At 44.8% G+C, this 144,179-nt stretch overlaps 3 protein-coding genes across 8 annotated transcripts; 2 read left to right on the top strand and 1 right to left on the bottom strand.

Moving 5' to 3' along the window:
* Window positions 1-34,066: 34,066 nt before the first annotated feature.
* Window positions 34,067-86,400, bottom strand: ACTR3B (actin related protein 3B). 5 transcript variants are annotated; one of them, XM_081038108.1, is made up of 13 exons: window positions 86,196-86,400; window positions 63,795-63,919; window positions 63,068-63,178; window positions 53,338-53,433; window positions 52,447-52,554; window positions 49,153-49,296; window positions 45,917-46,090; window positions 44,416-44,508; window positions 39,183-39,308; window positions 38,196-38,279; window positions 36,398-37,461; window positions 35,151-35,306; window positions 34,067-34,892 (listed from the first exon to the last, which is right to left on the bottom strand). In XM_081038108.1, exons 3-11 carry the CDS (start codon window positions 63,137-63,139, stop codon window positions 37,366-37,368), a joined length of 993 nt encoding a protein of 330 aa, XP_080894234.1. In that variant the 5' UTR covers window positions 63,140-63,178; window positions 63,795-63,919; window positions 86,196-86,400; the 3' UTR covers window positions 34,067-34,892; window positions 35,151-35,306; window positions 36,398-37,365. The 5 variants fall into 5 exon arrangements, with proteins under 5 accessions (XP_080894234.1, XP_080894235.1, XP_080894236.1 ...); XM_081038109.1 differs by adding an exon at window positions 72,242-72,297 and having other exon boundaries at window positions 34,081-35,306; window positions 86,196-86,361; XM_081038110.1 differs by lacking the exon at window positions 53,338-53,433 and adding an exon at window positions 72,242-72,297 and having other exon boundaries at window positions 34,081-34,892; window positions 86,196-86,361.
* A 78-nt stretch (window positions 86,401-86,478) lies between these two features.
* XRCC2 (X-ray repair cross complementing 2) lies at window positions 86,479-132,725 on the top strand. Of its 2 annotated transcripts, XM_081038113.1 has the most exons (4): window positions 86,479-86,572; window positions 89,393-89,470; window positions 123,040-123,121; window positions 131,751-132,725. In XM_081038113.1, exons 2-4 carry the CDS (start codon window positions 89,468-89,470, stop codon window positions 132,467-132,469), a joined length of 804 nt encoding a protein of 267 aa, XP_080894239.1. In that variant the 5' UTR covers window positions 86,479-86,572; window positions 89,393-89,467; the 3' UTR covers window positions 132,470-132,725. The 2 variants fall into 2 exon arrangements, with proteins under 2 accessions (XP_080894239.1, XP_080894238.1); XM_081038112.1 differs by lacking the exons at window positions 86,479-86,572; window positions 89,393-89,470 and adding an exon at window positions 109,129-109,209.
* On the top strand, window positions 118,855-119,265 carry LOC308492991 (large ribosomal subunit protein eL30-like; the record flags this gene model as incomplete). The annotated part of the gene is made up of 1 exon (XM_081038537.1): window positions 118,855-119,265. The coding sequence occupies exon 1, from the start codon at window positions 118,918-118,920 to the stop codon at window positions 119,263-119,265; it is 348 nt and encodes a 115-aa protein (XP_080894663.1). The 5' UTR covers window positions 118,855-118,917.
* Window positions 132,726-144,179: the final 11,454 nt, after the last annotated feature.

Genomic DNA, 144,179 nt, shown 5'->3' with positions numbered 1-144,179 from the left:
CCCTATACTGCCTGAGTGACATTAGGGCAACAGACGTTTGATGGAAGCCTGTGTGCCCTTGGTTCTTGCTAGAGAAGGGAGGTGGACCTAACCCGCGACCCAAACCCCAACCCACCCTGCACTCCAATCCAAGCCCCGTCCTTATCAGGGGAAGGACTGCAGCAAGCCTGGCACAGGCCCCACCTCGTGCCGCGGACTCTCACTGTCTCCGGTTTATGGTGGCCGTAAATTTAGAACAGGGGATTGGCGTCTCCTGGAGTAGTGATCACCAAGGACCATTTTCTGTGCTGCATTTTCGTGTTGCCCTTTTCCCTTCTCTCCAGTTTCATGATCCCGTAACTTTCCTGGGCACACCACTCCCATGGTATTCTCTAGCAAAATGTCAGAGGGGCTCACTGTTCAAAACCCACGTATCTTGTGTGACAGAACCAGAGCACAGAGCAAATCCGGAGTGTGAGGTGGAATGGAGGCCATGCTGGGCACGGCCCGGGGCAAGGAGTGCCCTGTGTCACTTCCTCCTCACCGCCTGTCTCGTGCCTGTGTGGTTCCACCTCCATTTCTAGGGACAAGAGAGGATAAAAGGCAGCTAAGGCAGCAGACAAGAGCTCCACATATTGCTGTGCCTGGGACTTGCTGTGTGGCTTTAAGCAACTTGATTAAACTCTCTGGCTCTCATATCTAAAAAATGAGGTTTGGGGCTGCGATGCTTTCTCAACTCCCAGCCTTTACACTCGATAACTGATGGGTTGCAAAGCTGCAGAAGGCATCATCATTTGGGACTGATCTCATGAATACAAACGAAGGAAAAGAACCTGGCACTGTAAGATCAGCAGCCAAGAAGCCCAAAGCAGCCAGAAGCACTGCTCTAGTCCCGAGGCAGTTTGGAGATGCCGGGAAGGGAAAGCTCCTTACGGCTTAATCCCTCTCTCGCCAACCAGTCAGACACAAATCCTTTAATCACATCTAATAAGCGCAGCTCAGCTGTGACATGGGGGCTGAGGAATAACTAATGTGTTTTCTGTCCCTCCAGATTTACTCTCCTGGTCTCCTCCGTAAATGTGCTTCCACGTGATGCCAGGAATGAACAGGGATGGAGAAAAGCAAACAGGTATCGTGAGGAGCCTTGAGGGTCCACAGCAAAGGCAGTTCCCATCAGCTCTCCCGGGACGAGAGCTGGTCTCGGAGGTCAGAGCGATGGCTGAGGGGGCCCTACCCCCGTCGTGGCAGGAGGGACATCAGGGCCCAGGAGAGAGACCAGGGCAGCTAAGGCAGGAATGAGGGTGAGAGGACAATGTAGGAGGGGTGGTGACATGAGTAGGAATCTAGATGCCAGCAAGAGGCACATTCGGACCCAGGACCCAGGCAGAGGCAGAGGTAGGGCAGAGTGACTCCATGCTCCATTCCACATCATCGTTCATCGTCTCCCCTTCTTCCACCTGCTCTAACATCAAAACGCACCAGACGCTCTCCCTTCCAGCAGAATGGGCGAGTCTGCTCTGATCCCTCCCCTCACCCCACCCCTCAGCTTCCAGCTAATCACCCACTGCGGGGATTCTGCTTCCTTCACGCCACCCCCACCCGTCCCCTCCCCCTGCCCACTGTCTCAGTGCCAAGCCCAGCTCCGAGGTCATTCTCCACGTGGTACAGTGATAAGTCCTGGCAGGACGAAAGCACGAAGACCACTGGCTGCCAGCTCCCGGTGTGCCCAGCCAAGGCTGCAGAGAACCAGAAGGCTTTCCTGGCCCTAGCTCTCCTCTGGGACCTGAAGCTCCCAATGGGGGTGTGTGTGCAGGTGAGGAAGGTGAAGCCAGAAGAGAGACAGAAGTCCACTGTACGCTCAGAGCCTCAACCGTGACACAGGAAATACAGCCGAACTATGTCTGGGTCCGCTCACCTGAATACTTAACACTCCTGAGGCCCTTTGGATCTCAGCTTCAGAGCTCATCAGAGAGGAGAATGGGGCTTGGTCACCGGGAATGCAGCCTTCACTGTGTCTTGGCTTCTGCGTCCGCTGCCTCACACAACACACACCCCACACACACCAGCGATCCCGCCCCGCTTCCTAGCTGGCCTTTCCACCTCCGCTCTTACCCCTCCAAACCTCCCCACACCGTCTCCAGGGAATCGTTCTAGGACACAAGTGCAATATGACAATTTATGAAGACAATTTGTGAAGACAACTCACAGCTGAGAACAAAAAGTTCTAGAAACCCCACTGCTGGATTTGATGAGAAGGGCAGTTCTGCAGAGATTTGAGGGAAGCCAGAGTCCCCTGGTCTGTTGAAGAGAATGGGAGAAGGGGACAGGCTGTCCTTTGGAAAGGGCAATGGTCAGAGGTAGTGACACTTCCCCCTGTCGGCCCCTCCATGGGACAGGTCACCCAGCCCACACAACTGGGTGGGGTTGCTGGGGCAGGACAGCTCTCTGAACAGGCGAAAACATGAAGATATTTGGGTCCCATGTGACTGCTCATCAAAGGGAGACCAGAGAAGAGAAGGGTTTTCATACTCAAGTTGCTGGAGGACCTGTTGTGCCACCAGTCAGCCCCTGTCCCCCGCCACCCCTGCCTCACCCAATGGGCTCAAGGACAACATGGCCCTGGTGGCAGGGATGGAGGTGACGCATGGGCTTCCACTCACCAGGCGGACCTGGCTGGGGCCACCACTGAGCTCCCAACAGGGCGTCATTCCCCAGGGTGACCCGCCAGCTATCTGGTGGCAGGTTGACTGCACTGGCCCCCGTCCACCATGGAAGGGGCAGTGTTGTCCTCACTGGAATAGATGCTTACCCTGGTACAGCTTTGCCTTCCCTGCATGCAATGCTCCTGCCCAAACTACCATCTGTGGACCTTATTCCATACAGCACTGCTTCGGGTCAAGGAACTCACTTCACAAAAAATAAGTGCTACAATGGCCCACGCTCATGGAACTCTCTGCTCATACATGTTTCCACCATCCTGAGCCGCTGGCTTGATGGAATGGTAAAACAGCCATTTGAGGACTCCGCCATAGCACCAGCTAGGTGACAGTTCCCAGCAGGGATGGGGCCGGGTTCTCCAGGAGGCCGTATCTTCCCTGAATCACTGTCCAATATGTCGTGCTATTCTCCCACAGCCAGGAGTCAGGGGTCCAAGAATCAAGGGGTGGAAATGGGAGTGGACCTCTCGTTATGACCCCTAATGACACACTAGCAAAAAGTTTACTTCCTGTCCCTACGACCTGCTGTCCTGCTGGTCTTGAGGTCACAGCTAGAGAGGCAGGAAGACTTATACCAGGAGATACGGCAATGATTCCACTGAACGGGGAGGTAAGGCTGCCGCCTGGCCCGTCTGGCCCCTCATGCTTCTGAATCAACAGTCTGCGGCTCCACAACAGAGGGGAGGAAGGCCGAGTCTGCAGTGCAGGCGATCCCTGAGAGAAGTAGTGTCCCATGCCCTGGGACTGAGGTCAGTGGGAAGCTATGACGACTCAGTGCAGGCAGGGTGACTAATGCCAGACCCTTTAGGAACAAGGGTTTGGGCCACTCCACCAGGTACAGAGCCATGAGCAGCTGAGGGAACACAGAGTGGGTAGTGAAGAAGGTGGTTATAAAAACCGGCTGTGACCTGGGACCAGTTACAGAAATGAGGGCTATAATTGTCATGAGTACATTCTTCTTATTCTGTGGACAACATGTTTGTGCGTGTGTGAGTATATTAAGCAAATATCATTGCTTTCTTCCTTCTCTTATCACGTAACATAAGATGTACTGACTTTATACCATAGTGTTTAAGTATTGTTACTATGACATCACGGTATTTAAGCATGGGATACCAAATGAGGAAACACACTCAAGGGCTTTACCTCCCCTCTGGGGTAGGAATTAGTGCATTTTCGGTTTACTCAGAAGAGTTGTACCGTGTTAGGCAGATTATGACTTTGTTACTGTCTTTATGTGGAGATAAGTATGGTTTAAGGAGATGTGTATGGGTGTCAGGTGACAAGAAGACGACTTATGATGGGTAATTTTATGTGTCAACTTGACTGAGCCCCAGGGTGCCCAAACATCTGCTCAAACATTATTCTAGGTGTTTCCATGAGGGTGTTTCTGGATGATAATAACATTTGAATCAAATTAGCCTGTTTTCTCCTTCTAAATTTTGCTCTATAGTGACAATTGTCATGACTAAGGCTGAGTGTACTTGGTGACTTCCAGAGATGATCCGAATATTGAGCCCTGTTCTCGTTTGCGTATGACGTGAGTGAAAGGAGGGCTTACAGACTGGAACCCTTCTGCCACTCCCCGAGTCCTGGAACCTAACGTGAACCATGGCTGCCAACCGCCCCTCTGTCTAGGCCTGTGTGTGCAGGCCAATGGCAGGTGGAACTACTGCGACCCTGGGGTCTAGACAGTCTTCTGCTTTAGAATTGAGTCCGCTCCAAACTTTTAGGGCCCCAGAGCCCTGCGGCCCGCTTTCCCCACGCGCTTCGTGTAGCCACGTGTGGGAGCAGAGAGGTTAAGTGTTCGGTGCTTTCCTTCCCCGGGCCATCGCAGTCAGACACAGAGATTCATGGTGGCCATTGGGACTCTTGTTACATCGTTTGTCATGAAAATGAGGTATTAGAATTCTCAGCAGCTAACACGCTTCCTGAGTTATAATGGCGAGTACAGTGGCTCCTTTGGTATTTCCGATAATAGGTAGTTTTGTCAAAGGCTGGTAGCAAATGATCAGTTCAAAGGTGCTTGGAAAAGCACACTCTTCGTGTCAAAATCGCTTACACTGTGGAAAAAGTTACTATCGGTCAAAATGGCACAGAGGGACAAGCTCACATATGTAGAGGAAGCCACTTTAACCCTCAGAAAATACATGTAGGTGAACCTCCAGCTAAAGGACAAACAACCTCCAGGAAGCCTGTGTGAAATCCACCTGGTCTGTGGCTCCACCTCTTACAGATGTCCCGCTCGCACACCAACCCCCACGCCTCCCAGAGAACAGGCCTGGACTTGTATGTGGAAAGTTCCCCAAAAATCTTCTTTTTGCCTGAAAGTGCCTCCCCACCTGCCCAACAGTGCACTCAAAATGGTCACTGTGACATTTACTTTTGAAGAGTCATGTAGACATGGACGCATTTACACTAAGTTACATTTCTATCTTCCCGGACAATGATAATGCATCACCAGCTTACAGGGTCCATTTAGAGGAGAAAAATAGGGCCAATGGTTGAATGCTGTGGGGGAAAATGATTTAATCCAACTGGAACCCAACATGGAAAGGGTTGGGACAAAGAGCTCTCTGCCTCCTGGAAGTGTTCAGGTGACGGCTGGATGGGCCTCTTTTACAGGGGGTAGGAAGCTGGACCAGGCTCCTTCTGACTCAGAGATGCTCCAACTTTACCCCTAGCTCCATAGGAGGGCAGGGGTATTCTCGTCTCTTCTTTGGAAAGCATGTTCTTTAAGTAAAAGGGTTGTCGTCCGTCTCTCGTTCCCTTCCCATTCTGGACTGTACAATTCCCCAAGCCTGGGTATGTCAAACAGAACCCTTCCGATTACTTTACATGACAGAATAATCACGTAACACCAGAGTGACAAACAGGGAGCGAGTCTAGCACCGATCCTGATCAATGAGTAGTGGCCGCTTAGAAAACTGTGGCAAAGAAGGATTCTGGGGCCACCTCAAGGTGAGTGGAGATAGCTCCACAGATAACTAAGGATGTCTGAACAAGAGCCTCGAGTGGGAAATGTTGGCAATACCCTCCATATTTACCCTCCCTGCAGTAGACCCGTGAAAACTCAATGTTTCCAGTTTCAACTCTCACGGGTGATTAATGACCCAAGGCATGCCAAGGAAAGGACAGTGGCTGAAATGGGCTGAGAAGCTGCGTCATGCCCTCTGACCAGAGGCAGGAAGCTCGCCAGAAGCCCAGACTCAAACTCAATGCCTGGGGCTCCTTCCTCACCCAGCACTGTTGTTCTACGCCTAGCACATCTGAAGTCGTTTGTCAGACATTTCGATTATGTTTTATTCCATTCCATGGGGGAAATGACACACATTGACTGTGAAGACTTGAGAGGGCTTCTGGAAGAAATCACTCATAAATGTTAAGGATTTGTTGAATAAAGCCTTCCCTATGGTATACAGGAGTGTTTAAAGCATGCACTGAAATAAGATATACAAAAGTGCCTTCGAGGCACAAAGCTGGACAGCTGTAATGCATTATTAATTCTATTAATAACAATTTGTCCTTCTTCCCTTCAGAAATGGTATCAAAATACATGGTGGAAGATGAAACGCCAATCAAACAATTCACCTTAACATTAAGGAGACTGACAGAGAACTAAGGTCTACAGGGACAGATAAAAATCAGGTAAAATGGGGCCGGCCAGGCGGTTAGAGCTCCGTGCTCCTAACTCCGAAGGTTGTTGGTTTGATTCCACATGGGCCAGTGGGCTCTCAACCATAAGGTTGCCAGTTCAATTCTTCGACTCCCGCAAGGAATGGTGGGCAGCGCCCCCTGCAACTAAGATTGAACAGGGCACCTTGAGCTGAGCTGCTGCTCCCGGATGGCTCAGTTGGTTGGAGCGCGTCCTCTCAACCACAAGGTTGCTGGTTCGACTCCCACAAGGGATGGTGGGCTGCACCCCCTGCAACTAGCGATGGCAACTGGACCTGGAGCTGAGCTGCGCCCTCCACAACTAAGACTGAAAGGACAACAACTTGACTTGGAAAAAAGTCTTGGAAGTACACACTGTTCCCCAATAAAGTCCTGCTCCCCTTCCCCAATTAAAAAAAATCTTAAAAAAAAAAAAGAAAGAAAGAAAGCATCCTGAGGATACATGCAAACAGCACTGGTCGGTGACCCCTAGGCTGTGGAAGAGGATTCTTGGCTCTTCTACGAGTTTCCATCGTTGACTCCATCACTGACTGCTAGGGTGGATCCAATAAATACTTTCAGTTGAAGGTTGTTGATCACCACACATCTCTGTGCACGGTTTTTAAATTTGCATAAATGTAGGCATGACCATTATGCAAAGTAGACAGTGTTAGACCCCATGGCATAACTCCCCAGCCTGCAGGTTGGGAATACTGTTTTAGGATGTCCTATAACCTACCCCGAGTTTCCAAGAGCCCTGCCCACGCCCGTCAGAGGCACAAGCCAGCTAAGTTAGTGGCTAGAATTTCAGGCAGCTGCACAGAGCAGTTTTTCAGCAGGAAGGCTTTCTTTGATCCTAACATTCAGCATGTCCTGACAGCATTTACAGCCCCATCTTTTCCTCTCCAGGCCAGGGGAGGGAACAAGAAAAATCAAATGAAGAGAACAGGAAATTGCTTTTAGGGATGTACAATCAGGGAGAGGGCTGGTGGAAGGTAGGAGAAAGAAAATAGAATTGTAGCTGCGTCCTCATGGGGAACACTTCCAGTCCCATCCTGCTATCCGGGGTCACGACTCTCCTCTCCACTTATTCCTCGACTCATTCCCTCTCCAAATGACCCTTTCCCACGTTCTCCTCTCTCATCAGCACACACACACACACACACACACACACACACACACACACTCCTTACTGAAGCCAGAAATGCTTGGGTGGTTTGCATCATTGTAAAACCAATTATAGTCACTTACGAGCTGCTTATCATTCATGCCTAATTACCAAGTAGCATAATAACCACGGTGCATATAATTAAATACATGTTTGATTAGCTTTGTTGTAAGTTTTATTTGATATCAATACTGAGCTCTGTCTGTGAGCTCAGCCTTCATTGTCTGGAGGGCTGTTGTTCCTGACAGGATAAGAAAGGAGTCACACACAGGAACACCTGCCAGCAACAAAGCCGCCAGGTGGAGTTTAGTGACAGGACCAAGAGGTGAAGGGCAGATCTGGAGATGGAAAACAAAGCCAGGGGGTCAGAAAGCAGGTGGACACTGGAACAGAGAGGGGACTGGCAGAGTGGGAGCAAATGCACTAGGATTGATACAGGTAGGGCACTGGTCAGCAGGTGTGTATTTCATGTACTGAAGATGATATCAGAGCTCAGGGACAAACTGAGTGCGTTTGAAAAGGTTTGGATGTGGCAGGTGTACCCGTTAAAGATCAAAAGTAGAGGAAACACACCAAGGTTTATAGCAGTATTAGCCACAACAGACAAAAGGTAGAAACAACCCAAATGCCCATCGATGGAGGAATGGATAAACAAAACGTGGTCTAGCCATACAATAAAATATCCTTCAGCCTTAAAAAGAAATGAGGTTCTGACAGAGATTCAAGATGGTGGAGCAGATAAACACTGTGCACATGAAAATTACAACTGAATTATAGAACAATCAACCTTGAGAACCATCTGAAGTCTGGCTGAAAAGAATTCCTATAACTAAGGATGTAAAGAAGAAGCCGTGCCAAGACTGGTAGGAGGGGCAGAGACGCGAAACGGGCCGACCTCACACCTGTGTGTGGCCATTGAGAATCAGGACGGGTATCTCAGCCATGGAGTTTCCCCCAGAGGAGTGAGGGACCCCAGCCCCACACCACGCTCCCCAGACTGGAGTATTGGTGTAGCAAGGTGGCAGGAAACACAAACATCCTCTTAAACAACCTGTACACAGACTCACTCACTCACAGGCACTCACCTGGGTCTCCCACGGAGGGATGGTGACTTGGGGGGGGGGGGTGTTGGGAGAGGGCATCAGAGGCATAAGGGCCACAGACTGAAGTGTGTGGCTTCATATCGAGGGCTGGAGGACAGTCATCATTTTCCCTGTGAGGAGACCTGCTCCTGTGCAGGCAGCAGGTGGTGCCATCTTTCCTGTGTTGAGTCCGCCCCCTATGCTTACGGCCAAATCTAAAAATCTAAATCTGATTGGCCTGGTGAGCTCTGGGGCTCCGCCCTGCTGACTCAATGGGATCAGGCCCCACCCAACTCACAAAGAGCTGGAGGCACTTTCTCTGCCAGCAGCCAGCCCTGCCCACGTTGCACTCTTCTTGGAAAACTATAGCAGTCCTCAGACCCCTGGCAGGCAACAACTAGCCTCGATGTGCTCTGAGACTTTAGACTTTTGCTGAGTAGCTCCAGGCTCAGCACTGGCACCACACCAGAATTTACATTAACTTGGTGACCACAACTCTTCCCACTCTAGTGACTCTCTGACACCCTGCCTCACCTAACTCAGGTACCACGTGAGGCTTTATCAGTGGCTGAACCTTAAGGGAGCTGGAAGGGCAGCAGGCCTCAGGGTGTCCTGGCTTTTTGCTCAGGTACCCAGGCCTGGTACTGGTGGCAGCCATCCTCAGTTTGCAGGCTGGCCTCTCCATATTAGTGGGTAAAAGAAGAGGAGGAGGACATTTTAGGAGGAGATGGGGAATTCATCTTTAGACATTTTGTGTTTGGGAATGGCAAGGTTGAATGGCTTGGCTCGTTAATTAGTCTACAATTCTCTTAGGAAAACAGCGGCTCTAGATGATTCTCATTTTCAGGATGCAATGCCTGCCCTGGTCCAGTGCTTGGGACATTGGGGACCCACCCATGCTCTGCCCCTGAAGCTACAAGGGGTATCTGGGGCGGCTGGACAGGAGCACAGAGAGGAGATGAGGGTGTAGATGAAGCAAATCCCATTACTGGGAACATCTGTCCTCTCCAAGACCCACTGTCCTTTAAGAGTCTTATTTGGCGGTGACTTTTTTTTTTCTTTCAACACTGCCCTTAAGTAGTGTGAGCACACGCCTGGCACACAGTCAGCTCGTACAGACGTTCTTGGGGATGACGGAGGCCCTAGGTGTTACATTGTGCAGAGTGGGTGGGTGAGAAAGGCAGAGGTGGTGCTGATGCACATGGCACCCCAAGCCCTGGGCCCCTCCAGACCCAGCAGGGCCCCGGCAGCAGTAAGACTCAGTGTCAACCGAGCCAGAAGCCCGCAGGCCACAGAACAGAGTGGCCCACATGGGAGCTGCTCACTAACAAAGTTTCCCAGTGGCACTCATTCATCACTGCCTTCGACTGGGGCTGCACTTAGCACTGGGAGAGTATTCACTTAACAGGAACACATTAAGTGCCGGTGTAAATTAAAAGCCTAATCATTCTATAATCAAATAGCCATTATTCCAAAAGGAGTTACTCACTGGGCACACTTTTATCAGTATTTATGGCCCTATTATATTATAATGGGCTATTTAATAAAAAATACATTCTATTGATTAGACTCCAGCATTGGATGCAGACAAAATCGCAGAGGTCCTGTGTATATTTTCATTCATCGTACAATTTTCTCCTTGCTGCCCAGCTTGTGTTTTGCCCTGATCAGCGGGAACAGGAAGGACACAGAGATATTTTAGCTGCTGCCGTTTGAAGGTGGGCGTTACTCTGCGATACTTACAGGGTGCAGTATTACACCTGACACACACCTCCGACTTCCTGGGGCTGGAGAGACACCCCCTCCCCTTTAGCCCAGGAAAGAGGACACAGAGTGTCCAGGCCACTGTAACCTCAGTAGGAGAGGACCAGCTCTGGGAAGCAGGGCTGGAGAAGAAAGGAGCTGAGAAGGGGGGCGGGAGACGGCAATGAATGAAAGAGAAAACAGAAAGGGGGCAGAGAGAACAAGAGACAGGGGAGGAAAGAAGAGGGAGGACGTAAGGAAGGGTGGGGGGGGCAGCGAAGCTCTAGGACCAACAAGTGGGGGTAAAAAGGGGAGGTGGGGGCAGGCCTCCTCGCATGTAATCTCCACCCCCCACTCCTTCCCCCAAACCACTGCTACATAACATACAGGCTAAGCTGACCCGGGGCTTGCTGACAAAGCACAGCTTCAGATAGGCTGCACCCCCCCTTTCCAACCCGACTGACTTCCCCGAGCTCCTGCTAAAAGCCCAGCTCACACACACAGGCCGGGTGACTGTGCAGGAGTTTAATTTAACTCACTAATGGGGCGGCGGGGGAACAAGTGCAGAATCTAAGAGCTGGTTGAACGGGGATATGAAAAACTGGGGTTTATACCATGAGGGTGAAAAACAAATGCTAAAATAAGATTGTTGCATTATATTAAAAAAAAACTAGTTAATAGCCTATAAGTCAATAAAACCATAATCTGTGAGGTTGTATTTACTATGAGTCAGAAAGAAATCAGAACACTACAAGCTAACCTCTCATTTTACAGGATTTTAACACATCTGGGTCTTAATCAGTTGTTTAGAAAATGCTGGGTTGTGTGATTCAAAGGTCATGGAACTATGTTTTTGGCTGTTTTCAACTTTTGGACTATTTTTCCTGAAAATCCTCCTAATTAAAACTTCTAGGGCCTTCTGGGAGTCTAACACCATAATAAGTTCAACCAGAGCTGTAACTACCTGGTCTGCAGGTGTCTGCCCTTGGGGCAGGAAGTCTGCTGCTTCTCTAAGCAATGGAGACCCTTTTATTGCCTCCGGAAAGTGCCCTCCTGTGCAGTGAATAATTCATTCATTGGAAGAGACCTGGTCCTTTTTAGTTGGGTGGTGCCTCTGAGACCACACCTGCTCGTTTACCTAATGAGGTGACACAGGGTGGGGTCTTAGGGTGGGGCTGGCCATGCCAGCCAGATCTACGAGTGGCTAGAAGGGTGGGACTTTGCGACAAGTGATTTGAGTCAGCCCCATATCTGGGGAGGGGACGGGGACAGAAAATTGAGTTCAGTCCATGAAGCCCCAGTAAAATGTCCGGACTGGAAGCTGGGATGGCCGCCAATACTCTGTGCTCCATCTGTCACACACCAACGCTGGGAGGGCCACGTGTCCCTGAGGACACAGAAGCTTTGCCTTGGGGCCTCCCCTGCCCCAATTTACACCCTATGCATATTTGTCTGGTTCTAATACATATCCTTTCACAACAACCAAATTGTAATTGTAAGTAGAGCACTTTCCTGAGTTCTATGATTCATTCTAGTGAGTTCTGAGCCCGAAGGTGGGTGTGAGGACCCCCAAATTTGTAGCCAGCTGGTCTGAAGTGAAGTTGGCCCTGGGCACCCCAAACTTGTGGCTGGGTTCAGATTCTTGGGCAGACCGTACCTTTCCCGTCATGTGTGGCCAACCCCGGTGCTTCCTCACTCATTATCCTCTGCTGCAAAACAAACCGCCACTCATTTAGCAGCTTAAACAACCCCCTGGGACCGTCTCACAGTTTGTCAGTCAGGAGTCCAGGCCCTGCTCACAAGGCCCCCCCCACTCAGGGTCTCTCACTAGGTTTCCACCAAGGTGTCCCCCAGGGCCGGTCCTCTGAGGCTCCGCTCCGCTTCCGAGCTCACCTGGCTGGGGGCAGATTCAGCTCCTGACACTGCAGGACTCAGGACACAGGGCCCGCTGGCTGCTGGCTGGAGGCCACCCCAACCCTCCGGCCCCCCGTCCCTGTCACTCGGCCTCCCCTATGGCAGCTGTCATATCTGAGCCAACCAGTGCAGACTGGCCAGTGAACCAGAAGTTACGGTTTTCTGTAATGTTATCCCAGAGCTGACATCCCATCCTTCTGTCCGTGAGAACCAGACAGAGGGAGGGATTACACAGGAAGTGAGAGCAGCCGCCATGACTCCCACCACGGGGACGCCCAGGGTTGAAAACGTTCTATTGTGACTTAAGCCACTGATGGCCCAGAAGAAAACTGAAGTCCACAGGATGAAATCACCCTCCCCAAGTAGGAGAATGGGCTTCCCGTCCCTCCTTGCGGCCCTCGCTGCAAAGCCCATAGACGTGTGAGCTGGACGGGCCTGGACGGGGTTGCGCATGCGCCGGGCCTCCTGTCGAGGCTCTGTCCCCACCTTGTGTGAAGTCCTGCCCTCACTGATGAGGACACACAGATGAATAAGACAGTGTTCACCCTTCACGGGCCCTGAATACAGACACACAGCCCGACACGCGGGTCTGCAGATACTGAGGAAACACGGTGTAGAAGGAGCATTTGGGCGGTCGCGTGCAGGCTGGGCGCTGCACCATTTTCCCCCTTCTGTGATTCTTGAGACTCTTTCCTGTAACCACGGGAGAGTCCCTGCGGCCAGGAGAGCAGCCAGAGGAGCTGGCAGGCGGAAAGAGTGGGTCTTCCTTCATCGCATCCCCTTAGGAGCGGGACAGCAGACCCAAGCCCAGAGTGGCACGGCCCTGTCCCTTTCTGTCTCCTTCCGTGGTGTCACCGCCGCACTCAGCATGTCCGCACAGGACAGCCTGTCTCTGAAAAGACACGTTTCAGCAAAGTGACTCAGTGTCAGCCTGGAGGCCAGGATGCATGCGGTCCAGCCCTCTGTCCAAAGAAGACGTTGATAATGGAATTGGAGCCAAGTGGGAAAGAAAAGGTCAGTGAGTCCACCCCCTTGTCACGCACACGGGAGAGGGAGGCCCAGACAGCACAAGTAATTTGCCCAAGGTCACCCGGCTTTTATTGCAGAGATTCGTCTCTGCAAGCCAGCTCTCCAAATCCTGAGCTCGGCCCACATTTTCATGACTGCACATGAGTCGCTCACTCTTGCTTTGGCCCCGATTTCTCTGGACACTTCCCACCACACACTCAGTTCCACACATGGTACCATCAAGAAATAACATGAGTGGCTAGACGGCACCACTACCCTCTGCGACATTCGCATCGGCGAGGCCCCTTCGCACACGTCACATGTGACAACTGCCTCACCCCCCACTTCTGTATAATTCCACGCGTGTCCACCAAGTGCATATGCCCCTTCCTTTCCTGTTGCAGCTCATTTTCCTCTCCGGATGTCTCTTTTTCCCCTATCATAGGCTGCATTATGTCCCCTCAAAATTCATACGCTGATGTCCTAACCCCAGTAACCCAACGTGTGACTGAATTTGGAGATGGGCCTTTGAAGATGTGATTAAGGTAAAATGAGGTCATGGTGGGGGTGGGGGTGGGGGATGGGGGTACGTCATCCAGTGGGACTGGTGTCCTTACAAGAAGATATTAAGACTCAGACCTGCAGAATGAAGACCACGTGAGGACACAGGGAGAAGTTGGCCATCTACATGCCAAGGGGAGAGGCCTCAGGGGGAGCCAGCCCTGCTGACACCCAGATCTCAGATTTCCAACTTCTAAAATGCAGGAAAATACATGTCTGTTGTTTAAGCCACCCCATCTATGACACTTGGTTATAGCTCCCCGAGCAAATGAATACATCTTATCATCCTCTTTGATTTTCCCTTCTGGTTCTGCTATTTCTACTAACACAAGATAACTATGATGGCTGGTTTTAATTCCTTTTTCACTAAATTTTCATACCTCCAATTTTTTAATTTTCTAAACAGAGAGAATGTTTAGCTTTATCTCTGTAAAATACACGTTATTTTTACATGTAAAATAAGTCATATACGTCACAGATAATGCTCTTAATATTATTTATTCCCTGAGGTTTAATCAGAAAAGACGACTCCGGCTCAGCTCCTGAAAATCAGCGCTAAGTTGCTTTCTACAGAGTGTGGATGATTTATCAGACACTGTGCAAGAATCACTTACTTATTCAGTCCACAACTGTCTGCCTACTATTAAAATCAAAAGCTCCAGGTAGATGAGTCTTATTTTCAAGAAACAATTGCCTCTGTGGCAGCAGAGAAGAGTGTAGGAGACCCCTCGTGCATCAGGAAAGCCTAACTCATCTGAGGAGAATACGAAATAATTTAAACACGGATGTCGTAAGGAAAAGAGCAACCAAATGTATTCACAGAAAAGTAACACTAACCATAAAAGTGTTGCCAGGAAACAGTTGGAAAGAGGGACCTAATATTTCACATGCGTTTTTTTGTTTGTTTGTTTGTTTTTTAATTTGAAGAAGTGCCTCCAAGGAGGAGCATCAATCCAACAGGCAATCATCCAGGAAAGAGAATGAGACGGTCAGAAAAATGACAAAGCATCAAGGAGCAAACCTGGGAAATAAACTGGAGATAAAAATAAAACCATCAGAGAAGTCAAGGTGAAATTGGAATAAGAAAAGGGACAAATAAGATGCTGACATAATACTAAGTGGTATAGAGGTGGGAACCTACAAGGCCCCCCTTCACCTGGGGACCCTGCTGACCCCTGTCCTGCCTCTAAATCTTTTTCTCTTTTGCTCCCACATGGAAACTTAACTTTCCTGGTCCTTTCCCGCACAGTCCAGCTCTGTTGGGCAAATTCATCCAGATGTTTTCGAACTTTTTCAGCCATAGACTAACCCTGCCCCTAGCTGCACCCCGAGAGCCTGATCTCACTGGTTTGGAGGAGGAGCCAGGCATCCGTTTTTGCAAGTTCCTCCAATGTGCCTAGTTGGCAGCCAGGGATGAGCGCCCACCTGTGCCCACGTTGGCAGACAGGGCAAGGACAGAATCGTGACTTAGCGCCCTAGCAACAGAGCCTAGCACAGTGCCTGGCACAGCTGAGCATGCGATGGGGTTCATCTATGAGCCAGGTGGAGACCCACGTGCAAGGCTAAAGGGTCCCTGACAACCTTCACCACCTCTGAGCTGAGCCCTGTACGGGACAGTGAGAGGCAAGGAGAGAGTTCGGGCTCCAGGACAGGAGACATTTACATCCTGTTGCCGAGTCTTTCCGCGGAACGTGGCAGCTTTGGCAGCTTGCCTTTCCGGGAAGCCCTGTGCTAAGTGCCCAGAGGGGCCCCAGCCATCCCTTTGGGCGCCTCTCCAGCCTGGGATCTCTACAGCCCCATCCCCTTGGCACGAGAGCTTTGCATTGGGATAAGCAGCCCCAACCCTCCAGGCTCCTTATCTTGTGGTTGCCCACAGGGATTATAACCCTCCCCCAGCCCGGCCCAGCTGATCAGATGACAACTACCTGTGGATTTCTGTGTGGCTCTGGGGCGAGTCTGGCCTTCTGAGGCTGTAAGCCTCCCCCTAGGTGATTTCAGAAGCAATGTGGAGATAAGGTGCTCGTTTGCCCAGATACCTGCTGCAAACATCGAAATTCCTTTCTAGTTTCAGCCCTTTGACTTACGGCTAGGATAGTAAATATCGTTCCAATAAGCCTTTGTCTTCCCCTAGAGCTTGAGAAAGTCTTTCAACTATCTCTTACCACTCGCATTTCTCCCCCTGAGGGCTTGTAGGTGGTATGGAGGTTACAGATACGGTGTAAGGTAAGGCATACGGCCTTCATCTTCACGGGGGGAAAACTGCCCCACTGGCTGAACACACAGCCCTGGAAGGCCCGTGGCAAAGAGAAACAAGTATGCAGCTATGTTTCAGAGACACAAAGCATTGTATTTTGTGAAGAAACCCAAAGGGACCCCCGTGGAGACCTGGAGACAGAGACGCAGAGCAGGAAGGAGTACCGGCCACCACAGGAGGGGGGTGTCCTTCACTCGAGGTGTTTGTGTTTTTACTGACATCTTCCTTGTATCCTCTTTTGTCATGTCAGTGTCATCTGTTATCCTGTTGAAGTACCAAGTGTGACGGGAGAAGGCAGGCACAGGTTGGGAGGCGTCCCGAGATACAGAGGGGATTGCAGCCATGCTAGCCAAGGCCGGGTGGCTTTTCACAGGCGTCAGGACTTGTAGTGTGACAGAGCCGCACAGTTACCTCCAGGCCTTTCGGCCTAAACCAGGGTTGACTTGCACTAGCATTTTTGGAGTCAGAGGGTGTCCCCACAGCAGACCCTTGGCCGTCACTGACGGGACACTTGGATTTCCAGTATTAAGGGAAGGCCCCTAGAAATCCACGGAATCGTCAGTTGTGGAGCGAGAAGAACTGAATTCTTTGAAGTCTAAAGGAAAACAAGCCCCTTAAAAACCAAAAACCAACTGCTGCTGAGTCTTGGGGGCTCCTGGCATCACAAAGACTCCGTGGATGGTGTTCAGCAAACAGTCAGCAGCTCTCAGAGAGGGCAGCACGGTGTCACCTTCTTGTGACACCAGCCAAACCTGGAGAGGTATTTACTGAGTGTGTGTGTTGGGGGGAGACAGAGACAGACAGATAGAGACTGACGGGAGGGGGGGGAGGGAGAGAGGGAGAGAGAGAGAGAGAGAGAGAGAGAGAGAGAGAGAGGAAGTGCTGGAGGGAAGGAAGGAGGGAGGCCGTGTATAATATTTAGAGGATCTGGAAGAATGGAAACCTAACAAAAACAAAACACACCTGCTTATCCACCCTCCTGAGCCCCACTGCAAGGGTTAGTGTTCAATAACTGCCTTGAACGGTGACTGGAACATTACAAGGTTGTGAGAAAACATGTTCCAAAGTAACAAGGGGGCAGCCACAAATTTGGTGTCCTGGAGAGCCGTGTGACTTCCCACAGCCCTCCCCTCCCCCAACTTTGATTTTCTCATCTTTAAACATATTGAAGAACTGCTGCCATCCCTTCTTGTCAGGCAAGGTTGTTTTGGAGGCTTTAATGACGTGTGTGAATGTGCGTTGTAAGCCAGCGAGCGCCGTGCAAGCGGGATTATTAAAATTCGAGCCCACAGCACCCTGTTGAAGCTCAGCCTCACGCTGCCGCACGTGATAATATCCACTTTTCACACAGTGGCGTAGGAACTGCTGCTCATTTACAGGTAATGTCTCCCTCTTCGGCTTATTGAACCTGTGCACAATACGCAAAGCCTTTTCAAATCTACAAGTCACAGTGGGGGGTGTTTACCACATTCCGGCAGGTGCCAGCCATCCCCTATAACTCAGAGCCGGTCCGTAATCCAGTGAGTGAGAACACATACGGGCGTGGGGTACATACCGTGAGAACAAGCTCAAGTCTCCTAATGTCAACCTCCATATCAATTTGAAAAACAAAAAGTGAGGAAAAGCACAGTCACAACTGGCATGCGGATTTCTGTGCTGTTTTATTTCTTCCTTAGACTAAAGGAGGCCACGTGAGGTGCTAGTGCTGGGTGTCTGCCATGCGGGTGGTTCAGAGTCTTTCCCGAGCATTCACTGCCCCCTCGAACACAGCGTGTCCCCCTCCCTCTTCCTGGCCCCCCAGTCTCAACGCTGCGTCAGAACCAAGCCCAGCCTCTCCAAGGAAACCCCAAACCTTCCAGACTTTGATTCTGTCCCCAGGATGAATCAAAGGGTGGCAGCACCACCCTTCTAAGCTTCGTGGGAGGGGCTGATTGACAGACGGGTGATGGATTGGGTTAGAAGGGGAGAGTGGATGAGGAAAGCACCGATCCCCGAGAATGTTCACATGTCACTGTTTACAGGATGACAGCAAAATTGACCCAAATGTAATTTCGGAGAGCTTCTGCTTTCCAAAGCACACCTCCTGTAAAAGCAGATTTACTCTGCCAACTCCCATAATAGATGTTGTACATCAGAAGCTCATCGGCGGAGATGCTATCTCCCTGTGACCTTGCTCAAGACCCTGTTGAATTGGTGGCAAGTCCACAAATACTAAAGCGTAGGGCTTGACAACCGCCCTGCCTGCTCTTTCCAGGTCACACCGTGTGTTCAACTTATCACCCCCTCGGTGACAGAGGAACATTCCAAATCTAGAAGCCAAATCCTGGAGAAAAGAGCCGGCAGGGCTCAGCGAGACCGGCCTGTCCCTGGCCAGTGTCTAAGCCCTGCAGCCCTCCTTACACCCCTGCCACGTGTGTCCTCCTCATGACTTCCCTAAGCTGTGGCTGTCCCGGGAGGTCTCCACGGGATCCTTATGCTGCCTCCGGGCACCCAGTTGAGTCACCGTCTGAATTTCCAGCCCAGTGTCTGTGAGACAGGCACCCTCAGCTTCTATCAAGCTAGCCTGGTCCCTGGACATCAATGGCCTCAGCCTTCCCTTGCCCGTGACACTACCTGCCAGCAAGGCGCCCGCCCACCTGCTCCTTCACCTGCTGACGCCATAGAGAAACGAGGGGGTGGGTTGGCTCTTGCTTTTGGACCCACAGATCCCTCGTCCCTAAGCCATCCTGATCACAGAGGCACGTTCACTACCACAGACGCACAAATCTGCGGCAAGTTCTGCTGAGGGCACAATTTCTTTCCCTTTCTGTGTCTCTTCCAGGTAGACAGACAGACAGACAGACAGACAGACGCTAAGGAGAGAGAGACAGAAAGGGAGACAAAGACAGAGAAGGGGAGAATTAACTCTATGGAAGAAAGCAAAAGCGAAAGCAGGAGCTTTCCTTAAGCCCTGGGGGGGCTGGTGGAAAAGTCCCGCACATTAGGGGGAGGGTGGTCAGTGTGGCTGGGCCATCTGTCGCTGCTAATTGGCACTCATGGAATTTAGGCTCCTCCCCTCCCACAGAGTCTGACACACAGAGCATGGTCTTTCGTGTTGATAGCATTTCAAAGAGATGGTTCCCAAGTCTTTGAGAAAGACAGTCCTGGGTTGTCAAACTGGCCAGAGGCTGGAGAAAGATTTACATCTCAAGCAGCAGAGAAAGACTGTACAATTACACGATTCTAAAGTAAGTGCTGGAAGGAAAGGAGCTCAGCGGCCCACAGCGAGGAAGAAAGCTGTCTGAAGTTTAGCCAAGCTGAGGGGAACGTGAAGGCCGTCTCGAGTCACCAGTCCACTCCTCCTGAATCACACCTGTGCAGAGCGACCCAGGAATCTGTGCTTCAGCAGCTACCCAAATGTTTCCAAAGCTGCCAAACTGCCAACTCTCAGATCTAATAACCCAAGTAACTAGAAACCCGGTGTTTAAATGTGCTGAGCTTAGCAGATACCATTTGGATGAACTAGCTCCCCTACAAAACAAAGCAGGCAAGGGGAATACTCAGAAGTGGGATCTCCGTGGTTAAAGAACAAAATTCTGCCCAGTAAACGTGAAGATCTAATTGGCTTTAGGAAGTGATTCATGACCGGGCGGCATCCCATGAAGCCACTAGAAGGATCATACAGAAGGGAAGGGTTTTATCGGCAGAAGGGTGGGCCAGGGATGTTATTTAGCAAAAGAAAAGACTGTTTCAGGCCAGGATGTCTTCTTTTGGAGGGAAAGCAACCAATAGGGTTTTAACAAACAGATCACCCCACTAGTGCCACCCTACTAGTCCCAGGGTCACATCCCTGGGAGAGGTTGAATACTGCAATTATGTCTTGGTTTCCTGTCCTTGTGGGGGCAAATGACTCCATTTTGCGCCTGTTATTTCGTTTTTTTTAACACCATGTTAGCCCTAAGGAGATAATACCCAGTGGGATTTAGAAAAGTCCTGGATTTTTGTTTGTTTTGTTTCTTTTCAACGAGAACCCACCCCCCAAAATTTACTTTCATTCAAACAGGCATTTTCCTTGGGGCCCTGGGTGCCCACCTTTTAGTAAAGGCCATTTTTTTCCCTTTAACGTTGTGTATTGCTTTCAGTACATTAAAGTTATCACTCTCCACATGATACAGGAAGATGTTCTTCAGGGGCCCTTGTAAATCACAGGATAAGAGCTAATTGAAACTTGCCTGCATACCTTAGTGGGCTGAGTCTTGCAGCAGGAAAGCAACCAGCCAGCAATTAAAATGCTAATACAGGGCTCACCCCAGCTGGGCGCTTTTGCCCAAATCCAACAGGGAGCGTCAGCAGAATTCATAACATCCAGCCAGGAGTGGACTGAATTTAGAAGCCATTGATTTATCACAGCTGCAAATAACACTACAGAGATGGTTTGCAAATGGAAAATAACAACAACAAAAATAACAATAATAAAAGCACTGATTGTCGCGATGGAAACGAAAACTGGACTGAATTCAGAAGGCATCGATTTGTCAGAGCTTCAAATAACACTACAGGGAAAAAAAAATTTGTAACTAGAATGAGGTGGATGTTAACTAAACATTGTGGCGATCATGTCCCAACACATGTATATCACGTCATTGAGCTGTACACCTTAAACTTACACAGAGCAGCTGTATGTCACTTATACTGGAAAAAAACAGCATCAAAGACATTTTGCCAAAGGAAAATAGCAACAACAACAATAATGAAAGAATTGATTGTCATGATGCTTCCAAATTATTCTCAGTTGTCTAGAATTCAGTGCAAATAAAACCAGCACCTTGGGGTCAGTCCCCTAAGGCTTGCTTTTGGGAGGGCCCAGCCTCTGGGAAAAGCTGCAGGTGCCCCCAAAGATTTGGGGCACCAGAAACCCGCCTGAGACATGTAAACAGGGGCTGGTCTTACGGACTCCGGAGCCGAACTGACCTCCCTTCAAGTCCTGACGCCATCACTTGCCAGCACCTCATCTGTGGCAAAGTTCTTTCATTGCTATGTGCCTCAGTCTCCTCACCTGTACAAGGGGGACATGAAAATGCCAACCTTGGAAAGTTATTCTGAGCGTTACATATGATAGCTGCAGCAGTTAGCGCAGCACTTGCCCAGCACGACTCCTGTATCAGGGACTGTTATTACTACTATTATTACGAATCTCTGCAGACCCTGCCTGGCTCTGGCCTCCTGCCCTCATTTGGTCTGCGTTGCTGCCTTAGCTGCCGTACCCCTGCTTTGTGCCTATTCTTGGGTTTTTGCCCCCAAGCCCTCCATCATTGTTCCAGGAGGAATCTCAGCTCCCACCTCGCTGCCATGGGCCAGACCTACCTGGCCCCTGTACCCAGCTATTTCCCACACAGAGGTCACGTGCTGCTACCAAACTTTCCTCCTCCCGAAGGGCACGTGAGAGCAAGGGATCTACATAAATTGCAGTTCGATTCAGAACCACATACATAATATCCACGAAAGGTCAGCCTCTTAGGAAGTTCTGCACATGGAATTAGATGGTGCTGTAAGCAGGCCCACGTGCCCGGCAGCGAGGTCCATCTCCCAATCCCCAGAACTCATGCGTATGTCACCTTGTGTGCTGAAGGGGCTTTGCACATGTCATCAAGGAAAGAAGAGGTCCAACTGGATTAGGGTGAGCCCTAATTCCAGTGAGTGGTGACCTCATACGGAAAGAGAGATTTGGAGATAAATGCATGCTCGTAGGGAAGAAGGCCATGTGACAACGGAGACAGACGGGAGAAATGTGTTTACAATACAAGGAGCACCAAGGACGGATGGCCACGGCCGCAAGCTGGGAGAGGCCAGAAAGGACCGCCCTTCCAATCACCCGAGAGCATGGCCCTGCAAATACCTTGACCTCAACCTTCCGGTCTCCAGAGCTGGGAGAAACTTCCAGTCTCCAGTCTGCTGCTGTAAACCACCCAGTGTGTGGTCCTTTGCCACGGCTGCCCTCAGAAACTGATACCCTGACCAACTCCGGGATTCAGAGGACGTAAACCCCCTTAAGCCGTCCCAGCTGCAGCTAACTCAGCACGAAGGCTCCAGGCCAACTTCTCCAGGAGCAGGAAGTACGGCATCAGTAACAGCTGTCCACATGCCCACGTCCTCCTAGCAGCTGCGAAGAGCCAACCTAGACGGCGTATGTATGTCTCGAAAATACCTGCCTGGTTAGGAAGTTGGTCTTCTTCGTTTAAGAGAAATAACTCGTAGGGAAGGAGCTTGATGCCGAGACCCGGCTAGTGGCTATTTTCTTCAACACCCCCCAACCCCCATCCCACTCCACCGCATCTTGGCAAACAAAAATAGGCTCGACCTCTAAAGGTGAGGGTGAGCTGCTCCATGTTTGTCACCAACTATTAGCCCTGTGCATATGTTTAAACCTCTCTCTCCCAGGTTTTCTCGTCTACGAGGTGGGACCATAACTAGACGTCTGTGGCTTGTTACAAAAATCAAATGGCAGTGGCATTTTTGCACAGCCGTTACTCATTGGTTTACATCGATCTACTCTGGAGGGTTCTGGGAGGTGGCGAGAAAGTGCCATCAGCGACAATGCCCGATAAATCATGGGTCTGTTCCCTAACAAAGAAAATCCCGTGTGATTTTTAGCCCAGACTCGTGCTTTGATTCCACTGAGTTCCTCACCTCCCTTCCTTGCCTGAGTCACCCATCTTAGTGTTTCCTCCCTTAGGGGACCCCTTACACTTCATCAGCTATAGAAGCCAATTATATTTTATTCATTATGGTGGCGGGACACAGTTGGCAGAGGTCAACTAGCCACTTAGCCGATGGAGACCAATCCGGCGCTCTGTGCAAAACAGTGATTGGGCTAAGCACTGGCACCACCCCATCTGCTTCCTCCTGGGACCCCAGGGGGTGAGTGTGTGTGTGTGTGACATCAACATAAAGACATTAGGTAGAGTCAGGAAAAAGGACACAGTCTTGCAAAGAAAGAGAGGCCCAATAAGAAAACGGCCCGAGGTATCGTCACTAAGGGAAAGACAGGAAACAGAAGCCTGAAAACAATGGGCAGAAGCTACGGTAAAGACTGAGGATGACATCACTGAATCCAAAGGGGACTTTAAATCATAAATGACTCAAGGGGGACCAGGTCACACTATCAGTGCTGCCGAGACTTAACTGAGTAAGAAAAAGACTCAGTCTTGACTGTGAGTGAGTGCTGAATACACATTGGAATGAATGAATGAGCCAGCCAAAGCCAATCGTATGTTACATACGTAGACCACGGAGAACCTCACCAGAGTATAAGGATTTCCACCATATTCACGAAGGCTCAACCCTCTAGAATCCTGTATCACCAGCAGAGCTGGAAATTGTTTCCTATCCACGCAGTCTCTCCAAGTCCTAGTCACCTGGTGCCAAGAGAATTCCTCAGGCGGACGCATCACGTTACCCAGCCAGACCGGGGTAGTTCCTCCTCTGGGTGCCCACTCCACCCTCTGCACCCGCTGTTGAGAACAGACCCCCGTGGACGAAAGCCTCCCGTTGTTACGTGTGCCTCTGCTGCCAGCGGGTGAGCATGCCCAGAGCAGGAACCCTGCCTTTTCATCTTTCTTGCTCCAGTCCTGACCATCATGTCAGATACATGCTCTAGAAACGCTCGTGTAGATATAAGAGAATACCAGAAGCACCCCCACCATGAAAATCACGTCTGTGACTTCTCCATCTTAGCTATGGAAGCTCCAAATGATCAAGTCACTGGCTGAACAGTACGCTATGAGACCCTTGCTTCTAAACGTCATACATTTCAGTGCTTCCCAATAATGTATGCGCCTTCTGTAGGCAAATCAAGGTCCGTAGTAGTTACACGAGGACAGAAAGCCGGGTGGACATCATCAGGAGACCTGAGCTGAACTGTTCACAGGAGCTAAGCGTGTAAACCCTCCTCCCACGGCAATTCCCACTTCTCCACTTCCAGAAGGGAACACGGACATTTGCAATCCAACAAATGACCGCAGGCTAATTAAATCAACAGTCCTTGCAAATTAGTTTTTTAAGTGAAAGTGTTTAAAGACTTTAAAAAAAAAACTGGGATTCATTCCTATTGGGGATAATGTTTGAGAACAAATGAGCAAATAGGAGAGAGTGAAACAGGAAGGAAACAGAATTGTCCTCAGCTGTCTAAAAAGTCAATTACCATTTGAAAATGCTAAACTGAGTATGTAAAGACGCTTTCTGTCCCACTGAACTTCTACATGCATAAAATGTTTTCCAGGTAATTATCAACCACGCAGAAATCAGCATTAAGAGCAAGAGGATTTGTCTTCCTACATTAAACATGTGTGTGCAGGTTTCTTTTCTCAGAGACTGTTATGAAAAGCATACTGCAGTGCATCTCCTTTCCACAAAAAGAAAAAAAAAACAGTGATGTGTCATGCTGTCCTATTGACTCTGGGTCAAGGTCCTTGAGCGTGTCTGACCTTGAGCAAACCCCTTTGCTTTCTAAGCTGTTATTTATTCATACCATGGCAAATAATGACAGCTGCCACCGGCAGCTCCCAGAGATGCTAGACATCGATTTAAACTGTGCAATCTTGAGCAAAGGCAGTCAATTCTAGCGATTCCAACAGGCACACTTTTTTTCACGTCTTCACCCATCCCCAAAGCTCAGCCGGTGCAGAGAGAAGCAATGAAGGAAACAGCAGAAATTTTGAAGTTCTCCAGCAAAGAATCTGTGTGACTGTCATTAACCTGGAGTTTCCAAAACATATATGACCACGGGACACTTTTTTGGTGCAGCACCCATTAACATGGCATGGGAGAGAACACAGCGCTCAGTCAAAATCAGCCCAGAAGGTAAACTCTGCCTTCTTGTTATTGAATGAAGGAATGAATGAATGAATGACACAAAGAAACAAAAATACAGGAAGACTATATTAGGTTGGTGCAAAAGTCATTGCAGTTTCTGCAATTTTCTTTGTTAACCTTTTAAACCGCAATGACTTTTGCACCAATCTAAGAGTTGGGTGGGAAGAGGAGGAAAGTAGGGAAGAGAGAAAGGAAGTAAAGTCTGATGGGGATTTTCTCCACTTGCAGGCTTGGCGTCTCCCAAAGTACATTACTTTCCAGAACCTACTATGTGCCTCTGCTGGACTGCAGGGTACCACACAAAGGAAGTTTCTCCTGATTCTCATTCCAGTTGGTGCCCATTCACGAGGAGCAACTCTTACCAAATTCATGATTTAGGATCCCCTCACACATGTTGTCGAATCAAAACAGCTTTTTCATTCACCTGAGAACTCCTGAGTCATGTCTTGTGTTCATTGCATTCCCCTGAATTTTGAAAGACCAATTTCCTCAAGGAGCTCAGTCTCAGACACTTTCACAAAGTGACAGTCCAAGATTCTTTTCTTTTTCCTTCATTATTTGGAGAATATTTTATTCGTTTCTGTAATCAAACCCATGTAGATAAGACCTTACATTTTTAATACAGTGCGTTAACCCAGTACAAATGGAAAAACTTAATGTTGTTTAACATTTCTAGACCAATATGGCTATTAATTTCTGTACAATGCCAACCCAACATGGTACAACTGGGACACTTTTTCCAAAATTGACAGCACAGCTAAAGTTTCCAAAAATTCAATACATATGTATGTTGGAGATAGATAGATAGATAGATAGATCCAGTAACAGCATGTTATTTATACATCAATAGTAACAACAGCTTTTCCAGTCATCTGAACAAAATTATAGAAGCATGCAGCACACCATTAAAAAAACCACAAAAAGGTAAAAAACAAAACCCCAGAAAACAATGTTCTGTTACTGTTGTAGTACCTGGCACCATTTTATTTTATTATTATTATTATTATTATTATTATTAGCTTCTCAACCATCATCTGGAAAGAAAACGTCCCAGAAGAGCATCACTAAACACAGCTCTGACAAAGCATGGTCACTACCACGTATCCTAGAGCAGGTAGAAGAAATGTTACACTTACAGGGTATGACGCAGTACCGTCCTACCTCTATAAGACTAGAGGATACACTTAAAAAGGCATCATTTGAGACTTGGTTCTATTGTTCCAGCGCAGGGCCCAAAGGATAGGACGCCACAGCTCTGGTAAAGAAATGCACCTTCTTAGATAGGACTTCCTTTCATCACTGGCTCAGTTCTCAGTTATTGATCCAGTGGGAGCCAAAATGTGGTCCTCTCCTTATAGTTCCTTAATTAAACCTAACTAGACTGAAAACAAACTTGGAAAGCGAGTCAGGTCACATCTAGGACTGATCCCAGCTCTTCATATGTATCAGCTAAAAACCGTTTTAAAAAGGCAAAACAAACAAAAAATCCCCAAACAACACAACCCCAATGGATTCATAGAAAACAACACAACCCCGCTGGATTCACAGAAAAAGGACCGAGCGGAGGCGCACAGGACTCCATCTGACTGGTGCTGTACCAAATCTGCTGTTTGAATGGTAAGAGCTCCATGGAAGAAAGCAGGCGCCCAGCCACACTTCAAAGCTTCAGGCCACGACCAAACACAGCACCATTTCAAACAGAAGCAGCAGCTTAGATCTGTTTCACCGATGGTGACATCACTATTCACCATCCGCTCACTCATCCAGGAAGGAGGAGAGATCAAGTTCTGTACTGCGACTGTATTCAACTCAATTACCACGTTACAAAAATAGCAAGCTGCCAGAATCAAGAAGGCTGCTCTCTCCAGCACCAGTCGTCTTCACCACCAAGCGTACAAATGCCTTTACCATGTGCACAGGTCACAGGGGAGCAGAGAAACCACACCTGATGGGCGAGCCGGGACCACCTCGTTCAGGCCCAGCTGTTCTGCAGCCGAGATTTTCCTCTCGTGTCTGGTGTTTCATCTAACCACAAGGCCTCAGTTCTACATGAGAGCTGCTCAAGGAATGTGAGCAGCAAGATTCCTCCTAGCACTTCAGGCAAGGATAAGCCATGATAAGAAAGCTCTAAACAGAATGTAGCATTTGTCAAGACCAGCAGACAAGCAGGGAACGCAGTCAGGCCTCCTTTTCCCACCCTGAGAGGGGAGCTCGCCAGCGGTTCTAGTGTTTCAAGAAGGTGAAGATCTGTTTTAAACCCCATGATGAAACCATGAGGGAATCGTTCTGTATGGCCTCAACTTAAGGACAGAGGGGTCTGAGTGAAACCTTCTCTTAGAGGGAAAAAGTGTCCCTGTGTGGACTATTTAGGCATAAAAGACTTCAGGCAGCCTTAAATGCTTCTGCTTTAGGAAACACAGTCAACCATCACGGCTGCCCAGTCTCAGCAATGGGAAGGAGACGTTGTACTTAGAACTCCAGAGGGAAATTGGTTAGCTAGCAATGCTGAGGACAATTCTGGGGAAACTTGGCTTAGGTCATGGTACATGGTACTTCAGAAAGATGTGACCAAAATGATGATTTTCCAAGTTCATTAGAACCTGGCCTCTACTGCAGACATTTGTACCCATGTGGACGGTGCCCCCAGAAGGTACCCGAGGACAGATGACAATTCTCATCCTCTCTGCCTGACCCGAGGCCAGAGCTCACGCTCATTGAGTAAATGTTTCTTGAAAAATGAACAAATGAATGTTGCATAAATACGCCACATTTTCTCGCAGACTACGATTTATTGATCCAGTGGGAGGCAAAATGTGGTCCTCTCCTTATAGTTCCTTAATTAAACCTAACTAGACTGAAAACAAACTTGGAAAGCGAGTCAGGTCACATCTAGGACTGATCCCAGCTCTGCCATTTATGTCTCTAACCTTAGGAAATCCACTTAAATCCTACAGAATGGGAATAACAGTGGTGCCTGACTCACTAGGTGGGTGTGGGGATGAAACGGGAATTATTCAGCCAAGGGCTGACACGGAAAATTCTCAGTGCACGTCGGTCACCATCAGTCAGTGCCCAGTATTGAACACGCGAGCTGCTCTCCCACATGCGTTCAGAAATCAGAGCTTCTCCACAGGGCACTTAGACTCTTCCTCCAAGTAACTATATTATTTCCCAGGAAAGAAATAACATGCTCGGAGGAGACCCAAGATGGCAGAATAAACAAACGCTGTGCTTGCCTCGTTCCGTGAACACATCAAAATTACAACTAAATTATGGGACCATCGACCTGGAGAACATCTGAAGTCCGGCGGAAAAGAAGTTCTATAACTCAGGATGTAAAGAAGCCGCGTCAAGACTGGTAGGAGGGGCGGAGGCGCAGGACGGGCCCCACACCTGTGCGTGGTGGCCGGTTGGAAACCAGGGGGATCTCTCGGCGTGGAGTTTCCCGCAGAGGGGTGAGAGACCCCAGCCCCACACGGGCCTCCCCAGCCAGGAGCACTGGTGCTGGGAAGAGGAGCCCCCACAACACCTGGCTGTGAAACACAGTGGGGATTCCGACAGTTCAGGTGGGAAGGGAGGTGACAGTAAACCAGGTGTCCTCTTAAAGGGCCCGCGCACAGACTCACTCGCTCGCAGGCACTCACCTTGGGCTCCAGCGGAGGGACGGTGACTTGGGGACATCAGAGGCATACGGGGAGCAGACTGAGGTGTGTGGCCTGGGGGGAGGCCTGGAAGACAGTCACCATTTCCCCTGCGAGGAGACCTGCCCGGTAGAGCCAGCAGGCAGGTGCCATCTTTCTGTGTTGAGCCCGCCCCCCCCATGCTTACGGCCAAGTCTGAATCTGATTGGCCTGGTGAGCTCTGGGGCTCCGCCCATCTGACCCACCCCACCCCAGGTCACACAGCTGGAGGCACTTTCTCCACCATCAGCCAGCCCCTTCCACGTTGCACTCTTTCTGGGAAAACTCCCAGAGTCCACAGGCCCCAGGTGGGCAGCAGCTGGCCTCCGTGCGCGCTGAGACGTTTGCTGAGTAGCTCCAGGCTCAGCACGGGCACCAAAGCAGAATTTACGTTAATCTGGTGGCCACAACTCTTTCCATTCTAGTGACTCCCTGACACCCTGCCTCCCCCAACTTGGGTACCACACGAGGCTTTATCAGTGGCTGAACCTTACAGGACCCAGCAGCAGGTGGCAGCAGGCCTCGGGGTGTCCTGGTTTTTTGTGGAGCTAGCCCTGGCCCAGTACTGGTGGCAGAAGTCCTTGGTTTGCAGTGTGGCCTCTCCCATGTGTTTCCAACTCCAGCACAAGCAGCAACCAACCAAGGGGCACCTTGTAGCTCCTACCAGGTAGTCTCTGGGTGGTCACAGGCAGTGGGTAACCTGGGCCTGCTCCAGGCAACAAAAACTCCATCCAGCTCCCAGGATGGACAGGGCTGATCTTCTTGGGGGCTGAGTCTAGCCAAGTGCCACCCTGAGGAGTGATGGCATGTCCCCACCACTCAGAGGGAGGGCCTCGCCCCCTGGGCTGTATGACTACATGCAGGTCGTTAAGTTAAAGACACATTAGGAAAACAGAAAGTAAATTTGCCTAGAAGATGACATAGTGTGGGGGAGAAAGAGAAGACACACACACACACACACACACACACACACACACCACAAGGTAAGGTCTTTACTCCTCAGCTAACACATACCAAGCTTAGGAGTAATATTTTGCCAGAGAAACTGTGTTCAATATGAGGACATTCTTTACTCCACCCACAGGAGAGGTCACCACGCTTTGCAAGTCAGATGAGCAATGGTCTCTTACTGTGTGATTGGAGAAGAGGAAATTGCTATAATAAGCATTTTTTTTTTGTTAACTCTTCTCCATAAAATAATTGATAACATGTCAAACTTCTCCTTTAAAACATTCATCTTAATCCATGTACTTAGTAGAAAGATATTCTCAGCTTGCTCAACTGTGGCTGCAGCAAAGCAATTATTTATTTGACATTTGCATTCAAATGCAACTGTACTCAAATTCATCAAGGCAGCATCTCTGATACTAGAAACGGAGGGCGACGCTGTCTCTGCTCAGCTCTGAGGCATCTGCTCTCCCCATAAGGAGACAGCCTATGGTCAACGCCAGTTACAGCCGACTTTACGGCATCTGTCATTTACACAGACTGGTCACCCTGGGCTATACAGACACTTTGTTAGACCACATGGGTTTTTGGAATTCTAAATAAAGCAGCAACGAGCAATTTCCACAGCATTGTTTACAATGTACAGCACCAGAGGTCTGCCGCAAGAGGTCCTCACCTTCCCTCAGCAAAGCCACCGTTCCTACAATCTGCTAGTCCAAGAGCTCTTTAAATTCAAGGGCACCCCCCTGCCCGCCTCCGGTGAACTTCAATCAGCGGTGAAATATAATCCCAGATAGGTCACAGAGGATGACACCGTATTCTTCTTGGGCTGCAATCCATACCCCAGGAGCTCCCCGGCAGTCAGTAATCTGTAGTTACTGTGTAATTGTTTCTATTTCATTTCAACCACAGGCCAGGAGGCCTGCACAGCTCCCCGTTCAGAAGGCAGTTTGGAAATAAGGTGGCTGGTGTGTGACTTTGTCCGATTAAGGCCCCCCCGCCACGCTTTCGCGCTGGAGCTGTATGTGCCTAAAGTGGGCGCCTCTGGCAGTGGGCGCCTCTGAGAGCATTTCAACCACACAGGAGGTTCAGCAACTCGTTTCCCTCCAACTCGCTGGAAGAGACCAGGGAGAACAAGAGAAGGGTATTTCATTAAGACCACCAATGCTTTTTCCCTTGGTAGGGCTACAGTTACACCCTCCAAAACGAGGATATCCACTGGGGCACAGCCAGCCCTGAGATCAGCCTTATGTCATATTTGTGCGATCCCAGACGCTCCTCGGGCTTTGGGTTCCCACTCCTGCACCCGGAAGGCAGCTCAGTGGTCCTGAGAACTGCTCCATGTAGGAAGGAGGATTCAGCCCGGCTCAGTGATGGCAGGATACAACCAGAAGCCAAACGCCTGACCTCCCACCCTGGGCTCCTTTTCCCAGAGCCAGACCTAGAAAACCAGACCTTCATTTATCAGACCCTATTCACTGGGGATCTGTGTCCATGGGTCTTAGTCTGGGATGCTAAAATCCTAAAATTAATTGTTAAACACAAAACTTAGCTCTGACTTTTCTGAAAGTTGTAAGTGTGGTATAAATAAATATAAAAGAAACAAGTTTGCCAAGAAATAGTGTGAGCAAGGTTGCAGGATGTGTGTGTGTGACCTAATTTAATAGAACAAACAACTTGGAGACACACAGAAGAACCGGTTAATGTACAATCAGCCGAACTCACATCGTTAGTTAACGATCCGTTCATTCACTGGAGGCTGCGTGGTGAGTAGATGTTGTCGATCTCAGTAGAGCTTTGTGTAAACTTGAAGGTGATACAAGTGTTTAGACGTTAGACGAAGGCTGTAACTCAGACTGCACAGATTCCTTCTGGCTTTACCCCCAATTAACCTGAGTAATGAGTCTCAGCTATATTTGCATATACATCTATCAGGGCAACAATGTTTCTCCAGGAAGTTATAACTCAGCTGCCACATGCCTACCCTTAGGGAGAGTTGAAATCAGCAAGCTCTGGGGACCTAAGGAACAGGTTGGAGAGCCAGTGCCTCCGCTGTCAGAGGCAGGCCCAGTCACTCCGACCCACCATGGAAGGGGGCGTCCGTGGCACAGGACAAAGACTGAGGAAAACGGGAGGACTTCATGTGAGAGAAGACTGGGGTGAGCGTTAAAGACAGGGGCAAAGATAGAAAGGCAGGTTTGGGGCAACAAATGAACAGATCAGAGTGTCTGTGTATTGGTACCTACACCTCCCAACGTTTTGCAGGTGCCTTTTAAACAAAAGACATTGAACCCAACGGAAAGCATTCAAATAAGGGTAAGATGACAAAATCTACTCGATGAAGATGGAAGAGTGAAATAATCTCACCAGGAAACCTAGACCTCCGAAATCTATTCACGCTAAATGCAAACCTTAGTTCTGAGTCCCCTGATACAAGAGATCCTGTAAAGCAATGAGTCTGGGAGGGCGGCTGAGCACCGTGCTAAGAACCAGCACTCTGCCTTTTCCGTCATCCCAATGGCATCTCGTCCTTTCTTCCCCTCATTTGAGTCGTCCGGGCTGGGGTCTTGGGTGTGACTTGACCTCAGTGCTCCTCGTTCAACCGCCAGCCATTTGTTCTCCCCGCGTGCCAAGCACCTGCTGAGGAATGGCTGCCACACATCAACCCACCGTGGCATTCCACTGACGAGTTGCCGTGATCAATGGCTGATTTATGTCACTTCCAGGAGGACCCCCAGCCATTGATCAAGGGCAGACGGCCCAATGACAGACGGACATGATTCACCACCCCTAGAATGGCTGGAGATTGGAAATAAGCTGCGCACACAAGCTGGTGACAGTCAATCAAAGCACAGGAGGCCTGGGACAGCCTCGTGTCTCCACAGACCAGGGGACTACATCACCAGAGACACCAGCAGTGAGGTTTGCTTCCTGGGGTGCTCTGTGGGACGGGCTGTCAGGGTCCTCAGGCCACAGTGAAAGGTGACATAACTGCAGACACCAGAAAGGACGGCCTCTGGCAAAGCTCAGGCTGCCCCATCTCCACCTGTGTCAGAAACCGGCTCCCCATGCCCTGAGGGCACTGAGAGCTGCTCAGGCTTTCTGGCCCCTGAGCCCTCAAACCAGACCCTCCAGTGCTGCCCCGTGCAAGTATGCAGTGGGGTCACCTCCTCCACTGCCGGGGAACGGCCGGGAAGCGTGGCCAGCTCAGGGGCTCCTAGACGGTGATACCGGGGCCAGGGATGTGAGGGAGGGGAGGTGGGCAGGTCTCTGCCTGGCCAGGCTCCGCTCCCTCGTGCTGCCCTTTCCTCCCGCTGCCCTGGGGGTACTGAGGTGTGGGGTGAGGAGCTCAGGAGGAGGACACCTCACCTTGTCCCCTCAATACTGACTACTGACCAGTGTACACCGAGCCCTTCGTGGATTCTTTGAGTCCTTCTCCCCAGATGATCGCAGGAAAGGGGCTGCGTCATCTGCAGACAGAACATACCTATCTTGACTTGGTCAAGCAGGCCCTGCTGTATGTAGCAAACGGCCCACAGTGATACCCACGGGGTAGCTGGGACACCAACTTGGTGAAGAAGCATCGCAGGGGACCTCCCCGCCCCCTGCCTCCCCCGTGACCTCATTGTCTGAAATTGCATGGAGCAGAGTGATGAGTAGTTTTCCAAAATTCGTTTTGCAGAATGTCGGTGTGGGGGTAGATTTGAGAAATGCTCAGTTAACCCTGAGCAGGCTTCTGGGAGCTTTGTGTGCTGCTGTGTGCTGTGGGTCTCCAGGAAGAACGCTAAGCAGGAAACACCAGTCTCACCACCTGTGCAGCTGCTGAGCTCATGGAAGCCGCCATCCTGGAAATACACACTGTTCCCCAATAAAGTCCTGTTCCTCTTCCCCAATAAAATCTTTTTTTAAAAAAAGAAATAGTAACAAGAACGACTGGGGGCACAAACCCCAAGGGCGCTGTTTTACAGGCCACCCCTGCAGGGCTCCCCCTGGAGTTGTGCAGTGACAGCGTACCCTGCCCCTCACATCCATTCCCATCACACACAACTTCCTCAGTCACTCTGCCCGGCTCAGCTTTCCACCGAACCCTCACTTTCTGAGTTACCCCATCCTGCAGGATCCAACGACCACTGATCACCGTTATCGGTGAGCTAAGGGACGGAAAGGAGACAGACGGAAAGAAATGAACTGACGGTAACGAGGACCGCTAGCCAGCCAACAGCAGTGCCAGAGTCTGAATGGCGACTTCTGCTTCATCCCCAGGCTCTGCCACACTGACTGCTATGAGCCAATGACAGGAAGTGCCCCTCGCTGGACAACATGAGCACCTGGCCACCACTGCCAACCAGACAGGAGAAGCACAAAGACAGGTGACTCAAGGCCAAAGTATGTCTCTGGGAAGCTGTTCAGCACTTCTCTGCAGCCAGTGCTAATGTGGCCAAGAGTGAATTAAATGGACCTTTGATCTGACCCCTTAATATTGAAAAGATAGCCGACGCCTAAATTTTCATCATAAATCCTTAGGTTTGTAATTAATTTTTTAATAACAAAACTGTATTATCAATTATCAATCTTTGCAATTCTTGTTAGCAAATACTATTAATACGTATATATGACTGCGCACACACACATAACCAGAAATAATCCATAGCACCCCAAGCTGAAAACAGAAGAGTAAAATAAAACCTGAGCCCTCAACCTGCAGGGAATAAACAGCTGCTTACTTTGAGACATAATACAGAGTAGAAAGAACTAGTATTTTAACATTAGAAAAATCCTCGCATAATACCAAGATCAAGCCATCGTTTCTTTCAGCTTTTAAAAAACATTATTTCCATCTGAACAAGTAAAATTGACGTAGTTGTCAATCAGAGCCTCACACAATTATTTTGCCAATCAATTTATATTCCTATTTAATAAGCCTGACAGTTGCTTTTACAAGAAATGTTATGAGATATTCCCCAATTAAGTAAAGAATTATTTAACAGATAAATATTCTTAATGGGACTCCCCTGCGGTTTTAAATAAGCTGGGCACTTGATTAACCGCACGAGCTTGTTTGGCACAATCGTAATTTTTACAAATGAGATAGAAGGGAGGGATCACAAAGAAGGAATTAATCACAGAACGACCGACCGGTACTTCACTCACACAAGAGCTCATTATTCATGTTGGTTACGCTGGAGAAGGAAGTGGCTGCCGCCGCCATAAAATACACTATGCCTGCGAGACTCCTGCAGGGCAGTTTCGGTGCGTGGCTCTTTGTTGATCACACTGGGGACGGTGGCCGTGGTGGAGGGCAGCCACTCCCACGAGACGTGTCCGGGACACCCACTGCCGTCACACGGAGGAGCCAGATTCCACATCAGTAAATGTCTTAAGGCAATGCTAGGTAACATCCCAGACACTCAAAGACCAGCTTTCACCTGAGGTCACCCAAGCACTCAAGGCTTCTCCACATAGAGCACACATAGCCTGGGAAAACCCGAGTCATAGGAATTTAACTCAGTATTTATTGGGCACCTACCAGGCCTTGCGAAGCTCAGACCCCTATTTTTGAGGGCCTCTGTCTGGAGAGGGACACAGGCATACCTGGGAAAGGACAGGCTGACTGATGGGGGAGGTCCAAGAAGCCTTCGTGCAGAGCTGATGCTGGAGAGGCAGGTACAGGTAGGAGCACTCCAGGCAGGGTGGGGGGGGACCCTTCTGGGGGCCGATCGCTTCAGGACGCCATTCACCATCCTGCCACTGAAATAACACAGCAATACAAGAGTAATTCTCCAAGTCCCAGTGCGTTAACTAAAGCGTGTCTATGGAACATGCGTCACCAAACTGAAGACACCCTCAGAGTGCTTTTCAAGGACGGCTGCCACCATGGCACCAGCAGGCAACAGCTGCTGTGCAGGCAACACCGGGTGATGTTTTTCATTATATGTTTGATAAAAGTGATTCAATTTTATCAGCAATTAATAATAAGAGAAGGCCCCGCGATGTTTAGATTCTACAACTGCATACTAATATCTTTAAAAAACTATTTTCTTACTGAAAGTCCTAAAGACCATTTAGTTCATGAGCCTGAAATTCTCTTTTCCCCAGCGAGACCAATTTCTAATGCAGTTTTGACGAGCAGGACTCACAGGACACAACTGCTTTATAACAGAGTACGAATGGCTGAAATTTATCGACCACTGACGATGGGCCCATTATGGCTCTAAGTGCTTAGAGGAACAATTCTCTTACCTCATTTGCCTTTTAACATAAAGTCAATGCACATGACAAAACATACTGCAAAGCATTTTGAACAAAAACGAAAATAATTCAACACCAAAACATCCGATATCGGTAGCCTTCTAGAAGACATGACACATAACACGTAACAAGGGACGTGAGGGTTAGGGGAGATTGTCCCATCTTCCCACTGTGCCTCCAAACTCTCTATTCCTGTGTCTTATGAAATCATGCCACAGACTCATGGCCTTGGGTTTGACCACCAACTAACTCTCCCACTTGGTGGCTGTTACCTACCAAAGAGCCAAATGCTTCTTTACGAAGGCAAATTATCGGAGAATAAAACACACTGCATGATTTAGAGAAACACCATAAATACCAGTTTAAAAAGGTAACAGTAAGTATCCTAGGAAGAACGAAATAAAACTAAATCTCTTAATTAAGCAGATTATCTTTCAAGCCAGCAACTCAGCAAATGTCAGAGTATTTAGAGTCATGAGAATAAGGTATGAGTGCTGAATTCCCTGGAGGGGGTGCTGGGAATCGCCAGGCGCACCCCCTCCAGCCCTCCCTCCCCCAGCCCCAACACTGTCTCCCCAGGTCATCCGTACCATGGGCAATGATGGAGGAAGGGCATCATTCTAGGAAATTTCCTTCCACAAACTCGGTGCTAATCATGAAATCCTCCACCGACGTGAAACCAACCTCAGTATCCTTTAAAAGAAGTACGGGCACAAAGGAGAAAGCCAGAAGAGCAGCAGGCCACACAGGAAATCTTTATAAAGAGTCTAATCGCTTTTATTACAGTGGTGCAAGGGAGTATTTCATCCAACACTCACCCACAGCAAACCAGCATCTTCTACAAAGCAGTTCCAGAGAGTTCAGACAAGAACATGAAAAGGTATGTGATCTGCAATCATTCTCATACAGTACTATTTAGTGTTTCAACTTCATGTCACTCCAATAAAGTGCAGTCATTTTCTGGCAAACGTGGCAAAAAAGTTTGCTCTGGTTTACGTCCTCTGCGCCTCCACATGCGTCACAACATGCCTCACAATGACACACGTCTATCACAGCGGCACTCGTGACACCCATATCTGCTCATGCTCAGGATTAGCTCGCTGTACCAAATGCCATAAAATACAAAATGATAGGAAATATAAACATCAATTTGTATTTCAAGTTTAGAACACGTTATTTACAAAAATAGGCTGGGAGGAAAAGGGTTTACAGCCCCATATTGTTTCCTGGAGGTAGGGAGAGGGGGAATATTTTGCGCCATGTTCTAGGGTTTTTTCCTAATAATTCTGAAAGTCACAGGGAAATTCCTTCAGAATTACATCTGTCAACTAGAAGCTCGGGTGGAGAGGCGGAGGGGGCAGGAGGGCAGGTGACAGGGGGTGGGCACACCGATGGCTTGTCCTGAGCTGACGGGCGGTGCCTCATGCACTGGGCGACGCAAGCACGCTGCTCGACACCAGCGCCCGATGCCACTGCTCCGGGAGCGGAGGGCTTTTCCGCGCTCTGAAGGGCACCTGCTCAGCAGCGGACACGACTGGACGACGCCTGGAGGCCGACGCTAGGACATGACTCCAAAGACTGGGTTGTGGCGGCAGATGCTGGGGCCGTACTCGTGGTAGTCCTTCTTGGTGTGACAGACCTGGAAGAACTCGGGCTGGAGGAGGCAACGGTTAGAGGACAGTGTCCGCCTTCCGGGAAGGGAGGAAGCTCACCAAGCGACAGCCGCCCCAAACCTCCGCTCTGCCTGCACACCCGCTGGGACGGCTGGGACCTCCCCCAGGGCCTGACTGCAACATGGCACTTCATTTCGTTTTCTTAAACTTTCCTCAGCCTCTATTTTTGTGCTCGCCCAAAATTATCAATTCGTTATCTATTCACACATCTGAAGAGGAAAAGCAATCATTACTTGGAAAAGTCCCTGGAAATGATGATTAATTCAGGGCATTTTAGGTTATTTGGGGGTTTCACTAATCCATACAATCTGAACCCCTAATCACAAGGATACATGCGAATTCGCTGGGCCGTTTAAATGATCCTATGTTTTATATCTCACAGAATGAAATGTGCGATCGTTTAGAGCAGGGCTGTCCAAACTTTTTCAACAGTTTTCACCAAGGGCCACATGTGGTAAAAGACACAAACAGCCGGGCCGCTCACTCGAAGTGAAGTCCGTAGTGCCTCACCTGGTTTATTTAAGGAAACTAAATATATTTGTGGGATTTGCTGCAGGCCAATTAACAACAGATCGCGGGCCGCAGTTTGGACAGCCCTGGGTTAGAGCCACGCACCATTAGAACACACACTACTGCGGCTTCGTAAGTCAATATTTAACCAAACTCAACAGAGCTCGCAGAAATGAAAACGCAGGAGAAGCGAGGGAGCACTCACGGTCGAGGCCAGCATGGAGCCCCCGAACCACACGGCGTAGCGCTGCATGTGGTGTGTGATCACCTGGACCTCCACGGGCTTGGGCTGCAAAGCAAAGGGACGTGTGCTCACTCAGCAGGCAGGCGGACGCCTCTCAGCACCTTCCAGTGGCCGAGCCAGCGGCTGCACTCTGGCCACCGCCACGAGGGCCTCCTCCCGCCGCGACGGCACAAGGCCCTTCCTTCCCTGATGTGTGATGTCCCTGTGTGGCGGCATCAGCCTCGCCGGCCTCTTACAGGAAGGTCTTCAGCTGATCCGTCTTTCACAACACTAAAGGCATTTAAAACCCCACGCAACTAGCCCAACTGATTTCTTTTACTAAACAGATGAGATGGTTTAGGAATTACTGTAGAGGTAATTCCAAATAACACTGAGGATCCCAAAAATACTCCCAGAAATCCCATTTTCCAACAGCGTGATTCCAGCAGGGGAGGACGTACGCTTGCTCCCCATTCACCCGACACCAAAGCCCGATCTGCTCAGAAGCCAAAGTACAATGGGCAGGGAATGAAGAATCACTATCCGTGAGGAACACAGCGGAAGCCCCTGCGAGTATCAGTTATTTCAGTTTAATGAGAACATTCCCAAAGGACATTCAAGATCCTCAGGGTAAACAGACCCCATCTTCTTGGGATACCAGTCATTACCCTACAAGCCTGATCTCTTACAAAACAAACGACAATTGCTGGCAAACGTGGGTCAGTGGGAGCAGAAAACTGTTGTTGCTGTATCAGTAGGTATATCCGTCTTAACTACACACTTGGAATGAGTTCAGGCAACAAACCTCTAAATGTAATTTCACAGTGTGGCTAAGAAAGTGATGCAAACTTGTCTTATTTCACGTTACCCAGACAATAAAGTCCTTCAGCTGTGTGTTAGGGAGACAGCCACGTCAGCTCAGGTACAGAAACTCTACTTCATTCGCACGCCCCAGTCCCAGCCCCCTACCTTTATTCTGCCACCACTGAGCTCCTCACTGAGTTTTAGTCTGGCATCCACCACCCTTTTTAAATCTCTCTGTAGTCGACGTCCAAAATCCCTGAACATTGTGGAGCCTCCTGAAAGAACGACGTTCTAAAAGACACAAGCAGAAGGGTTTCCCTTGATGAATTATCCACCCACAACATTCTAGTAACCCACCCACACAGAATTCCCACATGCCCAATCACTTGTGTGAATAACACATTTCAACCTAGATGAAAAGATAATAATTGAAGCAAAGTTAATGCTATCAAAAGCGTACATTGTGCTTTTCTCCTGTATCACAAATTCTTCCTCTCAGTACTTCCCTCAGGTATAGCCAAGTGAACACATAAAGCAGTTCTGCTTCCACGTGCTCCCTCTGTACATTGAGGAAGCTTTACAAGGACCAGGAGGCCAGAGCAAACTGTATAAATCGACAAACTGACTTGATGTAATAAAAATCTCAGGCCAAATTAACACTGGATATTCAGTTATTTTGCCTTAACAATCACTGGGGGAAAGATAAGTTTCCAATTAATACCGGAACCTTTCAGAAGGGTGATGTTGGGGAGAAAGGGAGTGTATGGAAACTACCAGAAGTGCTGTCAAACGAGACATCCTTGCAGCCCACGCTCTTCCATCACCCTAAGATTCTGCTAAGTGGCCACAACAGAATCCCATGTGTGGAAGGGGGAAGTAGGGGAGATTTTCATTGAATCTCTTATCAGATTTTGATGAAACATAAAAGTTGTATTCTTTCAGGCTACATGTTACTTGGGACAATGAAAGTGAAATTACGTACGCGCTGACTCTGACTATATTTACTGTCTAGCCCTTCAACCCCCGATTCACACTATGGTAGCCATGCCTCCCAGGGTTGGGTGCTCTTCCAAGGCCCTTCCTGCGCCCCCTTCCCAACCTGCTCTCCTTCCCACCCCCACCTCCGGCGCTCCCTTCTACTCACACTGCTCCCAGCTCTTTCCAGACCACGCCGGGCCTGCCCCGGCCTCAGGGCTCTGCGCCTCCTGGGCTTCTGCCCAGGTGCTGCCTGGACCGTGCAGCCCCCGGACGCGCCTGGCTGGCTCCCTGGGCCCCTCGAGTCTTTGCTCACACGTCGCCCATGGCCTAGAGGAGACCATCCCCCCACGCCCCAAGCTCCTGCACTCCGTCTCCTTTTCCTGCTCTACCTTCCTCCTTGGCACCTCACTATGTATCCTGCTCGTTTATTATGTTGTCCGTTGCCGCCACAGAAATGTAATCTCCACAATGAAGGGACTTTTCTCCCTGTCTGGGTCACAGGAGATCCCTCAGTGCCCAGAACAGTCAGAGCACACAGGAGGCTCCCCACAAGTACTGCCCAGTGAATAAATAAATTGATGGGCCTGGAAGGACCCGTACGCCCACTCGGAATTTTGACAGGAAACCCCAAAGTGCTCAAAGACCTGGGGACTCGGGAGCGTTTCAGCCAGAAGGCATCTGCTCGCCTCGGTCAGCAAGTTCTCAGATGAAAAGCAGCCAACAAAAAGGCAGCACTAATTACACACGGCCATGTGTGTCTGTCCTGGGAGAGAAAGAAATCATGACCTCGGCTAGAAAAATATCAAAACCTAAATACAGGAAAAGAGCTGGACACTGAAACAGACATAGGATGGAGCATTAAATTCCATTGAAAACAATGTTTTTGAAGAACGTTAATTACTTAAGAAAATGTTCACAACATAACGTAAGTTGATATACAGATATAAAGTATAACTATAGCCTGATATGTCTATCTATTTATATTTCAAAAAAACAAAAGCGAAAGATAGTCAAAGTAATAAATGATAAGCAATGATTACAGAGGAGTGACTTCTGTTTTCTTTATTAAAGATGTTGGTACTCCTCAAATTTTCTAAATGCACTTGAAGTTGGAAATCATCATCTTTGCTCATCTGTGGAGTCTAAAGTTTCTTTACCTAAATTGTGTTTTTACAATGCAGCCCCTGGACCTGCTAAATGGCTACGAATCCTTATTTGTGGTTGGCATGCCTGCACCACATTTGTTGAGCTCACTGTGCCGACTGGATCTCCTAATAGCCCTCAGCTATTATCACAGCACCTTACTGTGCCGCACAAATGTTTATCTCATGACGTCCAATAAAGTCTCACCTGTAAATTACCTCCACGATGGAAACGTCCCGTGCTGTATGCTGGCCAAAGGAGATGGCAGCACATACCATTATAAACACTGCACGTAACCTGTCAGTCACCTGAGCTTCACGTCAGAAAGATACAAAATAAAGTCCGTATTAAGGATAAGTTCATTTACCAGCGGACTTGGTGCTAAAAGGAACGACCACTCCGGCTCCCGTGACACCAGCACGTGTTGTGCTCCAGGCTCTTCTCGCTGCCGACGGTGCGACGGGCACACAGCGCCACCTGCCCGCCACCCGGGGGAAGTGCACGGACGGCGCGGCTCACGCAGGCGCGGAGCAGAACGCCCACGGGCGGCGCGGAGCCCGGCCAGTCCCCAGGAGGAAGGGGACCCCGTCCTGCGTCCCCGCGCGGCTGTGTCCCTTTAGGGACTCGGGCCTTTCTACTCTTGACCTGAACCAAAGGCGACCACCCAGCAACGCCCACCGAGCCCGTGTCTGAGGTGGGGGCCGTAGGCGCGCCCAGCAGTCCTTGGAAACGTGCCAGCGAATCTCAGCGCTGCCCTGCCCCCGCCTGATCACAGGGCACGTGACAACTGGGACACACGTGTCACAAGAACTGTCTGCCGTCTTCTCTGCCCCGCCTCCCCTTTCTCCTCCCACCGCTGTGACTCGGCTGTGCCCCCCCCCCCCCCCCCGCCCCACACAGGCTGTTCACCTCCCAGAGCTGCAGTGCCACCCTCCTCTTGTGGGACCTCTCAGTGTCACCCGATAGGGCTGGTGACAGCTGTCTTCCCTTGGCTTCCAGAGTTTTCTTTCTCCGGCTGCTTCCTGGCTTCTGTGTCGGTTCATTTCGTGGGTCAGGGTGGCCTGGCTACAGCCCCCAGTGACCTACCCCAACAGCGCTGCCGAGGGAGTATGGAGGTGGGGTTCGCAGCAGAGGCCTCCAGAGCTCCAGGCGGCCCAAGGCCTTCAGAGCAACGACGAGGGTCCCAGGGCAGAAGGAATCTGCCCCACGTCTGTAGTGCCGACTCCTGCCGGCCGGCACCGTGAATTCTGGACTTGCCAGACTGAAAGCAGGCCGAGTCCTCCGAACAAATCCGAGCTGGACATAAGGGAGAGGTGCAGGGAGAGACGCCGTCGTTCCCCGGAGAACCCCCGCCGACACAGTCTCTTTGGTCTCCCCCTCTGCCCGTCCCTTACACATCTCCCCCGTCTTCCTGTCCTCACACCTGCACACGCCCCTGGTGACAGCCCCTTGCAGACCTTTTCCTCCTTGCGCCATATGGATGATCCTCAGAAACCTAACCCAGCTCTTCCTCCGAAACCTCCAGCCGTGCAGCAAGTCAGTTCCTCCAGACTCCACGATGGGGGCCCTTCTCCTGCATTCCCACTTAGCCAAACCCAGCCGCTCCCTCCCACATGTGCGAGCCTCTCCCGCTCACGCTCACCGCCCTCCGTCCCCCACATCCCCGGCCCCCTCTCCCGTGTGGGCAGGATCCTGTGTCGCCCAGCACCCCAGCAGCCCTCACCACCCCCCACCGCCTGCCCTCCACTCCCTCCCCTGCAGCTCGAGCACTTTCCTCAAACCTGAATCGGGTGACGGCACCTCCCTGCGTGAACCCACAGTCCCCTTAGGAGAAAGCCCAAGTCCACGAGACCCTTCCAGGGGACAGGCCACACCTCTCCCTGAACCCCGCTGAGGACCCCACAGCCAAAACGCCGATTTTGAGAAGGGCTGAGAAAAACCAACGATATCTTAAAATATGTATATTTCTCTCTCAAATAAAGATATTTGAAGTCATTCAACCCTAAGAATAAAAAATAAGATATACAAAATTTAATTTGCAACAACATGCTTCTCTGATTTAAAAAGCACGAACATAAATACACACACACACACACACACTTTAAGCTATTTTGTTACAGGAAAGTCATCCCTTGAACTATATTGTAATGTATTTACATAATAAATAAGCATTGTGAACAACTCCCAACCTGCTGCTAAAACAGGTTGAAACTATTTTCCCGCCAGCCCCACCCCCTCCCAGACTTGTCTCCCATTCCTGCTACTACCATGTCCAGCTCCACCCAAACAGATTTCTGAAATCTCTGCTCTACCCGCACCCCTCTGCTCATCCAGTTCCCTCCACCTGTCTTGTGCCCCCGCCACCCCCCAACTGCAGCCCAAGCCCTCAGATTCAGCTCAAATGCCAGCTTCTCAAAGCCTTTCTTGATCCCCTCTAATTAAATGCTGCCTGCCCCTTCTCTCAATTACCATAATTTGCATGATTCACTTTCATGACATTCAGCTTGTGGTGGTTCCCCTTAGAATTATTTCGTTATTATTTTTAGCTTTTTTATAAGCTCCTGAACCTAAGAACCATCTCTCACCCATACTTAATCCTCTAACTTAACAGTGTCTTGTGTGTGGTAGGCACTCAGATATCTGATAAACAGAATTCAGGATGAAGTATCCAGATGGATTGCCAAGCAACTCAAAACTGGCTTCGCTCTTGAGTAAGAGCATAAAAGTACCAAACACTAATACTAAACCAGTCGCTACCGTGGTTCTCAATCTAACTGCACGTTAGAATCATCTGGGAAGCTTTTAAATCCAGATGCCCAGGCCCAGCCCAAGTATATCAGCATTTCTGAGGGCGGGACCTAACACATGTATAACCTCCAAGTGACGTCCAGGGGCAGCCAGGGCTCGCACAGGCTCCTTGCAGTGACTGGCCCTTTGGGGACATCACCGGCTTGCCCAGACGTGCCTGTCACACACGATTCCCCTCCAGGCCCCAAACTCCATCCTACTTAGAAGCTGAACAAGAAAGAAGGCCTGTAAATACTTTTGTTATCTATAGGCCAAAATGAAATAAAAATTAGGTTATGACTACTTCCGTGTAAAGAAAAGTGTTTTGCTTTTTTAAAGATTCTACATTTTCAAAACCACCCTCATTCTCCTTCTCCCGCCGTCTCCATCAATAGGAATGTCTGCATATATAGATGTTAGTGACCTATTGGAAGAATGATGGCCGTTAGTTGTGGGATGAGATGGGGCACCTTACCCAAGAGGCTTATACCTTATACAGCGGACGACGTACATCGATGGGGCAGTTCTGTATTACTTCATCAACAACATCTGAGATGGATTCCATAAAATCTGGGTTGGCAAACTAAATTTTACATAAATATAAAAGAAACATTACACATTTCTCTCAATAGGACAAAACAAAAATTCTTTTTAAAAAGTGACTTTAACAAATACAAAATTGACTATATCTTTAAAAACTTCACATGGGAATGAATATGTCAAATGAATCCCGTGTGACTAAGTGTGCATGGAGTGATGAAAACACATGTCCCCTCAAGAGATGAAATATGTGGGTTTAGTGAAGGAAAAATATCAAACAGTAACAAAGGCAGACCAGCCCTGTGTTATGAATACACAGTGAATTGCGCTAAAAAGAGACTGTAAAAAGCAGGTATATGATGTATGTGATATGGAATGAGAAACACTATGAATATATGAGTATATCACTTGTGAGTAGTAGTATTATGAAAAAATTAGCCAGGATATAAAAAAAAGTCAGTGAAACATCACTGAATGGTGGCTTTAAAATGAAACAATCAACACTTGAACCTTCATGTCACTGAGTGAACAGTCAGATTCAATTCCTTAAGTAAGCGAAAGTATAAATAATTCAGTTACGTGACATTTGAAATACGTTTTTAAAATCAAGGAGAGCGTCAGTGTGTAACACGTCAGGGAGGAAAAAGGTAACACCCAGCTGTTCAGAAGCTGTTCACCGGGCAGGTCAGTTTCATGCCTATTTCCAGTCAACCCCATCAAAGGCACGAGTGAATGAGGACGATATTTGAGGTTATAGGAACACATTTTATGCCATTTCCCTGAACAAAATAGTCATATGCACATGTAAAAATAGGCAGCAGTTTATAACCTACCTACTGAATAGAAACTGAATTAGGCAGGAAAATATACCAAACCATGAATACAATGCATTTTATTTAAACCTTAAAATGTTGCCTCTTAACTACTGTTTCTACAAAAGGAGTAATAATTATTTGTGACTACCAATTAAAATGATAACGTGATTCTTGAAGACAAGACCTGCTAACTAGTGACCAGTCTAGTCCTCAGACAAGAGCTTTAACTAACTGGCAGCAGGGGGCACAGCAGGACCAAGTGTCCTGGGTAACAGGCAGGAAGGACAGTCAGTCAGGACAGGTGGAAAGGCTGTCCGTCGGCCCACACTGGGTCCCTGAGATGAACAGGTTTTCAGACCAGTGTGACAGTCATTTCAATTCCACTATCTTCTGTTGCTCTTATAACTTCTTCCTAACCACTCCTGGTATAATCAATTGCTAACCATTTCCAGATGATCACGTCTTTGGAGAGGCAACCGGACACAATCAGTTGAGCAGACAAATCGCACAGGGGGCTGTGTCTGTCTGCAGTGAGGCCGTGTGTGGCGTCACTGAGAAGTAACCTGACGCACAGGAGGTGGCAGTATCGCTCCATGCACACCAGACTTCAACACACTCCAAAAGCAAACATCTCACCTCCGGGTGAAAGAAAATTTCAGGCCCTAGGAACCTCTCGTAGCCGACATCTATAACGAACTTCTTCCGGTTGATGGCGTTGATCCCCGTGTACTGCTTGATCCACTTCCGGGGATCCACGTCGTACTTGGCAAACTCCTTGACTATGTCGGGGCAAATGTAACAGTACTTCTCCTGCGTACACAGAGAGACGTCCCCAGGCATTAACGACCACCAGATCCCTTCCCTCTGGCCAATCCCAGTAACCCCAGGCACTGAACACACCTCCGGCATGACACCTCCCCACACCCCTGACTGCAGTGCGGACATGCCATCGAGCCTCGCATTCTATCGTCTTTCATAGCAGACATGACTTTGCTTTGATTTGGGGTATGTAAATCGGCTTTCTTTGCAACTCGGCTATTAATCTCAGTCTTACTATATCAAATTTGTTGCCATATTATCTGAAATACTGTTTCAAGGTGTCTACCGAGTACCTTGTCTCCATCTCCTCTTTCCTTACTCCTTTTCGGCCCCACATGGCGCCTGCCCGGGGTCCCTGCCGTCTCCCTCTGGATAACACCCCGAGGCCTACCACCAGCGGTCAGCTGGGCTTTCACCCGCTCTGCCGTCATCGGCTCCACAGCAAGTATGTACTGGGTGCCGAGGCAGCTGCCATGCACAACTGAACAAAACACACACAGATCCATCGCTGCCTACTGGGCCACCAGCTCGGCGAGGGTCCGGAATAAGTAAGGAGCTGGCATGGCACGCTGTCGGTGGCAGGCGCCATGGGGAAGAAAAGGAGAAGGTGCGTGGAGGCAGGGCTGGGCCTTTCCACCTTGGCTCCTGAGATGTGCAGCGTTGGGCTCTGCACCTGGTGCTGCTCCACTGGGATCTCCGAGCCCAGTACCTGTCCTGAGAATCAACCTCAGCAAAGCAGCAGCGGGCACTGGAGTACCAGCCTCTGAAAATAAGCTTCCTGTGGGCAAGAGGGATGGAGCAGGGCGCCTTGCACACACGGAGCAAGACTGCCCGAGCGGCGGCAGATCGCCATGGAGACACTGAAGCCACGGTCACTCAGAGTGCGGTCCTGGTTTCGCCCTCCACCTCCGGGCCTTGGGACATTGGCCTTGAGTGGCTGACGTGTCTCCATGGTGATCTGCAGCTGCTCGGGCAGTCCTGCTCCCTGTGTAAGGATCCCCCTCAAGGAGAGAAGGCAGCACACAGCTGGTGCGCACTACACGTGTGGGAAGGACCTCTGAAAGTGTTTTCAGGATGTGAAGTTTAACGTTTCTTGGAATCCCTGAAGCGTATTCTAATACCATGCTTGATATACTCTAGCAGAATTATAAGGCTGGCGGGCAAGACTCGTCACACAACCCTGTGTTCCCTGATAACAGAGACACACTGAGACAATCACTACATGCTCAAATCTATCAGGCTGGAGACAAACACTGAGTTTTCGTTAGAGGCCTTCTCAATTCCTTAGGGCATCTCAGCCGGCATAACTGACGGCACGAAGGCCTCGGTAAATAAGGTGGGGTGGGTGCAGCGGTGCTGGTCTCATTCTGGACTCGCTGCGAGGACGGTGCGTGCCAGGACCCACACGGCCTGAGGACAGCTCAGGGCCAAGGACACAGCGCGGGGGCAGCTCCACACCACTCTCTCCAGGAAGGAAGTGAGACGAGAACTAACAGCAGGACAAAGCCCCCAAAGGGCCCGTGCAGAGCACAGAGGACTGTCCCTCGCTCCCCACCTGCACAGCCGAGCGACACACCATCACGACCTGAACGGGCCGGCCCATGCCAGGGGCAGACGTGGCCCCAGAGAGCCAGTAAGGAAAGCCAATGCCACCATGAGGACCAGAAAGTGACCTCATGAGTCAGCGCAGTCAGGGATCTTTACTGAAAAGGGGACACTCACACTCACCAGCCCCGCCCTGAGCGTCGGGAACAAGAGGTTCAATTCTGATTCACATTTGTAGCAGATTTGGGGCTGGTAACGGACATTGGGTCAAATATTCAAATTTCTTTCATTGAAGAAAGGCCAGGGAAGGAAGAGCAAAAGTCTTGGGAAATATTTAGTGTAAAAAGGCAGCCTTGGGATACTTGGGTAAACTTCCCCCACAGGGAACAACCAGCTCTTCCGGTCTGCCCAGGGCTGCACGTTCCGGCTGAGTGTCCCCATCCCTGGGAAGTCCCGTCCCAGGGACATCAGAGCAGCTGGCCTCCAGCTCACAAGAGCCCTGACCTTTCCCAGTGCTCCGTGTCCCTAAAACTGCCTGTTTACACCAAGAGTGCCATGCAAAATGTGGGCGTCATCTCTCATGCTGCCGTCCCTTCAACCATCCTCAGTTTTGGGTAGTTTGATGGGAGCAAAGCAGTGGGGGCGGAGGGGGGGCCAAGGTCGCCTCTCCACAAACACTGAGTGTTCCACGAGAAAGGAGACGCTCACGCTCACATGGCACAGCCCACACTTAAATTCTTCTCCACAAACAAACAAAATCCTGCTCTCTTCATCTACCTAATAATTATCCTTGCATTACTAAGAAGAATCTCTTGCATTTTGACTAAAAAATAATAATAATTTGTCCTGCTTTTCAACCTGAAAAGTTCCTTTACAAAGGGCCTGTCGACTGCTGTGTATGTAGTAACACAAAGACGAACGTGATGGAGCAGGTCAGGTGGACATTTAAACGTGGACCAATAAGCCATCTTTCTTCTAATCCAATGGCTTAATTGTATAACTTCCTGTAACAATTCTAGCACGGTAGCTAGAGTGCAGAGACACAGGTGGACTTTGTTGAATGATTCTGGATCCCAGGATGGACTGTTCTGAACTATAGTTCTCAGGGTACAAACCCCACACACAGGTACAGGAAACGCATTTGAAGACTGGCTGACGTCACTGCTGCTGTTAGCTCCTTATTCTAGAAATGAAGCCGGGGGGGGGGGGGGGGGTGCAGACACATCCCGCTAGCTGAAGGCTCCAACTAACAAGGCTGCAATAAGATGATGTGCAGCACGTGGCTGGTGCTCGAGCCCGCTATCAGGCCATTTTAGGTTCAGAGGAAGAGGCTGAGCCGTCAGTCTTACAGCCCCTTCCTAACTCAAGTGGTAAACAGACCAAGCCCACATTCACGGGGAGGGAGAGGAAGGAAGGTGGGAGCGGGAGTGATGGCAGCAGAGGGAAGTGTGCAGACACCATCTCATCTCTCTCACCCCCAAACCGGCCGGTTCCCCGTCTGTTTTTACCTTGATGGCTTTTGCGGTCTCCAAGGATTGCTCAGGAGGGATTCCCACCTCCCTCTCCCTTAGCAGCTGCTGAATGAAATACGTAATATCTCTACCTGCAATCGGGATGTGCTTGATACAGCTTCCAATTACATAACCTTCTGCCTAGGGGAGAAGGGAGGCAGAGGCCGTGTTAGTGACCGCCGCGGGAGGGACTCCCTCCCTCCAGTGTGAGGGAGCAAGCTGAAGGAATCCCATCTGTGCACCCTCCCAACTCTGCATTCACACCCCCACTACTGTGACCCGACCTCTCCATAAGCAACCAGTATGATGCTTTCAAAGGAATGGGAAGAGAAAAACACATAGTTCATTTCCAAACAGTAATGCTGTGTGTCAGAACAGTGAATCCAATCATTTTTCTGTTGTTCCTCACCAAAAAGCAAGTGTTATCTGCACATTACTAAACCAACTATAAATCTACTTATATTTCAAAATCAACAATGTGGTTAAGTTTGCAGGAATTCGATTCCAGCCTGGATTCAAATCCCAGGCCCACATTTGTCAGCTGAGTGGCCATGAACAAGTCTGTTCACATGTGTCGGCCCGGTCCCTTTACCCACAAACGGGGCACTACTGCCCCGTGGGGCTCACAATACAGAGTCAATGAAACACAGTAGGGCAGCAGCTCACAGTGCTTGGGGCATTTCCTAAGTACTCAGTACGTGGTCCCACTGGCCACAGGAAGGACTGTCCTGTTAGGAATCACGCTGAGACGTTAACCTACACAGGACGCCATCTGACACAGCCTCGGTCAGGAGCTCGGACACACTCGCTCGGCTGCCTTCCTTGGCCAGTGAAGCCTGGTCTGCCGGGGACAGGAAAGGGGCTGCTGCCCATCCCCAGCGGGGCCGGGCCTATAAGTTCACAGCCCCACAGCTCAACCAAGGCCCCTCCTGGGGGCATGGCTTGCCCCAGGCCTGGGCACACATCCAGCTTGCTCTATGGGGACTGACAGAGTGGGCATCTCTCTACCGGTTTCATCAGGAAAAGACGGGACACCCCAGGTTCCACATGACAGCACTGGCTTGTGCCGCATGCCCACACGAGACGTTGGGAACGGTGGCAAACTGCTGATTTCATCTTACAGGTGGACTACTTCAAATGGTTATAAACTAGCTGTGGTCACCAGGGAAGTTCCAAGGACAAGTCACTGCATTCCTCTAACGTTTCTTTCTGATGCACCTAACTTCTAGAAGTAAGAGATTTGGCCTTTTCACAGAGCCCGAGTTATTTGTAAAAATACTTTAATATGGTGATAAAAGATATGTACAAATTATTAAAATAGTAAAGATCAACTTAAAGTCATAAGAATATTAGTTCTCTAACACAAACTATTGACAATTATTATACTCTTCCATCACATTTAACATTTTTAAAAACTAATTTAACCAGTGTATACACAGTACCATCTTCAGCACAGTATTCGAAACATGAAAATAACCTATAGGTCTAACAACAGGAAAATAAATAAGTGAATTATGCTATCCCACACGATGGGCTATTATGTAGTTATATTTTTTTCACAGAATAGTTAATCATACAAAAAAATATTAGGAATAAATCAATATGCAAAATATAACTTTAGAATTACATTATACAATTAGAATGCAAAACCAGACACAGGATATTCCAATTTTGCTTAAAGTGCATATACGTGTGTGTCTACGGAAACGAGCTTAGAAGGCTAAACAACCAAAACTATCTTGTGTTCTCTGGGTGAATTTATGGTCATTTCATTTTCTTTTTCAGATTTCTCTATTTTATCCAAAGTTTGTACAACAAATGTAATTTTGATAATCGGGAAAAAACTGCACTAAGATACAGATAAACATTTTAAAAACAATTTTCTCAGCGGGCCTGTACACCGTGTGAAATTTATTTCTTTCCTCCTCCTCAATGGGATACACGCATGGAAGGAAGCGGGCCCACAACCTGCTCCCCACACTGGGCCTGCACTCATCTGGGAGTGTGTTACCTCAGGGCACAAGCCAGACGCCTGCATTTCCAGTCAGTATTACATGTCAAGTGGCACCAACGGGGCTCAGTGACCACAGAACGAGTAAGTGTTTGAGACTGGCTTGCAGGTGCTCCAAGCACAGAGTGCTGTTGGGGGCTTGCGGGGGGACCTTCACTCTGGCCCTGGCCCTCCAGATCCTCGTGCAAAGGGCATGCTGCCAGGGGTACAGGATGGGCAAGGGAGGAATCTGGCTTTTTTCCTTCCTAACTATAGGCACATCCACCAGTTACCCTTCCCCTCCAGCAATTTCTGACCTTGAAGGAATTAAAATCATTAGCATATTAGTACAGCATTCCTTCAAATTCCCAAAATGAAATGGTGACTATTTTTTCAACTTAAGTAAATGAATTGTTTTTTAAAAAAAACAAAGAACCCTCGTTTGCATTTTTAAAAAGTTATACATATACACATACACCTGTATGTGCAGAAAACTATTTCTAATATACCTAAATAACTAGTAAGAGGGGGTGCCTCTGAAAGTGGGGGAAGATCAGGAATGAGAGCAAGTCTGACTTTCCACTGCACACCCTTCTTTGGATGGTTTCAATGAGTTTCAAAGAAACCAACTTTAAACAATTCAATTAGTTTACTGGACCAAAAAAAGAAGAAATGGAAGCAATAGAAATCTCTTAAAGCCCGAATCATTCTGCTAATATTTTGAAATTTAAAACCAAAAAGTAAAAAAAAAAAAAAAAAAAAAAACACAACAACAACAAAGAAAAAACCAAAAAGTAACACTGCAGAGCATTCTGAAAGTCAAAATGTACAATCTCTCCTTCTTGGCTCTTAAATAAATAAAGAAACCCAAAAAACAAAAACAAAAAAAACCAGAAGCCATTTCTCTAAAGCACGAGCTAGTTAAAGCCATCCACATCTTGTCACAAAACAGAGTTAATCCTTCAAGTGGTCATGACCACACCTGCGATTCTAACAATGCAGCTACCCCTGGCTACCCCCACAGCTCAGGACACGCCAACAAGACCCTCCTGGTGACGTCACACCAGAGGTCAAGCAGCACCCTGGAGACTCCACACAACTGCTGACAAACTGTAAACGGCCAGAGATGTTGGGCATCTTTTTCTTTCTCACATACCTGGTTTAAAAACTCTTGTTACCTTTACTAAGTACAGTTACGACTTTAAGAGTGGTATTTTAATTTATAAAGGGTTTTTTCCTTTACTTCTTCCCTTACCTCAATCAGGTGAGTCCTACAGGGAGGCACTGACTAATCTGCTTACCACTGGGATAGCGTGGGTGACCCCATCCCCGCTGTCAATGACGGTCCCTGTTAACGTACGTTCGCCAACTTGCCGAGACGTCCAAGACGCTGCTAAGGCCAGCACTGCCTGGAAAAAAGATGGGGAAACTGTGAGCACAGGGGGACATTTTTCTGACGTAGTTTGCATGCTTATTCTCAGGTTCAATCTTTTTTACTTAATAAGTCTGAGTAACTCTTGCCCTTATAATGTCCTTCACCTTTCCTCCCAAAATTCAAATTCCAAGTTGAACAACTAACATGCAAATTTTGTATACTTAAACTGGAGGAGACAAGTGTTCAATAAAATAAATCAGTTTTTTACATAGAAAAGCCGGTGAGACAGGGATTTTATTCTGGAATATAAGACTGTAACTTCTAATCCACTGGTTCCCAGTATGGGTCCACAGACACGTTGCAGTAAGATCACTTGTGGAATTTTTAAAAGATAGATCAGTAGGTCTCACACCCGGATATTCTACACTGGTTCTCAACCCAGGGCAATTCTGCCCCCAGAGGACACTGGAAATGTCTGGTGCCATTATTTATTGTCACACTTGGGGGAGGGGCTGGTGGTGGTGCTTTTTCTTGGTTAAGGGCCAGACATGCTGCTAAACATCCTATAAAGCACAGGACAGCCCTACCACCAAGAACTGCCCAACTCAGAGTACTAAGGTTGGAGAAGACCTTGGTGTGAGATGAATGGTGTGTGTGTGTGTGTGTGTGTGTGTTTGCGCGTGCGTGCGTTCTGAGGGAGTGGAAAAGGAAGAACACACAACACAACCTTACTACAAAGAGCCTTTGGAATCACCATTTCTTCCACTATTAAATAGGTAAGGTCCTTTGGAAATCATAAAAATAACTTTGTTTTTACCTGAACTGCAATGTAGAGTCCTGGTACATTAAATGATTCAAACATAATTTCTGCCAGATATTCTCTATTTTCTGGTGTATTCAGTGGAGGTTCTGTCTGTAAGACAACAGTCACCATGTTTAGTGTTCACCCGAATTTCATGCAATTACCTCAGAACCATAAAATAGTTAACCTAAAAGCATGGTAATTAGGATGCTGGATGCCTCTCTAATTTTACAGACAGAACAGACCCAGAGTCATTAATTAAAGAAATCCAGCTGTGGGTCTTAAAAGCTTTCATGTGGCAGAATAAAGGCCTCCCTAAATACTTCTGCTCTCAGTAACCACCCGAAAAGAGGAACAAGTCACAGAAAAGGAAACTCCACCTTTCAAACCATAACACCTGAACACCCTGAAACTGAACAGACCTGTAGCAAGTTGCCAAGGGCAATAAAAACCCAACCAAGATGAGTAAAGACACCAAGAGAACACCGATGACTTCAGATCTCAGGACAGCGCAGAGCTCTCAGACGAGGAGGGGAGGCGTTGGCCCCGGCTGCAGTGAGGAGACCCGTTTGAGCAGAACCGCAGCAGAAGCCTCCCCAAGCCCCATCTGCCATTAGAGCACAGAAGATAAGATTGAACAAAACATCTCTGCCATCAGCTGCGAGGCAGACAATTCCAGAAAACTCTAGGGCAGAAGCAGCTTCACCCAGACACCACCTCCCACCCACTCCCCACCGCCTAAACTCACACACATGCCTAATCCAGGGAGAATTTCCTTCGTTCAAAGATGAGGAAAGAACACAAAGAAACCGGCCAAAGACCATATAAAAAAAAAAGAAAAAGAGAGGGAAGAGACAAAACAGGAAAAACCAATGGCAGACAAAATACCCATAACCAGAAAAGCATAAAAATAAAGCAGATGAAAATCACAACCAAAGACATTTCAAACAATTCAAATATCTATGTTGTGATAATAACCATTATCAAATCGGAGGAAACAAAAGGATTTCAGAAAGATAAAAACAATACATAAACCTGCTTGTCAGTCAGCAATACGTTGTGAATTTTTCCAAGTCAGTAAGTATGGATACACATCACATATTTAAAGCTGCAAAAGAAAAAGAATAAATAAAAATTCTCTAGGCCTTTTGCAAAAAAAAAAAAAGTCCACATTACCCTTTGTTATGCCCTGAACTATGTCCCCCCAATTCCTATGCTGAACCCCCAAACCCGAGTGACTGTATTTGGAGATGGAGCCTCTAGGGAGGTGACTGGTGTTAAATGAGGTCATCAGGATGGGACCCTAATCAACAGGACTAATTAATGTCTTTACAAGACGCAGAAGCCAGAGAGGTCTCTGTGTGATGTCAGAGGACAGGCCACGGGGACACGAGGACCAGGTGGCTGCCTGCAAGCCAGGAAGAGAGTCCTCACCAGAAGCTGGCCTCGATGGCCCCTCCACCTTGGTCCTAAAGCCTCCAGAACTGTGAGAAAACCAATGTCTGCTGGTTGGGCCACCAGCCTGTGCTATCTTGTTGTGGAAGTTGGAGCAGACTCAGGCACCCTAAAGGCACAGAAAGTACAGGCGGCCTCGGCCACCAGCACAGCTATGTCTAACCCTGGGACACGCGGGTCAGACTTACAGAGTCTTTAGAGCAGGAAGGTATGACCCAAGAATTCTACTTCTGACCATACTGTCAATCGAATATGTTGCAAAAACAAAATACCTTTAAACATGTAAGAACTTGGAGAATTTGGTTCCCACGAGCCCTGCATGAATTCATTATTAGAAGATAAACGTTAGCCAAACAAGAAGGCAGGAAGTGCAGCCAAAGACTGACAGTGAGCCATTAATCTATTTAAGATGTAACACAAAAACATTTTCTTTTCTGGGAATCATAGTTATATAACAGAATGTAAATGTTACAAATTAAAACCGTAGAAATAACAAGTTGAGAGACGTAGACAGAAAGGAGAGACTATAAACACACTGATAGCCTCTTATGATGGAATCAAAAGATACCGTTTTAAACTGATAAAGTATCAGAAGCATTAGTATACATAAAATGATAAATGTTAACATTAGAATAAGTTTAGTAATATAATCAATCAAAAGCAGGTGGTAGAGGAAAGAAAGAGGAGGAAGAAAATGTGGAAATGTGCCACCTTGGTCACTAATTACAGCAGGAAGTAGTTAATCACCCCTAAACAAATAAAGAGCAAACATATAAAATTCTCAGTTACATTAAAATACGTTAAAAAAAAAAAAGAAAAAAATATGTTAGAAAGAATACACACCCAATACAAAACAAAGAGAAAACCAAGCCTGAGTTGTAAAAAATTAATTCATAAATAAAACACATTAAAAACAAAAAGTGGGGAGGCCGGCTGCTCAGTGGTTATTACATGGTGCTCATAACACCTGGTTCGATTCCCACCTGGGCCAGTGAGCTGCGCCCTCCACAACTAGACTGAAAACAATGACTTGACTTGGAGCTGATGGGTCCTGGAAAAATGCATTGTTCCCCAATAAAAATTAAAAAAGAAAAAAGCATAGCATAAAGTAAAATAGCCGAACCAAGACCGAGCTTACTATCTGTTGCACAGCAGCATGCCATACCAGCGTGGTTGAAATGAGACCTGTAGTCCAATCAGCTGGGTCAAATCCCGACATTCGATTTGTCTACCTTTGGAAAGTGATTTCCTCTCTCGGTGCACATTTAGCACCTACCTCACTGAGTTGGGAAGATGTAAGGAATCTTACTAAGCACCTGGCACATGGAATGAGCCCAATAAAAGGGAGTTATTAGTATTAAAATCACCAGCAAACACAAGTGAAGAATTCACCTACTACAAAGAAAAACTGTCTCAGCTAACACCATGAGACAAAATTAAATCACATCCTACAGGCAAGAGACCTACCTAAAACAAGGTGCCTCAGAGAGATCAGTCAGCGTTGTTTGGAAGTAGTAGAAGATCAGAAACAATCTGAAACCCCATCATTAAGGAACTGATTAAATACATTATGTCATATCCATAAAATATAATACTCTGTAGCAATTAAAAAGGATGAGCTCCAGATGTGCTGATATGAAACAACCTCTATGATAAACTGTTAAATGAAAAGAGAAATATACATACACATACATTCTTAAATATTCTTTTGTATTGACAATGTTTAATGAAAACTTTTTTAAAAAAACTGGTGTATGGGGGGAAGAGAAATGTTCAGTAAATAGTTTCGTGTGGCAAGATGGAGAAGTTCTAGGCATCTGTTACACAACAAAGTAAATACAGTTAACATTACTGAATTTAAAATGGCTGGGAAGGTCAATTTCATGTTATGTTTTTATCACGATTTTTTTTTAATTCTTTTAAATTTAAAAAATAATGTGTTCGACAGTATGTATATTTTATTACCAGTTGTATAACACAAAACGTTCATGCATGATGCATATGCCTGCACACAATTATTTCTGGAACGATGAGAGATGAGTTGCTTAAGAACTCGTAAAGGTGTTTCTTCTAGGAGAGGCCATAGGGGGCAGAACAGAGATGGGAAGGGGCATCCTTGTACTGGAAACTTTTGTGCACCTTCTTTCTGACTTCGCTGCTATGTGTGTGTATGATCTCATCAAACACACACACACACACACACACACACACACACACCTGGCTGTCAACCAGCTGGGTGGTTTAGTGTAGACTCTCGTGTAGCAACAGACACAAAGCTCAAACACAGTGCTCAGGTAAGTTTTAGTCACTGTAATTTGAATCAATATATTCCAATGTATTCCCTGGATGAGGGAGAGAAAGCAGTCTTAAAACATGGAAAAGAAATAATGAAGTCCCACTCAAAAGCATATTGTAGACAGGGATCCAAAAGTCACTCGACGACTCCTCACTTATTTTAATGTGACCCCCTCCAGGGGTTCGCCAATACCTGTAAGGTGACCAGCACCCAGTCATTGGCACTGTAAAAGCTAGCAGCTATCATTCCAGATTTCTTTCATTTTAAAGCACCTGAGAATTACTGCAGATTCCAACAGTATTGGGGGGTTACAATATATCTCTTAAGGTAGCTCCTATCAATCTGAAAAACAGGCCTGATAACTATCGCCCCCAGAGTTGTTGGTGGGATTAAATAAATGAGTCAATACACGTAAGTGCTTGGGCGTGAGGGAGAGAATGGGGCTGAGCGCACAGCACATGCTCAATAGACGTCAGCTGTACATATCAATAACGAATCTCATACCAGAAGAAACAACCTACGTTAACTAAAGAGATCTATAAAGTTTTTTCTCACCTTGAACAGGAATCCAAGCACCTTAACAATAAGTTTACTTTATAAACCGGGCACTTCAACAGAGTAGAGGGGAAAAGTACCAGGAGAGAAAGGTTAAGAAGGTATGAAAGTATGTCCACAGTCAGGGAGTGTCTCTTGCCTGAAGCTAAGAGCTCCTTGTTTGACCCAAGGCAGAAAGTGAACCTATAGGAAGATATTACCAACAAGAATTAGATGAACCCTGGCTCCCTGGACTCTTCCGGGGTTTAAATTCAGTGTCAAACGATATTGCAAATAAATCCCAGATGCATGAAGACTAAATATAAACCTCAAAAGAAATTCGGTTTACTACATAAAAATTTAGTTACAGATGTTCAAAAATAACCCACAAAGGCAAAAAAAATCAACTGAGAAAAAGATATCTGCTGCTGACAAAAGCTTCCTATTATACGAAGTGGTTCACAGAGTAAACAAAATGTGGTCTGTGCAGACCTGGAATATTATTCAGCCCTAAAAAGGAAGAAAATTCTGTCACACGCTATGGCATGGATGAACGTTGAAGACGTTATGCTAACTAAAATAAATCATTCACAAAAGGACAAATACTGAGTGATTCCACTTACATGAGGGACCTAGAATCGTCAGATTCATAGAAACAGGAAGTAGAAGAGTGGGGGCCAGGCCTGGGGGAGGTGGGAAGGGAGTTAGCGCTGAATGGGGACACAGGTTCAGCTTGGGGAGAGGAGAAAGTTCTGCGATGGACAGGGGGTGGTGGCACAACAACGTGAATGTACTGAATGCTACGAACTACATTCACAAATGGTTAAAATGGTCAATGTACATATTTTATCACATAAAAGATTAGGTAAGAAAAAAGTTCATAGAAATCAAAGCAGTAAGAAAAGCAATAAAACACTGATATGTACAAGAGCACAGGACATGATTAGGCAATTCACAAAAGAGGAGATACAATGAATAAACAGGTGAAAACATGTTTATACATAAAACAAAGTTATCAAAAATGCAAATAAAAATTACTCAATGCTGAAAGAAATACAGATCCAGGGGGCCTCCTGCACACTGAGGGTCAGTGTGAAATGGTATGAACAGGTCTCCAAATTAGTAACACTTCTGGATCCCCAAATTAAACACTGGTAGTTCTTTTATATAAATATAGAAAAAAGTGTACCTGCAAAGATTACCTTATATAATTTCTTATAAAACCCAGAAATTGGAAACAAAAGTAAATGTCTAAAAATAGTGGAACTGCCAAACATATAAGAAATATCCACCATACAGGTGATTGTATAGCCATTAGACTTGAGGGTTATGACAACTGTGTAAAAAATTGGGGGGAGATGGATGGAAGATACAATATTGAGTGTAAAACCATAAAAATCTGAGTGAAAAAATTAAACTAAAACATGCTAAATGTTAACAGTAATTATGTTAGTGTGATAGGGCTGTGAAAAGTCCCATAGATTTTTCTAAATTTTCAGTATCATAATGAAAAAAACCTTTACACGGTGAATCCCTGCGTTATAGCCTGTGGGAAAAGGCCACAGGACTTCCTAATCCAGCTTCCTCATGTATTTATCCACAGATAAACTTACCAGAAGCAAGAGGACAGCAGACAGCACATTGTGACCCAGCTTTCCCCTGGCCTGGTGGCTTCCCAGTGTGGATGACACTCTTCACATGGGTGGAATCCAGCCAGAGTTGTGAAAACAGCTGAATTCTTTCTTGTGTTGCCCCTCTCTTCATCCCTGTGGTCACCTCATGATGGCAGGCACTGCCAGTGACAGGCCCAGTACCAGTTCTCCCTCTTCCTACCGACAGACCCTGATCAATCCCAGCAGGTGGCAACAGGCCCTGAGGAAAAGCATTTCTCAGAACTCCCTGTGGACAGGATGGCTAAGTGAGTAAGTTCCGGCCAGTAAGCAGCCAGAGCTGCTGGATTCGGCTTCTGGGAAAGCTGCTTGCAGGGCGGAGGGTGGACTCACAGGGGAGCCTCCCTGGGGCCCCGAAGCCCGTCTCCTTTTCCGGAACACAGAGATGCAGGCTGGGGCTGCAGGAGCCAAGCTGTGATTGTAAGGTGCCCTTGGAACAGAAGCCACATGCTAAGGACACTAGAGCACAGAGGTCCCTATGACACCAGGGAGCTGCCACACCAGCACTGGCCTCCCAGCTACAAATTTATTTAAGAACAATGAGACCCCTAACTGGTTTAAACTTCTGTTTTTTAATACTTCTATTACTTGGTACCAAACAATCCACCATCTGTGAAGGATTTGCATTAAAATCTACATACTTCCATTTAAGGAACGTTTACAATGTAATTACGTTCTCCCAGTTCTCGACTCAAACTCAGCATTAAGGGCATATCGTCATGGGTTCTGAGAACCATACTCAAAAATCCATTTCTCCCTCAATCCTCCATTCTTTCCATATTTACTATCAGTAATTGTTCCTTTAGGAGACCAATGTAAATAAAACTTTCCCAAACCATTATTTATAACAAGTTCTGAATTAGAGGTATCGAGCTTTTCTTTTTTTTTTTAAATACGGAAGCACATGATTAAAACATCACATAAATGCAAGCTACATAAACATTTTTAGTCATAACAATGGCAAAATACCATGTGGTGTTGATTCAAAAATGAATAATTAATCACTACCATAAAAACCAATCCATATTTCTGGATAAAGAGTAAACTGAACACATGTATTTAATATTGCCCCACCACCATCCTTCTCCGTAATTACAGTAAAGAAACCTTTTTAAAACAATATAAATCCTCAAGGACGGGAGACTAGGGGAGGAGATGACAGTACCCTGGAAGCGGGAAGCACACTAACTGAGCAAACCCAAGGCGGTCAGCCCCACGCCGCCTGGTGGCTGCCATGCTGGACAGCGCAGGTGTCCATCCTTCTCCAGAACCAGGAAGGCAACTATCCACGTACGTCAGGACACGCTGCCTGAGGAGGTTCACTTCATGCATCAATGTGACCACAGAACTGCTCCAACACGTCTCCTGGTGAGTCTGGGAGGCTGTTTCTGGACAGATTAGCATTCCTAGACTGAATAAGGGGTGGTGCCCTCGCCAGTCTGGGCGGGCATTAACCAATCCACCGAGGACCCATGAAACAGGAATCTGAAGGGAGGCTGACTGACCCCCCACCCCCGCCCAAGCTCTCCTGCTCTGACGTCAGAGCTCCGGGTTCTTGGGTCTTCTTGAACGGCACGTGCAGCTTGCTCCCGTGCTTGATTTATATTCGGAAAGTTTGCGAATCTCTTCTGAAGTTGTGACTCAATTTCCAGGCAAGAGCACTGCAAGTCTCTGAAAGACACGTTCTGTTGTGACCTCTGGGCAGCTCAGGGCTGGATTAGAGTGTGGTCCCCATGTGCCACCTGCTCAGCCCACGTGACCAGTACAAGTTGAGGCTCTGAAACTTCTTGAGAACTATGAGCTATGAGAAGCTTGTTTGCGCCCTGTATGTTCAGATGTCTGCTCACAGCGGTCACAGAGAACAGTTGTGTCGCGACCGAGGGACAATAATTTAGAACTCTGAGACTTTTACACCAGGAAGCCCTTATCGGCTGCAGCAGTTCAGTAAACGCCTTCAATGACCTTCCGTGGCTTGGCCATCAAACTCCACGCCTGCTTTCCTCCCCTTTAACTGATCCATTAACTGATGACCAAAGGCATAAACTTGAAAGAAATTTACAGTTCTCATCACATCCACAATCACATCACGCAATGAACTGACTTGCAGAATTTTAAGCACAATATACATAAAACAATATTTAATTTAATAAACTCGATTATTTTTCAACATTCATTGTAGGTACTCATTTTTGCCAAATGGACTCTAGCTTTTCCATATTCACACCAAATACTTGCATTTCCTTCTTGGCAAGTGGCTTTATCTTACTAGCCTACATATGCCAGCTAAGTCAGAAAACATTTCCTTTCGGAAAACCCTCCTGTGAGCTGGAGGTGGTGCGCACCTGCTCTACAGGCCTAGCTCTGATGTCCTCCAGCGCAGCAAAAGGGAGAAACCCTGGCAGGGTACACTGAGGAAGACACAAAGATGGCGCCTGCTCCTGAAGTCCTGTCCTACCAGTAGTTATGGAACGTGCTAGAGAAGGAAAATGCCAAATGTGATAGGTGAGAATCTGGGATTTGTTTTGGCTACAGTGACAAAGCCACTCAGACAGACACACTGTCCGTTTCCTGGCTCCTTTTATTGTGCACAAAGCACTGTAGACGCACAGGAGAGAAAACACAGTGGGCCGCAGAACACAGCTCCCACACCTGGCTCCTACTTGTGAGGGTACAGCCAGGACTTGCTTCAATGGATAGCAAATGCACACATTCCACTAACTGTCATAGTGGCCTTGCAGCTACCAGATTTTCAGCCAGATAATTCCAAGGAACACCATTTTCAACATTAGAAAGAATTATGTAATTGCATCTGGCTGGGACCATTTCACAATGTACTTGTATGGAAAAAATCCAAAGCTAAGTTTTGTAGGTTTTAATATTCAGTTTATGTTATACGCAATTGCTCTCTATAAAGCAAGTGTTTTGTCCACGTAACTAATTTTATCTTAAAAAGAACATTTCAGGGCAGAAAACACATTGAGAACAATTAGAACAGATTTCATAACCAAGAGATAATTCTTCTCTATAATGTTTTGTTTGAATAAAGATTAAATACCATAGCCAGGACCCCTAACTCAGCTTGATTTTATCTTACAGTAAGATTTAAACCCTGGCAAAATAACACCTTGACTCAGTTTCCTCTGCTATAATAAGCAAAAATCACAGTGGTCCCGTTGCTTCCTGAAGTTATCGAAGTATTACACAGATGGTTTCCTACCCAAATCCATTCCTCCCCCCAATTTCCTCGCTGTGTTCTCTAAGGTACCTACCCTGCCTGCCGGGGCCAGGTGGTCAGACATGGCCCCGCCCCCAGCCCCGCCCCAGCCCCAGGGAGACAGTCTTGATTACTCTGACCAAATTCCATGTCCCTTGCTAGTGACCAGGTGAGGCATGGATGACAGCACAAATCTGCTGGGAAGGTTTCTGGGAATCTTAAAAAAGTGCAAACATACGAGGAGGGGACACACACGTGGGCAGCCATCCTGGGGCTGAGGGGAGCCGACACTGGACGCCAAGCTAGCGCACTGGCTGGGTCCCTGCTTCTGTGGCTGAGCCCCTGTAAGAACCACCCTAGAACCGCTGGACTCTGGCTCCCGTTTAGTGAGCAGATGAGCCCCGTTTGGTTTCAGACATTCTTATTGAATCTCCCGTTATTTGCCCAAAAAGCACCCACGTCACACAAACAGCTTTCGCAGAAATGAAAAACTCCCCAGGGAAGAACATCTTGAGTTTAAAATCTACGCAATTTGGAATTCACAGGGATGTACTCCTCTCGGTCCCAGTTACTCACCATTAAAAAATAATGGTCCTCAGGTTCGGCTCGAAGGTACTTAAAAATCACTTGCTCCATGAACCTTTCCATGAGGTCCCAGTCTTCAATGATTCCATGTCTTATTGGCCACTAACATGAGAGACACCAAAATACATCAGGCTTCCATCCACACCAGCAATAGTAACCATTTACCAGCACCGGCCAGAGAGACCGAGTTAGAAAACAAAGGTCTCCATTGCATGAAGTGAATGTAGAGAAACAACAGGCACTTGAACAGAAGATTAAGTTGTATTATTGCTTATATTCTGCTCCACCCTTTCCTAAGTGCAAAGAATGTCTTAACAATGGAGTAACAGATGGGAAATTGCCACCAGTCTACCATACCGCCCCCCCCCATCGGAGGCTTTTTCTTTTCTTAGAACAAGTGTCTACTTAAATAACTTTAGAGCTTTACTTTTAATTACTCGATCTGCGACTTTCTGTGTCTGACAGGTTAATTAGCCAACCTGCCATGTCCCAGGGGCAGATCTGGCCCCGGATGGAACCCAGCATTCGGGGTCACGCTGCATTGCAGGGTTTGTAAATCGGCTTGATTCTCCACATCAAAAATACCATATTCAAAAACAGCAACAAAACCTCTTTTCAGACCTGAGACTAAAACACAGCCCACAGCCCACAAGCACACCTTTCAGGTAACGGACCACCCTGCCTTATTCGTGCCTCCGCCCTCCCGGAGGGGGCTCACCTTCGTGGCGTACGTGGCTTTATCGATGGCTTCATCACCTATGAAAAAGTCCAGGTCGTCCACGCCCCTCAGCACTCTCCTTTGGGCTTGGTCGACTACCTTTGCTGACTCTCTGATGGCAATGCCTTTTAAAAAAAAAAGAACAGCACAAAGATTTCCATCACTACCCACATTTATCTGAATGATGAGATATAATATAATCCTTATGTATGTACAAGTAAATTTTCAGCATTAGGGTGTTATCTGGGGTCGAGGGGATTCACAGAAAAGACACTATCAATGAGCCAACAGACATCGGGACAATTAAGTCCCATTACTATTTTCAGTATGGCACAAGAATTTCGACTGCTTTGAATGCTGACAGAAGCTAACATTACTAAATTTCTTGGTTTCATCTGAAAAAAAAAAAGATTTCATAAGATAGTAAGTGAAATGCTCTTGGAGTACATATCGATAGGTTCCAAATTTTAAAATACAATACAGAGGGAGACAAAATTAAAAATACAGAAGAGAATTAACTGGAAAAATAATGCCTATCTGCTCTTAAGCCAATTTAATAAAACTGTGCATCAGATAAATTAAAAATATATTTTTAGTCCTGTTACAGAAAAAAAATAAAAATAAAAAATAAGTTCCCATTAAAAGTAAAAACTAGGAGGTTGCTGGTTAGTATCTATTGCAAAAAGTACAGTAATCAAACAACTATATTATGTAAAAATATTTAGTTTTATGGTATATTATTTTCTTAACAATTTAGCCTTGATATTTGGGGATATACTTAGGAGTAAATAATTATATAAAACCTCACTCCAGAATTTACCATTTAATGAAATGTGGAAAGCTTTGTAAAGATTTGATTTTCCATTTAAATTTCTAACTCCTGGTAGTCTGAGCTCCCATAAACCCACCTTTATCACCTTTATTCCAAAACAAATTAGTAAACATATACACGTATTTTTAAAAGTAGATTATCTGAAATCCCCAATTTATTACAAATGAAGACTAGCAATAAAGCTATAAGAGTGACTTTGAATTCTTTTTCTCAGAAAGGTATCTTGAAGTAAAGAAGTGAAAAGAAAAAGATGCAGGACAGAATTGACTTTGCCCATCTCCTTTTCTCACTGCAATGCAAGTTACAAAAGCTGGCACAAATCTAAAGGACAGAATTTCTGCAGGGCTGAAGAAGCAGGGACGATGTGAAACATTGGGGACTGAGCCGAGAGAGTGGGGCCAGGAGAGTCTGGTGGGCTATACTTACTAGGCAATCTGTAGAAATAAATGAAACCCATCTCTAAAAACTGACCATGCCATTCAGTGGCACACTGACAGCACCACACAGAATCATTTGGCACCCAAGTGAGGCATTTCAAAGGGCCCTGGAAAGATGGCTTGCAGCAGACCTCAAAAGTCCTTACACCGTGTGCCAGGACAAGTGACACATTCTATCCTCTGGGCAAGATCAAACTTAATTATGCATGAATTTAGAATTAAACTGCCAAGTCAATATAAAAGATTGCGAAGACACAAAGGCAAAAAGATTCTGCAACTCATGACATCATTCAAGTTTACCAAGAATCGGAAGGCAAGAATTTTCACCCAAAGAAAAATCACCACCTTAAAGAAAAAACGCTGAACTTAGTGAAAACAAAACTACCACACTCAAAAAATTAAATGACAACAAAGTAAGTCTAATCTCTCCTAAAAAGGCAGATCAAAGTTCTCTGACCCCAAATCATAGCAGAACTATGTTTAGTGGCTCTTGGAAATGACAATAACAAAAATAATAAAATACACTTCTTTTAACAATTATACAGGAAGCAACTGAATCCATTGAAAGGAATAAAGGTACATAGAGCTTATATTCAAATCTTTTGTTTGTACCTATGAAAAGCAGCTGTGGTCCCAAGAGCCCTCACAAACAAAATGGAGAAATGTGTCTGAGAGAGGAGCTGTCAAGGAAGACCTATGATTATTCATAGATTATACGACTCCTCGCAGAATAAAGATCTGTGTCCCCCAGCAGCCATCTCCCACACACCACAGCATACAACAGAGCCCTGACTCAGGTGTAGACAGAGAAGACGAGAAATGTACAAAGGAAACAAAGACGGAAAGGACAATAACTGTAACATAACAGAATGGACATTGACACACTGCAACTGCTCCAATGTATGTGGCATCCATGCAATGGAGTATCATAAAGCCATGAGAAAGAGTGAAGCCCGCTTCTTGTATTGATCTAGAAGGATCATTAAGATGCAGTGTTTAAGAAAGAAGGCACAACCCTGTATGTCTGCTGACACCCAGGTAAAGACATGTCGGTGAACATCTGCTGTATGTGTGGAGTATCCCTGGAAGGATGGGGAGAAACCAGAAACAGCAGTTGCCATCGAGGAGGCGAAACACTTTGGCAGTTTCTTAAAAATACTAAACACAAACCTGACGTGCAACTGCACCACACAGTATTTACCCAGAGACATGAAAACTCCTGTCCACACAAACACCTCTTCCCAAGTGTTCACAGCAGCTTTATTTGTAACAGCTGAAAGCTGGAAATAACCAAGATGTCCAGCAGTAGATGAACATTTAAGCAAACTGTGGTACATCCATATGGGAATACTACTCAGCAACAACAAGGAGCAGTGTATTGATACAGGCAACGACTTGCCAAGTGAAAAAGCCAATCTCAAAAGGGCATGTACTGTGTGATTCTGCTTATATAACATCATCAAAATAACAAAATTATGGAGATGGAAACAGATTAGTGATTGCCAAAGGTTAGGAATAGTGGAAGGGAGAGGAGCAAGTATAAGTATAAAGAAACAGCTCAGGAGAGATTTTTATGGTGATGAAATAATTCTGTATTTTGAGTGCAGAGGTGGTTAAAGGAATCTACACATGGGATAAAATGAAACAGAACTGCTCACCCCCCCACACACACACACTTACCAATGTCAGTTTCCTAGTTTTCACATTGTACAACATAATTATATAAGATGTAACAACTTCCTGTGAATCTGTAATTATTTCAAAATAAAATATTTTTAAAACAAAATGTAGTTTGCAAATGATTTAAACAAATTTAAAAAATGAAACACTTCAATTAGCTGTAATGATGGAATCAAAGCTAACAAGATTAGACCTTAAATAAAGAACAACGTAACTGTTCTGCAGATTAGAAACAAATGGTTAGGTTGGAATGTGGGTAGCCAAAAGAGACAGGCTGTTTTCCAAATGCCAGAAAGTCATCTGAGGGTAAATCTAAAGAAAATTATCAGGGAGATTATCTCTAAGGAAGAGTATATCTAAAGATTTAGATACAAATGCTGTATCTTAAGAACACTTGCTACAGCAGTTAACAGATGATACTAATTTTTAAAATAAGAATATCCAGTGTGTTTCCCAAAAGAATGTCATATATTTTACTAAACCTTCAAGGAGTAAGTAATTCCTAACATGTAAATTGAAAATAGAAAAAGAAAAAAAATAGAAAATAGAAAAAGAAAGCTAACAAACTCATTTTACAAAGCTGTTATAATTTTGATATACAAACCAGACAAAAATAGTGTAAAAAAGAAAAATTATAGACCAATCTCACTTTTGAACATTGATGCAAAAAATAAATATTTACAAATAAATACCGAAACTCCCAAATAAATATTTGCAAATACAGTTCAGCATGTATTTCTTGGTATTTCATAACCAAGAAGGGTTTATCTCAAGAATGAAACAAATGACTTTAACATTTGAACATGTTAATGGGACTTATGATATTAGGGGTTTAAATGTTCAAAACCATATGATCATCTCAAAAAATACACAAAAAGTCTTAAATGTCATCATCCATTCTTGATTTAAAGATAAATTTTTAAAAACCAAAAACCTCTAAGTAAACTAGGAATAGAAGGGTACTGTACTAAACTACAAAGGCATTTCCACAAAATCCTACAGTAATAACTAATGAAACACTAACCCATTCTTTAAAGTCAGAAAGACAAAAGCACCTGCTATCTCCAATTCTAGTCACTGTAGCAGAAGTTTTAGCCAATGCAACAAGACCAAGACAAAAATATAGATGAAGTATTGGGATTGGAGGAGACAAGATAACTATTATTTGCAGTTAATCCAACATCTGCATAGAAAACTAAAAGAATCTGCAGACCATTAGAACAGATCAGACAGGTCAGCAAGGTTGCTGGATTCAAAAACAACTTTAAAAACTCAGCAGCATTCCTCCTATGTGCTAGCATTAGCTAATTAGAAAATTCAATTCTAAAAAAATTCACAACAGCAACAAAAACATAAAGGTACCTAAGGATAAATCTAGCGAAAGGTTGCCTAAGCTTTTTGCAGAGTTTCACAAACATTACCGGAAGACACAAGAGACATGAATGAACAGTACAACATATACCATATTCATGAATAGGAAATTCAATTCATAAAGAGGTCAAACTTGCCCCAAATAATCTACCAGTGTAACGTGTCTATAATCAAAACCCCTTTATAATTTTTCACAGACTTTAAACCGACTCCAAAACTTACAGTAAAGAGTAGGACCTAAGGATAGCTAAGGCTATTCTGAGAAAGAAAAAGGAGGAACCAGACCTACCAGATATCAAGACACATGCTAAAGCAACAGATTTGGGACAGAGCTAAGCAAACGCGTGGCTGAAACCAAAGTCTCACAGGCATGTGTGGGATGGCAATGTGATGAAGACACACATCCCATCAGGATACGCGCCTCCGTAAGAACTGCTGGGACAGTAGCCTTCCATTTGGAAGACAAACAAATGAACTCTCTCACACCACATTAAAAAATAAAGTTTTTGTAGAACAAAGTATAGAAACTCTATGACTGAAGTACAAATGCATGTGTTAAGACAGAAACAATTTATAAAAGAAGACTGAAAACCTTGACTATGTTAAAAATTTCTAACTTCTAAACAAAAAGAAATTATTTTAAAAAGATGTCATAGAATATAAGAAACATGCAACAAATTAGTATTCAGAGTACCCAAAGGGTTCCTATAAGTCCATTTAAAAAGGATACAAATGAAATAGAAAAAGAGGCAAAGACATGAATAGGCGATGAAAGGTACTGAACCTTACTAGGACTCAAAAAAGTGAGACATCATTTTACAGTCGTTAGACTAGGAAAAATTTTCAGTCTCACCGTACCGACTGTTGTCAAGGACGTTTCTGCAAAAGCAGAAACACTCGTCCACTGCTGATGGGAGTTCAGATCAGTACAAGCCTCAGAAGAGCAATGTGGTAACACCTGACACGCTGAAGAGCAGCACCCCTGAATGACCAAAGTCCCGTGTCCCTCTATTTTCTGGGAAACTAGCACGAGTGGGTAAGGAGATATTTACTGCACCAGTTTGTATAACACAGAAAAGTGGAAAATGCCCAAATGAAAGAAAAAATTGCTATGGAAGCAACTGCTGGAATGCAGGCCTAGACGTGTGTACATCGACACTGGTAAGTCTTAAAACCGAATATTGAGGGTTTTATTCAGAAGAACAATGCAGAGAGTTATTCACAGTATGACACCATTTTGGAAACGTTTAAACCACAAAACACGGCTACATATGTGACTGTGTCCTGCTATCTGTAATGTAAGGACCAAACATGGATGGACGGGATGGGGAAAGTATCCACGAGAGGTAGGACTGCGGAGAGAAAGGAGGGCCGCGTGTTCCCAGGTATTTACAAGATAAAGTCATGTTAACATTTGCTCATCTGGGTGGTGAGTATAGGGGTCTTTGTTATAATATCTTTTGCTTTGCTTTCTTTTCTTTTTTCTTTTTCACCAAAATAAAGATTTTAAAGACCTCTATCTAAATTTTTCTAAAAAGCAAAACCGCCTGGGGCTCAGCCTCTGTCCCCAGTCCAGAGCTATCCCCAGAGCATCAAGCCCTCTACCCAGTTACCCACTGGGCCTTTACAATGAACTCTTCACACCCTGACACCTAAAAGGTACTTTCTTCCTCCGGCCCCTCCTGGGCCCTCCCATATCGTCTTTCTATGGATGCAATCAGCACACACACTCCTCTGTCTGAAACTTCTCAGTGACTCCAAATATTCTCTCACAGCTTAAAAGAAACGGGAAAAAACGTAGGGAAACCTTTCCTTCACACAATCAAGCGATTTCTGCAGAGGCTCGAACAACTTGGACACAAGCAGAGCGGCGATGGAGCAGGACAGGCGGGCGCCTCTCCAGTGGGGCCGGGTCTCCACCAGGGCCTCAGCAACAGGAAACTTCCCGGCAGCTCAAGCTCCCTAGGAGGGCGACTGCAAGTCCTCCTCTGGTTCCCACTGGGCTCCGCTGGGAGCCTATGGGGGTGCGGCCACGCGTCCCTCACGCACATGCCTGGACCTCGCCTCTGTGGCCTCGAGCTTCAGGGGCAGCATTCCAGCACCTACCCCGCAGCCACACACATGCACAGAAGCCCCCTTTCTCTCTGGACCCCACTTCAGCACTCACGGCTTGAACTTCGCCTCTGCTCCCAGCACTAACCCAGCAGGGGGCCAAACGCCCAAGTAGCCAAGTCCCTCTGGGCCCACACCGGACTCCTGCGCAGATGTCTGCCCTGCCTCCCGCCGCTGCTCTTTAGCAACAAATTCAGCAAGGATGTAACTCTTCTTTTACTCCCACATCTCTGACATTTGTATTATCTTTCTGGCTTCTGCCACTGCAAAGGTTCTGACAGCAGCCATCTGAGAGCTGCCATGCCTTCTGACAGCAAATGAAATCCTGCTAATAACTGACTTCAATTCCTTTCTCTATTAATGATGACAGGTTAAATGGCTCAGACAACTAAATGCTGCTGACAGATTTAAATGCCAAAGCATCAAAGCACAAGGTGCAAGACCAGCCTCTTAGAGTTGTTGCACTTGCCAAGGTAAGAATTTCATGTGCTTTGAAAAGTCAGGAAGTTCCTTTCATCAATTTGGCATAGAATGATCAAGTTCTGGGGCATTCACAATAATAAAACTCACAAAAGTCTGATGTATCCTACAAAATGCCAACGGCTCTGGACTGAACTGTGTCCCCTCAAAACGTCTGCGCAGAAGCCCTGAGCTCCCGGTGAGTGCACTGGACAGACGGCCTCTGACTGAGGCCAAGGGGGTGGGGCTTCACCCCAGGACGGGTGTCCTCATAAGAGGGAGCGACCCCGGGGACCCCTCTCTCTCGGCCACAGGAGGACACAGTGAGAAGCCAGCGTCCGCAGGCCAAGGAGAGGCCTCACCAGAAAGCAACCCTGATGGCCCCTTCACCTTGGACTTGGAGCTTCCCTTCTGTGAAAAATACATTTCTGTTGTTTCAGACACGCAGTCTGTGCTATTTTGATATGGCAGCCCCAGCAAACTAATACACCACATTATGAACAAAAAATGAGGACGCAGCAGACCAATCGTGCCAACTGTCAAGGACACCCCGTCATGGCACCAAAGTATACAGACCTAGAAAATCAAAATCATTACCAGCTACCAGCAAACAGGAAGTGGGATGAGGTGACATGTCCCCGAGGGACCTGGACTACACTCTCTAGTGACGTGAATACCCACGTCCACCCACTGTCTTGCGTCCTCCCTTGACTAAACACTGACCGAGCGCCTGCCCTCCAGCCCTGGTGTCCTCCCCAGCCACGCATGTCCCGCTGCTCACGAGAGCCTGGCGTCACCATGCTGCCGGCCCCCAGCCGCTTACAGTGTCTAAGATCACGCATGGTACCAGAGCTACAGGCAGGAGGCAGTTTCACGTCCCTCTTGATCGATGTACCTACTCTTTGGTCAACTGTCTCCAACTTACAAGCCAGAATTTCAGTCGTTTCAGAGAAGAATTCTCCCCTTTACACAACTGACCTGACCCTTGAGACTCCCGTGGGAAAATGTGAGGACATGTCTTCTTTTCAGTTTATCATTCTCTACTGACTAAAATGTAAACAAAAACAGAACATTTCCTAACACAGTAAAACAGGCCTCTCATTTCAAAAAACAAAAACAAAAAAGTCTTTCAATAGAGTGAACAGTGAGTACAATGGCTATTCAGCCCACAGAGATGCTGAGCTGATAAACCTATACTTACTTAAAAAGTACAAATTAACCTAAAGAACCAGAGGTACTTCTTCCAAACAGCTCCGGCATCTGATTGATGGAAAGCCCTACTCGTCACCCTCACAGAAAGTCCAACGACAGTGACAAAGGGCTGTGACAGAAGAGACCAGGAAGGACGAGAAGCCTCAGGGGTGTTTCGATCACAGCACAGCCAACAACAACATTTGGGAACTAAGTGTGGAAATAAACAACCCTCCCCGGGAACCGAACAATCTCCGAAGTGAAGATGGCAAGTACATTAGTTCACCTTGGGAAACAGAATTACAGTGCTTAGAACAATGCTGAGAAACACAGCCTTTATAACCCGTGGGCGGAGCTTTACTTACATGACGGAATAATGAACTGGGGCTCAGTGTTGCCTGCGTAGCCCAGCTTGCTGTACCTAAAAGCACAAAGTCATCGACACATGTTTAGAGAATAATACTCTCCCCTACGTCCCACTATGCCTCTTATTATAAGCTCTCCAACTCCTCAAATAGCAAGCCTCAAAATATTCTCTTGAAATTTAAAAAAAAAACAACAAAACATTGTGATGACAGAGAATCAAACACTAATTTCGGATAAGCAAGCAGTTACAAAAACGTAAAATATTATGCTTGTTTCTATTGGAAAAATTCTTGCACACGTCTATGAACATATAAATTACACTTGTGTATCCCTAATAACTTTAAAAGGGATTTTACATGCTTAATCTTTACAAAAACCCTGTGAAGAAAGTAAATATTATCCCGATTTTGCAAATGAGAAAACTGAAGCACTGAGAAAATGAGGTGGCCCAAAGCCCAACAGCTAGTGAGCAGAAAAAAGACCCAAATCAAAATATGCAGGTGCTACTTCTAGAACTGGCTTTCAAAGAAGTGTACATCCTTCCCAACTTGATGAACTTTTGGGGGGTTAGAAAATGATTACATAATTTTCTTAAAATGTCATGGCATATGTCTAGAAACAGCTAGTACCACCTCCTGAGAATATCTGACAGAAGCATCTCTTTATCGTCTTATTTCAGGATGAGCCCATTTTCTGTCAAGACACTCTCTGATAGATTCCAAAAGTCTTAACTGAAATGAATGCCAAAATGCTACTATCTGTTCCAAAATCATTTGCTAATCTCCTAAATTTAAAAAAGGAGGCGGGGGAGGGTACCACCGCGTGGAACCATCTGCTGGAAATACAAAGCTGAGAAGACTCATCAGCTCTTCCCTTCTGATTCGGCCTGCTGTAATGAACAGGAAAGTCTGGACAACAAGCTTCATCCTGCAGGAGGCTTGTAATGAATAAAAATACTTGCGAGCAGTGTTGAAAGTACCTTTATCAATTCATTTTATTTTACAAATGCTTTCAAGATGCGTGATACTAATTGTTTTGATGTGGTAATACATTCCAAATTCTAACCAATTAATTTTATAATTTTAAATGCATTTTACCATATGCTAACTTTCCTATTAATATTTTTGAACACAGTGAATGAACAGGGTTTGGGAAGACAAAAAAAAAAGCAAGCCAGCTCCACTTAAATCACAACTTACTGCTCAGTCTCCAGAGATCTGAGGTCTTGGTGCCACAAGAACTGGGCAAGGCCAGGCTGAGACCCACTGGGCCCCACAGAGTTTCTAAGTGGCAAGACCCAGCAGAGGGCCCTCCCCTGTCCCACAAATTCCCCAAGTACAGTGTTCCCACAAGTGCCTCACTCCGGGGCTCACAAGACCCACAGAGGGTTCAGTTCAAAGCCAACCCAGAGCCTGGGGGCTTTCCAGAAGGAAGGCAACATAATGCTGAATTTAAAAATTCCGGATCATCCCCGATTCAACCATCTTCTGGAGTATATTCCAGATAACAAATATATGTAAATAAACCGAATTACTGACCCAAGGCTAAAGAAGCCTACGGGGTCCAACACGTGGGCCAGGAATCACTAAAATCATCACATTTAAGTCTGTGTTTTTAACAGGCCACATTTCCCACTCCCCGCCCCCACCCCCACAAAAACAATTATGCACCCTGCATGTAAAGAAATCCCCCTCCTTCCACACGGTTAAGATCTGAGTTGCATGAGGACCACAACGTGTTCCGTTTTCCTGATTGTATCTCCACCCAGCACAGTGCCTGGGACACGGGAAACACTCTGGAAGCATCTGCTGAATGAGTTCTCACCAGATGTGAGAAAAGGTGATCACTGTCAGCCTGCTGGGGAAAGCACCAGGGTGTCAAAGAGAAAAGCTGAAAATCAACCTGAAGGGACCAGAAAAGACCAAACACATTGTCTAATACAGTCTCTCACAGATGAGAAAACACTGGTATTTGTGTAATGGGGTTACCTGAAAAAAACAAAAAACTGGGAAGGGGTGGTAGATGAGAGTAAACGGGCTCAAATCCATGGCGATGGAAGGAGAACTGAGTCTGGGTGGTGAACACACAATGGGATTTACAGACGATGTATTGCAGAATTGTACACCTGAAACCTACGTGACTTTACGAGCCATCGTCACCCCCGTCAACTTTAACTCATAATAATAATAACAATAAAGCCTGAAGGCAAATATAGTGAAATGCTAACATTTATTAAAATCAGGTGCTAAGCACCGTTCTCATCTGTTGTACTACTTTCTGTATTTCTGAAAGGAATTTGAGTGTGTTGTATTGGTGAAGAGCACAGACTCTGGCACCAGACTGCCTGGGTTCAAATCCCACCTTGCTATCTACGTTTTAGTTATTTTTTACTATTATTTTTCTGTACATTCAAATTTTTGCTCATTGAAATTTTTGAAAGTTTTCGGGTCTGTCTGTATCCTGGGTCACATCAGCCGCTCTGCTGCACACACACAGACACACGGACACAAGACAGGAAACGCACACGGGGTGAACCAAGTGGACAGCAGACGTCCTTCCACGCCTGGGCCTCATCTCTGCCCCCAGGTTTGTATCCTGAAATCGGAAACTGGCCCAGAGCAGCAAAGGGCCAGGCTGCAGAAATGGACACGAGCTTTTTCAGGCCCTTGGCGCGAAAATCCAACTCCCTACTGATGCTGCCCCTCGGCAACAGTTGCTGGAATGTTCAGAAGGGGAGGTACAGCATCCTCGTGGGCAGCACAGCCTTCACAGGAGGCCTTCTGCCATAGTCACCTGGGTACTTTAGCAGCAAGAACATTTAGCAAACAGTGATTTGCATGACTAAGGCAAACTGACATTAAGATATATTAATATTCGTATGTATTAACAACTTACTGCGAGATCTTCCCTTACCATCCTAGTGAAACTAAAATCATGAAAAACACTGGCAACAGCCAGTGTTTTCAAATCACTTTCTGGTAATTTAATATCTTTAAAATTCCTGTGCTATTCCTTAAGTAGCATCAAAGATATTTGAAGTTTTGTTACTTTGAATAATCACAACACACAATGAATGTTTAACACGATTTTTTTTAATGAGATATTCAAATTTAAAATTTTTGTCAAATCTTCATCAACAAGGCTATCTCACACTTCAGCGAGAACCTATGGAATACAACATCGTAAATGGAACCGTCCAGAACTGGTCCTGGTGACCTCACCTAGGCTAACCCAGTGCTAGACTGGTATGCCCTATTAGAGGTGATCTTGGACAAAACGGCTCAGCTACATAAAGAACAGAAAGCAAAAGAAACAAGTAAAACACAAACTTAAATGTGGAAAGTGTTCAAGATACCACTTACGGAAACAAAGAAGCATCTTTATTCCAACCAGTTTACTAGCTAGAAACTATGTCGCAGGCACACTGTGAGGGCGCTGGCCAAGGGGTGGGGATGGCCTTGGTACTCAAAGTGTTTCACAAAATGCTCACCTATTAGAAACAGGATTTCAGATTGAGCTTTTCATTGTAGCAAAAGCCTACTTTATCTGGCAGGCTAGTTTAAGATCATCTGGGTAGGCTTCTAGACATAAAGTACTGAGCTGGCTGATTAGATCACCGGGAAGCTCTAAAAGAGATTCCCAGGGCCTGTCCCAGAGTCACAGGGGAGCCTGGGCATGTATATTTTAAACCTCTGTCCCTCCCACCAGGGTTCTGAGGGTCAACCAGCTTAGGAATCACTGACTAAACTATACCACAGGCAATCATCTTTACAATGTTTATGTAACGAAAGCTCCCCACCTTCCCGTTCACATTCTAACAAACGCATCTACCACGTAATCAAATAAAATGTACCTATAATGCTGAAGTTTAATACTGGCCAGAGTTCATAAGAAAGGACTCAAATGTAGCAATTTTGTCTTCTTTAGAACACTGTGCTTAGGTATTCTATGGGGAAAAAAAAGTAGTAAATACTTTTCAATTCAAACTTTATGTAATTAAAATGTGGTGAAAAGAAATCCAGGCTCAATCTAATAGTGGAAACAACAACAACAAAACAACAGGCTCAAAACAGAAATATTTAACCTTAGGAAGAGATTGGGGGGAGACGGGGGTCTCTCAAACCAAAAGATAGTAGAAAACTAGAACCATCCCTATTAAAGTCAGAATTAAGTCAAAGAGACCCAGTATCATTACTCTCATTTAACACCGTTTTGGAAGAAGTAGATAATACAAATCACAAACTAAATAAAAGGTATAATATTGGGAAGGAGGAGACAAACATTTATTTGTAAATTGTAATTACACACCTGGAATACCTAAGGAAACTAAATGAAAAACTAAAAGCAATAGGAATTCAGTAAGATGAGCAGTTACTAAGTGAAGAGACAAAAGTCAACAACTTTCCTACCCAAATAACAAGAATACACACTGGATGAACAGAGCCCACTCATAACGGCAACAACATGAAACAATAGTGCCCTGAAGAGGAAACTGCAAGGTGTGTGTGGAGAACTCTCCATATACACACAGGCAAACAAACTGAGACATATCTTACTCACACAGGAAGAGTCAGGCTTTCAAAAGATACACCAAGTATCACTAAATCGACCTACAAATTTAATGGCAAACATTCAAAATCTGAGCCAATACTGAAGACGATGGTAGTAAATTATATGTGGGTGTTAGTGAAGGTTGATGAGTCATTATAAAGGGAACTTTCACACTGTCCAAATTTTAAATGCTTATCCCCTATCGTCTAAACAGCACATTCCTAGAATTTACCCCACAGAAGCATTTTCACACATATGCAAAGATATGCACAAAAAAATGTCCACTACAGCATAACAATAATAATTAACAAACACTGTAAACAATAGTAAACAACAAAACACTGGAAACACTCAAAAGTCATCAACAGAGAATCTATTAAATAAATTACAATCATTCAATAAAAACCTACACAACCATCAAAACGGAAGCAGACTTATGTTACTGCCACATAGAGATGTACAGCACAGTTGGAAAGTAGTTGCAGAACAGTGTATTTATGTGAGGGGGGTTCCTTGGGGCCCGCAACGCTGGGTTCAGAACACAGCACTGGCCACGTGACCTCAGGCTGGTAAATCCATGCTCCACACTTCAGTGTCCACACCTGTAAAAGGTGAAGAATCACAATCCCTACCTCATGGTTACTATGACCATTTCTGGACAATGTTTCCTAATTCAAAACGTAAAAGGCTCTCATTATTCAACAAATGTTTTATTTTATTTAACAAATGTTATTTGCCGTGTACTAGCAACCTATATTTCTTCCATGAATTGCCCTTAGATAATTTTTCTACTAGAGTTTTAGTATCTTATCAATTTGTGTGAACACTTACATACTGGGGATATTAACACTGGCTCATATAAAGCGCTAAGTTTTCCTGGTTTGTTTTTTATCTTCAGTTGTACGTTTTCTGAAATATAATTGTTTAAACAGGTCAGATGATCAAATCCACCAATTATTTTCCTGAATATTTCCTTCATAGTTTCTACTTGAAGTCCCTGGCTATACTAAAATTTCATACTCTCTTCCAATTGTATGTGTATCTGATACATGTGTACATAAGGAATTAAGACCAGTGACTTTTACATTAAAAGCCCCTGGTTTCTTGTTTCTTTATTTGAACACTATCTCCAAAAGGATAGCCTGCATGGCGGGCACAGGCCTCGTTCCCAAAAACACATTAACTACACGTACAGATTCCAGTCACATTCTCAACTCAGTGCCACCTTCCATGCAGCCCTTGACCTGAGAACTTTTTTTGTATGGAAATCAGGACAGACACGGAAAGAGAATCAGTAGCTGCATAAAGCAATACTGACAGTTAGTTACAAATCCACCTTTTAAACAAATATGTTCTCCTAGTTCAAACTTCCAAACACTACAGAAAGGTAGCCAGTAAGAAATGTCCCTCCCACTCCTACACCCATCTACCTTCCAGCCACTCCTCTTGTGTGTCTTCCAATGTCTCTTTCTATAAATACAGTAGATCCGTACTTGCCCCAAACATTTTAAACAGTCCTGTGCAAAGCTTGTTAAATGCCACTGCTTTCCACAGCAGTAACTTTCTGCAGTCAGGAGAATTAATCTGACTACTGTCAACTCAACACACATATAGTTGAAATTCCTCCTACAACCATTTGGCTCGAGCAGAAGGTGACAATGTAAGCGCAATTAATTTATGTTTCAAAGTGGAAATGTCACATCTTAGAACAGTGTTTGTCAAACCACATTGCTTCAGGGAAGTTCTTTTGATTAAGACCCTTATGAGGTCCAGCCTCAAACCCCAAACTTCAACCAGAACAGCTCGACTCCCTCCTAAGAGTTTCTCAGTTAACACTTAAATAAATAAATAAATGTGACTACAATTACCTGAGAATATGGTTTTGATTAAACTAAAATTGTTCCAAGATCTTAATGATAGGTTTCTAAATAATACACTCCCCACACTGTACACTGTAAATTAATATATGATCAAGCTCTTCCAACATTCCTTGGGTTGTTGAATAGAAAAGGGTGGTCTCTGTTCATACAACACAGAGCTCACCTTGCATGTTGAAGTTTATTGTTTTATCTAATCCAATTTCCTGGTGTCTATTGGATCTGTAAATTAAACACCACCTATGATACATGTCCATCTCACCTTCTACGAGCAGCATTTTTTGCTCTGTTTGGTAAGCATAAGATCATGAGGTATGTGTGGCCTCTGTGGATTTCGAGCACTATTAAGTGAATTCTGACTTCCAAGTTAAAACGATGGACTAAACATCTAAAGTTACTCTGTCCCAAAATCCCACTAAAAGCAAAGCAAGATGATGTTTTAAAAGAATGTTAAACCACACAATATGGAGAAAAGAGGAGGCCATAGCAAACGTTGGCCCCGGACAGCAGATCAGTGGTACCTGGTTTTGGAGATGTAGGAAAACCAGCAGAGGCAAAAGCTGAGAACCAGACAACACACAGCCAGGTCCTCAAAAGCTCCAGAACAGGGAGCCGTATGGGACCCTGTGCGACTGGGGCTGAAGGGCCCCAAACCCCGGGCCTGGGTTCCCCTCCCCTGCCCCTCACTGCTGGGCGACTACTCTTCTCCAACCCCAGCATTATCCTAAAACCAGAAAATTCCTCAACAAACAATCCACCTCCGTCACTCTTGGTAAAGCTCAAAATCAGTAAGCCAAACCCACGCATTCAGAGATTCCATCTAACAGCTCTTTAATTTTCTAACTTTTAATCATGAGCAGGCAGCCATAAATTACTGACATCTGAGGAAAGCCTCTACCATTAAATATAGAGATGAAAACAGACAAATCGAAAAATCAACTTGGAGGAAACAGAAACTATAGGAAGAAACGTCACCAACACCACAAAAAACAAGCAAACAAACAAGCAAAAAAACACTATCAATATCCTATTAGAAGATATTGAACGCAAGAAACAAAAACAAGATTCTAGTAAAACAAAATTAGAAAACAAAAAGAGCTTTTGAAAATTAAAAATTTAGGGCAAAAATGAAAGGACTAAAGAGAAGGGCCAGAAGATAAAGTGAGGAATACCCTAGAAGGAAAAAGACAGAATGATGAAAAAATCAGAGAAATAGTCCCAAAATTCAACACATGAATAACAGAAGACCCAGAAAGAGGATACGTGTGCATGCGCGCGCGCGCGCACACACACACACACACACACACACACACACTTATATTGATGCAAATAGCTAAGTAAAATATTAACAGAATCTACCTACACATCAAAAAATAATGCGTCATGATCAAGTGGGGGTCATGTCAGAATGCAAGAGTGGTTCAATATTAAGAAAGCCATTAATATAATCCATCACAAAAACTGAGGAAAAAAACAACAACACACGTTTCATTTATGTTAAAGATATCTGACAACATCCAACACCCATTCGTTATAAAATTCAAAAAAACAGAAATTGACGGATAATTTCTTCACATGACTTTTATACACGTTTATATACATGTATTTATGTATGTGTGTGTGTGTGTGTGTGTGTATGATTATACCAGCCCAAAAGCCAGTATCTTATTTTAGAAACACCAGAAGCTAGCCCATTAAAGTAAGGCACAAAAGAATAATGCCCACTAACTCCATTCCTAATTAATATTATTTTGGAGGTAATGGCCACTGCAAAAAAAAAAAAAACCCACAAAAAACAGAGATCCTAGAAATGGAAAGAAGGAGAAGGCAAAACAATCTTCATTTGCCAATGAAAAAAATGTTGTATCTGGAAAACCCTAAAGATCAAGGGAAAATTTCATACAAACAATAAGAGCGTTTTATAAAGTAGCAGGTTATAAAACTAACACAAAAAAATAGCCTTAATATATTCAAGAAAAAAAAATATAATGAAAGAAAAGACAACATTTATGACAGTAGAAAAGAAAACCACATGCTTAAGCGTAAACGTAACAAGAAATCCACCTGAGACAGGCACGGTATTCCTAAGACACAAAACAGACTTGAACTAATAGAAAGATACCTCGTGTTCTTCGATGGGAAGACTAATGGTCTCCATTAACTTATAAATTTAATACAATCCAAATAAAAGTGCTATCAGGCAATTTTCCCTGTGAATCTAGAGAAGTTGACTATAAAGTTGATTTGGAGGAACAAGCAAGAATAGATGACAAAACCCTAACAAAGGATGGGCAGGGAAGGCCAACCCCATCAAATATTATTCTAAATCCTCAGTCATTAAAACTCTGTGGTGCTGGTACATGAACAGATTGATGCCACACTCAACAAAATCCAGACATAAACACAAGGGCACAGACAATTTTGGTATACAATAAAGGCAGCAAATTCAAGCACTGGGGTTTTTTTTTGTGTTTTTTTTTTTTTTTCATTCCTCTCTTTTGGATAGCCAAAAAAAAAAAAAAAGAATTGGGTCCAACTGGGTCCATTCCTCATACTATATCCCAGGATAAATTCCAAGTGGATTACAGACTTAAATGGAAAAAATAAAAATAAAAAAACCCATATAATGTGGAAATGGGAAAAAAATCCTCTTAACTATTACTCAAAATCCAGAAACAGTCAGGAAAAGATAATACATCTGATTGCTTTAAAAAAAAAAAAGAGCAACAAATAAATATATGGTGATGGAAGGAGAACTGACTCTGGGTGGTGAACACACAATGGGATTTATAGATGATGTAATACAGAATTGTTCACCTGAAATCTATGTAACTGTACTAACAATTAAAAAAAAAATCGTTGCCTGGCAAAAGACAAATAATACATAGGGAGAATGCATTTGCAACTTAGGTCACAGAGGGTTAACACGCAGAGGTGCGGAAAGGAGTTAACAGGTCCGACTGCTCTCCTTAGAAAGGCCTGCTCACAAGCCTTGCCTTTGACTGGTACGAGCACTCCAATTTGAGAGTTCCCACCACTCCTTAAATGATAAGAGTGGACCACAGTGTGCCCAAACCACGGAAACAATACATTTTATGCTGACCTCCTGCTTTCCTTGTGGGACTCTGGAATTTCGGGATGTGCTAGGCAGAGGGTGGCATGACCAGTCCCCAGTGAAAACACAGGGCAGTCTCTAATGAGCTTCCCTGTTGTGCTGTCACAACTGGGTGCTGAGCAAACGCGTCTGTGTGACTCCACTGAGGACTCTGGAAGCTTCTTCCAGACCTACCTCATGTGCCTTTCCCCTTGGGTGCTTTAGCTTGTACCTTTTCACTATGGTCCTGTGTTCCTAGCAAATCACTGGACCTGTGGGAGTATGTGGGGCCCCAAACACACCCTAACATATGAAGAGCTTCTACAAATAAAAGGTAAAGACCAAAAACCCACAGAAAAATGGGCTAGAGAAATGAAGAGACAGAAAACAGAAATGCAAATGCCTCTTAACTATATGAAAACACTCACCTTCCCAAGTAATATAAGAAATCCAGATTAAAACTGAAATAAGATACCACTATCTTACCTTCTAATTGGTAAAAGTAAAAAAAATTGGCAGTAGACTCTATTGGTGAGTCTGAAGACGACACAGGCTCTCTCACTCGTACACTGCTGGTGAAGACACACACTACTGAGTGGGATTTGACACTGTCTAGCAAAATTGTATATGCATTCACCCTTATAGCTAGAAATCTCACTTCTAGAATATTATCCAGAGATATTCCAGCAAAAAAAAAAAGAAAGAATAAGAAAAAGAAAAAAAGATGTATGCATTGCACAGGCTATCACTGCAGTCTTGATAATACGTAGCAAAACGCTCAGAAAATGAAGTGGACATGTCTGAAAAACACCAGAAACACGTTGAATGGGATTCTGTTGGCCAAATCTGGAACAATTTAAGCACCAAAACAAATAATAACAGATAATAACCCACTGCATATAGTAGTAATGACATCATGGATTATAACCCTTTGAATAAAATAACCCATGCAGATGACAACTAAATAAACGGGGGCTATGGAAGAGTCCTTCCTTATAGTAAGATGTCAATTAACAAATGGAGATAATACTAGGGTTTTTCTAAAATCACATTTTTTGCAACTATGACCATAATAACCAATTAGGACAAGAATCACCAAAGTGTACTAAAACAAAAGGGAGAACGTTTAAGGAAGAGCATGGTATTTACATAAGCTCAAAATAGCTCTCCAGAAATGACATTAATTACAAAGGGGAAAACCATACAGTGAAGAAATCGAGTGGACATCACCGTATCCAAATAATTCACGTGAACCTCACTATCTTTAGCGTTCTGATCAGATGAAGGGGTGCTGGGGAGACAGCAGAGTGATTGTAGTGAACAACACTGTACTTGAAAGTCACTAAGAGATTAGATCTTAAATGTTCTTACCACAAAAAAGAAACAGTAATTATGTGTCCTGTTGGAAGTGTTAGCTAACACTATGTGTAACCATTTTGCATATAAAGGTATCAAATCAACACATTGTATACCTTAAACTTACGCAATGTTACATGTCAATTACATCTCGATAAAACTGAGGGGAGAACATGCCTTCTGACGGGACGCACTAAGGAGGATTGTTGTCACTTCTGGGGCATTCCTGACAAAAATGCATAACCTATATCGATCACAAGGAAGCACCCACGAGCTGAAATTGAGGGACATTATCCATAACAACTGGCTGCCAAAAATGTCAATGTCTTGAAAGACAGAAAAAGGCTAAGGAACTGGTCCAGTTCAATGAGACCACAAAGACGTGATGACAAGCAGTCTGTGGTGCTAGATGAGGGGAGCAGAGGTGACAATCCGTAAGACATAAATGGGACCATCTGTGTCAGTCCAGACTGCGTACAAGACAACACTACCGCACGACGTCCAATCTTCTGATTTCCATCTTTCGCCTGTGATTGTATGAGAGCTCTTCGTTCCCAGAAAGTATACACTGAAGTATTTTGGTATAAAACCACACTTAAACAGTTCAGAAAAATAATAATACGTATATACAGAAAATGATAAAGCAAATGTTAATAGTTGGTGAAAGTGGATGAACATACAGTTTTTTTGGTACACTTCTTGCAGCTTTTCAGTAGGTTAGACATTTTTGCAGAATAAGTTTAAAAAATACAAATATCTTCATTAAAAGTTTGGCTACCAAAAGTGAGATTAGTATTTGTGGATATTCTCTGAAAACTATGCAGTCTAGTAATTCCTTAAAATAATGAACGAAGCTTCCTCTTCGGAGCAGGCGGATTCCTTGGTCTGAACTAACCTGACCCCCAGCACACCTGTGCTCGGCGAGCTGGTCTCAGGGTTTATTAGAGGATGCCAGGCTACCAGGATGGAATGTATTTTGCTATAAAAAATACTATTTAGTACGCTGTCTAATAAATCATTAGTGTCTGCCATGTACGTAGTTCAGTGTGAATTTTCATTCTAGAATTTAGTACTACACAAAGCTCTTTCACCAGAGTAACGGGCCTTTTTCTCCCTTCCTGATGACAGGAATTATATTAACTGATGATGGCTCTTACAATTTTGTCAGACAGGAAGACTAAGGCCAAATGTGAGACTAAACTACAGCAGCCACCAGCCCACACCTTGTGGGGACTCCCCAGGCCTATTCTTTTCCTTGGCCGTGGTTGCTTTTATCTGCATGTTCCCCCTTTTTATCCTATTTTGAGGTAAAAGTCAATCCAAAAACCATTTTAACTCTGCGGGAAATATAAGAACTACTTATATGCTCCCAGTAAATTGAGGCTCTTCCAGGCTGCTCCCTCTGGCCATACACTGGACACTAGGACTTCATGAGTGACCAGTCGTTTCCATGGCAGAGTATGTCCACGTGAGACCCACTGGGAACATTCTGTGAAACTGTTTATAAGTTGACACCAAAGCCTAGGGCAGCGTGGAGACAAGAACATGACCTTGGGCCACAAAACAATGACACACTGAAGTTACACCTTGGACAGAGCAAAGTGACTCTTATCACACACCTCGAAAGGTCAAAACTGGGCACCCCGTTTTGGATATTTATAGCAAGAATGATGAGTTAGGTGCTCGGCTTACTAACATTAAAGGTGACAAAGTCTGTGAGCATTATTGTATTCCTATGGCCAAGACATGCCTTGTAGTTCAACAGTTTGACAAGAGCAGAAATACGAAAGCAAAAATGTCACATTTTTCATTCTGGGAATGAAAACTACGTTTACCTGTTGCCTTCCGTCTTGACACAACCAGACCTCAAGTGGGCGTGGGGTGAGCACTAGCTGTGGGAGGGGAAGCGTAAGGCGGTCAACCATCGGGGCTGTTGACACCAGCGCTGATTGGGGGCCTGTATGTCGGGTACCAACACGACCTTCTCAGATAAAGAGCCACAATACTTCTCGTGCAGCGCCCATTTCAAACAGATCCGTACAGAGGCCGGGAGGCAGTTTATTTCTGTGGGCGTTTTTTTTTTTTTTTTTTTTTTCCAGCCTGCAACCACGTCCTGGTGGCTTCAGCAGCAAAAGGAAAACAGGATCGGTAGGGGGAGGGACTGCAGCAAACGAAAGAAGACACCCCCCCCCAAGGTTGTCAAGGAAACCAAACCCACCGCATTTTTCTATAGGCAAGAATCCAGGCGGAGGGGAACGTGCCGGGGAATACTTTGTGACCGGCACGCCCGCCAGCCCGCCGCGCGCGCTCTTTCAGAGGCTACATTGTTACTTCCAGGCTATTTCCATCAGGACTGCATCCAGACAGCCAGCAGGCAACGGGGCCTTTGCACGCGACCGGCTCGCGGGCTCCGGACGCGCCTGCCCGAGCCGGGCCGAGCGTGGAGCGCGGCGAGCGCAGGTGGCCCAAGGTCTCTCCTGCACATCCCCACTCCCAAGGCAGCCAAGCGCACCCGCAAGTCGGGGGACAATGAAACGACAGCACAACGAGGCTTTCCCGAGCTTCACCTTTCTGTGTTTCAAAACGGAGCCCCCCACCCACGCCCACCCCCCCCCCCGGTTTTAACCTTCCTTAAGCGACCGGGCGGGTCGACACCCACGACAGCGAGCGCGCAGCCCGGGGGGAGCCGGTCGGTCCCGGGGGAGCGCAGAGCGGGCTGCAAACCAGGTGTCGTTGGTCACGAGGGAAAAAGCTGCCCACGTCGAAGGCGACAACCGTCCGCCAGCGGACACGGCCGCACGCGGGGCCCGGCGGGGGCACAGGACGCGGAGCCTCCCCGGGGGCGCAGGCCAGGGGGCGCCAGGCGGCGCGGGGGGCGAGCGCGCCGGGCACGTCTGCCTCCACCGTCCCCGGCCAAGGTGAGGGGCCCGGGCGCGCGGCGCTGCCGGCTCCGGGGGAGCGGGACGGGGACCGGGAGCCGCGCGGGCGCAGCTCGGCCTCCAGGTGAGCGGGGGCGGGCGCGGGGCAGGTGCCCGGCGCCGGGGCGGGAGCGGGCTGCGCGCCAGCGGCTCTTACCCGGTGCCGCAGTCCACCACGCAGGGAGGCAGGGAGCCCGCCATGCTCCGCACGGCACGCGCGCCGCTGGGCCCACGCGGACGGCCCCGGAGGCCCCGCCGCCGTCCGCTCGCAGCACTCGCCCCGCGCAGCCGGCTCCCGGGAGCCTCCGCAGCGCCGCCGCGGGAGCCCGGATGCTCGGCGGCCGCCCACGTGACGCCACTCCATCCGGCCAATCACGGCGCGGGCACGCCAGGCCCCGCCCCCGCCCCGCCATCTTTAGTACTGGCCGCGCGGCTTCCTTGCCCACACGCCCAACCTTGAAGCGAGTGGGGACTGATTTTAACTGACTGACCGTGAACGTGACCCGGTTTCCGAGGCCTGGCTCCTCCTCATCTGTAAGTCTACCTGGTTCCTTCTCATCCTGTAAGTCTGGGCTCGAATGTCACCTCGGGGAAGTTGTCCCCTCGCACCTTACTCTGTATCTCAGGAATCTATCGCTTTCCTTCCCAACACTTGAAGCAAAATGTTTATATGTATTTATTTGTCGTCTGTCCCCTCCCTGGGCTGTAGGCTCCCCTAGGTTAGAGCTCGTGTTTCTCTACCATTGGTGCCCCAGGACTGCACTGGTTTGCAGGGGACTTGGTGCATGCATGGTAAGCACCCAAATGTGTGTTGAATGAATGAATAAACGTCGCCATGCAGAGAAAAGCCATTCTGTTAGACTTACACCTGGCAGAACGCGGCACGCGTGACGTAATAGAAGAAAATATCCAAAACACAGGCATGGCCAGCGTGAAGGAATGCATGGCCTTGGACTGAATTAACGCCACATCAAGGTCACTATATTCGGGGAGGAAATGTTTTCAAGTGTCAGAGATGGAATCATCCCAACGTGCTTACTGAGACCAGGGACCAGAGTAGTCAGGCACCTGCCACGTCATAACGGTACTAAAAGTCCCCCGGGCTTCCTGCTGTGTGCCCTCTCATAAATTCTTTTTCTCCATAAATGCTTGACCTTAACCTGTAGGAGCCTTCTGGAGATGTCATTTCATGTAACTCAACTACGTAGTATTAAAAGCATTGTGTGTTGTTGTTTTCCCCTAGAAGAAGTAAAGGCCTTGTATTAGATGGGGCATGAAGTGGTGAGCAGGATACTCAAAGTGTCGGAATCTAGAGAGAGCAAGCAGCAGTCTACAGGCAGTTGCACTAGTGTGGTGAGGCCAGGGTGGCCAAGCCCAGGGTACCCAGAAAGCCATGCACAGAGCCCCGAACCCTGACATGGGAGTCAGTGGAGCCTTCCCAAAGCCATGGTGTCTGAGCTGAACCCCAGCGAGTGGGTAGAGAGGAGCTACCTGGTGGACAGTGTGGGGCAGTTGAGTGTCTCTGGGTGGGAAACATGTACAAAGGCCAGGAGGACCTCGAGACTCCTACGTGGCCCAGTCCACTAAACCAGGTAAGAAGCCTTTATAGGGACTTAGGACGGGCTCATTACAAAGAAAGTCCCTTTGGGGGAGTGTCCCCACGGCCTACGACGTATTGGAAATGCTGGCCATGGTCAGAAGCTGGTAGGAAATAAAAGATTTCCTGACTTCCATTCCTTCCTCTGGACACCCCTAACCTTAGAGGTATCAGTTAAGATGTTTTCAAAGGCAGGTAACAGAAAACTTCAGGTGGCCCAAGGAATGAGCAAATATTATGTCATAGGATCGGAAATCCAGAAATTCCAGGGTAACTCAACCACAGGTGTCCTCAGTATGAGCCTGTGCGTTTTGTTCTATGAGGTTCTGCACATTGGCCGTTGTCCTCAGACTTACCCCCTTGGCGATGTGAGATGGCTTGGCTGCAGCAGCTGCTCCCTACACCAACTGCAGTGGGCAAAAGTGGGGGAGAAAGCCCCATCAGATTCCTTTCTAAGAGAGAGAGGAAGGAAACTTTCCCAGAAGGCCCTGGCTTATTCACCTGGCTCCATTCACCTGGCTCCATTAGGGGCTGCTGTGACAAAGCAAATGTAACAATTGTAACAATTACCTACAAACTGGGCGGCTTTAAACAATGACACTTACTGTCTCAGAGGTCTGGTGGGTAGAAGGCCAAAATCAAGGTGTGCGCAGGGCCCTGCCCTCTCTGCAGGCCCCAGGGGACACCACCTCTCTCCAGCTTCTGCAGGTTGCCCATAACCCGTGGCGTTCCTTGGCGGGTAGGTGCTTCACTCCCATCTCTGCCTCTGTTGTCACTGTTCTCCCAGCTCGTGTGTCTGCATTCATATGGCGTTCTCCTCTTCTTATAAGGATTCTAGTCCTACTGGATTGAGGGCTACCTTAATGACCTCATCTTAACTTGCTACAGCTGCAAAGGCCTAGAAAGGCCAGATCAGATCCCATTCATTATACCAGGCTTTAGGACTTCAACATGTCTTTCTCAGGGACAGTTCACCTCATAACACCAGCAGCCATTGGTAAAGGGCACCGATGTACTGTGATCAGCTTAGGCTAGGAAGGGTGACCCCCTTGGGCTAGACGGGGGTCTTGTGTGCTCTGAAGCATATGGCTGCCAGTAACTGACTGGAGTCGGGTTTGGTCAGCAGGAAGGGGAATGATAGCCAATAGTTTCTGCCTCACTCGTAATTTTCCTACTTAAACCATTTTCTCTCACTCATTCTATGCCCTTTCACTCCTCTAGCCTCTGCTTGGAACTGTCGTTTAAACAAACCATCCTCTTCCCCCTGCTGGAGTTTTGCCACCTCTGTGAAGCTGTCCCTCAGTTTCACAAAACACTGTCACTCTCCTCTGCTCCGAGAGAGCCAGTGGCATCCTTCCACGTTTGTACTTATTTTTATTGGGTGGCATCATAATGGTCACACTTCCATCACCCCAGTACCCCAGGAGAAGCATGGAACTGTCTACTAAGATGAGAACTGTCTAAGAGTACAACTGTTGTATACATTTTTTATCTTCAGTTCATCGGGCACTGCCTGGCATCTCTGTAGCCACTCACGGAATAGCTATTGAATAAATGAAAGTCTTTAGGCAATTTTTAAACCTCTCAATTACACATAACACTTGCTTTTACTTGCTTTTTTTTATCTGGTATCTTAAATATTTTAAGCAAATAAAAGTGGATGTTATGTATAATTCCTGTGTTAGTGTTCTTACCGTTTTTGTCTTTTTGTGCTTTTCTTCTGTATAGTACAATGTATTCTTCTGTGTTATTCTTAGGTTGTAAACTCCTATAGATCAGAGACTGATGGCATCACTGACAAGTGCCTTAGAGCAAAACAGCCAGAAAGAAGCATGGTAAGTACAGTCGCCATTAATTACATTGCTAAGGGAGGTTGGCTCCCTCCAACATATTGCGCAAAATTCTCTCTACTTTGTAACAAGAGGCACGTTTTAGTTGGCTTTCTTTAGCAAGGCATCTCTTTACTGTGCTTCTACCCAACAATAGCCTGTACTCCCCCCTCCCAACAGGCAGAAACATGGAAACCGGAACACTTCCTGTAGGGAACCCAGCATCTCTTCCGGCCATTGAGGTGACTTTTTCTTAGCTACTATCCTTAGTGCTGCACAACCCAGCACCGCTCTCAGCCGAACTTTTAGTAAACACCTTTTGATGCATTTTTATGCCTATGAGGACTACTTTATAAAATAATCAGGGCTTAGAGATTGTCCATGGATTGGACAATTGGGGTTTAGTCAGTGAGCACTGGGACAATGTGATCCTAATTTCCTGCACTTAACTAGTTGCGCTGGGCCAAAAAGGAAAAAGAACACAAGAAACGAAAGGCTGTCTTCAGAAATGGCCCACCCAGCCACTCTGTGAATCTTGAATCGCAGAGCTGGAGGCAGGCGCTATCTGGGTGTTCTCTGTTGCCATAGGATGCAAATAGAGAAAGGAGTCCCCCAAAATGAGTGCCGCATGCCTTTGAAAGTAGCTGGCATTCTCCTTTCAGAGGAAGGGCCTGTCACTGCACTCAATGGACCTCCCAGGGGTCTTGGCAGGAGTGGTAGAAAATGGTCCCAGCTGCAGCCGATTGGCCAGACCGTGGTGACTGTGTCAGAGGTGGTAACAGACCCGAAACCACAAGGCGGGTAAGTCGACCTGACCATCTTCAGATCAACGGTGCTCTGTTTCTGCCTCCGCTATGGCGCCTGGACGCCCCTCCTCTCTGGCCTTGAGTCCTGTACCACTCACTGCCAAGTCCTGTTCACCCCATCCCACCACTCCCCTTGTCTGCAGCCCTGCTTTTTGTCTTCTTGCCGCTCTTAACTGAACTGCTGCATAGCTGTCCATCAGCCACCCTGGCTCCACGCTTTGGTCTGTCTGAGACTTCTCTGGGGCAAACAGTGCTGCTCTGAGAGGCGTCGTGCCAAAACAGAGAATGTTTGTACATCATGTCAGTCTCCTTTCCCCATACCTTCAGGGACTTTCCCCAAACCTTCAGGGACTCGCTTTTATTACGGAGTTTGATCCAACCTCTGATTATGACATTCGAGGTCCTCTGTGGTCTGCCCCCGAGTCACCTTTCATGTCTCATCTCACACGATGCCCCTTGCCACATCTGGGCACAGCAGAGCACATGCCCAACCCGCTGTGTTGGTAGGTCTTTGTGCAGGCCCCTCAGTCTAGAGCATTCTTCTTCGCTGACCCCATCTCCTCCTTCAAGACTCTGTTCAAAGCTCACTCACCCTTCCACTTTTGATTCAAATCCACTTCATGTTTTCCTTCAACAAAATAGGCTGAGGGCTTCTTTATGCCTCTACTGAGAAATCAATCACTAAGTATATGTCTACAAGTCAGAATCCAGTGCTGAGATCTGGAGCTGTGCGTCTCATTAAGGTCTTCTGTCTTACCATACAGTGCTGGGTTTTTATTTGTAACCACTTCCTACCCAGTTCTCACGGAGAACTGAGTTACAATAATGCCGTAGCTTACAAAGCATTCAGTACATCATCACATTGACTCTTCATGACAATCCCATGAGGTAGATGTTATAAATACCTCCCTTCATCGAAAAAGAAGACCGAGGGTCAGACTTTTCAAGTTAGGGTATATGAAAAACGTAATTTTGTCCTGGGCGCCTTCGTTAGGACCTCGGGAGAAAACAGGAAAATGCTATCGCGTTACTACAACCAGCATCTGGTAAGCACAGGTATAATGTATGTTAGAGCCAGAAGCAATCTCAGCGATTGGTCCTTCAGATTAACTTGGCCCTTTGATCACTTCACAGGCACTTTGAAAAATTTGAGTTCTTCACCTTGAATGTTTTCTATTTCCAGTAACAAATGCCCCTGAACTCCCATCAGGCACTCACTATAAGTTGTGGAGACTGAGTAGTAGCCAATAAAAATGTAACTTTTGCCAACAGGCATGAAACTGCTGAGTAGAGTAGCTTGATGCCAAGCAATCTGGACAGAGCGTACTGCCAAGAGCTAAGTCCAAATGTTTCTTGCCATTGTGTAATCTCACAAGCAACAGGTTTTGGAGGAGTTGGCTTCCCAGGGGCCTCTCTTTTCCTTAATGATGTTCATTCTAGAACATTCTTTTAGAAGCAGCACAGCAGCAACTCATATGTAATTATAATACAAGGAATGAACCAAGACCATGCCACTTCAGAATCTCTTCACCAGATACTGACTTGGTCCTTTGGGACAGAAGTTGTGCACGGGAACTCAGGTTGTAGTGAGCGGGGGAGGGAAGAAAGGAAGAGAGGCATAGGAAGGTGGGGAGGGAGAACCCATGCCTGCTGAGTCTTTTCATCCAGATGAAACTCTGATTGCAACAATAAGTGTCTGAAAGCTGAGCACAAAATTACATTTCCATGTCGTGTCTTACTGTTTCTTGTGCTTGCTTACTTCTGAAGGTACAGGGTGTTTCTAAGCAAACAGAAAGTATAGCCAGTGTTCCTGATCATTCGAAATGGTGCCAAACAGCAATCGGTTAAGGGAAAAATCATATTGTTGTCTTAATCCAGACATTTTTAATTGCATTAATTTATACCAATAAAAAATGTATGAGATTAACTTTACTGTTTGAATATGGAAAGAGCCCAAATTTTGCAGTCTTTCAGAACTTTGTTCACGTCCCGTTTTAGAGACTTCAATGTGTTTCTGCGTGAGTTATTTCCCGTCTCTGAGCTCTGGTTTCCTTATCTGTGAGGAAGGGTTTTCGGAGTGCTGTTTGTAGACACACCAGGCACAGTGGCATAGAACGTGTTCCGTATCACCACAACCCCAATTCTCAGCAGCCTCAGTAGTAATTCTCTTCACCTTAGATTTGTGTGGCCACAATCGCACGGCTCTGTGCTGGCTGTTAGGATTACAACTAAGGGATTAAAAAAGGGTTGGAATCGGGCCGGCCCGGTGGCTCAGGCGGTTAGAGCTCCGTGCTCCTAACTCCGAAGGCTGCTGGTTCAATTCCCACATGGGCCAGTGGGCTCTCAACCACAAGGTTGCCGGTTCAATTCCTCGAGTCCCTCAAGGGATGGTGGGCTGCGCCCCCTGCAACTAGAAAACCGGCAACATGACCTAGAGCTGAGCTTCATCCTCCACAACTAATATTGAAAGTACAACAACTTGACTTGGAAAAAAGGCCTAGAAGTACACACTGTTCCCCAATAAAATCATGTTCCCCTTCCCCAATGAAATCTTAAAAAAAAAAAAAAGGGTTGGAATAGTCCTATCCTCACTATTACTTTAAGATCTGAGATGTTTTTCCGTGAGTGGCGATGAGCTATGTTTAATCATTCGTGTCCTCTTACCAGGTCTCCGTTGTGACCGAGGACTCTATCGTCACAGTGCTAACAATGCTGTACTTCCGAGCTAAGTAGTCTATATTGGTGAAAGGTATGGGCTTGGAAGGCAGACTGCCTGGGCTCGGACCTCAGCTCTGACTTTGTGCATTTATTATGAAGTACCTTTTAGGTGCTGGCAGTGGGCCATGTGACTGGGGTCTAAAGATGCATACCTGGGAAGGCGGGCAGAGGAGGAAGTGTACACATGTCGGTCTGGAAACGTGTTGGGTCGATTGAGGACATTGCAGGGAACACCGAGAGAGAACAATTAATTCTGATTAGGCGAACAGGCACAAGCTCCAGAGAGGGAGAAACGTTTAGGAATACAATAATGAAAAGTGGGAAAAGAAGAAGAGCGTTTGCAAAGGCACCGAGGCTTCTTTCAGGAAATGACTCCTAGTCCAGTGGGAGCTGACCCGGGGTGCACTGGTTGAGGTGAAGTTAGAAAGAAGAGTTTGAAGTCAAGTTGGGAAAAATCTTCAGTGCTATTTTATAACACCTGTGCTTCATTCTAGACAATAAATACCCAGTTATTTTTCAGGAGGGAAGAATGTGTGTGTGTGTGTGTGCGCGTGCGCACGTGTGTGTCTGGAGGGAGTTGGGAGGGTGACACCGGATATGAGGAAATTAATTAGGGCGCCACTGAGGTAGCTCAAGTAGAGGGTCATGATGACAGTAAGAATAGAGAAGATATTTCAGTGGTAGAAACATAGAAATAAAAGCTTTCTGGGACAAGTTGGATTATTTTTTTAAGTGAGGAAGAGGAAGACAGGTAATTGCTATTTTGGTGTCGGATGGCTCCGTGTATGGTGAAGCCATAAACTGAAATCAAAGAAGGATCCACAGGTCCCTGCTGAGGCGGACATCCGGGGCAAGAGGCGGTTGGGAATGGCGGTCTGGAGCTGAGCAGGGGCACACTGCTCACTGCCGCTGGATTGTAGAGAGAATGTCTCTCCTCCGTTGTGTTTGGAAGGGGCATGGTGAGTTGCCGGGTTTTTCATCTTTGTCTCCGTCTATGACACAGGGATATGGAAATGTCAGAATTCTTCCCACCGCAGTGCGAGCCCCCTCTTTCCAGCTCTCTGCCCAGCTCTTTCAGCTGCCATATCTTTGGCACACATCCCAGCTTCAATTACTCGGTCCCATTGTCCCCATAAATTTATTTGTACTTGTCGGAGTACGTGTCCCAGTTTTCAGCTTGGACAATACGAGTACCTTAGTCATCAGTCATCCATCACCCACGGTCCCTGGGTGACATCTGTCCCTGGTTGGCATGTGGTTCTGTCCCACAAATATAGACAATCCCTGGCTTAGTCACTGAACAAGCACCCACCCATCAGCGGCCCCAGTTTTTCCTACAGGCCCTCTACCTCCCAAGTATCCCTGAAAAAATCCAGGGGCTCTTCAAAAGCTGGGTTAAGGAATGGAAGAAGGAACGAGCTGGTGAAGCAAACGGGACCAGCTTAAGAGAGATGATCCCAGGAGGAACTCCCTGGTGTGGCTGCTGTGCCTTGCAGCACCTTCAGTGGTGAAGGGGACCCATAAGGAAGCCGATGCGGGCGCAGTTACCCTCCGAGGAGCAATTCGTTCGCAAACAACCTTGTACGAAGGGCATTGAACATCCCAGGGCCACGGAGTCCAGCATTGTTCAGTGTCACTGCCGGACGCTCTAGATTCCATTTCTTTAAAACTGTAGCCAACTCTGGGAAGGTGGAGGACATTCACGGAGCATCGAAAGTGAGGGGTTGCTTTCCTGAGCCAGCTACTGGGGAAATGGATACAAGGCTCAGGGTCATTCCCCGTCTCATTGCGACACTTTGGTGAAGACACAATCTCCGAGGATACGACGTGCAAAGCCACTCAACGTGCACCTAAACGTCGGACTTCACCATGTGCTGAAAGCAGGGGAACAGTGAGGGGCCACCGCCAGCCCCTGGGGGCACCCCCTGTTCTTCACTTTCCATCAGTGACACAGTGCCAGCGAGGCACTGACCCATGTCCACCAACCAGGCTATTAGATGTCAGCGAAGCTTTGGCTTGTTCCTGTTGACATAAAAACAACAGCAGTCCAAATTCTTTCTATGTTCCCTGCAATGGATATATGGATACGTCTTATATACGTCTTATATCCGTCTTATACAGATCTACCCCAGTTTGGTAAGCAGTGCTCCAGGAAGACGGAGATGACAGGCCTTTGCAGGTTGTAGAGGTCCGTGTACCCAGCCTCAGGCTGAAACCCAGCAGGACGGTGGTAAGGGTCACCCTGAGAAGGTGCCACTGAGCAGGCCGCCAAACCCAAAGTCCTCACGGCAGTAACCAGGTCCCAGGCCTGAGGGAACTCAGGGGATGCCTTCCTCCACCCCCCACTGGGGACGAAGGCCATCCTAACCTGTTTGTTTGCTTCCTCCTTAACTCAGGGATTGGCAGGACCAAACTAAAGGCTGCAGATGTTCAATTCTGCAGCTGGACAGGGGTGTTTATAGGCAGGGACTTGGAATAACAGCTCACTGAGAACAACGTTTGGAAGGGTGTCTACGAGTTTCCAAATATGGGACTTTATGCAAAGCACATGGCCCCCCTCATCTCAGCTACCTCACTTGTAAAGGAACGGTCTTGGTCAGACCCGGTGGTCCTTCTCAAAAACTCCTCTAGTTCTGTGAACTAAAGGTAGCCAGTGCTGCCTCTGGAAATTTAGTATCATTCGTAAATGTTATGCGTGCCCGTCTTAATCCTTTATTTTTGTTTAAAAAGCAAAGAGAAAATATTTAATATGTACCTGCAATCCTTCACCCATGCCCTTAGTTCTAGCCGCGTTTCAGAACTCAGAATCGTTTGGACTTTAGAAAGGAATCGGTGCCTCTCATGCCATCAGCGGGCGCTGGAGCAACACCCCGCCATCCATCACCTTAGTATTTCTGCACTGAAACCTCTGAGTTTTCACACGAAGTAGGATAAAGACTAAAAATAGCCTCCCATCCGTTCAGGTCAAGTTTTACAGCCAAAAAAGATTGCCGCATCCTCAACAAAAAAACCCTTGTGTTTTCAGAGCTCGTTTGGACTTGACAAGTTGCTGCAAGGGTCTACAGAAGCGTGCTGTGTCCTCACTCAGGCTAACACTTAGGTAATGATTTCTTGTGGAATACGTTCAACCCAGCATTAATAGGTTCCAGGTATTTCACAACCTACTAGCACTTGCGTGATTCTGCATTAAAGGTTAAAATTCACTGTGATTGAAATGTCTCCTGCCTGTTCTAAGCTCTTCCATTAATTAAATCACTATTGAAGAAAATTATGATTGGTCTGATGAAATGTGTCCTTCACAAAAACCAATGTTTTGAGATTTTTGCAAGTGACCTTCTGAACATTTTTAGAATTGAAGTACAGTGGACTGGACTGTAATCTCTAGTTCCACCGTTCTCATTTTCTAAATACAGGCCATGTGTGTGTCCATCAGCACCCACTCTTCCCCTTGGACTCCTAATATAACTAGTGTCCTTCACACCTTACACTCTGCAAGTTTTGGGTGTAGAGTTAACGCAGACCTGCTACCAGAAATTCAACCTGGAGGAAATGTGGACAAAAATATTCCAGAGGGTCGGGGGGGGGGATTAGAAAGGAGGCAGGTGAGGGGGAAGGTGAGGGGATTAGAAAATAGTCGGTAACCACAAGATGGCCACGGGTTTCCAACTATAATTTTGTACATATATATATATATATAAAAGTAGTTATGGGGATGTTGGGTATAGCATAAAGAATATAATCAATAATATTGTAATAAATATGTATGGTGTCAGAGGGATACTAGATTTGTTGGGATAAAAGGTGGGAGAGGGTCTAGGGGCAGGGTGAAAAAGGTGAAGGGATTAAGAAGAGCAAATTGGTAGTTAGAAAATAGTGATGGGGATGAATGGTATAGCATAAGGAATATAGTCAGTAATATTGTAATAGCTATATGTGGTATCAGATGGGTACTAGATATATTGGGGTAATCACTTCGTAAGTTATACAAACGTCTAATCACTGTTATACACCTGAAAGTAATATACTATTGTATATCAACTGTAATTTAAAAATAAAACAATTATTTTAAAAAAATACATTCCAGAGGGATATGACCCTCTTCTCCTAAAAGAAATCTTCCCAAAGCTTCTGGTTTCATTACTCCCTGTCAGTAGTGCACAGAACGTGTAGGTCTTTGCTCAAATGTTCCCTTCTGCCAGGATATGTCCACACGTGTGCAGCCTTACAGCTCACTGTCTATTATCGCCATGGAATGGGGAGAAACATGTATTGGATCATTTATTATAACCATCTGTTCTGAGAAATATTAAAAAGCAGTAACATGAGCTTGGTTAATTTTCAGTTACTTTTATTGTATTTTTCCAGCTCACCTTCGAGTGGAAGTCCTAATGATTGTAAACTCTCACCCCACTGGTTCTCAAGGGCAAGAGACATGAAAAGCCCAAATCAGCCCCCAGATCAAGGTGTGTAACTACCAGGGGACGATTTACCCCCCACCCTGCCTTATTTTATAATGCTGTGACATCCTGAACAGAGATGTGCGCTCGGAGGCATTTAATTGAAAGGAAAAAAAATTTTAGCTACTGCTGACTGTGTTATTCAAAATATGGAACTTAAATGCTCTGTGAAAATCAAAATATTGCATGTCTTTTGCTTCACTATCTCTAGCAATCAAAACAGTCACTCCTTTGGAGAAGAAAATTAAAAAGGACTGACAAGCCTTGTTCTCATAGGTGTGCTTTATAATTGATTGATTGATTGCTGTCAGCCATCGATAGCACTGGGCTGTCGGTCAATGTCTTAGACATAAATGGAAACTTAGAAGATTTGATCAGTTAATATGAATACTTACAAAGATGTAAGTAATGTTCCACTAAAATAGTAAAATATTTCCTTCATCACAAAGAGCTGCATCAGTTTATAACAGCTTTTTTGAGGGAAAAAAAAAACCTACTTTAAATAAAGTGTTTAGAGTTTAATGAGTGGGAAAATGATCCCTTATAATTGAAGAAAAATTCAAAGTGCATATTCCTGCAAAGTACCAAGCGTATATCACAGCACTTTATACTCGAGTGTAAGAGAAAGTCAGAGTACATTCTCCTGGATAAACCCGGGTGGTGGGCTTCCACCCCTTTGTGGCTTTGAAAGGACCTGCCACCTACCTTTTGACCCTATTTCCAAGGTTTGGATAAATTTTTAAACAGTCTCCCCACCTTGTGAACACAAATAATATCCGAAGATTATTTCTGATGACAAGCAAAGGCTGGTCTCCTTATGTTTGGTCTGATTACTAGAGACTTGCAGCAAGAGTGTTATATTAATTTGTCAAGTGCGACTCTCTGAGTATCTGTGGATTGAAAGCAATTATTCTGCGGCTTAATTTGATTAAAAAATTACTTGGAAGGCTCTCCATCTCAGTACATGGAACTTGAGGAGCACTCCTTTTTTCCGATGGAAAAAAATTTGCAAATATCAGTAGTGTTGTCCTGCTTCTGTGTGTGTGTGTGTGTGTGTGTGTGTGTGTAATATACTTGCAGAGAGCACTCTAAGACCTTTGCTGCAGTAACTTTACTCCCCAAGTTCTTTCCTCTCTCCATTACCTAGGAAGTTCAGTAGATATTTTCTTCGGATGTCCCAAGGGCACCTCAAGTTCAAGCACAGGCAAAGAGTTGCAGTTATTGTCTTTGCCAGCAAACTAGATCTTCTCTCTGTGGAGACAAGCCATCAGTCTCCACATCGTCACGAAAGCCAGACACCCAAAGTCCTGCATGTACTCTATTAAAAAAGTATCATTTTCAAAATGATGAAATCATGATTCTTGTGTAAATATAAAATGAACACTTGTCAAATATTTTTTTCAACTCGCTAATTAATGCGGGAAATGGTAAGATGTTGAGACTGGTTCAAAGACCAATTAGGATAAGATTGATGGATTGGATTTAAAACTGGCTAATATCCTAGAGGGCAATAGAACATAACCTTGGTTGTTGTTTCTCCCCCCCTCCCCTGGAGAGAAATTATTTGCATCTCTACTAGACAAAAATATACAAGTTAGCATGTAACTTAGAGCTCTAAGTCTGGGAACTTGAGTCCCTAGTGAATAGTGAGTTGAGCAAAGTACATTACCTTGATAATCCGTGGGTGGGTGTTTGCTCTTATACAATTTTGGCCTTGTTCTAAGTTTGGGATAATTTTTCTCAACATCTCCCTACTCTTCCCCAGCCCCTATACTCAATTCTTGTTCAATCTCCTTCTATGGTCTCCCTCGTATGTATCCCCACCACCCATAATGCCTTATTTCATATCCTCATTCTCTTACCTTGGCTTGTGCAGTCGTTCTTCCTAAATAACGTCCCAAATCCCACGCCAGGGGAAACGCGAATCTGATCATGTTAACGAGGTGTCCCTCACTTCAGAAGTTACCTGCAAGATTGGATACTGGGCCCTCCATGACCTGCAGAGTCTCTGGCCTCACGTCTTCAGCCTAGAACCTCATTGCAATTCACTACACACTTTGGTTTCGTAGCTCTGCTTGCCCCTCTTGGAAGCTTTTCCGTGCCAATGTCACCTCTTCTCCTGGCCCACCCCACATTCCCTGCCTTATCTCAAAGCTCACCTACTATGTGCCTACTTGTTTCAAAACTCAGGTCACGGATCATCTTCTACCTCTTGCTCCTGCCCCAGATGAGCAGAACGGACCACACCCTCCTCTGTACCCCTGCGTGCATCTTCACACATTTACTGCACCACCTGGACCCTCTCTTTTTGAACTTACTTAATTACCTTTCTGTCTCCCTTTCTGTTTATAATACCTATGCTATTGACCTATCTCAGAGGTTATGAGATTACATGGGAAAACGATTACGAACGTGCTTTAGGAACCAGCGATGCACTTAACAAATGTAAGCTGGTGCCTGTTATAGTGGAGACCACAAAATAAGTGCTCAATAGACAGTGGAATGATTGTTACTCACCAGCCACCCGGGCTGCTTTAGAAAACCGTATGAAAACATCTATTCAGGACACGTTATTTTTTAGCACTTCGTTGTCAACACCGGTACCAAACTCTCAACCTTTCTGGATGTCCAGATCCACCTTAGAAAGAGTCTGCGTGGAGTCAACACCTGATCAATCTATTCAGCTGGCTACTGGGCCAGGACGGGCAGGATTAAGTCAGAGTAGAAATGAGCCAGCCGCTGGGGTGAGGGTGGGAGTTCTTGCCACCTGAGAGCAGGTTAACACTAGTAGAGAAGAAAGGGATGGGAGCACGTAGGGGTCCATGTGAAAGCCTGGACATCACTCAGATTGGCCAGTCCATGGGTAGGACCTCAGACGGCAGGGAAATCTTTTATTCCTTAAGGTCAGCTTGACTCTGGCTGTGGAACAGAGATATTCTTTTCTTGTGTGCATGCTTTTTGTCTCTTTGATTTCACAGTTCTTAACTTTTAAAATATCCCCAACATTTAAATTCTAGCTGTTCTCTAGGGTGATATTTTAAAATCCGGAAGTTTTCTGTAAAAAGAGGAGGCTGTAAATTTGAAAGTATTGATGCCCATGATAAAAAAAAAAAAAAAAAAAAAAGAGTTCTGAGATGTTCTAAATTAAATTGCAGCGGCCAGAGTGAGAGAAAGAGACAGTCTGTTAATGGCTGTGTGCCAGCTCACAAGACTTCTCCCATTCCTGTTTTGCCTGTTGGAACTTCAGATTAATTTCCAGGTGGCTTTTTTCACAGATTATTTTAGCCAGGCCTCATCTAAGTCCAGGAGCCTCCGTCTGATGTTTACACATGGGCTCTCCAGACTGCTGCCCACAGCCACCCTACAGGAGCAGACATTTCTTTATGCGGATTCTGCTATCCCAGAGCTGGCCCCACTTTCACCTTCTCCCACCCCTTTGCCTATAGCTCATGGAAATTCTTTCAGAGTACCTCTTTCTTCCCCCTACCCCCTACTTGATGTATAAAAAAGTGTTTGCAAAACTCTGGGACGATGGCCATGCTGTCTTTTCTCCCTAGTCATGCTGTCGGTGGTTTAGACTCTGTGACCCAAGACTGGTCTTTTGGCTAGCATTTTTGGCTCAATAAAAGCTTTCTTACAAAAAGACTTTTCAGCCATGAAAGTTAAGAACTTTTTGTGCTAAACACCCATTCATTTTGTAAAACTAATATATTTCTCCAGGTTCGTAGAGTTGAGATTAGGTGTCCTTTGTCTCCTTCCCTTTTCCCTCATTCCATCTCTTCTTATGTCCTATTTCCTAGGGTCACTAGTCCACCTAAAAAAAAATATCAAGGCATTACTTATAATTAGAAAGATGTGGTATCAACCTCCTCCTTAAGTAGACATGCCTGGATTTCTCCTTCTGCCACTTAGATAATTGATCCTGACCAACTCACTCATCCTTGCCATTAACAGGAGAGCTAACAATGCCTTCTCTATCTACCTGAAAGGATTATGGGAAGGTCAAATAAGATAATAAATGTAAAAGTGCTTTGATGAAATAGGAGGAGTGATCCAAATGTCAGGTATTATTACTAATAACTCATGAGCTGAAACACTAATATTCTCTAATAGGAAATTGGTTCTTGGATTTAGATTTTTTTTAAAAAAACTACATTTAATTTTACTAGAAGGTGGTTTTTACCAAAAACTGGAAATGCAGGGGTAGCTCGGTCTCAACAAGCTGTTTGCATGCAAGACACTGAAAATTAAAGACTTACTATGTCAACAGAGGCAATTAACTCAAGGCTAAAGCCCATTGTACAACATCCACACACAAAAAAAATTTGAATAAAAGGCTTTTAAGAATCTTCTCTGTTGCAGCTTTGGGGACAGTGCTGAAAGCCATGGGGAATCAGCAGTCATTTAGCAGGATCTGATGACATCAGTTTGAGTCACGCTAGGATGGAAACCCAGTATGAGGTCATTTTAAGCTAATCAAATGGGTGGCTGCAGGAAGGTGCCATTCACTATTTATTACCTCAACTAGCCACAAAAGGACTGCATTTAGTTCATGGAAACCAGGGGCTTAATGAACCAGACTAAATAAGGAGGGTGGCGTAATTGTGTCATTAAGGCCATAAGACTGAGAATCTGTCTACTTCTTATACTAGCCCGAAGACAATGTTTCCAAAGGTGATTCTATGGTCATTAAAAAAGGTTTCTGCTTTCAAAGGTTGAGCTTTTCTTGTTGCAGACCCTGAAGTGTTTTCTGGGTCATTAGGGGTGTTCGTTATCGGTCTGCAAAAATGTTGGTAATGCCCATCAAATTCTCTTACAATGGCAGATGTCTAATCAGCCAGTTGATGTTGGCTATATATAAAAAAAAAATCAAAGCTGATTTTATAGAATGGCTTTTGGAAACTTGTCTCATTTTCTTACTGTGCCATCACATGAGACCAGCACACAAATTATTATAATTCAAGAAAGGTGCCATAAAAGAAGTAAAAAGGGCTGTGGGGGAGGGGAAGCCCAATGGATGGACATTTTTTTTTATCTGACCCGTGGGCTCAGGGACTGCTCTTTTAGAAAGGAGACTCTCACAGCCATTAGCAAGATGGACTGAAATAGAGACAGGAGAGAGAAAGCTAGCAGTAATGAGAATTCGAGAAATCTAGAAAACTATGGTATCTTTAAAAATCTCTAGAAGAGATTAGGAATAAGTGAGAAGATTAGGCTAGAAGATTAGGAATAAGTGAGAGAGATTTTTAAAGATGATATACATGGAGTATAAGGAGAGAACAGTGTGCCACCCCAAAATATACCTCTTTGGGATATTGATTATTTTAGGCTGGCTGATTTAAGAACCAGCAGAGCTGGGAGAAGCTCTGAAAACCTCTGTAAGAAAAGACCTTTACATTTGTAAGGGCCAGCTCCACCTGTAAGGTAGCCTCACTGGCTACGGTGCAGGTGGGGACTTAAGTCTGCATCACCAACTTATCCTCGGTTTCGGTGCTTCTCCTGGTCACCCCCAGGGACTGACCCTCCACTAATGGTCACCTTCTGTCTTTAGCTGAGGTGGTATTTAAGGTGATGGTTCCCGCCATTTGGGCGAGTTGCTTAATGCTCCTGGGTCTCTGTCCCCAGCATACAGGAGGGATGCATGTCATAAAACTTGAACTTGCTTTTCTCTTGTTAATCTGTGTTGTGTTAATTTGATTGTTAGTCCAGCCAGAAGAGTTGAGGGTAGAGGATGATTTTGCACGTAGTTGGTGTTCCGTGTGCGATTTTGTAGGCTTGTAGATAGGAAGAAGACAAGATGATAAGACAGGTAGGTAGGTAGGCACGTGGGCACTTACATAGACGAGCAGAAACCTGCCACACATGGGCAGGGAAAGGAGATAGAATGAGTGCAAGGAAATTTGTGATGAAAACGTGTCAGGGATGCATTTTGGACAGGAGTTCACCGTCCTCAGAATGCTGGCATTTTGGATAAACCTGCTTTTCTTTCTACCACACATGCACACAAGTGTCAGAATAATTCCCTAAGGCAAACAGCAGTTAGCCCCAGGTGCCTTTGTACCTGATACCTGGGTTTGCCCACATGGGTTACTGACCATTTTAAAGACACAGCTGGGGAGCAAGAATAAACATGGGGGAAAAAAGGAAAATAACAAGAATAAACCCATTACAAGTTAACATAAAAAAAAGAATAAACATGGTAGCTGGACAGCATCCAAAGAGAGATGATAAACCACGATAATGCGTGGGCCTCACCGTCCGGGTTGTGGGGTGACTACTGCAGGTGCAGTTGAAAAACAGACACACACCCCTAGTCTCAGATGCTGGAGTTGGGTGACAACAGGTGGGTCCAGACTCTTCTCTTTTTCTGGGCAAGACTTAGGGCATAGGATGGCACCAAGAACATGGAACGTGTACAGGAAGTAGGGAGAAAAGAGGCAAATGTAGCAAATTATACTAAATGCAGGGCCAGCTTACAGAATTTTCAGGTCCCAGTGCAAAATGAAAATGTGGGGGCCCCGGTTCAAAGAGTATGAAAGCTTTCAAGATAGTGTCAATAGTGCTGAACCAAGTATGGGACCATCCTAATTGCAGGGCCCTGTTTGTACAGGTCCTGCCCTGTGGAGCTGTCCCTGGTCACGAGCCCAGTGTCAGCATGGTGCTATGGTACACACACTGGGAAACACAAGCAGCCTGGGTGTGCAAGCTCTGTCGCACAGCTCACTGGCTCTGGCAAGCTCTCAGGGAACAAAAGAAACTCCAAGAGAAAGAAAAATCTCTTTTCTGCCATTTAGCATCCTTTCGGTGCAAACTTAGAGTCTGATGTGGCCCTCAAAAGCGTTTTGGGGCTCCCATGACATTTCAAAAGTTGAGGAAAGTGGATGCCTTCCTGAGGGGAAAGTCTTGGCCACAGCTCCTGTGATCTCAGGCCTCCCTGCCGGGCTCTTGAAGACGAGTTTGTAGACTCGGTTGGAATCATAGCCACGAAGAGTGACCAGTTCCTTGTTTGGGATGACTTTGTGATTAAACTCTTACACCCGTGAGGTTTACGCTGGTCAGTAAATACTCACTCAGACCTACTGCAAAAACCTTGGTCTCCCACCCACCGTGGCTTGGTGTCCACACACGTCAGGCAGTGTCCCCCTCACACACTAGGAGGCAGTGTTGTCCAGTCTGTAAGGACCGGTTTTCCTTCTCAGTCCCGCTTACTGAAGGACTTTGAACCCTTATGGTGACGAGGTGGAGAACCACTCGGAATTGTCTACTTCACAGCAATTGCGGTTAGCTTTCTGAGGGACGCTGCAGAAGAAAAGTGCAGGGCTAGTCTGGACTGCAGGGTGCCCTTGTTAACTCGATTACATAATCCATTCGACCTAAAACCGGGCCTCAAATTCTGGTTTCAAGACAGGCTGAGAGATTCTAGTGAAGAACTGTCCTGACACTGAAGGCTGCTCAGATTTTCTTTCCCCAGGAAACTTGCCGGCCTGTGAAGCCCCAGGCACTGGCTTTGACCGGAGGGAAGCTCCACTTCATTCCTACGGCCTGAGGTTCAACAGCTTTCCTTTTTGGCAAAACAAAGTAGGAGTGACACTGAAAGAAGCTACCAGTACTGGTCTGCTTCCAAGGCCATTCACTAGGGCTCAGAGCCGGACTTGTGAGCAATCCCACCCCCTCTGGCGCCTGAAGCCCCAATTCCCGAAAAAGCCCCCAGTCTTTGTGTTCTCAACATTCACTGAGTTCCTAGGATGGGCGTAGAAACAGCTGTACATTGTTTCCCATCTTTGTACATGTACAAAGAATTCATGTACACAAAGTTTACTTTTCCAGCTGTAAAAAAAAAAAAATTACATGAGTATCTGATTGGCTAATTCACGCAAGTGAAATTCAGATATGAAGTCTTCAGAAGGGACCATTCTGTAACCCAATGCTATAATAGCATAATGCATCTATATAATGGCATAATAGTGCTCTGATAGCAAGAACAAACAAACCTTCCACCAAAAGTGATTAATTTGTTTTATTTAACTCAAAGCAAGCTTATTACTCTGAATGTTTTTCTTTGGCAAGAAATAAGCATAATTATTTTAATTCTACAATGTCACAGGAAGAATAAAGGAACTCCAGACATGTTGGCCAGAAAAGAATTGTGTGGTAAAGGGATAGGCAATGAGGGAGGTGCAGGGTGGGAGAAGATAAGGTAGAGAAGAGAGCTGTCTTGAAATTCTTGCAGAACCATCATTGCATAGAAGAGTCCGACTCATTCTGTGAAGTTCTAGAAGCAAAAGCAAGGACAGTCATTTGAAATCCACAGAAATTCTAGTTCAATTTTAGGGTACAATTTTCTGTCGATTAGAGTGCTCACAGTGATATTTAACATAGAATTGTGTTTTAAGTAATGTGTGTGTGTGGTGCTGGTTGAAGGAAGAATGCAACATACATATGAATACATGTACAAAACCCTCTTACATATGAATACATGTACAAAACCCTCTTATAAAAATGTGTAACGACTTAACAATGGTACCCAGAGGAAGAGGGACAACAGAATTAGGGACAACAGAAGTAGGAGAATTACCCTGCTCAGTATACTCTTTTGTTCTGCTTGTGTTTTAATGTACAATAAAATGAAAGTGAAAGGAATGCCCTAACAATTTTTCTGACATTGATGGTGCTTGAGCAGTTTTGTCAACCAGTTGCTGAGAATGCTTTAAAAGGAATTCCTGCTTTGGGTCAGGACTGGCTCCTGGCAGTATCACTAAGATGGTTTAAAGATGCTATGAATAAGTTAGGTGAAGATAGATGAGACAGGAGAGCCAGGGAAAATGGGGAGGCTTTGATCCACCCTGTTTCTTTCCAGGTTCCCGGAGAGAAGGGGCATTAGCTTCTTCGAAGCACAACACAGAACCAGCAGTGGTTATCAGAGGCAGAGAAAAGTCTGCAACCCTGTCTTGTTTTTCTCCTTAGGCCTTTCTGCTTGTGTATTTAATCCCTCTTTTAGTTTCAAATCAGCCCAGTGGCAGATATTATCACCAACCATTATCCCTGTCCTGGGGTAGTTGTCAACCTGGGAGAGAAATAGGATCAACTCTGGGGAAATACCCTGGGCTTTGTTTCTGGAGGCTGTAATTGCTTCTGTCAGGAGAGGGATAGAATTCCGTTTCCCTCTCTGCCCATAGAAACCAGCGTGAAATTCTCCTCCCTTGCATCCCTCCAGGAAGGTCTCCTTCAGAACGAGGCTGGCTGTGGACCAGAAGGAAGTTAAAACAGATGCCTGAATTCCAGTGTCTCACTGGATCCTTCAGGGGCCACTGCCCTATCCAACTCTGTTGACCTAACAACCCTCTCCCCACCGGGCACTGCGGCCTGCTGACCTTACTGCGACCAATGCCACCTTACCTCCTTAGCTTGTGTCCACTTTGACTTACGGCTGCGGCCCAGGCTTTGACTGATGTATTTAGCATTGACCCCTGACTTGGCAATAATCTTTTTTATGAGGTCACCTGCCTTGCTTGCACCTTCAGCCATGTGCTGCCTGTACACTTGGTGCAACATATGGTCTGTATAAGCCCAGGTCGTTGAGGAAGTAAAAAGCAAGCTCTGTCCTACTCAATGAACTACCTGTTTACTAATGCTTTGCATAAAGAGACATGTGCTTCAGGGAACAAATAATGCATAAATATTGAAAATGTGATTGCCTTTTTAAAAGGAGAGTATCTGTTCAACCTCATTTGGGAAATGTTTCTTTTGTCTCCATTGTTCAGGTCAACTATACAGCTCGTGAATTAACCAGATCTTGTCCTTTATCTTGTTTGGCCATCTCCCTTGCTTCTCAGTTATTTTTAGAAAGTGCTTTAATAGCATTTTCACCAATGAGTAAAGAAACAGAAAATGACACTGAAAAAAAAAAAGAAAAATGTGTTTATTTTTTTTCTACTAGCTTATCTGGTAAGAATAAAATTTTAATAAGGATTGAATTAGATGTCTTCTGAAAACGGCAGACTAGATAATGGGGAACAGCCCTTTCACTGAGAACATTTAGCAAAACTTCACAAAACATAAGAATAATTTGTCTGAAGGCACTGAAGGATCTAACAACACAGTAAAGAATTATAGGGCTGAGATCTAAATGAGAATTAAACCCAAGGAGGTACATCCAATTTTAGGTCTACTGTTCTCCCATGGCCTCTGCCAATTCCTAAAAAAGCCACTGAAAGATTGAGAAGCTGAGCAGATATTTTGACAACCATGCGAGGGGGACCTACAATGAGGGGGAGCTCTGAAAACAAAACAAAACGAAACAAAACCCATACTCTGGGTTGGGAAACTCAAGGGCTAGACCCTAGGAAGAAGGATGACTGGAATCCCAGCTTCCAATCACCTTAAGGCCTGTACTGGAGCAGCCTTGTAGGGAATTGCTAGTGTGTGTAACCATCTGCTGAAAGCAAATGCAAATCAATCTCCAGCAAAAGATAGCATTATACGAGACTCAAATGACTTCTGCGATAATTAATATACAATGTCTTGTACACAATAAAAAAATAAATAGGCTTATGAGGAGCCAAGTCAGTTGAAACCTAGAGAAACAATAGACAATAGAAATAGACCCATAAGGGAGCAAAGCAATGGAGTTCATACTCAAATGTGTAAAAATAACTATGCTGAATGTGTTCTAAGCGAATGGAGATTCTAGAACTGAGCAGAGAATTGAAAACTATAAAATAGAATTAAATGCAAATTACAGGATTAAAAATATCACCAGAATTAAGAACTCAACATATGGGACAGTGCCAACCTCACAGTTTTGCTCCATTAAACAATCGATACACCTGTGAGAAAGTGAGTTTTTTTTTAAAACACATTCCAGTAAATCACTTACTAGGTTGTAAACTCCATTCAGGCATGTCTCTTATTTTTTGTTGTCTTCCCAGAACTTGGCACAAGGCCTGGCATGTAGTAAATACTCAATATCCATCTATCTTTTATCATGTATTGATTTAATTCTATCTAGTTATCTCAATGAATGAACTTGATAACCAATTGTAATAGAAATCTTCTACCTCCAAAAAGAAGTTGATAAATGTGCAGGCTTGGTACATTTAAAAAATTCTCTTAAATTTAGTGCAGTTTCGCTTTTTCTTTTTTTCAGAATTAACCGTGAATCACATGCACAGCCAGCCAGAGGCTTTTAACCCACGAATGGACCAAAAAAGCCTGCTTTTTCTTTCTTTTTAAAATTTTTTTTAAATGTATTGGGGTGACAATTGTTAGTGAAATCACATAGATTTCAGGTGTACAATTCTGTATTACATCATCTATAAATCCCACTGTGTGCTCACCACCCAGAGTCAGTTCTCCTTGCATCACCACATATTTGAAAAAGAGCCTGCTTTTTCAATAAATATTTTAATAGTAAAAAAAATAAGTATTACACGTGCTGTTCGTTGTACCTAATGAAAACGAAATGAAGTACATGAAAAGAAAAATACCATCCCTAGCCGGCTCTCGGTCTCCTAGGAGACGGCGTCTGACGTCACCTGCGCGGCCCACGCCCTACTGCGCATGCCCGGCGCCGCCTGCGGGCCCGAAGGCGCATGCTCGCCTCCGACGCGGCGGAGGAGCGCTGCTGACTGGCTGGCGGGCGGCCTGAGTGGCGGGGACGTCGCCGCGGGTGCTTAGTGCCGCTGCTGGCGGGAAAGTTGAGTGCCCGGTGCGCGGAGCCCTCGGGATGATGAGTAGTGAGCTCCACGCCGAGTCGGGGACGGAGGTGAGAGCCGCCGGGGTGGGAGCGGGGGAGACGGCGACGGGGCCGCGGGCGGGCGGGGGAGGGAGGCCGGAGGCGACGCGGCCTGGCGGGGGGCCCGGGGCCCGGCCCGGGGCCTGCAGGACGCCCGCCGCCCTCACGTCCCCCTGAGCGCCGGGGCCGCGGGAGCCCCCGAGACGGGTGGCCTGGCGCGCACGCTCCGCGGGCGGGCGGAGGAGGCCCTGGCGTGGGTGCGGGGTTAACCGCGTGCGCGGACGGGTGTCCCCTGCGGGCTGTCCTCGCCGGGACTACGGTCCACGCCCGGCAGCCGGCCCGGGTGCAGACGGTGCGCGCGGCGGGTGCGCGGGGCGGGGTGCGCGCGGCGGGGAGCGCGCGGCGGGTGCGCGCGGCGGGTACGCGGGGCAGGGTGCGCGCGGCGGGGAGCGCGCGGCGGGTGCGCGCGGTGGGTGCGCGGGGCAGGGTGCGCGCGGCGGGTGCGCGGGGCGGGGTGCGCGCGGCGGGAGCGCGGGGCAGGGTGCGCGCGGCGGGGAGCGCGCGGCGCGTACGCGGGGCAGGGTGCGCGCGGCGGGTGCGCGGGGCGGGGTGCGCGCGGCGGGTGCGCGGGGCGGGGTGCGCGGGGGTGCGCGGGGCGGGAGCGCGGGGCGGGGTGCGCGGGGGTGCGCGGGGCGGGTGCGCGCGGTGGGGTGCGCGGGGCGGGGTGCGCGCGGCGGGAGCGCGGGGCGGGGTGCGCGGGGGTGCGCGGGGCGGGTGCGCGCGGTGGGGTGCGCGGGGCGGGGTGCGCGCGGCGGGAGCGCGGGGCGGGGTGCGCGGGGCGGGGGTGCGCGCGGCGGGAGCGCGGGGCGGGTGCGCGTGGGGGTGCGCGGGGCGGGGTGCGCGGGGGTGCGCGCGGCGGGTGGGCGCGGGGCGGGTGCGTGGGGCGGGAGCGCGGGGCGGGTGCGCGGGGCGGGTGCGTGGGGCGGGAGCGCGGGGCGGGAGCGCGGGGCGGGGAGCCGGGCCAGGTCTGCGCGCCTCTGCTGCGGGCGGCGAGCCGCGAGCCCGGCGCGCGTTTGCAGCCCAGCCGCATGTCTGCAGGGCCACGCACGCCGTTGGCTGCCCCGCACGGCTGTGTTAGGGAGTCGAACCAGCACGTGTCAAGCACGTGTCCCCTCGGTTCAGGACTAGGAGTGAGAAACAGGGCGACCACCGCGCCGTTAAGGAGCCACGCAGCGGGGGGGTGTCGGGCCCCCCCGTGGAGGCGCGGGCACCCTGTCCTGGCGGCTGCCCGGGGCCGCGACGTGCCGGCCGGAAGGTCTCAGGCCAGTCGCCGTGGCCTCGGCAGGGAGGCGGTGGCCGTCAGAGCAGCGGCCAGTAGCTGGGTCCGCGTTCAGCGAGAAGAGCACGGCTTCTTGAGGGACCTGCAGACGGTTGGGGTGGTTGGCACAAAGCCAGTGCGCGACACGCCGTGTCGGGAAGTGAACTCAGAAGCAGGCCGAGGTGCATGTCCCCACGGCGCTTTCATGCGGGGCAGGGAGAGCAGGCGAGACCCGAAAACGGCGGCCGATGTGGTGAGCGTTTGGGCTTCGCGCGCCGCGTGGGCTCGGTCACTGCGACCCAGCCCTGCACTTCCAGGGGAAAGGCCGCCCGGAGATGCAAACGAAGGCCGCTGTGCTCCAGTGAAACCTTTCTTGTGTAAGCGTTTGCATTTGGCCTGCTGGCCACAGTTTGCCGGCCCAGGTACAGCCTCACTTACTTAAGTGGTCGTTTGACGCCCACGTTACACTCAGATGATTTGTGCAGCCAGAACAAGCCTAGCGTCACTCACGTCATTACACACAGCGTTTAGCGTCCTGCACTTTGCGGCCATGTCCGGCTGGAGATCCCGAAGCACATCGCCTCTCTCATATTACTTGAGTACCATGGGGTGGAGAGGAGAAGAAGGAGCGGGGCTGTTGGTACTGCTTTATTCTTTTTTGTGGTTTTGACAGAGCCAACTAAGCAAGCCCCTTCCCTTAAGCACGAGGCTCCATGTGGCCATTGCTTCATTTGTGTGCTTACTGTTTTCTTTCTTTGCACAGTAGTCGACCCAGTGGATTCCACTTGGAGATGAGTTGAGGAGGATATCTGAAGCCATAAACTATCCCAACAAATTGAAATAAGCTACTTAAAACTTTTAATTCAATAGGATTGCCATCTTATAAAATAGCTAATCTTTCCCACATCTTTTCAATAGTAAGACATTTAGTAAGACATTTCACACAGGGTCTTCCGAGAAAACAAAGTTGCAAAGAACATTTTAACGGATCCTCGGGGTGCAGTTTATGGTAGACCAGATAGCGAGTAGAAAACTTAAGTAATGAGCCCTTTATTTAAAGAAGACCAACATTTGAATACAATTTACAATAAAATCATCTTTTTACCTTTTGCGCAGTAGCAATGGCATTTTTACACATATCTTTCTGAGAGTATAGGAAAGACTCAGTGATTTTTGGCAGAATTTTGGTATCGTTCACCAAATGACTTCTCTTGCTCACAGTTGTTAAATAGTGGTGTACTTTACATTTTCTCAAAAATGGTAATATGCCTTGAGTTTGAAAATAATTGGTGGATAAAAAATTGAAGGTGTCCAGTTTTTGTTGCCACACACAATATACTGTCTGCTTCTTTTTTTAAACTTTATTGTATTTTTTATTAAAGTAGTGCATGCCTATAACAGAACATTCCAATACTGAAGTGAAAAGTAGGAAGCTTCCCAATTATCACTTCCCAAGGTGCATTTGTACATTATTCTGGAAATGTTCTCGTGTCATAATTTTGGAAACTGAGATGGAGAATTCTGGACCAGAAGTTCAAAGACCTTGGTCCTTGTCTTGGCTCTGCCATGGACAAGCTTTGTGATTTAGCATAAGTTATTAAACCTTGGCTTCTACTTTTGTAAATCGAGGGTCGTAGACTATGATTTCTCAGTTCCCTTTAAGCTGTACCTCTAGGAGGTGGGTTCTTATATTTGTATCTTTTCACTAAGAATTGTATTCTCTGCATAGTAAACACTTGATAAATATTTGTTAATAACAACAGGTTTTCCTTTCTTAGAAAAGGTGCAGGGTGGCCTTTTTTGCCAGAGGCAAATATTAAATACAAATGTTTGGTATTTATTATATTTTGGATCTGTGTGGTAGAGTTTTAGAACGTCTGTCCCCTTCTCTGTTTGCTTTCCTTCTCACTCGGAAAAGAATTGGTGCTGTATCATTCCCATTACTCCATTATCGATACCATCGACTTCCTTGTCTCTTTACACCCTAAACCTACTTTCCTAACCATGGTTAAGACCAGCTGTCTGGTTTCACTGTGTCTACTCACTCAGCTCAATATTACTAGAGAAAATCACAAGGAGGCTGACTGATTTCATGTTAACATTATAACCATCAACCTCAATGGACACCCAGGCCAACTATATTTACCTAGTAATTAGTTCACTTTTTCATTTCAAAACGTGTGTCATCAAATCCAGCCTTCCTCCTGAATTCCAGACACATACGTTCTATTTTCTTCTTGACCTGTCCACCTGGATATGTAATGGGCATCCCAAACTTAATAGGCCGTCATGACCAAATTTTGGATCCAGGGAAAATACAATAAAGAGTATATGTTAGAGAAGAATATTGTATGTATTTGTGCTAAATTTATTAGTGATAATTGTAATGAACTTGGACAGGAGAAAATCATTTTGCTAAGAAGATAGAGTATATTAAGGTATTTCAGGGGAAGTAGTTCAGCCAAAGAAAAATGTTGAAGCAAATTTGGCAAAATGTTAGCAATAGGTGAATCTAGGTGAAGTATACAGGTGTTCACTGTACTGTCTTGAAGTTTCTCTGTAGGTTTGAAATTTTTCAAAAATTAAAAAATTGAGGAAAACTTGAACATGCCCCAAACTGAAGTCTCGACTTAGCAGCACCCGCGTACACCCACATTCCAACCTGCTTCCTCCCACGTCTTCCCTGTCCTGGGACATGGTGACTTTGTCCCACCTGCTGGCTCAAGCCAAAACCCGTAGTCATTCTTGAGTTGTTTTCCTCTCACATCCCGTATCAACCCGCAGTCAGTTCATTAGCCAATTCTGTCTGCTAAGCCTTCAATATGTCATGAACTTGCCCACTTGACTACAGCCGTTCCTCGTCACCATCACCTGCTCTAGTGCAGTCACCTCCGAAGTGGTGTCCGCTGCCATCCTTTGACACTTACCCTAGTGTAGTTTCCACCTAGTATCCAGGGTGGTCCATTTAAAACATGAGCAGACTACTGCTCAGAGAGTTCCGGCGGCTCCTCTATCAATATAATTGTATCCAGAGTCCTTATTTCCTCCAGTGACTGCAGGATTTGTAATTTGACATGATTGCCCTCTAGCCCCACCCATGACCTCTGGTCTCATCTGCCTTTCTCATCCCATCTCCCGCTCTTCTTTCTCCCTACTGACTCCTCTTCATCTCCAGAGCCTTCGCATCTGCCTAGATTGCTGTTCCCTCAGAAATTCACGTGGCTCACTTCCTCATGTGCTGCAGGCTTCTGCTCCCATGTCAACTGGAGAAGCCTTTCCTGACCCTCCAGTGTGAGGCAGCCCTTCCTACTGCTAATCTGTACGTACTGCTTCTTCGTGTTGATAGCAGTTACCACACCTGACATTTTACACTGCTTAATGGTGCCTCTCTGCTGCCATTTAGGGACATGAGAGCAGACTCGGGGATTTCTCCTTGGGTCCCAGTGTCCAGAGCAATATTTAGCCCACAGTCAGTACTCAGTAGGTGTTTGGTGGGTGGATTTCCTGCCTTCTCGTCCTCTCCCCTTTCTACCTTACCTCCTGTGTCATTGAGAAAACAAGAAATGTGACAGGAAGGCCCTTATTTTTCCTGTTGTTTTTCTGTCATGATTTCTAATTTGTTTCCATTGTAGTCAGAGAACATCCTATGTGTGATTTCAATTCTTTTAAATGTGTTGAGGTTTGTTTTATGGCCCCGCATGTGATCTGTTTTGGTGAATGTTCCCTGGGCACTTGGAAAAAAAAAAAGTATATTCTGCTATTGTTGGGTGGGATGTTCCATTATGTATACGAATTAAATCCTCCTGATTGTGTGGTTCAGATCATCTGTATCCTGGATGCTTTTCTGTCTAGTAAATCTATTGGTTGCTGAGAGGCATTTCTCTGTAGGTTGAAGACCCAGCTAAACTTGTGGATTTTTCTATTTCTCCTATCACCTAGATTACTTTTGCTTCATGTATTTTGAGACTCTGTTTAATAGGTACACATGTAGGATCATATGTCTTCCTGGTGGATTGATTCTTTTATCATTATGTAATGCCCTCTTTATTGCAAATTTTCTTTGCTCTGAAATCTACTTTATTGGATATTAAGATAGCAACTCTTGCTTTTTCATCAGGTCTATATTGATAATAATATATGTACTACTTTCCTCTGAATTCCCTTCTGTAAAATAAAATATTCTTGCTCGTAAAGAGGGCACCGTCTCTACTTGTGATATGGATTCCATCCATCGCATTTTTCCTCCTCAGGGACATCATTCCTGCAGATATTCCTACTCCTACATCATTTCCCTGTCTTTTGCATCTTCCACCAGTATCGTAGAATAAAACAATAAAAACAAAATTAAAAAAATCCTTCGACGATGGCAATGTGTCCTCCTCCAGCCCCATTCCTGTTCTCTTCAGCGCAGTAGGATTGTTTGTACCTTCCTCTGTCTGCACTTGCTTATCTCCCATTCACTCTTTGGCCACCGTAATCTGGTTTCTCTCTCCACCCGTCCCCTAAAAGTGCTCTTGTTCAGGTTGTCGAGACCCTTCTGTTTCCAGATGTGGTGCTCAGCTCATTCCCATGTCCTTCTCACACTAGACTTCTCGTAGTTTATCGTATAGCTCCTGAAAACATTGTCCCCTAAAGTATATCCATCCCTCAGGCCCCTAAGAACCTGCCTCTGTCAAACATAGGAACATGGCACAGTGTGTATCTCCTGCAGACAAGCTGGCAGGAGAGAGGAGTGGGCTAATCTATGTGTTTTGAGTTCCTGCTCTTAAAATTACCCCTTAGAAAAATCTCTCCTGCTCTGAGGAAGAGAGAACGAGGAGATGGAATACCGTAAGAGTTTGTCCAGCAGAGTTTCTCCTTATACAAGGGGTGGTATAAGCGTTGCTTCTATGCTTTACCATCTCTTTTTGGGGATCTTGCATGTGGTTGATTGTCTAAGTGAAATTTTAAAGCACAGTGTGATATAACTTCCTAATGAAATCTTAAGTATTCATTTAATGGAATTTGTTGTGGAATGTGTTAAGTTTAAAATTTAGTCCTTGTAAATTTTGCTAGAAAGTAATGCTTAAATAGGTATACGTAGTAATTTTTATATATTTATTTCTCTTTCCTTTAGATAAATGATTGGTTTTTAAAAATACTGATTGCAAAAGCAGCAGCCTGTCAGCGAATATGCTTAGAAAGAATGGAATTTCACCACATAGTATTTGAGTAATGGTTGTCTTTTCTATATAATTTAGACAAAAGCTTTATTGAAGAGCCAGGCCTAGTACTGTGTCCTGAAAGGTGGTTTAATTTTCAGTGTCAGAGGAGCCTGATATCATATGTGAAAAGAATTAGTCCTCTTCTTTAAAGGGCTACCTTGATAAGAGCCAAATTTGCATGGATCACATACATACATCGCTGCTGGTTTCCCTTGGTCCTGTTCATTCTGCCCTTCTCTTCCTTTCCCTGTGCTCTAGTTACACGTTTTTGCCTAAGGTAAATTTCCTTCTTATATCATTAATAAAACTATTAAGAATTGCATTCAATCGGTAGGTGGAAATCCAGCCCTGCCATAGGGCAGGTTTGGGAACACGTGGTTTAGACTGTTTGCTTCTTTGGGTAGCCCTTTATACTTAACTGGTTTGAAACCTTGCTGCTGGAGTCCATCTGCAAACAGATTTAATCACAAAAGGTCAGGGGAAATGAGCCTTTACCCAAATAAGTCTCATAGACACGTGTTTGCCTTCATGTCATTTATTTCTGGTTAATTTGATCTTGAAGCACTCCTTCCTGCTCTAGTGTAGGCTTTCCCATAACTAAATGATGTTTAAAAACATCTGTATGAAATGTAGTCTACTTAACAGGCATCGAGTGTGTATGCCTGCCTCTGAAATGGACTTTGTTGGTGAGTATTAAGTACGTTGATGACAGCCGTAGGAGTCTCATGGACTTTTGTTTAGTAGAAGTTTGCACAGATTATCCAAATATGTGAAAATCTCAATATGTAGTTTGAGTTTCTTTATACTCTCTCTTCTTCCTCGACGTCTACCTATTTATGCCCTGCTTACCTTCAATTTACCAGGCACCTACTAAGTTGCTGCCACATGTAAAGCATTTGGAATTGGTGGCCGGCCAAGCTAGATCCCTTTCCTTTTGTTAAGCTTTTACATCCAGATGAGGGAGACGGGCTGGTGATGTGCTCTTAAGTACATACTAGCTTCATGGGAGGAGGTAACCTCGAGAATGTGTAGAATTTGGGTTTAGTCTAGGCCCTAGGGAATTCAGTTGAGAGAACAGGGCAAGGACGTTCCAGGTAGAAAGAAGAAAAAGCATTTTGCTGTCAAAGCTCAGCATGTCCGTACCTGAAAGAACTGTGCTAAATCTCTCGTTCAAGTGAAAAGCGCCTCTCACACGGGTCAGAATTGACCGTCTCTTTTTTACGTCTTCGCAGCGCCCCACGTGCATTTCTGTTATAGCACCTACAATACTTTGTTATACTTCTGACTCTCCCCATTGACATTTGAGGACAGGAGCCGTGTCTGCTGCATGTCTATTCCCAGACCTCGCTCAATTCCTGCACCGCTCACCTGAGATGTTTACCAGTGAACGTCTGTATAACTGAGTGTTGCCCCTTGTGTAGACTACTGTCAACAGCTGGGGCTGTTGAAAACATTTGGGGCTCCTTGTTGGCACTTAGTACTCCTTGAAGGAATACTGAGAGAGATGGTTGAAAGAGGCCTGAAAGTTGCCTGCACAGGACCTCAGATTGGTTTCATCTTTCCCTAGTAGGTCCCAAAACTCTATCTTGTCCCTGTCCTCAGCTTTGATCAGACTCGGTGATAACTGACTAGGCTGCGTAGCCTCAGAGGAGAGGGGGATTCTAGGCTTTGGGAGCCAAGAGATCTCAGTTAAATCCTGGCTCTGGCATCTGCTAGTTTTCTCATCTAAAAAATAGAATAATGACAAATAGAGTTAATGTGGCATTTAAAAGGGGAATGTGTATGAATTATGTACTGCTGGTACCACAGTAATCACAAATAGTAGCAATTATTAAATAGCTATTGTTATGATAATAAAACCTAGTAGATACTGGTTTACAAACCAAATGACAAATCTATAATTTACAATATTTGTGAAACCACCAAATAGACTAAAATGAATGTGTCCACTGTATGTTCTTTCCCAGTTAGGAAATTTGGCCTTAGAAAGGTTGCTTAGATAATCAAGAGAGATAGTTGAATTATCTTAACGGCTACCATCACCAAGCTCTGATTGCCTAATGTGTTAATCTTCCCTGAAAGGATTAAACTGTCACATCAGGCAGAATTTATTTGTGTTCCCTTTACCCTGGATGCTTAAACTCTCCTCTGCCCTTCGGAAACTCCAGATTGGCTAATTATTTCTTTCGTTTCATTCCTCAAATCTGGACAGCATCATTAATTTTAATTTCTATAAGTCAATCAGGTTTATGTCAGATTTCTAGGGTATTTTAGCTTATGATTGGAAGATCTTGTCACTTTATTGTTAATATTATCCATTAGTTGTAAGGTAAATCTATTTCCAAGTCCTGGGAGTTAACCCTCACTCTCTTTGTACACTCTGCTTTTGGCATTATAAAACATTATTTTGACTATTCTCAATGGTGGAAAGTTTCCATCCTTTGAAAATAAAATTGATTTTTAAGTAACAGTGGAAAGTCAGATGCAAATTGGCTAAGTCAGCTAATTTGTAAGAGGAGTAGCACCATCTGTGTCCAAGTCAGGTCAATGAAAACGATACTTTCTTGAATACTAGCTTACAAGGAGTTCTCAGAGGGGAGGGTTCAGGAATATTGAGCAGTGACAATAAGAGCAAACAATTGGAGTAACTTCCTGTTAGTCATTCTGATGAGGATGTTAGTCATCTGAACGCATGCTTTTTCAAACATTTTGTAGTTTTATATGCTCCATCTTGTCCATGGAAGTTTCTCGGTCTTCTCTTTCTAGTTGGACTCTCAATCTTCTAACTCAGTGGTTCTCATACTTCTTACACTTTTTGGTCTCAGGACAGCATTACACATTTAAAAATTATAGAGGATTCCAAAGAGCTTTTCTTTGTGTGGGTTATATCTGTTAGTGAAACTGAGTAGTTTAAAGTTTAAAATATTTATATTCACATATAAGTAACAATAATAAACCCATTGAGTATCATATTTTTATGAAAAATAGCTATATCTTTCTAAACAAAGAAAGTGTAGTGAGAATGACAGTTTTACAGGTTTGCAAATCTCCTTAAATCTAGCTGCATAGAAGTTAACTGGGTTCTCATCTTCTGTTTCCACTCTGTTACTATATGTTGTCAGGTTAAAGTCTATTAAGAATACCTGGCTTTCTCGCTCCCCGGCCATCTTGGTGGCTGCTCTTGGTTGGGGGCCGTCCCGCTTCTAAGGCAGGAAGATGGTGGCCGCAAAGAAGACTAAAAAGTCGCTGGAGTCGATCAGTTCTAGGCTCCAACTTGTTATGAAAAGTGGAAAGTACGTGCTGGGATACAAGCAGACTCTGAAAATGATCAGACAAGGCAAAGTGAAACTGGTCATCCTTGCGAACAACTGCCCAGCCTTGAGGAAATCTGAAATAGAGTACTACGCCATGTTGGCCAAGACTGGTGTCCATCACTACGGTGGCAATAATATTGAGTTGGGCACAGCATGTGGAAAATGCTGCAGAGTATGCACACTGGCTATCATTGATCCAGGTGATTCTGATATCATTAGAAGCATGCGAGAACAGACTGGTGAAAAGTAAATCATGCAAAATTTTTCTTTAATAAAACTGGCCAGAGCTCGGTTTAAAAAAAAAAAAAAAAGAAGAATACCTGGCCTCTCCCAGATCTATAGTTGGAAAAAGGAGGAGTATTTTAAGATCTTTTCAGGTAATTATGGATGTTATTCTTTGATACTATACCAAAACTCGACAAGTAGTAATTCTCCTAAAAGTTATTTGCAATGTAGAATATCAAATTATATCAATACATTTTTCAGGCTTTGAAACCCATTGATCTGTCTTACACTTGGAATGACTGAATCTTTTACCCCGGAATGATTTAACATCATGCATTCGTCATCTGGAAATATTGGTTCACTGAGTTATGCAGATTTTCCAAGTACTGACACATTGTGTTAGATAATTATCCAGAAAAGGTGCACTCATTGAAATCACCAGTGACTTCACCAAAAAGGATCTTCGTGTATTGGGAAGCTGTGAAGCTCACAGAGCTGGGTAAAAGTGTTCCAAAGTTCAGATAATAAAAGGATATTCCATGAGAAAAGCATCCATCTCTCACAATCACACAGTTGGTTTTTCTAGAGAAAGACTATTATATTTCAGTTTGGAGCAGAAGTGCTTTATCACTGAAGTTGGGGAGGTCCCCAAGACTGCCTTCACTTCAGACACCAACTGCAGAGTTGCGGGCCCCAAGAGCATGTTCACTCTCACACTAATTGCAAGTTTGGGGGTCCCCAAGACCACACTCGGTTAAGAATTCTTTAGAAGGACTCAGAACTCACTGAAAGCCATTGTATTCATTGTTGCCACGCAGCCGCCTACCTGTCTGTCTCCTCGTACCTGTCCCTAAAAAAAGGAGAGTCTGAGACGGATCTTTTCAGGGACTTTGCTTCACCTTTGTGCTTGCAACTTATGCCTCCGTTTGTCCCCAAAATATGGCTGGCTAGTCAGTGACAGGTAAGATTCCCCACGGGGGGGGGGGGGGGAGGTGGGGACAACCCAAGCCAGACATAGCCGCGTGGGGACCATCTGGGGAACTCACGGGGTTGATAGAGGTGGCCACAGCCCCCACCTCCCCCGGCTAAGGAGAGCCTCTGCCTCTGTGGCTGCATTCCTTCCCACAACCTGCAGGGGAAGTGACTCAATGATGTGCTCTCCATCTAGTCATATGCATAAAGGGTTTCTCTCTTGGGGAAGTGCATACACCCTGAGACTTCCGCTGCCTGCAGGCAAGGGTGGCTGGCTTGAATCAGTTTCCATTGTAATGTATGGGATTCACAGATCTTGAGGTTGACAAGCTTTATCTCCTTTACTTCTCCACCTAACTAATAAAACCTTTATGTTAGCAGGATTAGGGGCCCAGTCCTTGAGGCTGGAGCTCCTTGGCCCCACTTGCGCATTATTGGCTACTGTATTTCTTAACCCTGCGCCCTCCTCTCTCCCCACAACTTTTGTTGTGCAGGATGCAACAATTCATGGTTATGGTTTCCTGCCATGAAAGGAATCATTAAAATCAGCCAAGGGAAGAGATGTAATGGGACAAAGTCGGAAGAATTAATTCCAAACACAGAGTTGCCAGTTGTTCTCTCCCAGTGGAGTCGTGGACAGTGCTAACTTCTCCCAGCAATAGCGTGTGACAGTGTGCCAGCCAATCCCCTGAACTTTGGCGTCCAGTCATTACGTGGCTCTCATGTAGAGGTAGTAAAGCAGCTGACCTCAGTCTCCAGCCCCGCTGATCCCAGAGCTGATCCCAGAGTTAGAACCAATGCGGAGCCCGCATCACGTGGTTCGAGCTGATGCAGAGCCCCCACCGTGTGGTTCGAGCTGACGCGGAGCCCCCACCGTGTGGTTCGAGCTGACGCAGAGCCCCCACCATGTGGCCAGAGCCGACAAGGAGCCATGTGGTTCGAGCTGACGCGGAGCCCCCACCCTGTGGCTAGAGCTGACGTGGAGCCCCCACCTCATTGTTAGATTATCTGGTGTGGCTCAAGGCCCCCAAGGAAACATAAAAGACACTTTTATGGGGCAGGATATTCCAAGAACCTTGGATATTCCAATGCCTCCCAGGAACCTTGGGCAAAGGCCAGGTGTCTTATGTCAAGGTTAAATTCTTTACCACTACTCTTTCCCCTGTTATCACAAAGAATATTTTAAAGTCCTCAGGGGTCATGATACTTTTTACTGCTTCATCAAAGACATTCTTACGTAAAACTAGGTTTGCTTATTTGGATGTTTACCCTGCGAATGAAGAAAACCATGTGTGTTAATACCGTTTGATGCCACTCCCTGGATTGTGCTGGGTGCCTGTGGTTTTACTCACCGCTGCTGTTGCACCATCAGTGCAAGTATTAGCTTAGTGAAAAGGACAAGTAATATCTTAATATTTATGAAAATGCTTTTGACCTGAGGTCCACCCTCAGACTGCTCCAACTCCAAGCACTGTCTTGTGTGGGTGGCAGTCTTTACCTTGTTCTGTCCTAAGATCTCATCTCCTAGCGGACCGAGCCTGCAAGTTCTTCGAGGCAGGTTGTCACCTTCATCTTTGTAGTCTCCAGCTTACCTGCTGGGGTGCTTTGTGCATAACGGAAACTCAGTAAACATTTCCTACATTAATATATGGAAACTTTTCATCACTGCAGGAAATCTTTTCAAAACCTTCACTTCAGTTAAACAAAGGGTGACTGCTTTTCTTCCCATTTGTGATGTGCTCTTTTCCTTTGTTGGGTTGTCAAATCTGTGCTGTATCCTAAGAAACTTGAGAGTCAGCTTTGATTGCATTTCCCTCAGTGACATGTGAGTCAGTCGCTGAGTTTGGCTTGTTTTCGTCCTAACTTCGTGTGGGTGCAGACACTCCTCCACGTTCCTTGACAGGCTCCAGCCTCTCTTCTCTCGCCTCCGGTTGTACTCAGATCCATCCTCGGCTAGCCCCCAGGATTATCTGTTGTAGTAACTCAGACTTAGTCGTTCTAAGTGCTCGTAACGCATTGAACCCGCAGCACCCTTGTGAGGGAGATAGTGTTTGTCAGCCTCGCTTTACTGATGAGAAACCTCGGGCCCAAAGAAGTGACCCAGCAGGTCTGCTTCTGGATTCCCAGCCGTCTCCTCTGAACTGTCTAGACTGCTGCTCGCTGCGTGGCTCTTGTCTACAAGCCAGAGAGCCGGGCTCCCAAACATGGTATCTGAGCCCTGTGATCTGACTTCTCTTCTGAGGCTGCAGTATCTCCTGCCGGTTTCATGCTACAAGCTCTAGCAATTCAAATCTGCTTATAGTTTACCTGCATTGATAACCTCTGTGCCTTGGCCGATGTGATGCCCCCTGCCTGGGATGCGGCCTGTGCCCCGTTTACCTAACCAGTTGAGGTAGGAGCTTCTCAAGGAAGGTTTCTCCACATTTCTCCTTTGTCCCACCCCCCACTAGATAAGGAGCTGAGGGTATAATGGGTGGGCAATTAAAAACTGATCCCCGTGTAACAGGTTTAATAAGTATGGTGAGCACGGTAATTATAACGCGGTAAATACTTCCCATTTAGCATTGGTCCTACATCCCAGACTGTAGCATCAGCTCCTTCGAGGGCGGGACCCCGTGTTTGGTATGTAAACAAAGAAAGAAAGATTCCCTGAATATATGGATGCAGCTCTTCTAAATTATGTTCCCTGTTTCATCATGTCCTCCAAATCCTCGGAGAAATTATGAAAAGTCTTTTTTATAGACTTTTGGAAAATCATGAATATAGATTTCTAGGATTTTATAATTACGGGTAATGACTTTTCCTTCTCTCTCTTTTCCTTTTGAAGCTCCTTGCCCGACTTGAAGGTCGAAGCTCCTTGAAAGAAATAGAGCCCCATCTGTTTGCTGATGAAGAGTCACCTCTGCATGGTAAAAACACAATCTCAAAGCAAATATAGTCCTACGTTAAGTTTCGTAAAGCAGCGTTTTTTCATGTATATTCACATACTCCTAGCGCGAGGCTATATGGTTAAACTGTAAAGTTAAACTGAGAGACAGATCGTGACCACACTTTTAAGCCTCCCTTGTCTACGTCAGATGACGTGACGTTTGGCTTATCTGTTGTAAATCTTCAGAATAAACATGGACCTCTTTTATCCCAACACAGTATTTGTGGGAATTTTGCTTTTTTTTTTTTTTTTTAATTCTTTAGAAGTTTGAGAATCACAGGAAAGTCCTTAGGTACCCTTTGCTCTGTTAATGTTTCTACAGTAGGGAAATACATACCTTGTTGTTTATTAAATTTACAAAGATGGTAGTGTGCTTCAGTTGTCTTTTTAAATGTCACAGCTTTATAGAGATGAAGTTCACCCATTTCAGTGTACAAGTCATGATGTTTAGCATTCACAGTTAGGTGACCGTCACCACCATTGGCTTGAGAAGATTTTCATCACCCAAAGAAACTCACGCGCATTAGTCGTCACTCCCTATTTCTTCCCACAGACTTCAGCCTTAGGCAACTGCTAGTCTACGCTCTGACTTTATCGACTGGCCTTTTCTGTACATTTCATATAATTGGAATCAGGTAGCAACGTGGTCTTCTGTGACTGGCTTCTTTTATTTTGCATAATCTTTTCAAGGTTTATCATATTGTAGCATACGTCAGTAGTTCATTCCTTTCTATTGTTGAATAATGTTCTCTTGGATGGGTACACCGTATTTTTATCCATTCATCAGTTGATGGACATTTCAGTTGTGTCTACTTTGGGGCTGTTAGGAATAATGCTGTGATTATTTGCGTGCAAATTTCTCTGGATATGTTTTCAATTCTCTTGGGTAATGCCTATCAGAAAGACTGCTAGGTTGTGTGGTAATTCTGTTTAACCTTTTGTGGACCTGCCAGACTGTTTTCCAAAACAGCTATTTATTTTACGTGCCACCAGCAGTGAAATGTGTAATGGTTCCAATTTCCCCACATCGTGCAAACAAATGCTATTGTCCTTTCTGAGTAAGCCTTCCTAGTGAGTATGAAGTGATGTCTCACTGTGGTTTTCGGTTCCGTTTCCCTGGTGGCTAGTGATATTAAGCATCTTTGCATGTGCTTATTGGCCATTTGTATGTGTAATTTAGAGAAATGTCAGATCTTTTGCCCATTTTAGAAATCAGGTTGTCTTTTTATTATTGAGTGAGTCCTTTGTATATTCTACATACAAGTCCTTTATCAAATATATGCTTTGCAAATATTTTCTCCCATTTTGTGGGCTGTCTTTTCACTATCTTGATATGGTGTCCATTGAAGCATGAAGTTATTTTGATGAAGTCCAATTTATCTATTTTTTTCCTCTTGTTGTTTATGCTTTTGATATAGTTAAGAAACCATCACCTAATCCAAGGTCAAGAGGATTTACCGCTTTTCCTGTTGTTACTGATTTCTGTTTTCATTCTTTTTTGATTTGAGAACATCTATGATTCAATCTTTTTAAATTATTGAGGCTTATTTTATGGCCAATCATATGGTCTATCCTAAAGAATGTTCCACATGCACTTGAGAAGAATGTATGTTCTGCTACAGTTAGGGCAAGTGTTTTGTTGGTGTCTCTGAGTTCTAGTTGGCTTTCAGTGTTGTTAAAGTCTTCTGTTTCTGTGTTGATCTTCTGACTAGTTCTATTCATTATTGAAAGCGGGGTATTAAAGTCTCCAACTATTACTGTTGAATTGCCTATTTCTCCCTTTAGTTCTGTCACTTTTTGCTTCAAGTACTTTGGGCCTTCGTGTATTGTTGGGCACAAATAAGTTTTTATTGTTATATCTTATTGATGAATTGACTCGTTTACCTTTATAAAATGTCTTTTGTCACCTCGCACCCATCAGCACGGCTACTATGAAAAGAACAGAAAACAACAAGTGTTGATGAAGGTGTGAAGAAGTTGGAACCCTTTTGCACTGTGATCAGATTATAAAATGGTGCAACTGCTATGGAGAACATTATGGAGAGCTTCCAAAAATAAACTAGAACTATCACATGATCTAACAATTCTGCTTCTGGTGTATTTCCAAAAGAAGTGAAAGCAGGGTATTGAAGAGACATAGTTGGCACGTATCACTCACTGTAGCTTAGAGATGGAAGCAACCCAAATGTTCAATGGATGAATGGATAAAAATGCGGCATATACATAAATGGGATATAATTAAGCCTTAAAAAGGAAGGGAGTCCTGTCACATGCTGCAACATGGATGAATCCTGAGGACATGCTATGTGAAATAAGCCAGTGACAAAAAGGAAAATATTTATATGGTTCCACGTATATCAGGTATCTACAATAATCACATTCATGGAAGCAGAAAGTAGAATGGTCCAAGGGCTCAGGAGAGTGGGAAGGAGAGTTGTTCAGTGGGTACAGTGTTTCATTTTTGCAACATGAAGAAGGTCGAGATCTGTTTCACAGTAATATACTTAACACTACTGAATAATATAAATATACTTAACACTACTGAATGATATAAATATACTTTACTGAACTATACACTTAAAAATGGGTAAGGTGGCAAATTTTACGTTATGTGCCTTTTACCACAGTGAAAAACAAAGTGTCCTTTGTCTCTAATAACAATTTTTGTCTAAAAGTATATTTTGTCTAATAATAGTATAGCCACTTCAGCTTTCTTTTGATTACCTTTTGCCGGGTATAACTTTTTCTGTCCTTTTACTATCAACCTGTGTGTAACTTGGCATGTAGAGTGTGCCCATTGTAGGCAGAGAGCCTATAGTTGGATCATGTTTTTTTATTCCATTCTGCCACTCTCTGCCTTTTGTTTGGATTGTTTAATCCATTTATAGTTAGTGAATTACCAGTAAGATAGGGTTTATGACTGCCATTTTGTTGTCTGTTTTATATAATTATTTTACTATTAGTTTTCCTGAGGATTACAATTAACATCTTAATTTATAACAATTTAGTCTGGATTAATACCGTCATTTTTTAAAAAATTTTATTGGGGAATATTGGGGAACTGTGTGTTTCTTCAGCTCCAAGTTGTCCCTCAATCTAGTTGTGGAGGGCGCAGCTCAGCTCCAAGTCCAGTCGTTGTTTTCAATCTTTAGTTGCAGGGGCGCAGCCCACCATCCCATGTGGAAATTGAACCAGAGACCTTGTTGTTGAGAGCTTGTGCTCTAACTGAGCCGTTGGGCTGTCCATGGATTAATACCATTTTAATTTTAATTTTTTTTTTAAGATTTTTTTTATTGGGGAAGGGGTACAGGACTTTATTGGGGAACAGTGTGTACTTCCAGGACTTTTTTTCCAAGTCAAGTTGTTGTCCTTTCAGTCTTAGTTGTGGAGGGCGTAGCTCAGCTCCAGGTCCAGTTGCCATTGCTAGTTGCAGGGGGGCGCAGCCCACCATCCCTTGCGGGAGTCAAACCGGCAACCTTGTGGTTAAGAGGATGCGCTCCAACCAACTGAGCCATCCTGGAGCTCAGCGGCAGTTCAACTCAAGGTGCTGTGTTCAATCTTAGTTGCAGGGGACGCTGCCCACCACCATCCCTTGCGGGACTCGAGGAATTGAACTGGTAACCCGGCCGGGCCTAATTTTAATATTTTATAAAAACTTTGCTACTATGTATCTCAATTCCTTCCCCCTCTCTTTGTGCTGTTACAAATTGCTCATTTATATATTGTATGCCCACAAAAATTTAAAATTACTTATTAATATAATTGAAATCATTACTTAATGCAGTTTCTTAGATGAAAGAAGAGTTACAAATATAAAACACATTTAGACTGCATTTTTTATTTAGTTATGTAGTTATATTTATTTGTGTTCTTTATTAACTCAGTGGGATTCAAGTTACTGTCTGCTGTCCTTTTATTCAGCCTGGAGGATTCCCTTTAGTATTTCTTGTGGAGCAGATTTGTTAGCAAGTAAAATTCTAAACTATCAATAATAAAAGACAAATTTTGATCAAACGTGTTAGACCTGTCTTTCTATTCTTTCTGTCAGAAAGGATATTATTAAGTTGAACCTTATGAAACTGATGTTGAAACATGGGTTTGTAGCACAGCTTATCCATTTGAATATTACATTTATAGAAATTTTCAAAACACCATCTTGTTCAGTCACCAACAAAGTTTACTTAAAGCTGTCATGGATCTTACTGCTATAAGTTAGATGAATGCTCATTAGAGCAATAGCATGCATAAGACTGGAATTATAACGCTGACTTCACAAGAGTAATTTATCGGAAGTAGTGCTTGGGAAGTTCAGGTTGAAACTGTTAGAGATTTAGGGGTTTTAGGAGTCTCAAAGGCTGATGTAAACATGTTTTTAATGCTTTTTGGATAGTAGTTATTCGGTACCATGTAACAATTTATTACCTCTTCAATACTATGATTGTGATCTGCAAATTCAACATATTTGTTACACAATTTGTAGGTTGGTATCAAGAGGATATATTTTTTGGCTGTTTTTTCTTTCCTTGTTTTGAAGGATCTTTAGATTCGTAAACTCGCTGTGGCAATCTGTTACCCAAACCCTTTACAGTATTCTATTTGTGAGAGTAACTATCAAGGCCAAACCATCCAGATTTCCTGATTTAGTTTAATTTGTCAAGTGCCAAACTGTAGAGGGTTTTTTTTGTGGCTGTTTTTTTTTCCACTACAAGTTGTCCTACTCAGTACTTTTTGACTGGACAAGGGTGCAATTTTTTGTGACAGCTCACAGAAACATATGACCTAGTGACTTCAAATACACTTAAAAGGACTGTGTCCCTCTATTAAACATAATACTTGAATACAATTTTTGGTCTTCTGGTTAGATAGTAAATGTTTATAAAATCAGTGAAACTGATTTCAGTTCAACATTAAGCATATTTGTAGGGACTCTAGTTCAAGGACCTTAATGATATGTGTAATTTGTAGATTTTACTTCCCCAGTTTTTATAAATGACCTTTTTACATGCTTTTCTATTACCCTGTGAAAGGAGAAGAGTGTCTCTGTATACCTAATAACCTCTTAACCAAGCACTGGACCTCAAACCTTGTCTCAGTTGCATTAGTGCTGAACCCAAGATGGAAGGAACCCATCAGTACATCAGCTATTTCCTAGTTGACGTATGGACTTAAGAACGCCTTATTAAACCATGTAGGAAAGCACTCTCGACCAGTTCTTTTGAGTGACGCTGAACGATGTTTATGAACACCACCCCTCTCTCCAAGAAAATTCTTGGCAAATTTTTCATTGTTTTTTCCTATTCTGAGAATTCCAGATCCTATCTCACAATTACTCTCTGACTAGTATCATGTATTTTTATCTCTCTATGCAGTCCCTTGCCTTTTACCTCAGAATACGGTATATTACTCTTACCTTAAATTATCTTCATTGCATCTCCAGTCTCATGAAACTGCTATTGAGTCTCCTTACTTCTATACGAGCATGAAGCATTGTGTCCCTTTTCTAACTCCGCATGTAGCCGCTGACTTCCTATAACCTGATCTCTGTCTTTGGTGTTCCTTAAAGCAGTGACTGCTCCCTGCAGCACCTTTTCAGTCTATCTTCTGGTATCTCCGTTTTTGAAGTTTGGTTCATAACGTAATATGTATGTGAGATGTGCTTTTGCAAACTACACATTTACTGCTCTAAGGTCACTGTTCAGGAGCTGTTGTTCCTACCTCTCCCCTGCCATTTTTTCATTTTTAGAATTTTTCCATTGCATTTAGTATTGTTTAGCACTGTCTTGTTTTCTTGAAACCTTATTTTGTGCTCTGTGTTATTTTTCCTCCTGCTTTTTCTATTAAATTCCTGTTTTATCTGACTTCTTTAACTGTAGTTGTATCCCAAGCATTGAGCTTTTGGCCTTCCATTCTTAATTTTAAGTTCACTCCCACCGACCTAAAAGAGTTTCTCTTCTGTTACCATGTAACTTTCTCCCAGATCTCTGTATCCAGCCTCTTATTACTGTCTTAAATCTTAAATCCTAGTCGTTGTAAGACATTTTTATTTTGTGACTCCAGAGATAGGTCTCAACATACCGTTTTGAAAACTAAATTCATGTTAGGATATTTACATGAATTATGTGAATTAAAAAATCCCTACTTTGCTTATGTACTTGATTTCTATGGGTACTTCTAAGCCTATCTCTTTGTAGAACTTTTAAATCACCTCCCCTACCTTCACACCTGCTGGACTCTGCTAAGCACGGCCCACCCCCAAATGCTCACCTGCAGCTCCCTCCTTACCAGACCTGCTTCCTTTCAAAATGCCATTTTCCAAGATTGACTTTTGGCCTCTAACCCTGCCCTAATCTGGACTTACAGTTTCATTCTTTAGATGTCGCTCAAGAAATTCTTAAGAAGAAAGTAATCCAATGAAATACATTCAAAAGATAACGTGTTTTGTGCTGGGGATAAAATATTCACGTGCCAGCCTTGAAGTAGCCAACAGGAAATATAATCAAATAAACAGGCAGAATTATGTAGCATGATAAATGTGATCATGGTTAATGGTCAAGTTTGCTTTTCCCACCTCAGTGTTGTTGTTTGGTCCCCAGGGCTGTCAGGAAGCAGTCCCTTTCCATTTGTCAAGTACTGTGGGAAGGCCGGTTGCTGCTGACCAGCCTCTTCTGCCTGCTTTTCTGGAGAGAGGAGAGCGTAGAGCTGGTGCATTGCGCTTACGGTCTCCGCGCAGTGTTTCTGCATAGTCCATTCATTGTGTCCCACAAACCGCTTTCGGATCTTGCTACAATTGTGTTTTCAACTCGGCTTCACTGCCATTAATGTTGGTTCTGTGTTAACGTTTTTTCAGCTAGTGTATATAGTTTATTTTCCTGCTATAATATAAGGCAGTAAAAGACTTTGTTTGGGGGCAGCTTAGCTCCTCAGTAATATAGTAGGAGAGCGTACACTGAACATCTGGGTTGAATATAGTTTTAGTCACTGTGTCAACTTTTAGTAGGAGCAGCCATGAACAGTTGTTGATGTGAAAATAGTTTCACTCTTTGAGACTGGAATCTTTGGGGGTGGTTGCGAAGGGGAATCTTTTTCACATAAATTTTGAATTGTAAATTGTATGTAAGATTGTAGAAGAAATTGGCTGAAGATTTATACTACCTTGAATATAGTATGGTGGCAACTTGCTAGAATTCTTACACACTATTTGCGAGAATTCCGACATATAATGGTTTATTAGTAATAACAGGAAGTAAAGTAACTGGGTTCTCAGACTATGTAATTTTTGGAGGCCCAAGAATCTGCATTTTAATGGTGTTCAATTATGTGGTTCAGCCATAAATTAAATGGCAATAGTTTTAGCAAGTTTTAATTCTAGCAAGAATTGGAAGGCCACTGTTTAGAGCAGATTTTGAAAAGCTCTGGAGGCAGGACACTTTCCCCGGTGTTTTATTTAATTTGTGCTATCCTCAATGAAAGAGAGTTATTGGAACCTACATAGAGAGAGATTTAGAGTCTTCAAAGTTCACAGTAGTTGGCTTTGATTTGTAATGCTAAGAGAATAATTCACAATGCTGATACCATCCTCACTGGACGTAGTTCCAAGAGAGATTCATACAGCAAAGAATAATTGAAGGCAGCGTGGAAATGTGTGGCGTGTCTTCAGCGGAGGGATTCTGTTATAACGCACTCAGGACCTAGATATGTGAACTGCACAGTCCAGAATTGCTGTCCCCATAATGCCAGTAACATCGAGACCCCTAATCGGGTTATTGCATCTGATTGGAACAGAAGTCCAGCCTAGGAGCTTATCACGTACAGGCTTGTTTTCCTCATATCAAAAGTGGTCTAGAGGCAGAATGTGCATAACTGGTCCGGGATCCATATTGTGATCAAAGTCCTGGGTGCCTCCTGTCTTAGAGCCCCCTCTCCTTAGAGCCTCCCCTCCTTAGAGCCCCTCTCCTGTGAGCCCCCCTCCCTCCTCACTATTTCAGGATGGCTGCTTTACCTCCAGAGAAGGCCATGAGAGAGCAGATGTGGCACCTACATCAGGAAAGCAAAACTAGAAATCCCAGCAGACAGCTACGTGGGTCTCATTGTCCACGTAGATGCCTGGTGAACCCTCTTTGCAAGGAAGACGGAGAAAAATAGTCTTTAAGTTGGCCGTGTTTCCTGCCGCAGTTGGGGTTTTATACTGAAGGGAAAAGGAGAGAATGGATGTTGGGTAATCAGGTACCAGACGTCGTGTGACCATAGCCATCAGTAGCGTTTCAAAAGGCCCTGGATCCCTTGCGGTTTATTCTTAACTCTCTAGCATCACCAACGTAAGTGTGAGTGCCCGTGGGCCCATCCCCAGGAGGTTCCCTTAGGCCCCTTTCGACCATGTCATTCTGTTTTTCAAAGGTTCTTGATGCTAATTAATAGCTAACTCCTTTCTCAGGGGTGAAATTTAATGATTTAATTTCCTGGTTTATTTGTAGTTGCTTATGACAGATAGATTTAGATTTTCTTTTACATTCCAATAAATGTCTTTTAAAATATTTTTGCAGGCTTTTCGTTTTGTAGCATACTGTTACTGTGTTGCTGCATTTTGACTGCCATTTTTAAATTTTACACAGGTGATATTCTTGAATTTCATGGTCCAGAAGGAACTGGAAAAACTGAAATGCTTTATCATTTAACAGCACGATGTATACTTCCAAAGTCAGAAGGTGGACTGGAAGTAGAAGTCTTATTTATTGATACAGATTACCACTTTGATATGCTTCGGCTTGTTACGATTCTTGAGCATAGACTATCTCAGAGTTGTGAAGAAACCATAAAATGCTGCCTTGGAAGATTTTTTTTGGTACACTGCAGTAGCAGCACCCAGTTACTCCTCACACTTTACTCACTAGAAACCATGTTTTGTAGTCACCCCTCTCTCTGCCTTCTGATTTTGGATAGCCTGTCAGCTTTTTATTGGATAGACCGTGCCAATGGAGGAGAAAGGGTTAACTTGCAGGAGTCCGCCCTGAAGAAATGTTCTCAGCTCTTAGAGAAACTTGTCAATGAGTATCGCTTGGGCCTCTTGGCAACAACACAAAGTATCATGCAGAAAGCCTCAGACTGGGCGGAAGGGCCTTGCTCTGCCTCCAGCCATCCCCGGGATTCCCATGTGGACTACATCCCCTATCTCTGTAAGACGTGGCAACAAGCTGTAAAGCACCGACTGTTTTTCTCCAAAGATGATTCTAAAACCAGTAACCAGTTTGCTTTAGTTTCACGTCATTTAAAAAATAACAATTTAAAAAACCATGTTTTTATTATTGGAGAAAGTGGGGTTGAGTTCTGTTGATATCGTACGTATCAAAATAATCTTGTAGGATATTATGCAAGTTTTAAGAAGCTTAATAGGCGAAAGTGATTCAGTTCTTAAGTCTTAAACGCTAAGGGAATGAACTTAGCAGAATGGATTTCTTAAACTAGAACAGTACAACTTCAGAATATTCTGTTCCTAGGTCATCGAAGATTAATCAAAGTGATATTAACAATTAAACTGTATATTAAACTTGTTTTAAAACACATGTCAGCCTAAATAAAATAGACTTTTATGACTTTGCGTCCCATTTCTGGAATTTTGTTAAGTACTTATTTGTTTAGGAAAGTTTAAGTGCGTTTCTGATTCCTCATATATAACTCCTTTAGGAAGCTATGACTTCGGAAAATGTTTCTGTAGAGTGGTTATTTCTGCAAAGGGACAAAAACAAGGAGTCTGCCCTCTGCCTTCACACCAGGAACCATAGAAAGTTAGAACATTTTAATCTGAGTTGGTTACGCTGAATTCCAAGATGGAGTTTATTAGTTGGGTTTCTGTATAATTTTTAAAACATAGGGAAATGAGATCCCCATTCAAGGAATTCTGTAAAGATAGTTTTGAAATCTCCATCACCTCCTGGTTAAGTGATAGACAAATGTTAAATTAGAACGGTAAGTTACTACCATTTTCTTACCCATTTAGAATAGTCCTGACATACCCTGAAATGAATTGGATCGTTTTTCAGCTGAGAGCTGGGCGAGGCTGTCTGCCCTTTGGTCCAGTGACGGCCAGATTGGGGGGGGGGGGCAGGATGCACCTCAAGGGCACAGAAGATCATGTATTGGGGTGGAGAAAGACAGTTATAGAACTATTTATATGTGTTAATCCAGAAAAGATTAAATGACACCAATATTTGATATTCAGATTGACCCTGGCCCTTGTTCAATCTGTATGTCAGATTGTCTTCGGTCACATACATACTTGAGGTGTCCTGCTGGAAAAGCAGCAAGAATTGACAGTAGAGTTCTCGTGGGTATGTTCCTTTAAGTCACCTATTTAGTTAAAGCTGTCAACTCTAAATTTACTTATCTAACAAAGATTTTTTAAGGCATTGAAAAAGAATCCTGCAAAGAAACCAAGACTGGAGATAGTGTTCTTCATAATACAAGCACAGCAGACGTGGCATATGCTGTTTGTGCCCTACCCTGTACCCTGGGCCTCTCGCTCATCTGTAGGTTACAGAACGCAAGGATTTCTGAAGGGGTCTTCCAGATGCCAGGGCCTGCTAGGCTGCGTGGGGGCCAGCCCGGGCGGTCTTTAACCAGTGAGGGTCAGGATTTGGTCTGTAAGTTCTCCAGCCTCCTCCCCCTTCAGTGAGAAGACACTGAGTTGGTTCTCAGTGCCCCCCCCCCATTGATCCCCAGTTGCTTAAAGTAATAATCTGTTCATTAACACACTGTTTATTTACCTTGCACCCTTTGCTCTCACTTCCCCACTCTTATGGGGCCCCCTGGAATTGTCTCCCTAATGAATGACAAATCCTTGTCTAGGAGCTATTTTGGTTGCAGGGTGAGGAGGGGACCAAACTGTCAGAGGACAATAAAAAGTCATTGACTAGCAGCTCTTCTAGGTCCAACATCTGCTCTTTAGCCATGTTGTGAGATTAAAAACGATAGCAGTCAGATTGGCAATCAAGTTAAATTACATTAGATCACATGACTGTCACTCACATCCATGCACCTGCATGCCCTCTATAAATGCTATTTTGCCATTAATATAATTTAAAATATTTTTAAATATTATGTATTTTATCTATCATTCATCCTTTTTCAATTTACATTTTTGTGTATATTATGTGCAACACATAATATACAACATGCAATATGCAACACGTAAGTAACTTGTAAATATTTGTATTTTGGGAAAGGGTGCTTATTTTTCCCCCTGATAAGATTGGGTGGTCATTAAGATTCAGAATCTTTTGCTCTACTCTAGAGTACTTCTCCTTTTAGCTGTTAAGAAAAGATACGACAATTCAGTTACCTTCCCTGTTAAGCTCTGCACTCTGGTCGTGTGTGTGTGTGTGTGTGTGTGTGTGTGTGTGTGTGTGTGTGTGTGTGTGTTACAGATGTATATGAAAAACTTACCAACTCTTAGAATTCTAGCCTTAACTATGACAGGATTTTCCATTTATCCTCTGTATAAGTGAAGTGTTAATTTAATGGACTGTTCTCAGATTTATAACTTATTCTTTGGGAACGTTATTAAAAAATCATGAACTTTTATATTAACTTAAATTATCAATTATATATTAATGTATCACACCAAAGACTTAGTTATCTTACAAAGATTTGTTATCCAACATGCTGGAAGGAGTCAAGAATCCTGGGTTAATAAAAAAATTATTCTAAACTGAAAGTTATACCAATGGGATTTCTTGAACACTGGAAATTTTAATACTTGTGAAAAGAATCAGGCTTAAGAAGAAAAATCGAAGTGGCACATCCCAGGTAACAGATACCAGGAGTGTTGGATAGAATCAAAAGAACGGTGAGAGTCATTACAAACCTTAGAAAATGTAATCCGTTTGCTTCTGAGGAAGAAAACAAAGAGTGTCATAAGATATTTTTCTTACAGGTAAACTCAGGATAATTGTGAGAATCCAGTAAAAAATGCATATGGAAGATATTTCAGACATTCATCTGATGAATGCTGTACAAAATTAAGATAGTGCTTACCTTATTACTTCCTTTGTATATATAAAGTTTTCAGCTTTCAACCATCAAATGCTGTATTATTAATACCTTTAAAAATTTTTTGAGTCAGATCGCTCTGCTATGTGGATCTGAGAATGAAGGTGAAATAAAGACATTTTCATATGAAAAAAGAATGGAGAATTTATCACCAAAATTGCCTCATAAAGGAACTTCTAAAAGATATACTTCAAGGAAGAGGAAAATTATCCCAGAAAGTCTGAGATGTAAGAAGTAGCAGTCAAGATAATAGCAAGCACGTAAGTAAATCTAAAGAAATAGTGATAGTATAAAACAATACTGTCTAATTTGCCGGAGGAAAACACAATATAAAGTAAAAATTCTAGATAACTAATTGCCTGGAAGCCTAATGCATGTAAGGTTGGAAATTGAAATGGTATCAGTCTGATGATTTTGTATTCTGAAGGAGAGTAAAGGTATGGACAAACTTTAGACTTAAGTATGAACTTGACAATTTGAAGAGCTGCCTTTAAAAGAAACAGTGCATGTTCCAATAATGTATGTTGAGGAGACAAAAGGAAAAAGGGGGTAGGGGAGGAAGAACAAATAAAGACAAAGGAGAGAAAGTGGATAGGACAAATAAGCACTGAATAATATGGTAGTGATAATTCCAATTGTAAATGGATTGAGATGTTCTGCGAAAAATCGTGGTTCATTAGACTAAATTTTTAATAATCCACTATATGCTTTTTAAAGAAAAGCCTCTAAAACAAGAATAAAGCGATTTTTGAGAGCCAAGAGATACCAGAGAAATACTGAAAGAAGCTCCCGAGGCTGCGTAGGTGGATTTTATAGTAACATTTTCTGTTTTGACACAGATGCTACACAATGATTCACCCTTTAAGTTTATACGTGCTCAGTAAGACAATTTCAAAAACTATAAAGCAAAAATTTAGGGAACTACACGGAGAAATTGACAACATCATCATCATGGTAGATATGGTAATATACCTGGGAGGTCGCGTAGTTAAAAAAATCAGTCAAGGACCTACAGTCAGAACACAAAGTCAAACTTAAATAAACATATGTAGAACTCTGAATACAAAACATACTGAGTACAAAATATATGTAGAACTCTGAATACTCTTTTAAACACAAAAAGGAAAATTTATGAAAACATTACATGCCGTGAAAAGACATCATCAAATTTCAAAGAATCAGTGCCATGCAGATCATTTCACAACCAATGCAGTTGTCAGAAGGTAACAACTAAAAGGATAACTGAAAGATGCCAAGTGTAGAAAAAGTTCAAATTTCTAAATAATATGTCAAATAATAATCATTTGAAATTAGAAAATAGTGCCTTCCTTAGGAAAAACAAACAAACAGAAAAACCAATAAACTGAAAGGACATTAAAAAACAGTAGCAATTACTGAAATAGAGTGGGGGGTGGGAGATGAGGATAAGGAGGATCAAATATGGTGATGAAAGGAGAACTGACTCAAAAACTGGGTAAGATACAAACATTTCAAATGTCAAAGAGCTAACCAGTTAATGAAGAATTATTTGGTAAAGGTCCAGTAGAGAAAGGAAATCTAGATGTCACTGGCAGGAGCTGAGAGTAAACAATGCTTTTCTTGGTGTCACTGTTGGGGAACCTTAGTAATCACACCCCAGAATCACAGGACCCTGAATGGTGGTACCCTAGGAATAAGGGTGAAATTGAAATAAACCAACCCTTGCACAGACTGCAGCTTGGACTCTCATTATGTGGGTGGCTAAAAAAAAATCACAAGACTTAAAAAAATCATTTAAAAAATCTATTTACAAAATGTTGAAAGTGGAAAGTATAGCTGAAACAAGAAGGGCAAAATATCGGTGGTTTAAATCCGAGTGATGGGTATATTATGTACTCAGGTTTTTAGTGCCTCCACATACCTACCAGAACAAAAATTTTCTCCGGAGGATGGTAATATCATCCTGGGCCTCAGATTATTTCTAAAAGTGAATTTTAAAATGCATTGTCCAAAATGCATTCTAAAGTAACCTGACTCACCAAAAGACAAGTCTCTATGAGTGAGAAACTGCAGAAACAGATGACAGCCCCACCCACCCGACAGACACGCACAGACACACACAGGTCATACAGGTTTAGAATACGGGGAAAGAATACATGAGTTGGGAGTGTGGCTAAATGGGGTTAGTGTTTTAAGGTCCTCACATTGTCTCGGAGAAGGGAAGTATCAGTTAAGATTAGACACTGATGAAGGGGTTGCGTCTCACTCTGTCTAGAACAACCACTCAAGAATAGGAAAAGGGAATAACTTTAAAATGAATAGAAGAAAAATAATGGGATGATCTTTTAAATCTAAGGAGAAGAAGGAATAATACAGTAGAACAAATTGAAAGAACATGATAAGATGGTATTTTAAAGAGGCATCTAAACACAGTACAGGAAACGTAAAGAAATGAAAAGATCCTCCATTAAACAAACAAGAGAAGGCTGGTATATATGTATATAGTAATATCAGACAAAAGATATTAACTGGAAGGTATTTTTTACTAAAGGTAAAGGTAAAATTTCAAAGCACCAGGATAATACAAAGTTGACAGAAGTATACGAGGAACAGATAATTTCAGAATCATGATTGGAGATTTAATACCTGAGTAATTGGTAGAAAAAGTAAACAAAATGAATAGGGATACTGAAGATAGAACAGCCTGATCAACAAACACCACACCACCCATCCAGTGCAGAATACGTGATTTTCTAGCATGCTTGTAGCATTTTTTATTTTTTTTTTAAGCTCACAGTGGCCCATGAGGGGATCGAACCAGTAACCTTGGTGTTATTAGCACCACACTCTAACCAACTGAGGTAACCGGCTGACCCACTTGTAACATTTTTTAGTGACCATTTACTGGGCCATAAAGCTGTGTCAACAAAATTTAAAGAATCGAAATCACAGAGTAAGTTCTCCAGTGACAATACAATTAAATCAGAAATCAATAACAAGAAAAAAGAAAATCTGCATATGTTTCAAAAGTAAGGAATACACTTCAAAATAAAACATGCATTAAAGATATCACAATAGAAAATACAAAATAATTTGAACTCACTAATGAAATTCATATCAAATTTGAGAAGTATGGTTAAACCAATACTCGGGAAAATTATAGCCTTAAACCCTTTATGTTAGATAAGAGGAAAGGCTGAAAACATGAGCTAAATAAGCATTTACTTTATGAAAATGAGGACCAAATTAAATCCCCTTTCCCAAATAGAAGAATTGAATGATAAAAGAGTAAATCAATAAAATAGAAAACATGTAAAATTGAATCCATAAAGCCAATTGTTGGTTCTTTGAAATGGCTAATAAAATTCATAAATCCCTGGCGAGATCAATGAGGACAGAAAAAGGGGACACAACCATAGATTCTGCTGACCTTCAAACTATGTTATTAGGAATAACTTTATGCCCCAAATTTTTGAAAAATGGTAAAACGGGCAATTAATAGGAGACTAGAGCTTATTAAAACCAGCACAGGAAGACATTTTAAAAGCCTGAATAGTCTATTAAGAAAACTATCAGAAATGTGAAGACCTAAGGAAACTACAAGCTGTGATGGCTTTACTAATGAGTTCTACCGTGTTTCCCCGAAAATAGGACCTAGCCAGACAATCAGCTCTGATGCGTCTTTTGGAGCAAAAATTAATATAAGACCCAGTCTTATTTTACTACAATATGAGAGCGGGTCTTAATAATATAAGACCCGGTCTTATATTAATTTTTGCTCCAAAAGACGCATCAGAGCTGATTGTCTCGCTAGGTCTTATTTTCGGGGAAACACGGTATCAAACATTTACGGAAGAGCTTTATGTGAGCCCTTTCCGAGAAGAGACAAAGAGAATGAGATTTCAATTCCTTTTATCAGGCTACCAACACTTTGACACTATAAGGGAAATTACACGCCATTCTTACTCATGAACTTGTGAAAATTTCAACAAAGTATAACTGGGGTACTCCTTCATGGCCTAGTCGGGTTTATCCCAGGAACACAGGCTGCTTTAACCTTAGAAAATCAGTCTACTTTGTCACGTAAACTAGATTACAGGGGGAGAAGTTCACCTCATACCAAACAATGCAGAAAAAGGTAAAAATACTAAAAAAATAGTTTTGTTTTGCTTCACATTGGAACTCGACAATCTGATTCTTAAATTTCATAGGGGAAGGAACCAAGAATGAGAGCCAAGACCTTTGTATCAGTTCAGATCTTCCAGGAGGCAGATACCAAAAGGTGGTTAGAAGTGTAAGATGTAAAAGAAAAAGAGAGGGAGGGTTAGTCCGGGAAAGCTTTCAGGCTCTGATGCAGGTCTGACAGTTGGAGACGGAGGAAGGACTGGGTGGCACAGAGAACCTCAGACTGGCTGCACAGCTGTGAGAACACCTGGGCCGACCAACCGGAGCTCCAGTGCAAGGATCGTCTGTAGCGGGGCCCACATTGGCCAGGCCATCGTGCCCCTCCTCTGCCTGGGGAGAGCATGACCTCCCCTCAAATGCTACAGCAGATCCAGAAGTTGAGATGAAGCTGGAGGCTGTCAACTAACTCCACCCATTGTGGCAGATTCGCTTGCAAAGGCGGATCTGCAAGGCTGCCCTGTGTTCTCAGAGAAGACTGGTGTGGGAGGCTCGCCCTGTTGCATGGAAAGGTTTGTACGCAGAGTGATTAGGTCGTGTGTTGTTAGTATAGGGATACACAGAACAGACTGGAAAGCTGGCACAGACGCCCACGTGTAGAGCTTCACATGCGTCAGACGTAGCAAATCGTGGGGAGGATGGATTATTCAAATCACTGCAGCAAGGACTGACAGTGATGCACACGGAAAAAAATGTAACTGGATCTCAATGTATATATTTTAAAAATCCATTCCATCAGTTAAAGACAAATAAGAGCAAAACATTAAAAACTACGGAAGACTACATATGAGAATGTATTTGATTTTGGGGTAGGGAAGTACTTCAAACAGACACAAAAAGCAACAATCATAATGGAAAAAAAAGAAGTTTGATTACATCAAAACTGAATTTTTATTTGTCAAAAGATACTGTAAACAAAGTGAAAAGACAAGCTACAGACTAAAAGTATATTTGTAGTTCATGGGACTAAATGTTTAATATCCAAAACAAACTTCATATAAAATTATATGTAGGGGCCGGCCCAGTGGCTCAGGCAGTTGGAGCTCCATGCTCCTAACTCCTAAGGCTGCCGGTTCGATTCCCACATGGGCCAGTGGGCTCTCAACCACAAGGTTGCTGGTTCAACTCCTCGAGTCCCGCAAGAGATGGTGGGCTGCGCCCCCTGCAACTAAAGATTGAACAGGGCACCTTGAGCTGAGCTGCCGCTGAGCTCCCGGATGGCTCAGTTGGTTGGAGCGCGTCCTCTCAACCACAAGGATGTCAGTTTGACTCCCGCAAGGGATGGTGGGCTGTGCCCCCTGCAACTAGAAAACGGCAACTGGACCTGGAGCTGAGCTGCGCCCTCCACAACTAAGACTGAAAAGACAACAACTTGATTTGGAAAAAATCCTGGAAGTACACACTGTTCCCCAATAAAGTCCTGTTCCCCTTCCACAATAAAATCTTTAAAAAAAATAGTTATATGTATAATGTGTATATCTTATTTACATGTGTGTATATGTTGTACACTCAAATTGGTAAGGAAAAATGAATAGAAAAATGAGCAAAACATTCAGAGGCATGTCTCAGAAGAAACAGGACTGGCCAGAAGACATGAAATGAGGTTGAGTCTCATTGCAATTGGAAATACAAATTAAGATCTCAGTAAGATATCATTTCGACTTGGATGATGGAACCTCAGAGGAGGACAATACGAAGGGTACCGAAGGTGACGTAGAACAAAGAGAACAGTAACTCAGTGCTGGGGCCGTGGAACCCGGTCCTCCCCCAGTGCCCAACTAACGAGGCATTACTTTGTAAAGTTAAACACGTGTATACCTTTACTCTGGTGGATAGCCCTGAGAAATTCTTGCTTCCATGCATCAGGGGAGATGTAGAAATATATTTATATTGGCATTCTCTGTATAAACTAAAGGAGTAAGTCAGCCATCATCCCACCATCCTGAGATGTCTACCATTAACATTTGGAGTACATCATTTCTAGACTGTTCTCTATACATTTATACACATTTTTTGAGATAATGTTTTATGTTTTTGTTTTTCTTTGTTCTATTTTTCCCCTCTTACTGTACATACTGTTTTATGCTTGTTTTGTTTCCTTAACAATGTACTGTGGACACCGTTCCACATTTTCAAAGCTTTGTACGCCAGTTTACTTAAACCACCCCTCCACTCCTATTGGACAAAAAAAAAAAATATATATATATGTATATATATATATATATATATACACACACACACATATATATACATAAATATATATTATATAAATATATGTAAAATATATGTTTTTATATATTATATATATAATTACTACATATATAATATGTAGTAATATATAATTAATACATATATATATGTATATATATATATATTTCCCCCTCATACATACAGCTTCGTAGTAGTCCAGTTCTTTCCTTTAGATAAATAAAGTGATACTGCTTGGTTAAAGGATGTTTACTCTTTTGAATTTTCAGTACATTAATAAACACTGCTGACGGTTGTAGAAAAAAAGCAGAACCAGTGAGTGGCAAGGTCACCTCCTGCACAGCTCAGTCCTTGGACTTTTCACTTGTCTGAATAATGTGTTTACATCTGGCAGAGTTTGTAATCTGCAATTTCAAACACTTGCTAAACTAGAGAGGTTCTTGACCATACACCTGTATTAGCGTGACAGTAACATGAGGTTCAGGTTTCAACCATGATGGGAACTGCAAATGGTATGGTTCTGTGTGTGCTAACAAGTCATTCAGATTTCGGAAGTTTGCATTTGTTTTATGTAGATGTGTCTAAGAATATCGGTTAAATATTTAGAGTATTCTTAGCCTGATATATTACATTGCAGCTGAAGTCTTGAATTGACATGAGTTAACCTATACATCTTTAAATATTTGTAAAATTGTATTTTGTATGAGCCTGTAATAAATGACCGTATTACAGTTCAGAAGCTAAAAAGTGTAGAGAGAGTTGCCATGGGAACCTTAATATGACATTCCGTTGCTTTCGTTTAAATTTCATTTTTATATTACATTAACATTTTTTGCATTTAATGGATAGATATTTGAATTAATATTGAAGTGACCTCTTTAATATAAATAAAAGAAAGTGTGATTTTTCTTCCCATGAACAAATGAACATATAATCCAAGATCTTGTAGAAATAACAGCACTTGAGTTTTAAATTATTAGATTCCATTAATTTATTTTGAAGTTTCTTAAAGGATCTCTTGCAAAGATTAGGAAATATTTATTGGTAGTTACATAATTCATGTCTGTACATTTCAAATATGGTTCAGAATTTTCTGAAGGCTGTTTGGGGGCAATTTCCTTTGTTGTGCTTTAGTTTCTTCTGCATTTTTATGACTCAATGATCTCTGATTCCTCTCCTGCCTCTCTATATTCATTTGAGTGTCCTAACCACTAATAGGGTGATTGATATGCTTTATTTTACTTAAAACAAAATACTAACTGTATTACCAAATACTACATGTTCTTCTATTTAAGTTCATTGTAGAAAACTCTAACGTATGCCAGAGATACAGGGTATTATTTTTTATTACAAAGGAATCTTGACTATACGAGAATATTTACATATAAGATTATATGTGAATAGTGCATTTAAAATTGAAATGTATAAAATGTGTCGACAATAGAATCTGTGACTGGAGGGAGATCTCAGATGTCAGGAGTCTTCGATTCTCTCTGATGCATTCCAGCCAACTAAGTCTGTGACTGTGCAAATTATTTCATCTCTTACAGATAAAACAAAAAGACTGACTTAGGATCACTGGGCTTCTTTTCTACTTACATGCTCCCTACACGAAATTTGGAAAATTATACATCACCTTACATCTTTTGAATTGATATTCAGAACTTTAATTCATAAGTGTAGATATTGGCAAGAGGTTTGATTTCTGACATGTTGACATTTTAAAATAAAATGTGTATTAAATATAGCTAATGAAATGTATATATCACAGCAATTTGATACCTACAACCCATCTTTTTAAATATAAAAGTGAAGCTTACATTAATACTGTATAATTCCACTTATGGGGAAAGTAGAGAGAAAGTATGAATAGAATAGCGGTTGCCAGAAGCTGGCCGGAGGGAGACATGGGGACTTGTTTAATGGGGAAAGAGTTTCTGTTTTGCAAGTTGAAGAGTTCTGTAGATTGGTTGCACAGCTGTGTGAACGTACATCACACTCCTAAAGTGCACACTTAAAAGTCGTTAAGATGGTCAATTTAATTTATGTATATTTTACTACAATTTTAAAATCAGGAATAGATTTTAAAAATAAAACTTGTATTTAATAGTCAAAATTGTTACATTATTACTGGTTTCCTAAATTTGTATTCCTATTCCCCTCCCCTTTAGAATTTTAATCTGGTATATTTTTTATATTTGAAAGTCACTTTACTGACTTTGTTGGCCCAATCATGTGTCTGCAACAAAAATATGCATATAAATTTAAATTAGCAACTGTTTTCTCCTGTGACCTCAAACTTTTAAGTATTGAGTAATTATAGTTGGGTAGAACACAATTGCTCAAAACCTATTATTAGGTATTTCCAATATTGGTAAATAATGGGTAACAGTAAAATGTGCTGGAAATCCATTTCTTAATGAGATCTGTAAGTTAAGTTTAAATATAATGCGTACATACTGTGTTTACCCGAAAATAAGACCTAGTGGGACCATCAGCTCTAAAGCATCTTTTGAAGCAAACATTAATAGAATACTGGGTCTTATATTATATAAGACCCGGTGTTATGTAGTATTATATTATATTATATTATATTATATTATATTATATTATATTATACCCAGTCT

This window comes from Rhinolophus hipposideros, assembly GCF_964194185.1.
Source record: "Rhinolophus hipposideros genome assembly, chromosome: 25".
Taxonomy (NCBI): domain Eukaryota; kingdom Metazoa; phylum Chordata; class Mammalia; order Chiroptera; family Rhinolophidae; genus Rhinolophus; species Rhinolophus hipposideros.
The sequence above is the reverse complement of the archived record's forward strand: the minus strand, read 5'-3'. Positions and strand labels throughout refer to the sequence as shown.

What these genes read in the sequence shown, in the direction of transcription:
- ACTR3B (XM_081038109.1), bottom strand. Translation starts at nt 86,239, where the DNA reads ATGGCGGGCTCCCTGCCTCCCTGCGTGGTGGACTGCGGCACCGG. An exon ending in TACGTCGTCCGCTGTATAAG is followed by an intron (nt 39,309 to 44,415) that starts GTATAAGCCTCT and finishes TGTGTCTTTTAG; the next exon opens with AACGTCGTTCTTTCAGGAGG. An exon ending in GCTCCATGCTGGCCTCGACC is followed by an intron (nt 37,462 to 38,195) that starts GTGAGTGCTCCC and finishes TGCCTCCTCCAG; the next exon opens with CCCGAGTTCTTCCAGGTCTG.
- XRCC2 (XM_081038112.1), top strand. Translation starts at nt 109,171, where the DNA reads ATGATGAGTAGTGAGCTCCACGCCGAGTCGGGGACGGAG. An exon ending in ACGCCGAGTCGGGGACGGAG is followed by an intron (nt 109,210 to 123,039) that starts GTGAGAGCCGCC and finishes TTCCTTTTGAAG; the next exon opens with CTCCTTGCCCGACTTGAAGG. An exon ending in TGAAGAGTCACCTCTGCATG is followed by an intron (nt 123,122 to 131,750) that starts GTAAAAACACAA and finishes AATTTTACACAG; the next exon opens with GTGATATTCTTGAATTTCAT.